The sequence below is a fragment of the Peromyscus eremicus genome, chromosome 8a, assembly GCF_949786415.1.
Source record: "Peromyscus eremicus chromosome 8a, PerEre_H2_v1, whole genome shotgun sequence".
NCBI classification, from domain to species: Eukaryota; Metazoa; Chordata; class Mammalia; order Rodentia; family Cricetidae; genus Peromyscus; species Peromyscus eremicus.
The window spans coordinates 91,592,633-91,715,017 of record NC_081423.1 but is presented as its reverse complement, the minus strand read 5'-3'; the positions used below and the strand labels follow the sequence as shown (position 1 = coordinate 91,715,017).

The window sequence follows — 122,385 nt, the reverse complement described above, 5'->3', positions numbered from 1 at the left end:
TGTCACCCCCCTACCCATTTCCACATGTGAGTACACAATCACACACACGCGCACACACACACACACACACATACACACACTATGTTCTTTAAAAAAGTGTATTAGTTTTCATCCATAAGCCTTACTGTATATGATAAAAAGATGGGGGTGGGGGGACAAAAAACACATGTCGTGAAGTTATGGCTTAACATAGAAAACCACCCATATAAATAAGAAATAATGTCATGTTTTAAGCAATATGTGAACCGTGTGTGTGGAAAAAAAGAGTACAAACTTCACAGATGAAGAGCTTCTGTATTTAAATACTGCCTCCATTCTCGTCATGATTTAATTCCTGGAAGGAGAGAGGGCACGCTATTTCACGAAACCGAAGGGGAACACAGGTGCCCCTTTGCATTTGCTCCTGGTGAGGCATACAGTGGTACAGATTCCCTAATCTGCCTTTTGCATGGCCTCTCTCTTTTTCTTAATTGGCCTGTAGGTACAGAAGGATCTGTCTCTCTAATGATCATAAGAGATGCGTGAAGGCAGGAAGTAACTGTGTCAGATATTTCTTCTGGGTCTCCTACAGGGTTCAAAATGATGTCATTTTATCACCACCAATGGTTAATCCCCTATTGTGCTCTCGGCCCTGTGTGAAATGCTGTAATGGCAGAGATTGCCAGGATGCCTGTTCCTCACTCAGCAAGCATTCCCTCAAATGGAAGTCTGTTTACCTAGAGATCTGTGTCTGTTAATAAGTCCTCTGCTTTCTCTGTGCCCAGGGTGGTGCTCTGTGAGGGGAACGGACATGCACACCGCATTAGCCTGCAGGAGCGGCTATAACAAGGCATGGCAAAGCGGCTCGCTCAAACAACAGAAATGTATTAGCTCACAGTTCTAGGGGCTAGAAGTCCAAGCTCAAGAGGTGGGCAGAGCTGGTCTCTTCTGAGGTTTCTGCTCAATGCCTCTTGCCCAGTTTGGGGGGTCTGCTGGCAGTTTTCATGATGCTTTGTCTTGTAGTTGCACTGTCCCAATTTCTATGTTCATCTTTACCTAATTCTGTCCAGATTTGCACATCTCCCCCGCCCACACTCCCCCTTAAGGATGCACTCTACTCCAGTTGACGCTGCTATACCTGCAATGCTGTTTTCCAAATATGGTCACACTGTGAGATACTGGAAGTTAAGGTTTCAGCATACCAATCTGAGAAGGGGGCACATTTCAACTCCAAACACACATAGACAATGAAATACAACATGGGCAATGTGAAAGCACAGAACTATACGAAGAGCTGGGGGGGGGGGGTGACACGTGAAAGCTGATAGCACTGAGTTAAATGGGCACAAGGGAACGCATTAGGGAACAAGGGACACATGGCCAAAGCTTCAGCAGAAAATGTTTAAATGGATGTTCTTCAAGTTGAGAAAGGAGAAAGAAAGATCATTTGTTGAAGAGTATCTCTAGGAACGCAAAGCACTTGAAGAATTGCAGAGACTGTTACGGTGTGAAGACTGGGGAGGGGAGTTATTTAGAAATGAGACTGGAAAGGAAGTTAGAAGCCAGAACATGAACAGCTGTGTCACAATGGATGGCCTGATCTCAGGGCGTATAAAGCTAAGGTAGATAATATCCTGGTTGTATCTACATGCTAGAATTCTGTTCTGGTGAGCGTGGGTGAGCACTGAAATGGAGCCTTACTGAAAGCCAAGAAGCAAGACTTGCTTGTCTACAAATCTACAAATTTATGAAGCTCTGGATGCATCCAAGAGCAACAGAGATGGAATGGGGGAGATGGGTTTCCAGTGGGAAGCTGAAGAGAATGGCAAGTGTTGGAAAACCATTTAGAACAGCTTCAGCACTAATTGAGACTATGTAGCTGAGGCTGGTCAGGAAACCTGGGAGCCCAGACATGGAGAAGCAGAGGAGGAGAACTCCCATTTGAAAAAGAAAGAGATTTGGGGAATACCTTGAAAATGGCAGCTAGATGACCAGTCCTACATGCAGAGTACTGTCCTAGCTTCACGCTCACTTCCTGTCTGACCTCTACACACAGTATTGCCCTTGACCTTTATTTTAGATAATCTTCAAGCAAGTCAGAAATAGCACTTCCTGTACTGGGGCCAGATGAAAATGTCTGCTGAGGAAGTGTGACCCCATTGGCTGGGGAGAATCAAAGTCATAAGGCTTATGGTGTCTTTGCCAGTCTGAAAACATGCAACCAGCTTATTATCGTAGATACTGCACTGTCATTCACTACCTGGCTTTTTAATCTGTTGGCCACAATGCCTAATTAGACACAACAAAAGTTGCAAATTTTCTCAGAAACTGACCACCTGTTAAAATGTAACTCCAGATAAAAAATGTCAATGTCCCACAGACCTCTCTGAGGCTTATGGACCACATCCATGTGAATAGGCTGGGATGATGGATCTTGAGGTTTCTGACTTGGGCTCAGCCTTAAGAAATCTAGTTCTTTCCTGGTGTTCTGTGTTTCCAAATTTTTCTGGGTTTTTTTTTCCTCACATCATAAAGAGTCTCCAACCTAACCTAGTGCATTACAAGAAACAGAAGTAGTCATTACAGCTGACACGTCTCCTAGTTATCTAGCATGGGTTAGGGAATATTCTAAGCAGTCTATATACTTGAACTCATTTTAGGCCTCAGGATGACCTCATGGGGAAAACTTTCATTTACAGGATGCTGAGGCAATAACTCAATTAGTGGACTTCTTGCCATGCAAACACAAGGACCTGTGTTCAGTCTCCAATATCCACATAAAAACCCAAGCTAGTGGGGTGGCATAGGTTTATAATCCCAGCTCTGGGGAGGCAGAGACTGGATGATCTCTAGGGTTCCCTGACCAGCCAATGTAGTCTAATTCATGAGCACTGGTCCCAGTGGAAGAACTTGTCTTAAAATCATCAGTGTGGGTAACTCCTGAAGAATGACACTCAGGGTCGACCTCTGGCCTCCACACACGCGCATGAGCGTACACACACACACACACACACACACACACACACACACTCATCTGAAGGTAAGAAGACAGCAGAGGCCAAAAGAAATATTTGACTAATGGCAGGGAAAACGCCATTGTGAATCCACAAGCTCCATAGAGCATCTCAGGATAGAGACTCCAGCAAGAGACTGGAGATCCTTAACCAATAAAATTAGCATACATAGGCGCTTTGCTGCCCAGACAGGCAACAGCTGGCAGAAAGGATGCCTTTTCTTGAACATTCTCCAGGGTGGGGCTACCTCCCCAGGCAGACTCGCATTTTACTATACTCCCAGATTCTAAAACAGAGAGAGCCAGGATTTCAGGGCGGCCCCATCCCCCTACACCCACCCGGCTCCTCAGAAGGAAGGAACACGGGTGGAGAAGTGTAAATGACCTCACAGGGTATCTGGAGAAAACCTAAGTAAGCGGGCCCTCCAGTGATTCATTTGGGTGGACTACTTTCACACCAAGCTACATTCAAGAGTTCGGAGTAGGGTCATTTGGGGCCCCTCCCTCCCTTCCATTTCCTCTTTTCAAAGTACTGGCAGATTTGGAGTCAAACTCCATCCAAACAGGAAATCACCCAGGTTCTACGTATTTAAAAAAAAAAAAAAAAAAAAAAAAAAAGCCTTATTTTTAAAGGGCAAGTTCTTTGTGCACAAAGTGGATGTGTCCAGAGCAAGTGCTACTTTGCTCCTGGGCACATGGTTATTTATGTTTATGCCCTACAGGGAGCATGCTGAGAGATGAGATCCAAACCCCCATACGCACATCTGGCAAAGCTTACAGGAGAAAGAAAGGCTTTTAAGGGTTTGCACTGTCTTTTTTTTTTTTCACCCTAAAAACTAAAAATGGAAATAAAAGGCTCTAACCCACCTCACTTGAGTCCACCAGAATATCTATGAAGAGCCCTGAGCAGGGAAAGTAGGAGGCCTGGAGCAAAGAGGAGGGGAAGGGGGAGGAGAAGAGGTTTGATGACAAGGTGGAACGGCAGAGCCGGCGGCAGAGGGATTGGGAGTTTGGCTGGCAAGCTACGCCAGAGGCAGGTGCCAGCTGAGAGTGGGCGGAGGTGCCGGCGCCAGGCCAGGCCAGGCAGGGGGGAGGCCAGGCGTTACCTCTGCCTCTAGGAGTCCAGGCACAGAGACAAGCTCGCCCCGGGGCGTCCCTGCTTCGTCAACTCTCCATTCCCTCCCCTCCTGCCAACCCGGACCAGGGGAGTCCCTGTCGCCTGCAGGAGGAGCCGCTGCAGAGCGACAGCATCCTTGGGAGAGACACCCGGGGCTACGTAGCCTCCAGCCTCCTCCTAAGGGAGAGAGCTCCCTTGCACTCCTAGTGATCACCCCTACCCGGCCACCGGCCACCAGAGCCTGCACCCGTGCCTCGGGGACCTCCACCTGCGCGGGCCCGGGGCGGGGGGAACACGGGGCAAAGAAGGCTCGAGAAGCGGGTATCCAGGGAACCCCAACCCCGCGTCTCTACTGGGCGAGAAAAGGCGACGCTGTCAACATTGTGAGCTTCCTGCACGCGGTCCCCAAGTTTAGGGGCGACACCTTTCCAGAAGGAGCTAATCCCCCGCAGTGAACATTCCAGCCCCTTCGGGACTCCTGGAGCTTCTTCCGTCTGCACCCTAAGTGTTTCCCGGGTCTCCGCTTGGGCCATGCCCGGGCTGCGCAGGGACCGCCTGCTGGCCCTGCTGCTCCTGGGCGCGCTCTTCTCCGCCGACCTCTACTTCCACCTCTGGCCGCAAGTGCAGCGCCAGCTACGGTCCCTCGAGAGCCCTGAGGGCTGCCCGTGCTCCGGCCGCTCCCCCTCCGAGTCTCTGCACTCGGCCGCAGCCTCCCGGGACCCTGGCACCGCCGCGCACAACTTTTCCCAAGCCCGGCCCGGGGCTGAGCATCCCAGCCGCGGCCACCCTGGTCCGCGCTCCAAGCTGCAGGCCCTGTTCGCCCACTCGCTCTACCAAGTCCTGGAGGAGCCGCCTCTTCTGGGGCCCGAAGACTGGCTCTTGGCCAGCCAGGAGGCGCTGCGGTATTACCGGAGGAAGGTGGCCCGCTGGAACAGGTGAGGACCCTGCCAGGGGAACCTGGGCACCGAGCTCCCTAGCCTGGACTCTCCAGGCCCTGGCTACCCACATCCACTCTCTCTCTGGGCTGCAGGGGGCTTCACCCTGCCCTCACAGCCTGGCATTGGGCTTCTTTCCCCATCTGGACCCTCACCAGCTGTTGCAGACTTCAGACATCAGCCCTAGAGTAAGATCTCAGTGTGAGAAATAATTTCTTTGCAAGAGCAGAGAAATGCTCCCAGCCACTCCCCTTGAGTTCTCAGGTTCTCTATCCAGTTGCTTTCCTGGTCCCAGTGCCTTCTCAAGCCCTTCTCATGGTTCAGATGTGGACAGCTGCTGTTAGGCCTTTGCTTTCCAGAATGAGGTTCGAGTTCAGCACTCACCTTTGCTCTTTGGTCAAACCTTGAGCACTTTGCATAAAGCTATGCCAAATCCCCAAAGACCTAGTTTTTTTCTTATCTTTCTCCCTCTGCCCAGGCTTGGAGGCGGAAGAGGTCAGCTAGAGGGAGAGCTAAACTCTCAGCTCTGTGACATGGTCTATCTCTGTTGCTCATTAAACGTGGCTTGTCGGTGTGGGGGCAGTGTTCTAAATTGAAGGGCAGTTTATTATCTTTTATTATCATGTTGATTTGGGCTGAGGCTTCTGGGGGGAGAGAGAGACAGAGACAGAGAGAAACTGTGTGTTCTAGGAATTTTATAAACTGAAAGTAAAATTAGAGGGAAATATTAAAATATTTAAGGTAAATTTAAGAGTGTTTTGCAGGAGTGTGTTGAAGATGGCGTGGTAATGATTGCTGGGGAGGTCCCCAGCTGATGGCAGAAAGCCTTCTTGTTAGTTAAGGACTCTTTTTCAAAGTATAGAACTTGTCTGTCACTTGAATCCAGAGTTCCCTTTTCATGCCACACCCATCTGTTAACACAAGAGATTTCAGAATGAGATGTCAGGGGTGGTTTTATGGTCCCTCAGGAAGATGAGAACGCAGTAAATCTCAGTTGAAACTCGCTGCTAGCCCAATTTAACTGTTTTCTCATTATTCTGTAGGGCTAAAACTGGAGGTGGGTGGGGGAGAACCTCAGCAAATGAAGAGAAAGAAGTTGAGACTTATCGGCTGAAATCACTACAGTGAATTTCATTTGCAACCTCTATGGCTGGCGATTTTATATTAGAAAGTGGTTCTCAATTCTACTGCTAATTGCATGCAATAAAAAGGCAGTTTAAGATTGCCTCACAGTGCTGTCACTTTCAATATTACCTTAATTTCATCAATAATGTGGGAGCATCATGAATCAGTGAACTAGGAAATTCTGCCCTTAGAAAAACTATCCACACGTCAAATGAAGATTTAAGAATTACAGGCTGTGGGCAAAGTTGCTTGCTATTGTAAATGCAGATGCATGTTTGCCTAGTCTCGTTTCTAACACCTTCAGTTTCCCTATGTTACTTAGGCCTTGAAGGAAATTCCACGGAAATATTTTGGGAGAAAAGCAAAAATCTTCCTTGCCAAGCTGAGTAATTGATTTTTAAGCTTGCTTTTTAACAATGATATGTGTCAACACACAATTTACTGCCCAGAGATATTGGTCATGTAACAAGGGATCAATGGGGGGTGCTGACCTTGCTGTCTGTCTTCAGAGGATCACTAAAAGTAGCAGTTTGCCAGGCAAGGTCTGTGGATGATGTGAAAGGTTCAACTGCACCTAATAGTGTTGAACTTTGAACTTAGAGGCAGAAAACATATCCCCTCCACCTGAAGAGTGCTGTAAACATCAACAGGATGGTATTAGTAAGCAAGTGTGTTAGAGTTAACACCAGTGTTAAAAACGGAACCCCCTGGGGTTATAGCTCAGTTGGTAGAGTGCTTGCCTAGCATTCATGAAGCCCTGAGTTCGATTCTCAGAACCCCTCAAACTGGGTGTACTGTAATCCTGATCCTCAGGAGAAGCAGAAATTCAAGGCCATTCTCCTCTACTTATTGAGGTTGAGACCAGTCTGGGGTACATTAGACCCTCTCTCCAAATGCATGGAACCTAAAAGACTCATTGGATTGTAATCATATCGAAAGTTCTACTGTAGTAACACTAACCCTTACTGAAGTTTGTATCCTGATGACTATGAGGACCTATGGATGTGTTAATGAACCCTGAGAACCTTGGTACAGGACCAAGGAAGCATCCAGATCCCTCAAGCTGGCATTTAGAATGGGCAACCGAGGGAGAAATAATGAATGACCTGGCCAATTGTTTGTGTCTTGCACAGACAAGTCCTAGTTTGTAGCCATGACCCTGCTAGCATTTAAAAGCTACTGATATATAAGTGGTGCTTCCCTGCCAGTAATTACGTAACATTAATTGCTATCCAAAACCAAACCTATCAGCAAACTACCTACCACAGTAGGAAAGGTGGAGGCAATAAAATGGCCAAGTCAGCATCCTTCATCACTTGCCTAAAAGAGAATGTTAGAGCCTCAGTGATTCCTATTTTTTTTTTTTACTACTACACTAAGAAATGATGGTATTCTGTCAGAAAATGCCTTTTGACAACTAACTGGAGCTAGTTTCCAGTAGGGGGTACATAATGGCTTCTTCCACTCCCCACCCCTGAACATTCCTCTTCGATTTCACATGGTACCAGATGGAGTTTGTGCACTATCTTGAATGTTTCCATTCTCACCCAATGACAATTTATTGGATGGCAGTGTTTTAGTTAGGTTGAAATGTGGAAGCGACGCTGTGTGTCCTCTGATCCTGAAGATTGGGCAAACCTCCTTCTATGACAGTTCTTCCTTGTCTTGCCGCCTGCCTCTCTCTCATTCGAAATGCAACCAAGTGTGGTACAGTCCAAGTTTAAAATGTAATCAGGGAAAGTGTTCCTGTCATGTTGTCAGCTGCTGATCACAGCGAGCAAGCCAATGCCAGGCTCTATCAGCCTTGAGGACACCTCTGGCACCTGTCTGGAATATCAAAAAGACAGGACAGGGAGCAGGGAGTGTCAAGTTCACTATTTCAGGCCATAACTAACAATGCATAACTGTCCCGCTTTTATTGTTAGTCCTTAATCAGCAATGGTGGCGGCGAGGCTTACCTGGGTCCGAGGTAACAGTTCACATTTGGGGCTATCCTGGCATTCTTAATGGCTCATCTTGGTCCACAGCTTACCCAGCCAGAGGATGTTGGTCTGTAGACAGACATGTCAAAACTGGAAAGCTTGGCCTGGCCTTTCGCCCACATATCTTTGGTCAGTTCTTCTGTAATCCTCTGGTCTTGGTGGTCAAGGTCAAATAGGGTCCTGCTTCCCTTGTGTGGGAACTTCAGCAGCTGTAATGCAAGTATGAGTCCTCTGCTCTCTGCTTTTCTTCCTATGTGTCTTCCTGTGATGTCAGGAACATGATACTGGCCAACAATCACAGACTCAGCATCCCTCAGAAGCGTGTGTGTGTGTGTGTGTGTGTGTGTGTGTGTGTGTGTGTGTGTGTCTGTCTGTCTGCATGTGCGCATCATCCCCCCATCCCAAGCTTCTGCCATTCCCCTCTCCAACCCCCTTGTTGTCACGGAAAGGAACCCTGGTCCAAAGTCTCTCTTTAGAAGTCACAGCGAAGAGACTGGGCAGCTTTTCAAAAATGACAGTTGTTCAAGAAGAATAAGTTGGCTGAAGTTTTTCTGAGGGAAGCTCTGAGAAGATGCAGAATCAGGGCTGACAGAGGAAAACAGGGAGAAAAGGCCAGGAGAGGAGAAAAAGAGTGCTGCTGGAAATAAGAACGGTCTAGCCAAGAATTCTCAAAAGATTAGCTCCCTCCTCCCACGGCCGTGTGCAATGAGCAACAGCATCTCTTCATTCTTTCTCTCCACGCCTTGGTGCCTTTGTATCTTTCTGGCTTACCTCGTGACCACTCCAGACCATTTGTAATATCCATATCTCACAAGCAGTTCAGCCTTCAGGGTGCATCAAAGTCCAGGTGTACAGTCACAGACAGTGGCGTTTACCTTCCTCCCAGAGTCAACAGGACCTTGGTCTTTATCTGAGCATTCTTTCAGCAATGCCAGGCTAAGAGAGAAATGGCCTCCCAGGATTGGGGAATGCTCTCCAGCCACGGCCTACATGTGGTGAGCAACTGGAGTGGGGATTCATTGCCATCCGTCTTAATTAGAGCCTGGCTGGGCTGATTCGGGGAAAGCTATTATCTTGGTGGTTTCGGAGACCTCAAGCTGCTCAGCAGCCACAGGCAGATGGTTTCTGAGTGAGTGAGTCCAGAAGGCCAGTTCAGGCTCCCTCTCATTGCACACTGGCTCTCACTGCCTTCACCTCAACCAAGAACTAAATCAGGGAAGTATCAACTCCCGTCATCCAAGGAAGGTGGCACATCCTGTTTCCAAACAGATCACAACGAAGACCCCCCCCAGTCAAGAGCCCCCGGCCATGTCATCGTTTCCTGTCCCTAACCATCTTCTTTCTTCTCAACCATCTTCTCATCTACCCTGGAAACTCAAGTGACTGATCTTTCATGTGTAAATCCTCCTACCTGAAGCATGCTTGCTCCATGCCAGTTCCTTCACATACACTGTTCACTTGGCCCTGCCTCACAGGTTCTGTAGAAGTAGAGACGTGGTCAGCAGAAGTCCAAGATGGCCGCCCACGATTTCCAGCTCTGGCCTATGCACACACACACCTATTCTAGTAACTCAGTCTAATTCCATTGTGTGTCTGCTGTAAATATATTTTGCAAGATGTCCCAGAATAGGGAAACTGTCTGGTGTGGCTGACCTAATCACATATCCCCAAATCAAGACCCCTTGAGTTTATGGGTAAGGGGGGAACCAGAAAGTTTGACCATTGCTGCTGACCTGACTTCAAGAGAAAGGAGACTATTTCACAGGGGATATAAACGACCTTTCAGAATCCAGGTTGACACCTGCTGACGAACAGCAAGAAAATAGAGAATTAGATCCTCCGCCCCCAGGAAATGAATTCTGCTGTCAACAGGAATGAGCCTGGAAAGAGAGATTGTACCCCACTCCACACTCCCCAGAGCATCTAAACAAGAATCCATCTCAGTTAGGGCCTTAACTTCAGCCCTGTGTGACCCCCACACAGATCCACTCAGAGCCGGGCCTTGAACCTCCAGAGCTGGGGGACGATGTAGGGAGGGGAGGTGTTTAACCTGTTGGCTTTGTGATGATCCGTGGTACAGTAACAGAAAGGGAACGCACTGCTACTGTGTAGTCTGCTGTGTGGAGGAAACGGGATGCGACAGCCACACAAGCTGCCCAAAGTCAGGAGGAAAGCAAACCATGCCAGGTTTTGGACTCAGAGGGGATGGCTCCAGAACCACGTCTGTAACTAGCAACTCCCCAGCCACATCCCTGCCTGGTGTCCTTCGATGTTCAGACGCCATCACCTGGATTCTTGGGGAAAGCCTCTTCTGGTGACATTCCCCACCCTGGTTCTGCGGTGACTGTGTGCATTCTCTCCACATATGCCACCAAGTTTTGCATGATCCTCTGCTGCACTCAACTGTCACTTCATGGAGCTTGGAGTGAGGCGTGAAGATGAATGGCCACTTGCTCTTGGCATTGAAAGCCCCGGCTGTGTGCAATCACCCCCACACATCTGTTTCATTGTTTGCCGTGGGGTTGATCACTAGTAAATACCTGTGGAATGCATAGTTGTGAAGAAATGCCAGCGGGATTGGGGACTATCAGTAGCTGATGGTCTCCTGTGGAAAAAGGCCTTGAATATAATAGATCCCGACTGTGAAGCCACCCGACCTGTGACTTCCTGACTCCTCTCTTATGAAAGTCTAAAGCAAAAACACCCTGATGAGGCAATGTGAGATTTGGATCTGGGTTCACTTCCTATGCTCGGAGCCTGAAGAAAATCAAGTTCAGACCTGAGAAGGAAGCAAGAGGGAAAATTGAGAAGGTGTCATTTGCTAGGATGAAGGAATTTCTTTAGCATCTTCTGCTTTCTTAAGAAGAGCGGCCAAGAAGCCTTGCATGAAATAAAAATGGGAAACACAGAGGCCTTGACTTTGCCAAAACGGTCCCTGCCCTGCCCCTTGGCAGGTGCCTACCTATACTTTCCTCGTGATTATTCATTAAGCTGGAAGCTGATGAGAAGCTGCGGATTCTGCTGAAGTATGCCTGTGTATGGCTCAAAGCCCACTGGGAACAGTGTTCTAAACAGCTGTGGCTTCAGCGGGGCAGAAGTTACTGGGCATAAATTACTACCTGTTATTATAGGCAGGGACTCATGTATGTGCCTAATGAAAACCAAAGTATGGAAAAAACACTTAGCTCTCTTTGTACCCTGCCACTTGGCACAACAGCGTCCTATGGCTGAAATGGGAAAGCAGGACACACTGAGTTTGAGGGCTTTGGGGAGAGGCCAGTGCCCAAGACTTTCCACCCGTGGAGCTTGGCTTTAGGGGCCAAGCCTTGGGGGCAGCCAGGAGAATTTGGCTGGAGCAGCATAAGACAAAGTGAAGTCCCAGAAAGGGACTGTTTTATTGGAGTCACTAATAATAAACCGGATAATAAAGTTGTGGAGCCGCGGGAAACAGCACACAGTCAAGGACGACGGTTCCTAAGAAGCCTGGTGCCTGTAATAAACTCAGCAAAACAGAGAAATGCTGGCCGAGGGGCCGGGGAGATGCCTAAGTGGGAAAGGTGCTTGCTGCACACGTGTGAAACAGTTGAGGTGCACACCTGTAATGTTAACACTGGGGAGGCAGATACAGGGGGGGCCCTGGGGCTTGCTAGCCGGTCAGTCTGGATGAGCTCCAGGTTCAGTGAGAGACCCTCTCTCAAAAAAATAGGTGGTGAGCAACTGAGGAAGGGACCTGATGTCAACCTCTGGCCTCTGCGTTCATATACATTCTCATTCCTCTCTCTGTCTCTCTTTCTCTCTGTATGTGTGTGTGTAGCACGAATTGTTAGAAGGTCTTATTAATAAAAACAAACCCAGAGCCAGATTTTGGGGTAAACGCTGAAAGGTCAGAGAAGCAGAACAGCTAACTTCACCTCGCCAATTCCTCAGCTGATCCTGTTTCCTCAGACTGGAAGCCTCTGAGTCCTCATCCAAATGGATCTCAGCTGAACTGCTGCTCAAAAGCCTAAAAGTTTAACAAGACTCTAGTTCTTGGTCCTCATGCCTTATATCTTTCTGCTTCCTGCCATCACTTCCTGGGATTAAAGTCGTGTGTCACCATGCCTGGCTATTTCCAATGTGACATTGAAGTTAAAGAGATCCAGACGGATCTCTGCCTTCGGAATGTTAGGATTAAAGGTGTGTGCGTCACCACTTACTGGCCTCTATATCTAGTGGCTGTTCTGTTCTCTGACCCCAGATGAGTTTATTAGGGTGCACAATATATTGGGGAACACAATATCACCACATGTGTGTCTCTCTCTGTCTTTGTCTCTGTTTCTCTCTCTCTTGCACATACACATACACACGCACACACACACACACACACACACACACACACACACACACACACACGATGGCACAGGAGCATGTGACTAAGAAACTGGATCATAAAAAGCATGGTGGAGCCTGGCAGTGGTGGTGCATGTCTTTAATCCCAGCACTTGGGAGGCAGAGTCAGTCGGATCTCTGTGAGTTCGAGGCCAGCCTGGTCTACAGAGGGAGTTCCAGGACAGGCACCAAAACTACACAGAGAAACCCTGTCTCGAAAAACAAACAAACAAACAAACAAAAAGCACAGTGGCCTGGATTTATTTTCCCATACTGGAGGTCAAACCCAAGCTGGAGCCCTTGCCTAGCACACACTCCACCACTGAGCCCTAGACATACACCAAAGAAAAGCAGAGGTGTTCATCTGCTAAGCTAAGCTCAGCTCTCAGATGGCAAACCTGTTTCACTTGCCAGAATTTGGGCCATAGGTAAACATGTTTGATGGTGCTAACCAAAATAAAATCTATGCAGAGGGACAGATCATCTCTCCTGGCTCAGTCACATGTCCCAGAGGGTCAGTTTCAGCAGTTGAGATGGGCATATATGTGTATTTCTGGTCCATTTTTCTTTAACAGCAGAAAACTCAGACCCTGTAGGGAAAGTTCATATCTGTTCTCACAGCTCAACTCATGCTCTTTATTACTCTAAGAATTATGCATCACCCAGTAATGCTCCTTATTTCTACATCCTGTGTTCCCCTGAGCACTCGGAAAAGAAGAAGTCAGACTGAGTGACCCCAATTCTGTAATCAAATCCAGCCTCCTATATTAACCAAAGTTTCATTGTGGAGGGATTTTAACTGGGGTCACTGTATCCGACTGAGTTCAGGTAGGATCCACATTTCCCTTAAATTATGCAAAATTTGCATTCCGAGCATATGTTCGGCCTCCTAGGAAATAGTTCATTAAACTTGCAAAGTGCTCCTCGCATTCATCAGGATGCATTGGTTTAGTGAATTAGAAATCCAACTCAAGGTAGCTCAAGCAGGACTATGGACAGAAGTAGACGCTCAGGAAGCCAAACCTGGGAGAAGGAGAGGGCTAGCCACACACAGCAGAAGCAACCTTGGACGGCCACTGCTCTTGCTCACCACAGCTCCCCTGCCTGTCTTGGCCCTGCCTGTCCATGCTCGCTCTCTGCACTTTACCTCTGTTCATCCTTTCCTGAGGCTTACATTCCAGCAGGAACCAGGGGCCCCTTGCTTCTCTTCTTTGAGCCTCCTCAGCCTCCCTGCCTCCTAGACAGTCTAAATATCTCCTCTCCACTTACCCCCTTTTTAACCTACTTGTTCACACACATAGACTGAAAGTCCTGCTTCTTCTAGAGCCTCCACACCACACACACACACACACACACACACACACACACACACACACACACCACTTAGAGGTCAGAAGTACAAAACTAGCTCCTTGTGTTTCTCTTCTTATAATCCTAGTCCTCGGAGCTGGAGAGGCGGCTCAGCAGTTAAGAGCACTGGCTGCTCTTCCAGAGGACCCGGGCCCAACACCTGTACATGGGGGCTTACAACCATCCATAACTCCGGTTCCAGGGAATCCATCGTTATATTCTGACCTCTCAGGGCACCAGACACTCACTGAGTACATATAAATCCATATAGGCAAACACTCACACACATAAAAACATTTAAAAATAAATCTGAAAATAATAATAGTATCCAAGACTAACAGATGCTGTGATTCCATGTACCACACCACTTCTTCTTAAAAACCAATGTAATATTTAGAAACAATAACAAAAATTTGTCTCTCCTTAAGAGGTTTATGAAGAGCTTGTGTTTTAGAACAGAACTCTCAAAGACCACTGTCTGTCCGTTTCTCTGTTGCACATTGATGATTTGGGCTGACAATGCCTGACTTGAGGCAAAATGCTTGAGGCCAAAAACATTTTGGATTTCAGACATTTTTGAGGGGAGAATTTTTATATATATTGTATGTGTGTGTACATTATATGTAATATATATAATGAGATATGCAGAGGGTGGGACACATGTCTATACAAATTGCTGTTTTTGTTACACGTGTGTCCTGTACACATAGCCTAAAGGCAATTTTACACAGTATATTTAGAACTCCTGGTTTTGGCCATGTCCTGCTATATGACATCAGAAGTCTCTGCTCAAAAAGTTTCAGATTTTGGAACCTTTTGGGTTTCAGATATTTCGATGAGGGGCATTCAACCTGTAATAATTGTCGGCATTAACGCCACGAACATGCAGTCATTTGTGTAATTAGTTTCCCACTGAAAGGATTGGTCTGAAGCTGAGCATGATACACACACATGTAACCTCTGCACTCAGGAGTCTGAGGCAGGAGGATCACAGTTTCAAAGACAACACGGGCTACATAGCATAAAAAAGAAATTGTCTCAAACAAGCAAAGTATTGGTCTGCAGAGCCAGTAAGACTGGCCTGAACAGTGTGCCCTGCAAAGGCACCAGCTCGTTCACAGTTCCCTATGATGTTACTGGCCCACTGGCCCAGGCTGCCCCTGCAGCTGCAGCTGTCTGCATAGGTGCATAGGGCCCCTGGTGAAGATATCCAGTGAGAAGCAGAGGTGCTGGCGTCATGCTAGGACCCTGCAGAGACCAAGTACCTCTCAAGAAGTCCCCATTTGCGTTCTCTGCTTTAAGCACGGCTGGGAGCACAGACATTAGGGAAGAAGGGTTTGTCTTGGATCACAGTTTAAAGGTGCTGTCCGTGATGTCAAGGAGGTCATGGCAGCCGCCGGAGCTTGAAGCAACTGGTCACATTACATGTGCCGCCTGGGGGTAGAGAGAAATGGATGTTGGTGTGCTGCTTTCTCCTTTTCATTCACTTGGAGATTCCCCAGAGCATGGAATCCTGTCACTCACATTTGAGGTGGGCCTTCCCACCTCAATGAGCCTAATCTAAAAGCTGCCTCGCTGCCTGCCCAGAGGTTTGTTTCTTAGGTGAGTGTAGGTCCTAACAATATTAACCATCACACCATTAAAAAAGGAAAAATAGCCTCAGTGCAACTCCACGGCACCAAAGCAATATGGAGGAAAATGCATGCTCTATGCTTATAGTTACAATCACAACATTATTTTCGTATATAATAATATTTAGTGTGGTGGTGAGAAACAAGGAATGGATCTCCTAGGGCAGTTTACTCTAAGAAAACAAAAATACCTGAGGTGGAGTTCCTACTACAAATGTGTCTGCCTCCTAGCCTAGAGCCCTCTACAGAGAACTCTTGAGGATCCACTCAGTCCCGGCTGTGTGCCTGAGATGCCACACTTTTAGCCCATTGGGAGCCAGGGGACCACCCTGCAGTTCCCAAACAAAGGGAAATCAGGCATTGGTTGTATTTGATATGGAGGCTGCCATCGTCTCTGCCATTGATGGTACCTTCACTTTGCTACCTGCAGCATTGAAGTGATGCAGCCTGGGTGCCAGCCAGAAGCCTAGCTCCGGGGAGACTTTAGTCCTCGCCTCGCCTGACTGGCATCCCATTCCCATGCCCTCTGGCCATCACTACAGTAGGTCTCAAGGTCACATCTCTCCCTCTTCTGTGCCTATGTGTACCTGTTTCCTCTCCTGTCTGTCTCTGTGTGCATGCCTCCTCCTCTGTCTCTGTGTATACCATTCTCCTCTCCTGTCTGTGTGTATACGTCTCCCTTCTATCTGTCTGTACATGTTCCCTCCCCTGTCTATCTTTCCCTTCCAAAACACTTGTCATTAAATTCATGGCCCATCTACATAATCCAATCTCATCTCAAGAACCTTAACTTAGTTGCATCCACAGAGTCTTTTGCCAAATGAAGATCTGTTTACAAGCTCAGGGTGCAGGCCAGGAATGGAGCATTTGGGAAATCACCATTCAGCCAGGGACAGCTATATTTCATTACAAATACAAACTCTATGTAGTTATCTCTTCAAATGTTTTTGAAACCTTTTAGATAAAAGAGAATCAAAGATCATCCATTAGATAAGCTTCCAGATATATCATAAAATAATCATGATTTGTTGCAACATAAAATAAAAAAATAGTCAAAAAAATAGGTCAAAGAGAAAATGAGACTCGAGATCAGTGGAGTGGGTTGTAAGGACTTTCTCACGTTTGCCAAGAAAACGTGCCAGAGTCAGCTCTGCTTAGAAACCACCATTGGTCTCTCTGAGACAGAGGCCTGGGGAAGCAGAGTGACTCCTGGGGTGACTCAGCAAAGAAATGTCTTCCCCAAGGCCCTCAAGTCCTTCCCACATCACTGCCACCACCACAAGTCATAGCATTGCGTAAGGACTGGCATCCTCCTCCACATCCTTAGGAGAGCGCCCCTCCAAGATGTCCCTCAGCATAAGCCGCCTGGAATTATATTCCCCCAGACCCACACTAGTGTCCTGGTACTCAAGCCTCGGCCTCACTTTTGGAAAGAAGGTAAAGTCTTGAGGCTCCAGGGCAGTGGGCACCAGACATCCTTTGGACCACCCTCCATGAGCCTTGCCTTTTCAACAGAGCCTCTGATCAGCACTTGAGTGACAGTGGCATTAAGATAAAACTCCAACAGCACCTGGACTGCAGCTTTCCCAGGTTGTCATTTAGTGCAAAGAAACAGAGTCTGTAATTAGCTGACGTTGGAAGTGGAACAAAAGGGCCTTTGTGCAGGTCATAGAGTTAAACAGCCTAGGTAAGTGGACGTAGTCACTGACCTCTGTCCAAAGGGAAACCACAGGTCCCCAGCCCAGCTAGATTCTCCTCAGACTATACTTTTGGCTCTGCTGGCATGGGCCAATGAGTAATTAATCAATCAATATGCCATGGATGTGGCTGCAAAGTTAGGAGGTGGAAAAAAATTTAAATCGATTATAACCAAATAAAAACCATCAATAAAGCAATCATTGAATGCCTAATGCATCAGTGGCCTCTCTAGGTTAAAATCATTACTAAGCAAACACCCAGTTATCCACAGTGGATAACATCTGTTCTGTTATTAGCTATAAACCCATTAAAAGACAGGAGAAGCCAGCCAAAAACTACAAGCTTGGATTTATAAAATTATAGATTATATTTATATGAGCCACGACCCCTTTATTTGGTAGCCATGGAGTCTATGATCTATTAAAAATAACTTATGCTTTGTGATAGTAAAGCCATCTCATCTACATACATGAAAAGTATGTCTTCCCCAGTCTCCTGGTGAGGGATACTGTGCCCCACTCATTGGAAGTATTATCTACTGAAAAAGGTATAATTTAATAAACAGGTGCACCAGAAGAGCTGGGTTCCTCTGGAGACAGCCGGTTGGCTCTTGTTCTCCAGGTCTTCTTTACAAAAGGAAAACTTCTATCTTGCCATCCAGAGGGGACCTTGTGTGCTTCTTTTCCCAGCCCCGTTTTACTTTTCTGGGGGCTCCAATCACAACTTGCTATGCTTTTGTTTGTTGACTTGTTTAACAATAACCTACCTCACTGGATTCTAAGCCCTTTAAGGGTTGTCTAGGATTAAATAAGGGCTCCACATTCTAACTCCCGGGTCTTGGGAGTAGCTTCTTGTTCTGGGGAATAAGTCATTTAAGTAATTAAGTCAAGAATAACTTTTGATTGGTTTAGTTAAGTTGAAATGAACGCTCATTGGGGATTATCAAGATGGTCCCCAAATCCATTGTCAAGTGTCCTTGTAAGAGGAAGATTAGACACAGACAGAGGAGACAGCCAAGCCTGCAGAGACTAGAGTGAGGCATCTATTATGACAATGATGGTCTTGGAAGAAACAAAGAATGAACCCAAACCCCGAACCCCAAAATGAGCTTAGCCCTACTGGCAACCTGTCTTTTAGACTCTTAGATTCAAGCTGTGAAAGAATATGTTATTTTGAGCCACCAAATTTGTGATAACTAGATGCAGCAGCCAGAGGACATTCACAGAAGGATGAAGGCATGTTTGTTCCAGTACCTCAAATAACACTTGTACAGTGTAGGTGCTCATAAAATATCTGGTGAGTGAATGAATGAGTGATTGGGTGAATGAGTGAGTGAGTGAATGAATGAGTGAATGAGTGAGTGAGTGAGTGAGTGAATCAATGAGTGAGTGAGTGAGTGAGTGGGTGAGTAGGTGAATGAGTGAATGGGTGGGTGAGTGAGTGAATGGGTGAGTGAATGAGTGAATGGGTGAGTTAGTGAATGGATGGGTGAGTGAGTGAATGGATGGGTGAGTGAGTGAATGGGTGAGTGAATGAGTGAATGGGTGAGTTAGTGAATGGGTGGGTGAGTGAGTGAATGGGTGGGTGAGTGGGTGAGTGAATGAGTGAATGGGTGAGTTAGTGAATGGGTGGGTGAGTGAGTGAATGGGTGGGTGAGTGGGTGAGTGAATGAGAGAATGAGTGGGTGAGTGAGTGAATGGGTGGGTGAATGAGTGAATGGGTGGGTGAGTGAGTGAATGGGTGGGTGAGTGAGTGAATGGGTGGGTGAGTGAATGGGTGAGTGGTGAATGGGTGGGTGAGTGAGTGAATGGGTGGGTGAGTGAGTGAATGGGTGGGTGAGTGAATGGGTGAGTGGTGAATGGGTGAGTGAGTTAGTGAATGGGTGGGTGAGTGAGTGAATGGGTGGGTGAGTTAGTGAATGGGTGGGTGAGTGGGTGAGTGAGTGAAAGAATGAGTGGGTGAGTTAATGAGAGAATGGGTGGGTGAGTGGGTGAGTAATGAGAGAATGGGTGGGTGAGTTAGTGAATGGGTGGGTGAGTGAGTGAATGGGTGAGTGAATGGGTGGGTGAGTGAATGGGTGAGTGAGTGAATGGGTGGGTGAGTGAACAAGATAGTTTAAGAAGCTCAGGAGGCAACCCTGAGTTCTGTCATGGCTGCCTTCCCTGTGCTGTAAACCTGAGGCTTGTTTCCTCAGGCCTGAGTCTCCTGGTGTGTAAAAGAGTGTGATGTGCATCCCAAGGGTGGCGTGAGGGCACCTGGTGCCTTCAACACTGATTCGCCAGTAGTGAAAGACACTGGTTGGTTTCCGCTAACATTCCATGTAAGTTATTTGGTTCCTGTCAATATCCAGCCCTCTCCATTGTGTTTGGTGGTCGGGCTGATGGTGAAGAAACAATGTCTGTGGTCCCCGTGCCAGGAAAAAGCACCCTCACTTGCAAGCTGGTCATGGCCCTAGTTTGACTTAGCCAGAGCTGGCTCTTCCACACAGAGAGTGTGAAATGATCTCTCCCTCAACACTGAGATGTCAAATACTAGAGCTTGGAAGTGGAGAGAAAACACAGAGTGGTCTATATCTACAGTGTGTTCATCTGTTTCAGAAACACCTCTCTCTCTCTCTCTCTGCAGATTCTAGGACACACACCCCCTTATTTGCCTCTCATGAAGCTTGTATTAAATAGGCTGGCCTCAGCTTATGGGAGACTTGCCCCTCAAGCCTTGCCACACAGATGCAGCTGGCACACACCAGCACTTTGTGTTCTGTACAGTGTTAATATAATACTGCCTAACCCTCAGAACTCTGTATGCAGGGCCTGTTATTATCTACATTTTCAGACTAGAGTAAGGCTCATTCATGCTGCTACACAAGAAACTGGACTTCCGAGTCAGGGAGATGCTTCAGGTACAAGGAACTTGGGTCCTTGTGTTGTAATTCACATAGAATTCACATAGAAGAAAAAATGGGGTTGGTTGGAATGCGATGATCTCAGCACTGAGGAAGTGGAAAACAAAGATTCCTGGGCTCCTAAAACAACCCTCCTCAGTTCAGTGAGGAATCATGACTCAAGAACAAACAAGGTAGACAGTGCCTGAGGAACCATAGCCAAGGTTATCCTCTGGCTTCCACAAACACACACAAACACACACACACACACACACACACACACACACACACACACACACACTGGATTTCAGGTCAGGTCTTTTCAACTTCAGAACTGAAATTTAACACTGAGTTTCACTTCAATGCATGCTCTCAGCCAGATCCTAGAAACAAAGACGAAGTGAACGCAAGTCCAGGAGGCTCACCGCCCAGTGGTCTCAGGACTTCAGCTCTTCTCACCGCCGAGGCTCAGACGTTAGGGAGGCAAAATGACTTCCACGGAGGTGTAAACCGTGATAGCCTGCTGGGGATCAGATTAACAATGAGCATCAAAGCTTGAAAGATAGAGCCACTCATCAATCATTAGACACCTTGTTGTTGTTGTTGTTGTTGTTGTTGTTGCTGTTTTACACCTAAAGTGTTGGGTTTCCTATGAATGATAGGGGATCATCACTAATAGGATCTCCCCATCAACCTGTGTCTTTCTTGAGTTTTGTCCCAAGGCTAGCTGCTGGCAGTGCCACAGTCATTGGCACCAGTTCCTGGCTCCCAAATCTTTAAAACAGAGAAAGTAAGAACCTTGCTGATACTATGAGGAGTATCTGTGAGGACTGAATGGGTTAAATTTGCAAAGTGATTTAAACAGTATGAGGAACAAGACCCAGTGCTGTGTACAGTTTACCTAGTGTCCTTGTTCAGACTCATTTCGGGTCACTGGTTTCTCTGGAACTGAGATAGAAATCCCTGTGGTCTCCTGCCCAGGGATGGTCTATGATACTCCCATTCTCATTCGGGTGCCTCTCCAGAAGCCATGCCACCCTTCTGGGTAGGTGTTACACAATAGCTGAGCCAGGGCTGTGGACACACAGGGTCAGGACAAGGTCGGCACCCAGGCAGTGCAGACCCATTGCAACGCTCTGGGAAGAGGAAGCAACGCGTCCTTATCACTGTCAGGAAATGGGAACTTTTCATAAAATCTCACTAAAATGTCAGTCCAGTCATCGTTTTCCTAACAGCAAACAGATGACAAACTCCTGTGTTTCCCCCACACCATCATCATAGTTTTCACGAAAGTGACATCAAAAAGTCAAATTAGTTTCCTTATTAAAATTTTAGCATACAAAAAAAATGGGTTTCATTACACTCCCTTCATATGTGTATATCATTGCACACTGTTCATAGTCACTCATTAACTTCTTTTATCCCCCCATATATAATATATAAACCTTAATTCCACGTATGAGAGAAAGCATACAATCTTCCCCCATCACCCTGTCTTATTTCCTCCTAACCCCACTCCCCACAATAGTACCCCTTCTACTTTTAAGTCTTTTTTCAAATCTAGATTCTACATACGAAAAAAATGTGACATTCATCATTCTGATCTGGTTTATTTATCTTAACATGATGCTGTGTGTTTCAAATCCATTTTCTTGCAAATGACATAAGTTAATTTTTCTTTAACTCCATTGTATGTGCACATGCATGTGGATATATGCACTCCATTTTCTTTATCATCCCTTGGTTGACAAGCCTCTAGGCTGGTTTCATATCTTGTCTCTTGTGACTAGCAGAGCAACAAACACTGTTGTTCTAGAGTTTTCCTGCCTGGCCCACAGTCAGGACAAATCTCTCTCACCCACCAGTCCCATAGCCGCTCAGACCCAATCAAGTAAACACAGAGACTTATATTGGTTACAAACTGTATGGCCGTGGCAGGCTTCTTGCTAACTGTTCTTATATCTTAAATTAACCCATTTCTATAAATCTATACCTTGCCACATGGCTCCTGGCTTACTGGCATCTTCACATGCTGTTTGTCATGGCGGTGGCTGGCAGTGTCTCTCCCCTCAGCCTTCCACTTCCCAGAATTCTCCTCTCTCCTTGTCCCACCTATACTTCCTGCCTGGCCACTGGCCAATCAGTGTTTTATTTATACAGAACAATATCCACAGCACTAATGTGGTATTGTATTCCCCCAAATATTGTGTATGCTAATAAATTTATCTGGGGTCAGAGACAGAGCAGCCACAATATTAAACATGAGGATAGGCAGTGGTAGCACACACCTTTAATCCTAGCATTCCAGAGGCAGAAATCCATCTGTTCAAGGATACAGCCAGGCATGGTGACTCATCATGCCTTTAATCCCAGAAAGCAAGACTTTAATCCCAGGGAGTAGTGGTAAAAGGCAGAAAGATACATAAGGTGTGAGGGCCAGAAACTAGAAGCATTTGGCTGGTTAAGCTTTCAGGCTTCTAGCAGCACAGTTCAGCTGAGAGCCATTCTGATATGAGGACACAGAGGCTTCCAGTCTGAGGAAACAAGACCAGCTGAGAAGTTGGCCAGGTGAGGTTAGCTGTGGCTTGTTCTGTCTCTCTGACCATCCAGCATTTCACCCCAATAACGGGCCTCCGGTTTGATTTTATTAGTAAGACTCTCTAAGATTCCTGCTACAGTCTCTCTGTGTGTGCTAATGTGGATATATACCTGAGTGGTATAGCTGGGTTGTGTGGTAGATCTATTTTTAGCTTTCTGAGGAACTGCCATACTGATTTCCATAATAGCTATGCTAATTTGCTTGCCCTTCAAATTAAATTCTTGACAAGGCATCAGTTTCTCTCAAGCCACTGGGGAAGAATGAGAAAGGCTTTGGTCAAAACCCAGCTTCAACTCCTTTTCCACTTAACTGTTATTACTTCTGCTTGTGGACCTTAATCCTTTCAATGTTCAATGCTATAGTAAGATAATATATCCAAATAACCCAAACTTCTGCCTTCAGTGAGCATTACACAAATGCACGTTAAGTGTCAAGTTCAAAGAAATCCCACAGTAGAGGCATTACTGATCAGTAAAATCAGTATATTGTCTTGTGCGTGACAGATCCCTTGCAATTAGGTGGGTCGTGTGACCAGCTCTAGCCAATGGGAATTCAGTTGCAGTTACTGACAATCACTTCTTGACAAAGTCCTGGGAAGCCAGTGCTGAACCCTATGGTTCCTCTCTTTGCCATGAAGAACCTAAAGTCCATGTTATTAGGCTCCTCTGTGACCGTCAAACTGGCTGTGAGTCACTCTATGGAGCAGAATCCCTAATGACTTTAGTTAGGCACACAGCATAACTGAGAAATATGTCTTGGTTGTGGTAAGTCACTGAGGTTTGGCGATTAAAATGTTACTATATCAGAACCAAACCCAGTCTGACTAACGCAGGAAGTAAATGGGTAGATGGATTGTGTTCCACCAACTCAATCATGGAAGAAATGAAACACCAACTTGTTTTTCAGAAATCAAATCAAATGGCAATCTGAGTCCCTTTCTATTAAGACGGCTGGAAACTACATCTCAGTCATCACCGAGCCCCTTCGAGCAAACCCCTTCATGGCCAATGTCCTTAGGGTCCAGGCACTGTGACATCTGAAGAGGGCACATCCCTGCTCCATCGCCACATGCATGGGGATGGTACTGTTGCTTCCTTGTCGATTTCCAGCACAAGATGCTTGGCTGAGGCTGGATTCCCGGTGCCTAAAATGAGTCTTCCTTGGTACCACCCAGGCACTCCTCACAGGACCATGCAGCCAACTTTCCTCTCCCCACCTTAGAAAAGCTTCAGGCTTCTCCCAACTTTTATCCACTTCCTACACACTGTCAGTCTGCATAGCATATTCCTTCACTGAATCTAGACTTTCAAAAAAATAATTAAAACAGGGAAGGAGTAAAGAAAGCTGGTCTGCTCTCTCAACTTTCAGTTGGTTCTGAATCATAACTGCCCTCCCTTTTAGACAAGGAAGCATGAAGGCCCAGCTACCTTCTTCAAACAGGAGTGTAGAAAGTTCCAGAAGACAAAAAACAGCATTAATTTCTCACAAAATTTCCAGCCACATGGTTGACTGCTCATGTTGAGGAGGGAAAGAGGCCAAGTCCACAATTACAATCCATTTGCCAATCAAGTGGAAAATAGTAGCATGCAAATTAGCACCGGTTCATAGGCCAACGACTGGAAAAAATTTCATCTGGGTAGATCACAAGGAAATTTGCCTACAAACCACAAAATCCATAAGCCTGCCTCCATTCGGATACCGTTCTCTTTCAATACTCACACCTGTGAAACAGGCGACGAGGCCAAGTTCAAACTTCTGTTGACAAACAAACGTATCCTAGTAAACTCTTGATTACTGGAGATTCCAGGGTGTGTATTTTTAAACCTCCTGAGTTTTCTGCTCAAAGTATTGTCTTTAGACCACGTTTCTGCTTTCTGTGCTCAGAAAAATTATAGAGGAAAGAGAGGATTCATATCCACCAACATCAATGTCATTTACTAAAACTGGAGTGTGTGTGTGTGTGTGTGAATATATGTGTGTGTATTTGTATATATGTATGTATATGTGTAAATGAGTGTGTATGTGTGTATATGTATGCACCTATATGTATTTGTGTGCTTATGTGTATGTGTATTTGTATATATATATATATGTGTGTGTGTGTGTGTGTGTGTGTGTGTGTGCATGTATGTATGTATATATGTATGTATGTATGTATTATGTATGTGTATATGAGTGTGTGTATATGTAAGCATATGTGTGTATGGGTGTGCAACATGTAGTGATATATTTTGGGATTGCACAGTTAAAGGATGAAATACAATTTGGCATCTAAGGACATCAACACTGCATCTTTTGGGAACTAGTGTGTTTCAGTGTCTTGTTCCTATGCCTGTTAGGCTGGGATGAATCTGACAACTAAATGTTCACTGACACAGATTTACATAAAACAAATTAAGTAACATTTTTAATTTTTGCTGTGCAGAAGATATACAGCATATGGGGCCCTGAGGAAGGCTTTTATGCTGTCGACGGAAAATATTAAATTGCTCAGAGCCTAAAATCCATCATAGCAGTTTTCAGGCTGTCATCAGAGGATTAACTGCTTTAATTCCTCATGATTCCGTGGCTCTCGTCCAGGGTTTCTAACCCCAGTATTACTGACCTCTGGGGCCAGATAATCTCCTGTGGTGAGACTTCATTAATTACATCATAGGACGCTCCCACTGTCTCTCAGCACTCCATCCACTGGTTATGGCCACCACCAGGGTCTCCAGACACTGCCAACTCTTGCTTAAGGAGTGAAATCACTCCTTGCTGAGAACCACAGGCCTGTGCAAAGGAAGAAACAGTCATATGACAAGTCTGCGGCTGTGAGATCCCAGCTCTGTACAACACCACATCACAATGAGGCCGAGAGCTCTTTGGGCTAGTATTCACAGTTAACATCCTGAACGTGCATTGATTGAATGTGCATACCACACAGGAAGTGCTCCCTAAGCAGGAGGCTTCATTTCAGGACTTCTCCAGACCTTGACCTGTCTTCTCTGCACTGCCAATCAGCCACCAGGTCACAGTTCAGCTTCACTTTGCATAATCATTTGTCTGGGACTAGTGATGTTTATTAACCAGTTTGATTCTTAGCTCCACACCCAGGACTAGAGTCGAGAGAACTGCTTGGCTAGAAGGGATCTGCCAGTCCCCTGTTGTGATTCTGGGAGTCCCTTAGACTCAGGGGTCCTTTTACTGTTTTCCTCCAGAGTATATAGATACCCACATCTCCAGCGATCAATCTCAATGCTGCAGCAGAGGGAAATCTTAACACCAGCTCTTGGAATGTCCCTTCTAGCTTACCATAGTTGTCTCCTTAAATCTGGGAGCCATCTAGACCCAAACCTGTGAGGCCATCCAAAATCATCCAAAGTTAACAAGTCTAGCCATATTGATAAACCATGACAAAGTCACACTTGGACTCCTAAGAACCTAGGATTCCTAACTTTATCTAAGATTTCTAAATCATTTAAGATAGTCACTTTCTTCGTGGTTCTTAACTGGTGTCTTCTACAATACCTTCAAACAGATGCAAAGACTTAATTGAAGGCTGAGTACTGTAGAAGCTCTCCGTAATGCATTTGGAAATTCAACAAGTAAGAGAACTCTATTCTAACAGAGACAGAACTCCATCCCTCAAGAGATTCTTTCCCCCAAAGCTTGGAACTAGGTAGCATTTATCCATCAGGAAACTCATCTACACAGCTAATGACTAGTAACTTATAGGGTAATTTACTATGTGCATAGCACTTTACCAAATACTGAAGAGGATGTAAAAGAAATCCAAGGCAGAGTCATGTCCTCAAGAACTTTAGAACTTGCTTGAGAAAATGACACAGCCTTTCTCTCTGGCTCCATTTTGCTATAGCCTGGTGACTGGTAACACTGAGTTTAGAAGAAACTCAGAGGCTCTCCTCCTCCTTCCTTCCTTCCTTCCTGTTCAGGATCCCAGGTACCAGTGACTAAGGTCCACAAATCCCAGCCCAGAGGATGGGGAAGGAGGACACCTCCTGGAATTACTCAAGGATGCATGGCTCTAGGAAATGAACTGTGGTTCAAGCAGTTAGATAATAATTAAAGTATTATCACCCAGTTCCTCCCCGGGGAATCTCATGGTAAATGTCTGCTCTGCTAACAGTTTGGTGACCAGTGACTTTAACAAAGCATTGCTTCCCTGGCATGCAATTTAAAGGGTTATGCTTGAGGAGATTTTGCATCATTGCTCCTGGAAGTGAGGCTGTGGCAAGATGCCAGCAGAAAGAGTAGTGATCTCAGCAGAAATGACAGAAGATCTTCCCATGATCAGTTTAGTCCTTCTTGACTTAGGAGGGCTTGAAAGTTTAGGAGGTGACACCATGGAAAGAAGAAAGGGTAAAGGGGGAGATTTCTGGACTTTTTAATTCAGCAATCATATGATATCCATAAGGCAAGTATGTGATGTCAATAAAGCAAGCATACGATATCTGTAGAGATGCAAGTCTACTCCTCCTCTCTGGAGGGCTTGAATAAGCCTGTGTGTCTCATTGCTGTCTGTCCAGAAAAAGATAGGGAATAGTTCTCAGAGAACTGTGCATCACTGTGATTTAGGGAGGAACACACTCATTCACCCAAACCATACTTGCATGTCAAATTATAAGAACCCAGTGTTCAACAAAAACAGAAACAAACTATGCCCCTTAGTGCCAGAGTGGAAAATCATAAACAGAGGAGAAATGATGAGTGTATATGATAAATGATAAAGTGTATATGTAAATGATAAAGTATATGAAGGAGTTGGGTATTGTGCAATGGAACAAAAAAAGGAGATGTGGGACCTGTCTGGAGGGATGATGCAGACACCCAAGAACTGAGACTTGAGCTGATGGAGAAGGATATAAGGATCCAGGCATGGTGGTGAACTTGTAATCCCAGCACTTGGGAGCCTGAAGCAGAAGGATCACAAATTACTCCTATATGAAGAGTTCCAGACTGGCCTTAGCCATGCAGCAAGAACAGAGAGGGGCCTAAGGAGGACAAAGAGAAGAAAAAGGCTGGGGAAATAGCATGTGCCAAGCCCTTCTGATGGATGGATCATTAGGCCCCAGCCAGAGTAGAAGACTACTGGACCCAGAAGAACTCTGCATGTGGTGGAGTTGTGCTGTAGTCACAAGTGACTATTACGAAGTCGAGAAGTGGCTGCCATGTTGTAGAGCCAAACTCTAAACGTTAAATTTTAACGTGTTTAAATTTAAATAGCCCCATGCTCCGGATCCAGGCTCTGAATTTGATGTGAAAGAAGCTTGTCTAGTAACAGCAATGGAGAGACACTGAACACTTGTGAGCAGGAGGATGGCAGGGCTAGAACTGTGGTGTGGGAAAGCCATCTTCCAGCTACAGTAAGAGTGGACTAATGAGAGTGTGAATGGGGAGAACCATGTAAGACGCTACTGAAGAAGTCCAGTTGACTTAGGTTCTGGTGATGGTGGTAGACAGCAGAGGAGTAGAGAGAGCCAAGAACTAGTACAGAGGTAACAACTACATGATTTGGTGATGTGGTGGACACTGTAGGAGGAGGGAATTTAGGGTACTTCTGGGATTCTAGTTCAACCAGATGGATAGTGACATGGTCAACATGCTGTTTCCCTTCCAAGCTCTATACCCACCTTCCAGTTTCTGTATATTTTGTTGCTGGTGGCTGAGACACTGACCTGACCCTTAGAAAGATCCAGAAGTATCTGAGAGCTTTACTTTATACATTTAAGGAAAGTGGCTATAGGAAAGAAATACCTGAAGCCTCTTGTATTGATTTATTTTCTGTTGCTGTTGTTGTTATAAAACACCCAAATACAGGCAGCTTAAGGGATAGAGCTTTTCACTGTCTTGCAGTCTCCAGGGGATGCAGCCCAGCATAGCTGGGAAGGCAGGAAAGCTGGAGCATGAGGCTGGTCAGCAGCCAGGAAGCCTAGAAAGAACACTCTCCTATTTCCTCCAGCAAGGCTGCGCCTTCTAAAGCAGTAGTTCTCAACCTTCCTAATGCTGTGACCCTTTAATACAGTCCCTCATGTCATGGTGATCCCCAAACACAAAGTTATTTTCGTAGCTACTTCATAACTGTAATTTAGCTACCATTATGAATCATAATGTAAATATCTGTAGTCAGAATTATGAAAGCTTGGCCTTAGCTTAGGCTTTTTCCCAACTAGCTCTTATAACTTAAATTAACCTGTCTCTATTAATCTAAATTGTGCCAAGCAGCTCTGTTACCTCTCCTCTGTATCGTATATCTGACTTCTTCAGTGTCTCAATGGCATCTCCTAGATTCATCCCTCTGACTTCCTCTCCCTGCCCAGAAGTCCCACCTGTCCTCTCCTGCCTAGCTGTTAGCCATTCAGCTCTTTATTAAACCAATCACAGTGACATATCTTCACACAGTGTAAACAAATATTCTGCAACAAGTATCTGTTTTTTTCTGATGGTCTTAGGTGACCCCTGTGAAAGGGTTGTTTGACCCCCAAGGGATCATGACCCACATGTTGAAAAAACTGTTCTAAAGGTTCCACAGCCTTCCCAAACATTGTTACTATCTTAGGACCAAGTGTCTATGGTGATATTTTATTTGTATTAAAATGTTATTTGTATGTTAATAAATAAAGTTGCCCGGGGGTCAGAGCTATTAGCAAGCCATAGGAAAGCAGGGCAGTGGTGGCCTATGCTTATAATCCCAGCACTTGGTAGGCAGAGCTAGGTAAGTCTCTGTGTGTTCAGGGATACAGCCAGTATTGGATACACATGCCTTTAATCTCAATACCAATCATGGAAAATCTGGAGGTCTATACAGACAGGCTGTGACGAGGCGGTCATGTGGTTGGGTTTAAAACAACCAATGAGAAGGCAGAACAGAAATTCTATATAAGGACTTTAACACAGAAAGTAGCTCTGGTTCAGAGAGGTAAGACCACTGCAGGAGGAAGGGTAAGGTTTTAGCTCTTAGCTCTGACCTCTTGGCTTTCTTCTTTGCATTGGTTCTGTGTTTCTTATTTAAAAAGACGGTTGGTTACATCTACATTTGGCGCCCAATATGTTGGCAAGAGTTTCCACCTAAAACCTGAGAAAAGATTCTAAAACGGAGCTAAAAACAGCTTCCTAATTGTCTCTCTCAAATGAGCGGCAGCTGCCGGTTTGAGCTACTTGTGGGTTCCTGGCGTGCACACTTGACCTGCAGTATGGCAGGAATGAGGCCTCTGCAAGTGGCACATTAAGCTGCATGGTCGATTTAGCCTTTGCTAGTACAAAACAAAAAAAGAGGTTTCTGAGCTACATGCTGCTTTGATAAAAGCATAGACCCACGACAGCTCCCAGAGCTGGCGGTAAATGTACCACTGCCATGTTGGGAAGCTGAGGTGGGCGGAGCCAGCAGCCATAGCGCCGGTTCAGTCTTACAAATGCTGCAGTTTAAAGCAATAGATTCACAATAAGACAGATTCAGATGTAATAGTTTACAATGTGTGTAAAATATACGTAGGCTTGAAAGAGACCAAAAAGGTGATATATACAGTTATATAAACAAATACATAGTTTTAAAAAATAAAGTCTTTAAAGAGACAGTAAAATTAATATAAAAAAACCACATAAAGATGAATATTACACAGAGAATATGGATTGTGTTGTCTTTGGGATTTTTAACTGCAGAAATACATTTGATTGTAAACGCTGTTGAGTTACGCCAATATGTATATTTTAAAGATACCTTGACTTCAAAATTTGGATGTAAGGATGTGTTGCTTTGGAAAGAAGGCTCTGCTTTTGTTCCCACAGAAAGCCAGAGGCTATGGATTTGTTCCAGATTAAGACACATCAGGTTTGACCAGCCAAGACCCCCTGAAAGGTCTCCAATGACACCATGGCCCAGATGATCCAACATCCAGAATGGTTTCAAGGCATCTGGCTCAGACAATACAGCCTCATGGACTATTCCATAATTCTAAAATTTTCTTTGTGTCCCCATAAGATACAGCACCCTTCTCCAGCAGGAAGTAGTAAGAGAAGCTATGCCCAAATCCCCAAATTATATATAATTTTACTTTGTTAAGGTTAAAACCTTCCTTTTTGGAAAAAAAGAAAGAAAAAAGAAAAGGGGAAGTGCTGTGGGATGTTCTGTATGGCAAATGTGTTGCTCTGATTGGTTGGTAAATAAAACACTGATTGGCCAGTAGCCAGGCAGGAGGAAGTATAGGCGGGACGAGGAGGAGAATAAAGCTGGGAAGTGGGAGGCTGAGAGAGAGAGAGAGACACTGCCAGCCGCCACGATGACAAACAGCATGTGAAGATGCCGGTAAGCCACGAGCCATGTGGCAAGGTATAGATTAATGGAAATGGATTAATTTAAGCTATAAGAACAGTTAGCAAGAAGCCTGCCACGGCCATACAGTTTGTAAGCAATATAAGTCTCTATGTTTACTTGGTTGGGTCTGAGCAGCTGTGGGACTGGCAGGTGATAGAGATTTGTCCTGACTGTGGGCCAGGCAGGAAAACTCTAGCTACAAGTGTCCAAACACATGAGCCTAAAGGGGATATTCACATTCAAACCATAACAACTTGATTTGTTTGTTTGTTTTGTTGAGACAGAGACTCATTATGTAGCCCTAGCTGTCTTGGAATTTAGTCTGTAGACCAGGCTGGCCTCAAACTCACAGTTACCGCCTGCCTCTGCCTCCTGAGTGCTGTGATTAAAGGCGTGTGTCACTACCCTGGTTCATAACACCTCTGAATGTTGGTATTTCCTTGTTTGGGAAAAGGGTCTTTGCAGGTGAGATTAAGTCAGGGATCTTGAAATGACCAAGCTAATCCTCGACTGGGTAAATCCTAAATGCTGCCATAAGTATGTATCCTTATGAGAGAGAAGAAGAAAAATCAAGATGATCATGTGGGCAAAGACTAGCATGATATAGCCAAAAGCCAAGAGCTCCAAATGTTGAAAAAAATGGTGAATGGAATTGGGTGTGATGTGTTATACCTGTAATCCCAACACTTTGAAGCTCTCAGAGACAGGATGGTTGCAACAAGTTCAAGGCCAATCTAAACTATATAACAAGTTCCAAGCCAGTCAGGGATATAGAATGAGATCCTGTCTCAAAACAAAACAAAAAAAGAATGAATGAATAGATTCTACCCAAGGGTCTTCAGAGAGCATACCATCCTGCTGATTCCTTGATTTTGGATTCCTGGACCACTAAAATATGAGATAAGAAGTTCCTGTGGTTTTAAGACATCAAGATGGCAGTGATTTGTCATGGAAACCACAGGACATAAACACTCCCTGTCATTTTACCTCAGAACAATGCTAGCCCATGCCAGACCAAAGTGAATCCAAAATCCCAGGTACCTGGACTCAGGACAAGATCGGCTTTCAGTATAGTGATTCAGGAGCTTGCTAAAATTAAAGCTAAGCCTGAGATAACAACATCCATGTCTGCCTCCTCCACCTGTCTTGTTTCCCTTCCTTATTTACCAGTTTCTTCTTGGATTTATTCATCAACTATAGGTCAACCCATTCCCCAGGCTGACTTTTAGAAACATCTATAGCCAAGACATGTGGCCTGTACTGGGGGAAAAAAATCATACCTGAGGCCCAGAGATCCAGATTTGGAGGGAGGGATGGTCATGTGTTTGGTTTTCAACATGGTGAGTACTGGTGCTCCTCAAACAGATGTGAGGAAACCGTGACCTGCCAATCAAATCTGTCCATGACCACCTGCTTTGGAACTTGTGTACTGGAACCAGACTCCTCTCTCTCACTTACAAACTGGCTACAGCTCCTTTCAACACTGCCATAGCAGAGTTGAGCAGTTGAAACAGATCACTTATCCCCGCAAAACTAAAATATGTGTCATCTTGGACTTTAAGAAGCACCTCAGAGGGCTGGAGTATGAATTTGTGAGTCCTCTGCATAGAAGTAGCAATTGAAGGTGCAGCTGTGGGTGCAAGTGTGTCAGAAGGGAGGGAGGGAGAGAGCTAGAACAGAACCGGGGGGTTCTAGTGTGTCCTGATAGATCAAGGGAGACTGAAACAGCAGCTGAGCACCCAGAGCAGCAAGAGGAGAGCCAAGAGTCCCTCAAAATCCTAAAGTCCTAGACCAGTAAGATGGCTCAGTAGGCCAGGTGGTGGCGGCACACGCCTTTAATCCCAGCACTCGGGAGGCAGAGGCAGGTGGATCTCTGTGAGTTCGAGGCCAGCCTGGTCTACAAAGTGAGTTCCAGGACAGGCTCCAAAACTACACAGAGAAACCCTGTCTCGAAAAAACAAAAAACAAAAAAAAACAAAACAAAAAATGATGGCTCAGTAGTAAAGGCACTTGCCGCCACGTCTGGTGGCTTGAGTTGGATCCCCAAGACCCACATGGAAGAACAGAGCTGACAGCTGGAAGTTGTCTCCTGACCTCCACATACACATGGTGTACACACATACACACATATACACATGAGTACACATACATATATATTTATGAACATACAAACACGTACACACATACACATATGTACACTCATACACATGTACACACATGCATATACATATACATATACATGGACATACACATGCACACATATACACATGTACACAGGGTAAATAAATAGATAAATGTGAAATATCTGAAAGACCAACCCCATCTAAGTTTTGGGGACATCGAAAGCTTTTGAACAGTCGCTGTTCTGGAGTGCTCATTGATCACTTCCAGCTTCTCTCCACAAGAAATGCCACTACCTTTTGCATACAAGGTGCTGTTTTATGTTCAACAATGGCTGTAGATGTGAACAGGGGGTTGTGTCTGTTAAGAGGAACAAGAACGATGTCTAAATTGCAATCATTCAGATTATGGAAGGAGAGGCAGGAAATGAAGAGAGGTTGCAGGAAAACTTGAAGAGGGGAGAGAGAGGAAAGGCTCTTCCTCCTTTAGAGTACTATACTGGCTTGGCTATGACAGCTGGGGGGGAGGGGTCTCTGGAGGTAAAAATGTAAAAGAAGGAACAGCATGAGGTCAGGAGGAAACACAGAACTTAGGTAAGAAAGGAAGAACTAATATGTAAACACATACATAGATATATGAGTCTACTTGGGGAGTGCTGAAGTAAAGGTTTGGATCAGAGAAGCCATGGAAGGATTTTGTGAGCAAGGCGCATGCCTGGAGACACATTTCACACAGTTGACTTGGCAGCGGTGGGACCCAGAGTGAAGAAGGGAAAAAAAGAAAGATTGTCATCATAAAATCAGTAAAGAGGTTATTCCGGGTGCTGGGCTGGGGCAGGATACAGCTCAGCTGGCAAAGTGCTTGCCTGGAAGGTATGAGGTCCTGAGTTCAGCTCCCAGCACCACATAAATCTGGACATAATGGTGCGTGCTTGGCTACAGTTCGGAGTCAGCATGAGATACATCTGACTCTGTCTCAAGCAAACAAGAAGCTGTTATCAAATTTGTGGGTCACAATCTGTGCCTTGAGTCAGACTGAGCCACCCCTGCAGCCCAGAGATCAGAGTTTAAATAGAGAGTCAAGGATTTGCACCTCTAGGCAGTCCTGGTCAAGGTGTGGTCCCACCCACCACTGATCCATCCTTATCTGGTCTCACCCTGTAAGGGTCCTTAGAATTGTTTGAAATCTCTTTTAGGGAGACAAAGTTCCCCCTCCAGCTAGTGTTTTTCCTTCTCCCAGGGTGAGATTCCTGGGGGAAATTTTCATTTCTTTGGGGGTCCATTGTTTCATTAGTCTAATACTCAGACAAGAAAGAGTCTCTTTAGAATACCTTCATTTCTGCCAGGCCTGTTACAGAGCTATTCCATTATCCAGGCAGAGAACTGAGTCATAACACAGGCTACAGGAAGACATGCAAATTAAGAGGCTGTGGGTACAGAAGCATAGAATGTGGACAGAAAGGGAGTCAAAGATGCTTGTGAAGCCAGGAGGTCTGAGGAACAAACAGCTGACTCTACACTGTCAGAAGAGAACACACACACACACACACACACACACACACACACACACACACACACACGGCGGGGGGGGGGGGGCGGTCCTTTACTTTCCCTTCCAATTCTGTCCCCGTATCTCTTCTATAACAGTCATCAGAAAATAGTTTTGTGTTCATATCTGTCTGGTCTAGTGCCAAAATTATTCCAAAAGGGCCTGACCCAGCACATAAGGAACTGTACATATAATAAAATCAATATGTATTCCCTAAAATGAATGATTGGGAGTGTCAATCCTAGCCTTTCTATTTCCTCAAGACAAGAAATGCAGGCAATGTTTCTAGAACTGAAGCTATGTGGCCAGTGGCTAGGAGTGTGAGGAGCCTGCCCCAGCCTGTGAAAACCTTCTAGATCCTCCTGGAATCCTCTGAGTCACAGCCATCTTCCCTCAGAGTTTCACAGCACCTGCCTAGTTGGTACCACACCCCAGTGACTCTGCCCTCCAGATTCTGGGAGGAAATGGAGTGCTAGTTGGCACCCTCAGCTTGGTGAATCCCACAAAGCTAATGAAGATCAAGGTCCTGTGTAATCCACCCGAGTCTCACCTCCAGGCTGTCCCCGCCTGTGTCCCAAGCACAGACCTGCCTGGGTTCCCTTCTCCTAGCTTAACAAAAATTTAGTCTGCACACTGAGACACCATAAACAAGCTACGTCGAGACTCTGAGGTCAGCTGGTGCTCTTCCAACCTGAAGACATGCCAAGGCATGCAATTGGGAAGGGGAACCCTGTGACATAGACAATGTCCTCTTGCTTATGGTATGTTCCAGGGATTTCTCTCTAGCTTGCAAAGCAGGTCGTTTCTAGTTACTCAATAGTATCGTGGTTCTGAAAATCCTCTTCCTGGTTTCTCATCTTTATAACTGGTAAAAAAAAAATAATAAGAATTAAAAATAGCACTCAAAGGTTAGGGAGGTCGCTCAAATGGTAGAGGGCTTACCTAACGTGGACAAAGCTTGGGTTCCATGCCTGGCACCACAGAAACCAGGCGTGGTGTTGCCTGCAATCCCAGAACTGGGGAAGTAGAAGCAGGAAGGTCAAGATCATTCTCCGATACAAATGAGTTCAAGGCCAGCCTGGACTACAGGTTTCAAACAAAACAAAACAAAAAAATCTACTGTCCGCCAGGCGGTGGTGGCGCACGCCTTTAATCCCAGCACTCGGGAGGCAGAGTCAGGCAGATCTCTGTGAGTTTGAGGCCAGCCTGGGCTACCAAGTGAGTCCCAGGAAAGGCGCAAAGCTACACAGAGAAACCCTGTCTCGAAAAACCAAAAAAAAAAAAAAAAAAAAAAAATCTACTGTCAACACTTATCTTTTGGTTGTATATTAATGCATTTAATCCTTGTGGTACCAGGAGGTAGCAATCAGGACCGAATGGAAGTTCTGTGACAGTCACCAGATCTTAAGACTGTGTCACATTCTCAGTTGTTTGACTTGCAAACTGTGGGTAATGGGTATCTTGTCCAAGGGTGGGAGGATCATCTGAGACATTGTTGTACAGTAACAGCACTTGCTCCACCCTCATGGGAAGGCAGTATATGCCTGTGCTTGAGCACGAGCACACATGGAGGCCAGAAGAGGAATTGAGACTCCTGTTCTAGTGAGGCAGGGTCTCTCACTGAACCTGGTGCTAAACCAGCAGCCGGCAAACCCCAGCAATCCTCCTGTCTCTGCCTTGACACTGGGTTTTCCAGTGCTGGGGTAACAATGTAGTCAGGTCCTCTAGCTTACATAACAAGTGCCTCGCCCACTGTGCCATCTCCCTGGGCCCCACAGTCAGCACTTTTTGACACAGGCTTGTGTCCTTTTCGGTGACAGCACTCCTGATGACGTCTTGTTCAGCTCACTGTGTGTCTTTGACACTACACTCTCTTCATTCCAACAGGGGTACAAACACGTCATTGTCATCCTTGCTGATAAAAACAGACCTTGTGTTTTGCTTGGTGCTGTTGATTCTTTATCCAGAGTGTCAAAGATAGGTTTGTGACAGCGATGTGGGTCTTTGAAATGGTCCTTGAAGGAGCTATCAAGGTTAACCAATGCTAAGATGGACTGGTTTTAGGTCCTTCCCGAGGAAAGGACTGTCAAGGAGAAAGACAGCAATGACTATAATTTAGTCTGGAGATGAAACGAAGGATTAGCTATGCACCGGAGGTGCTGTGATTGATGAGATAGGCGCCTCCCATGTTCACTTTCACAGAAGAGGTGAGTAAGGAGGTGGTTTCGCTTCAGGGGGAAAAAAAAGCCAAAGCTAGGCGTGGAGGCTGCACCTGTGATCCCAGCACTTAGCCGAAGAATCAGAAGTTTGAGGCCAGCCTGGGTTACGTGGCAAGACCCTGTCTTGCAAAAGTCAAAGAGGAAAGAAGTGGGGGGGGGGGGAGGGCAGGAATGGAGAGTCCTTAATAACAGTGGACTTGGCAAATGAGTTTCATCAGACCCTTGCATGGACATTGTAAGGTGGAGAACATGGCTGGCTCTGTCCCTCCACGGTGTGGGCTGTGTAGAATAGGAGCTGTGTCACGTTCTCAGCTGATTCTGTTCTGTGACATATCAAGAAGATACAAATCTTTGAAAGGGCAGCAGAGAGAAATCCCACCCAAACCTGTGGAGGAAGGTGTTTCATTGGGATAAACATGAAGTCCAAGCACGCTGACTGTAGATACACAAAAGATGCCACCAGGCCATCTGGTGACATCCTGTTCTCTGCTTACCTTCCCCCGCCCCCACGGCGACAATAGGGAGGGTTTTCTGGCCACCAGCAGCTTGTCCTTTTTAGACCCTTCCTTCTTCCTCCCATGATAGGGTATCGTACAGCCCAGGCTATATTACTTGTAAATCATAGAAAGAATCATTTTAATCATATAAAAACAATGTGGGAAAATTAACAACCCTCTACTGTAGCTAGAGTTTTCCTGCCTGATCCACAGTCAGGACAAATCTCTCTCACCCACCAGTCCCACAGCCGCTCAGACCCAACCAAGTAAACACAGAGACTTATATTGCTTACAAACTGTATGGCCGTGGCAGGCTTCTTGCTAACTGTTCTTATAGCTTAAATTAATCTATTTCCATAAATCTATACCTTGCCACGTGGCTCGTGGCTTACTGGCGTCTTCACATGCTGCTTGTCATGGTGGCAGCTGGCAGTGACTCCCCCCGCCTTCCTGTTCTCTCAGTTCTCCTCTCTGTTAGTCCCGCCTATACTTCCTGCCTGGCCACTGGCCAATCAGTGTTTTATTTATTGACCAACCAGAACATTTGACATACAGACCATCCCACAGCACTTCTCCCTTTAAAAAAAAAAAAAAAAAAAAAAGAGGAAGGTTTTAACTTTTACGTATCTCCAAAGCCAGCTTGGTATATTTGGGAATTTGGGCATGGCTTCTCTTACTACTTCCTGCTGGAGGGAGGTGCTGTATCTTATGGGGACACAAAGAAAATTTTAGAATTATGGAGTAGTCCGTGAGGGTGTATCATCTGAGCCAGTTGCCTTGAAACGGTTCTGGATGTTGGATCATCTGGGCCTTGGTGTCATCGGAGACCTTTCAGGGGGTCTTGGCTGGTCAAACCTGATGTATCTTAACCTGGAACAATTCCATAGCCTCTGGTTTTCTGCGGAAACAAAAGCAGAGTCTCCTTTCCAAAGCAACATATCCTTACATCCAAATTTTGAAGTCAAGGTGCCTTTAAAGTATACATTTTGGCATAACTCAACAGCTTTTACAATCAAATGTTTTTCTTCAGTTACAAATATCAAAGAGAACATAATCCAGATTCTCTGTGTGATAGCCATCTTTACGTGGCTTATTTTTTATATTACCTTGAACCTATTGCTTTAAACTGCAGCATTCTAAGACTGAAAAGGCGCTATGGCTGCTGGCTCCACCCACCTCAGCTTCCCAACATGGCGGTGGTACGTTTACCGCCAGCTCTGGGAACCATTGTGGGTCTATGCTTTTATCCAAGCAGCGTGTAGCCCAGAAACCTCTTTTTTTGTTTTGTACTAGCAAAGGCTAAATCCACAACGCAGCTTAATGTGCCACTTGCAGAGGCCTCATTCCCGCCATACTGCAGGTCAAGCGCACACACCAGGAACCTGCCATAGTAGCTCAAACATGCAGGCTGCCACTAACTTGAGAGAAACAACTAGGAACTGTTTTTAGCTCCGTTTTAGAATCTTTTTACTCAGGTTTTAGATGAAAACTCTTGCCAACACATTGGGCACCATTTGTAGCTAGAGTTTTCCTGCCTGGTCCACAGTCAGGACAAATCTCTATCACCCACCAGTCCCACAGCCGCTCAGACCCAACCAAGTAAACACAGAGACTTATATTGCTTACAAACTGTATGGCCGTGGCAGGCTTCTTGCTAACTGTTCTTATAGCTTAAATTAATCTATTTCCATAAATCTGTACCTTGCCACGTGGCTCGTGGCTTACCAGCATCTTCACATGCTGCTTGTCATGGCGGCAGCTGGCAGTGACTCCCCCTGCCTTCCTGTTCTCTCAGTTCTCTCTGTTAGTCCCGCCTATACTTTCTGCCTGGCCATTGGCCAATCAGTGTTTTATTTATTGATCAATCAGAGCAACACATTTGCCATACAGAACATCTCACAGCAAAATGGTCATGCCCACAATGAGGGTGGGTCCTCCAACCTCAATTAACAATCAAGACAGCCACCGTAGATATGTCCACAGGCCAACTTGATCTATATCATTCCTCAATAGAGACTCTCTTCTCAGGTAATTCTAGGCTGTGGTGAGTTGACATTTAACACTAACCATCATACCATAGCAGGTTAATTACATGATTTTCACACACTAGACTATAACATAGTCTTAAAAAATATATTCTAAATAGAGAAGTCAGGCACCATGGTGCGTGCATGTCTGTAATTATAGCATTCAGGAGGTCTAGGCAGGAAAACTGGAAGTTCCCAACCCCGTCTTGACTATTATAGCAAGACCCTATCTCAGAAAAAAAAAGAGAGAGACAGAATTCTGTATACTGAAAGGAAAAATTGCCCAATTTTTTTGGTGAGAACAAAGTTTCTTATAGATCTCACCACACCACATATTTAGAAATAAAGGTAAAAACAAAGAGTGAAAAAAAAAAAGTAGATAACTGGCAACATCATTTGCCTCCAGGGAACAAGGATGGGAAGATGACTGAGATTTAAGTTCTAAATTATCTAAACACGTTTTATATTCAAAACTAAATAACTAAAAAAAAAATCCAACATTTTATAGTGCTTTTTATCCAAAAGAGATGTGCATTTTAGGGAACATTTACCAAAGGAACTTCATCCCTGCCTGGGGAAAGGAACAAAGGGTGGCTTTTACAGCTCAAGGTCACATGACTTGTAACTACGGTATTTTATTAATGTGAGCAACAGCCGTGTGCAGAGTGTTTAATACTTAGTGCTTCGATTTCATTCTGTGTACTTTTTCTTTTCCTTTAAACTAGAGTTAGCTTTAGAACTGGGGTCCTCTCGGGGTCCTACACCCTGCTGCACAGGTCTCTACATCATATAAACTGATTTTTATACATTCATTTAAAATATAGTGATGTTATTTCAAAGGCTAACTGGAACCTAAGTCTGCTTCTTCTGATACTTTGGACTTCCTTACCCTTCTTCCAAAGCATCCCTCCTCACCATGTGGCTGCTTCTCTGCCGTGTGTCTAACCTCATGCCTGCTCAAAGGGCATGGCTTTGTTCCCAGATCCCCCTCTTAGGATATTTCCTCCTGTGGCTGACACAAAAGGAGTGCTGTGCAAAACCACCAAGCAAGGAGCATTATATTGTCATCGTGTCCTCTGAGGATGCAGACCTCACTACTACGCACATATAGGAGAATGCCCTGGTGACTCAGTTTCTGATAAAGAGAGAATAAGCTAACTGCAGCTTCAAGAATGTTTAGCCCTAAAGGGATATTCTGACCATCCAGAGACAGAGTTACCAAGATGCCCTGCAGTATTCCTCAGCTACCTCATATTCCTGGAATAGGTAGAGGCTCTTTTTAGAAGCCACTCTTACTCACAATTCAGTCTGTTGCAATTAAAATGAATTAGATACAAGAATAAGTACAAGGATAACCATGCCTTAAATGTATTCCGCGGGAAGGTTTCATGGATATCCACCAGAACCTGCCAAGGCCAGATTTGTCTTTTTTCCCCAAGTCCTGTCCATTCTCATATCTGATGAGCTTAGCTATCTCACCCTCAGCTACAAACCCTCTTATTTACTGCTGCCCTCTTGAGCCACTCCATTAGAATTCTGCTACCTTTCCCAAGCCTGACAAGCAGGGTGGGGGAAGCAAAAAAATTCTCATGTGTTTACCATTTTTATTTTGTAAGCACACAGCCATCATCAGACAGGCTAGATCTGGGCAGCCAGCTTCTCTGAGGGTAAAAAGGCTCTAACTTGTAACGTTTGCCAATTGCCATGGTGTAAATACTCCAGCTTTGGTTGAATTCATAGCCAACTCCAAGTTATGTGTCCAAGCCATCTCCAGCATCCTCAGCCCCACCCCACCCACCCCCCAGCTATCTAGTGCTCAAGCTAAATTTCTGCAAGAAGTAGATCAGTCTTTACATCTTTACTTTGACCACTAAAAAAACTCACAGAGGGTTACATTCACAGTGCCACCCTTTCTTCCTCCTCCACACCACCACCCCAAGAAGAGTGGGACTCCAGCAAGGGCAGCAGAGCCAATCAGAGAAGCACGAACCCCCCACCTAACAGTAAATGGTTTTTAGAAGCAGCGAGAGATAGAACTGAAGCTGCACTCCGTTTACCACGGCGTTTCAGTTTAGATGCCATGTCTCCAACTGTGGCTGTAGCTGTAATCTATTTGCCATCACTTAAGAAAATGTCACTTCATTCCCAAACCCAGCTGGGCCAGAAAAACTCTTACTCTTCCTCCTACTCAATCCATGTGCCTTGTTGCTCTGGTTCAGGGTGACTGACTTGGCTGGGGACTTCCCACTCCTTCCAGAAAACTCCCAAGAGAGTCTAGCGATCACACAGCTGTAGCCTCCAAAGAGCCCTGGGAACTAGAGCCTGCCAGATTTGGGGTTTTGTTTTGTCTTCTTTTTTTTCCCTAAAAATAAAACATTAATAAAGGAAAAGTTGGCTAGAGACCTGGTCAACAATTTGCCTTTTTCCTTGATTTTTTATAAAATCCTATGTCTAGAAAAATTTAATGTTGGTCATTTTTAGTAATTCTAAAACTAGCACATGTTGATCCTTTGTTGGGGAGGAAAAAAAGAAGTGAGTCCCAGGCCTGGTCCTGAGCTTCAGAGCCCTTACCAGCCTGGGTTCCCTCCCTCCACCCCAAACTCAAGGCCCACCAACTGCTTGCTCTTGTAGGAAAGAAGATTCAGCCATCATTTTTTCTGCTCCTGGAACCAATGTCTTAAATAATAAGAGTGTTTCATTGTCTTTTCTCCTCATTTGTATACCTTACATTGACAATGCTTGTTCTCCAGTAGGGCAGCCAACTCACAATGACCGTGAACTTGCCTGGCCTCGCATGAGATAGTGTTTACTTTGAACCAACATTTTTTTTTCTTTTTAAAATGAGCTGCTTAATTGGGATAACAATCTGGATTTCCAGCTTCCTTTTGAAAACTCAAAATAAATTACTTGCCCAGAAAATGTTTCATGAGACAAAGAAAACTGCTTTATTGTATACACAGCTCTAGTTCCAAAATATAGATCAGTATCTAGCTCTCAACAAACATTTGATGAATGAACAGTGTCAGTTCCAAACGACAGAGAGCTGAAAGTGAACATGGCTGTTCCCTTTTATCTGGGGAGTCTCCTCTCTCATTTGACAAACTCCTCATCACTCCTTGTTGCGTTCAGCCTGCACTCTTTGCTCGTTTAGGCTGCCTGCCCTGCTTGTGAACTCTTAGCTCCAGAGTAGACAGTTGCTTCAGGCATTTGAATCAGTCTGCCCCCTCTCTGTGATTGTTACACAGTTTATATGTCTCCTGCCCAGTGACCCCAGAGAAGTAAAAAAAAAAAAAAAAAAAAAAGAACCCCTTGAGGGACAAAAAGTAATACTCTAAACATTAATTAAGTTGTCTACATTGAAGAAAAATATTAGACCAGGTATGGTGGTGCATGCCTGTAATCTCACATTCTCAGCATTCCAGAGGCTGAAGCAGCAGAACTTCAAATGCAGGGTCAGCCTTGAGATGATAGACAGATGATAGGTGGATGGATAGACAGATTAGATAGATACATAGATAGATAGATAGATAGATAGATAGATAGATAGATAGATAGATAGATAGATAGATAGATAGATAGATAGGGAAGGAAGGAAGGAAGGAAGGAAGGAAGGAAGGAAGGAAGGAAGGGAGGGAGGAAGGAAGGAGAGAGGGAGGGTGAAAGGGATGGAGGGAAAGAGAAGAAAGGTATTTAGGGCATATTTTTGTTTTGTTTGGTTTGGTTTTTTTGGGTTTTTTTTTTTTAAGACAGGGTTTCTTTGTGTAGCTTTGGCGCCTTTCCTGGAACTCACTCTGTAGCCCAGGCTGGCCTCGAACTACCTGCCTCTGCCTCCCAAGTGCTGGCATTAAAGGTATGAGCAACCACCCCCCAGCCTTTGTTTTGTTTTTTAAGATAGGATCTTAGTATGTAGCCCTAGTTGTCTTGTAACTTATTACATAGACCAGGCTGGCCCTGAATTCACTGAGCTCTGCCTGCTTCTGCCTCCTGGGTGCTGAGATTGCAGAATATATTTTAAAACTACATAAAAGCAAATGCTTAAATTAACAGTGTGTGGTTTTTTCTCTTTGTGAACAGAGTATGCATCATTTTCTGCTACTTTTATAAACTACCTTAAACTTAGAAACCTAAGCAGTAGCTGCTTTGTTCTGAAGGTCAGAAGTCTAGGAGGACGTGACTGCTCTCTCACAAGATTAAAATCAAGGTGTCCACTGTCTATCTGGGCACCTTCCCACTGGTGGTAGATTGAGTTCCCTACCTGGCCATCAGCCAGGAAGCAATCTCAGCACTTTGTGCGGGGTTGGTGGTCTTTGCCCTTGACTCACTCCATCTCCAGAGCTGACCATAGTGGTTCCCCACTTTTCATCAGGCTTTGTTGTCTTCCTGCCTTTTCCATGCTACCAGCATGTTTGCTACCAGCCAGAGAAGATCTCTGCTTTTAAGGGTCATAGGGATATAGCAGAGAGTCTTGTTCCATTCAACTGTACCGTGGAACACTAGCATGATCATGGTGACAAGAAGGGATCAGACAGAGCTTAATACTCTTGTTCCATTCAACTGTATCGTGGAATACTAGTATGATCATGATAACAAGTAGGGATCATGGACCAGGTCTGGGAATGAGGTCATGGAATATGTGAGACCAACTTTAGAATTCTATCTATGAAAACGTTCTCATATTTTCTTAGCACTATGAGATTTCTTTTTCAAATGTATCCTGCCTTTGGTTACAATGATAGAAGGAACATGGTCTATAATGAGGTTAGTGACTGATCCCCCATTCTCCCTTTCCTTGGGCAATCTAGAGCTGAGGTCTCAAATTTCATTCTGGAGGTCAGAAATAGGAGAGAACGTGTAAACATAACTGTTTCAGTCCGTTTGAACCACTGTAACAAAACACCATAGACTGGGTAGCTCGTAAATAAGAAAAATTTACTTCCCAAAGTTCTGAAGCCTGGAACAACTTCCAAGATCACCATGCCAGTCCATGTGACGTCCGATAAGTCCCTCTTCCTGGTTCATAGGCAGTTAGCTTCCTGCTATCATTTTTCACTTGAGAAGAGGCGAGGCTGTGTCTCTGGGGTGTCTTCATGGCGCACTAACCTGATTTAGGAGCTCTCTGCTTTCTTGACTCAAACGTCTCCACAGGCTCTACCTTCTAATAGCATCCCCTGGAGGCCGGGATTTCAGCCTATGAACTGGAGGGGGGCGGGGGACAGAAACATTCGTCCATCGTAATAACTAAGGTCACAGATGGACACAAACCTCTGGCCTTGGAAGAGTCATGGGAGAAAGGCAAAACTTAACATGAACACGGAATAACGCCAAGACCACACAACAGCCATTTTTGAATATTTTAAAGGCTATACTATAAGAAGAGAATGTGTCTGCCTAACTTCAGGAGCCTAAAATAAAACACTAATGGAAGGTATGAGAAGATTTTTGGCACCATGTTGGAAAGCACTTTCTAAGGGAGATGGACAGATTGTTTGAGCTGGTCTGCTTATGGCATGATGCTCTCCATGGCACTGCTCCAGAATGCAGAGATAACAACTTGATAAGAATGATGTGAGGCAAAAAAAAAAAAAAAAAAAAAAAAAAAAAGAATAACGTGAGGAAGGCGAGTTGGGTTAGATGGGCCTCTAGGCTCTTCCCCCCCTCCCCCTTCTCCTTCTGCTTCTCCTCCTCCTTCTTCTTCTGTTCCCCTCCCCCTCCCCTTCCCCACTCCTCCTTCTCCTGCCTTGTTTTTGTGTGTACATGTGGAGGCCCAAGCTTGACATCAGGCATCTTCCTTGCTCCCTCCCCACCTTATTCTTTGAAATAGGATCTCTCGATCAAATCCAGAACTCACACACATCTCAAATCCAGAACTCACACACATCGTTAGTCTATCTAGCTGGCTTGCTCCCCAGGGATCCCCTGTCTCTTCCTTCCAAGGTTGGAACAGCCACCACATTCACCCAGTGTTTATACAGGTTCTGGAGATCCAAACTCTGGCTGTCTTGCTTGTTCAGCAAGTGGTTTAACTACTGAGCCATCTCCCAAGCACCCACATACACGCATTTTGTCCTTCCTTTTACAAAGAAATAAAAATTTGACATAGCTCAAATAAAAATCTGACTCTGAACTTGCTATGTAGCTGAGGATGACCTCGAACTTCTGATCCTCCTGCCTCTACCTCCTGAGTTCTGGAATTTCAAGCCCATGTCATCACACTCAATTTATGTGGTACTAGAGATCAAACCCAGGCTTTCATGCATGCTAAGCAAACACTGCATGAACTGAGCTACATCCCCAGCACACATACATACCCTTGAGTTCTTTTCAACCCTGAGGTCATTGTTTGATAATGACACTACTTCTTTTACAGTTGTTTCTTTGGTTCAAATCCTCCACTTTTTTCTGCGTGTTCTCCACCATGATGGTAAATGTTACAGCCTAAAATCAGCTTCACCTGGTCCTCTTTTCCAGTTGCCTATTTTCACAATCAAGTTTGAATAGCAGAAAATATGGAGTGTAGATAGAAAGAAAAAAAATGGTAGATTATGTAAAGGCACAAATATCAGGGCCAGCAGACTTTTGAGGGGTGACCATTTGGGAAAGACTCTGGAAAAAAAAAAAAAGAGCTAAAACTAAAGATAATCAGAAGGATAAAATATAGGCAAGATAGAGGTCTATTGGGCTATGTCTGGGGACAGCACAGGGTCATAAACACCAGTGAAAACGGAACACAAGGAACAAGATTGATGCAACAGACTCGTGGTAGGAAAGCCAGTGGAAATTTACAGACCTGGTCTTGATAAGATGGCAAAGCCTCAAGACTGGAACCTACCTAAGCAGGCAGTCTGACTTAGCCCTGGGTGGGAAAGTAACTCTCAGAAGACCAAACAGACGGTGAATTCAAATTCCAAGAACAAAAGGTGGCTGAGACCCACAGGGGTCAGAGTTCAATGCCAAGTGTTAAGAACTTCCCCCAAAAACTAAGAAAAACTTCATCCAACATCAACAAGTTGGAAACCACGTCACTCATTGGCTTTTGGAAGAACCAAGCCCAGATGCTAAAAGACTGGTTCCCGGGTCAGAGCATGCCCAGATGAACAATCTGACCATGTCCCAGATTTCCAGGGTCATCTACGTCTGACAGCTTGAAAGTCTGATAAAAATTGAACTTGTCACTGCCTCTTCTGGGCTTCTTAAATATGAAAGGAAATCACTTTCATGAACACGAAAGATAATAGTGAATGTTTGTCCTGTGGCCTTCCTTTTCAGTTAGGGGCTTATTTATACAAGTAGAAGAAGTACAGATTGGTGTTTCATAGGCAACTTTTGGTTTCTTGGCCAGTGTTGTTGCCACGTCCTGCATGGGTAGGTCTTGGAAACCCAGCTGGGGCAACATGGGAATGAAGAAACAACAGACAGTGAAGAAGTGACAGATACACATACCAAAAAGCTGATCGGGTGGGCTGCGCTCACTCCAATGGAGGGCACCTACTATGCAACCAGGAAATTCAGCATATTTATTATGTATGGTACAACAAAGCAGGGTAGCTAGGCAGGGTTGGTTAGTAGGAGAACAGTCTCAGGTTGCAGTCATCCTGGGGGAGGAGGCTGAGGATGCTAGTTTTTGCACACACTGGTCAATCATTCATAAACTCAAACCTGGACCAGAAGAAGGCTTTCTCATTCCTCTGAGACTCACCTGAGGAAGGGCTTGCCACTGCTATGGAGTGGAGACACTGGGGTCATTGACATGGCCATGGCCATGTCAACAATACAAAATTACTCAGGAATTCACCCACTCTCCACGTATCATTGAGCTTCGTTTGTGCACTTAGCTGAAGAAGTACTCTAACATGTCCTCCAAGAAAGGACTAGAACATTGAGGAAGAAAGAGCAGAAAAATCATAAGAGACAGAGGACCCAAAGGACTGATGTGAAAGTGTCCTCTGGACAGGACAAGGATGCTGCCACTGTGAACTCAAAACAGTACAGTTACCTGAACAAGACCCACACAAGATCGTACCAATCAACATGGCGCCATGGATGAGGGAAGGGCCCTCAAGGCCACACCACAACATCAGTTGATGGCTGCTGAGGAAGGGAGAGCCAGTTTTATTCAAGGACAAGCCTCCAAGTGATAGGTTGTCCGTGCCCATACAGCAAAGTGCATATGCACAAACTAATTGTACTCAGTAGGGTGTGTGTGTGTGTGTGTGTGTGTGTGTGTGTGTGTGTGTGTGACTATTATAGAGGAAGATGACATGAATTTGAAAGTGGGGTGTTGGGGATACTGAAGGATCAGGAGTGGGGAAGGAGAGGTGGATATGATGAAAATACTTTATATTCAAGTATAATATTCTAAAAAAATTTAAAAGGAATTTTTTTAAAGCTCTCTTACCTGATCAAAAGTAGCTCCATGTCTACAAATAAAATGACCTTTTAAAGGTGAGGAAATGTCTTCAGCCTGCATTTTCTAAACTGACAGAAATCATTAACTGTTCAGTCCATCCTTGTGAGTTGGTGTTCACCATAGATGGGTAGAGGCGGACAGTGAAAGTGCATACTGTCATGTGTTGACTATTTGCACACTCAGAATTCATTCATAAGTAGGAGCGTTAGCCCCCAGTGTATTAGAGTTGGAAGGCGAGCTTTTCTACATTTCCTTAACTACTTCCTAGCCATACCACTTGCCTCCCAAGTGGGGCTCTCTGAGACTGTAAATGCCTTGTAAGTTTCTGCTTTTATCCTTGCAGAAAACCCTATTGAACGATCAGTTGGTGAACAGTTATTCATCCTTTTCCTAGCGGTCAGGACCCACACCCTCCATTCCCTTTGTCCTCCAGTTACCTTCTCTGCACCACCTCCCTGCTCCTTGGGATATAAAACATTGTGGGATATAAGAAATAGGACTTTTTAGTGTCAAAATGCAGCAAGGGTCCCAAAGTACAGGACATGCCTACTTCTACTCCTAGCCATCTGCCTTTTCCTTCACAAGATCCGTTACAGTTCACAATTCAGTATTTGTGTTTATGTGTGACCATGTAACTTGATTTTTCTCATCAAGACTGGAAGCTCTCTGAGGGCGAGGAGGAGCAGGGGTGTTTTGTTCCCCCGTGGTATCCTATGGGCAATGTAAGTCCCGGCCAGTCACAGACACTCAAAGCGCTTGTTGAATGAGTGAAAGCACAAATGGGGTGTCCAGACCAAGTGCTTCCTCAGGTCTTTGTGTTCTATTCTACCAGTTTAACAACCAAATCACTCTTCTGGCTCTTCCAGACGGCACAAGATATACAAAGAACAATTCAACCTCACCTCCTGGGATCCTCCACTGCAGCTCCGACCAGAAGCCAGCTGGGTCCAGTTCCACTTGGGGATCAACAGCCATGGGCTGTACTCCCGGTCCAGTCCTGTTGTCAGCAAGCTCCTCCATGACATGAGACACTTCCCTACCATCAGTGCTGGTGAGGCTCACGGGGTTAGCCAGGTGGAGTTGAGCCATCTCAGGCCAGGCTCCAGGAACTAGTCAAGGGTTGCCAGCAATATATGACTATACAAGGTTAATAAGAAGCAAATTGCATTCCTTTGGAAGGAGATCTTATAGCATTAATCTCATCATAGAGAGAAACCTAAGACATAACAGAGACCTAGATGTTTTGTACTCTTCACGGAAGGTGATGTCATTGTTTACTGAGTGCATCCTTTGTACCAGGTGATGTGTAACTGAATGTTTCTCAGTTCTGCCTGGCCCCATGGCCCCTCAGCCATTTATAAATTAATCATTCAGAGACTTATATTAATTACAAACTGTATAGCCTATGGCTTCAGCTTCTTGCTAGCTAGCTCTTTCATCTTAAATTAACCCATTCTCATTAATCTATATGTTGCCACATGGCCACGACATTACCAGTCTGCTGACATCTTGTTGCTCACTTTGGCGGCAGCTGGCGTCTCTCTCGATTCCGCCCTTCTTCTCTCTATCTCTGCTTGGATTTCCTGCCTAGCTGTAAGCTTTCTTGCCATAGGCCAAAACAGCTTTTATTATTATTATTATTATTATTATTATTATTATTATTATTATTATTATCCAGTGGGAGCCACACATATTCACAGCATATGGAAAGACATCCCACAGCAGTGATGTGTTCTTTCTTATATCCTTCTGGCATGAACATTATCACTGCCATTTACAAATGGGGTTCAGCAAGTGCTGGAGCTAGGATTCAAACACAGGTTTATGAACCCCAAGTTTGTGCTTTCAAGCACCTATGACAGGACATGTGACATGAGAAGTTACTAGCAGAAGACAAAAGTAGACCAAGAATGGCTGAAGTATAGAGGGAGGGGCCAGAAAGCACAGAGTCTGGGAAGGAGCAGGAAGAGACGGTAGCCACTGGGCTCTAAAAGAATGCCTCCTGGGTGTTCATGGCTAAGATTCCCAAGCTACATCAGTCCCTCCTCCTGTGGGGTGCGGTCAGAGCTGGGAGCCTGTCTTTGTTGGGGACCCTGCAGGAAGTCCTCATTCCCCCCTCTTCTCCTTTGCAGATTACAGCCAGGATGAAAAGGCCCTGCTGGGGGCCTGTGACTGCTCACAGAGTAAGTGCCCTGACACAACCTTCAACCAGCCTCCAACAGGGGCTCTCCCTGCCCAGTCCCTGGGAACTCAACCCTCCCCCCAGCCACCCACAGTAAAAGGCATCCGTCATAGAAACTCTGGGGAGCATCAAAGTGGTCAAAATGTAGTGCAGTGTGGTGGGTGGTCAGCATCATTAGGGAGTTTGTTAGGAACATGGAATCCCCCTCTCTACTCTGATTTTCAGAATCTGAATGTTGACAGAATCTCAGGTGATTGGAGTAGGATTGCAGATCCAAGAGGCAATTGTACAGGACAATGGTTCCTGATGCTGCATCTCACCCCTGAGAGCTTTTTTTTTTTTTTTTTTTTAAGATTTATTTATTATGTACACAGAAGAGAGTGCCAGATCTCATTACAGATGGTTGTGAGCCACCATGTGGATGCTGGGAATTGAACTCAGGACCTCTGGAAGAGCAGTCGGTGCTCTTAACCTCTGAGCCATCTCTCCAGCCCACCCCCTGAGAGCTTTAAAGAGGGCTATTGCCTGGCTCTGCCTCCAGACGTCTAGGCCCAACCGCAGAGAGGGAGGCTCACGGCAATGTTTTTAAAGTATCCCAGGTGATTCTCAAGCAACCAAGGTTGAAACGTACAGGAGTAAATGTCAGACAGAATGGGAAAGCCAGGAGAAAAAGGGATCAGGGCTCCCCTCTGGGTGCTGCGAACTGGTTTCAGGTAGGTCTGAACAGTGAAGGCTGCAAGTTGCCCCCAGCCCTGAGTGGCCTCAATTATTTGCCTAGATGTGCTGAACACACATCTCTACACACTCATGAGATGACACATGCCTGTAATCCCAGAACTTGAGGAGCTTAAGCAGGAGGATCAAGAGTCCAAGGCCAAACTGGGCTATACAGCAAGACCCTATCTCAAAGGCTGGGGGGTGAGGGGGAGAGGAGAGGAGAGGAGGAGAGGGGAAAGGAGAGGAGGGGAGGAGAGGGGAGAGGAAAAGAATGGAGAGGAGGGGAGGGGAGAGGAGGAGAGGGGAGGGGAGAGGAGGAAGAGGGAAAGAAAGGAAGGAAAGGAAAAAAGAAGGGTACAGAAGAGAGATGAAAGGCAAGAAGAGTAGAGAGGAGGAGGAGGAGGGACAAAGGAAGGGAAGATGACAGGGTGACAAGAAGCGTAAGTGTCACGATAAATCTTCAAATTCACAAATTTTCAGGTCCATACATGACATTCTCAAAAACACTGTTTTAAAACAGGAAGCAAAAGGTCCTGGGTTTGATCCAAGCACCACAAAACAAAATGAGATTAAAAACAAGAATTTAACAAACCCTAGACCCAGCCCAGGCATAGAATCTTAAATAGGAAGCCATTATGGACACAGAAGTCTGATACAACAGACAACTTGGTAGGAAATCTTAAGATCACAACTGGAACCCAAAGAGAGGCTGGTCCTTTTAGAAAAACAGTCTGAGGAATTTTCAGTAGCATCTGTTTTGGGAATCCTGTTCCCCAAATATCTGGCCTCTTCCCAAACAGGCAGAAAAGCTGTACTGAGCCTTCTAACATAGCCAGACATGGCAGGGTTTGCCCCTCAGGCTTTGCAAAGCATGTTGTCTTTGGGGTCTTCTTAAGTAACAGAAAAAGACTGAATTTATTAATTGTGTCACAGTCCTGGGCTTAGACATCGCTCTTCTACCCCTCCTAGTTGTGAAACCCAGTGGGGTCCACCTGAAGCTGGTTCTGAGGTTCTCGGATTTCGGGAAAGCCATGTTCAAACCCATGAGGTAAGTGAAGCCTTCCTCACCACCTGGTGGTAAGCCTGGGGGAGCGTTGACCAAAAGATAGTAAAGGTAGCCTAGTATCCTCATCCCCGTCTGCCCCACACATAGAACTATTTTGGTGACAATAATAATAATTAAAAACAATAATAACCAACCTTACTGTTGACTGGGGCCCTCAGTAGCATCCATGCTGTGCATGCTACATGAATTGTGGTTTTGGACATCAACAGTGTCATGAAACCTCATGACATAAGTGTAACTATAATGTCCACCCCAAGGTGAATACACCAAGGCTCTGAGAAGCCAGATTGCCCCAGACTCCACATCACAAACAGTGGGCCCAAGAATTACAGCCAAGCAGCCAGACTGCTAGGCTGACTTGCTCTTACTTATAATGAATCCTCACCTTCATCAAGGACCAACAATCACCCTCTTTTTGACATCACAAAGTTTACTTCACATGACAATACTTGCTTTGACTGAAAACCTAAATGATGAAAAAGGCTGCTATGAAGTCCTGTGCATATACACATTAACATATTTTGTTCATAACAACAGCGTCCATGTCTTTGGACTTTATAGTACATGTCCATGAGTGAAATGATGGCAGAGTTTGGTATGTGCATGCATTCATGAATGTATGAGTGTAAGTGTGTGTGTGTGTGTGTGTGTGTGTGTGTGTGTGTGTGTGTGTACTACCAGCCCCCAGTGGGTCTCTGGACCACAGGTTTGGGTTTCCTGGAGTAGAGTGTAACGCCTTGGCCAGTAGAATGTTCTCTTGTGGATGACATGCATAGGGAAGAATGTCCCCATAAATGGTTCTGTTGCTCAAGTCACAGGTTCCTCCAGAGCTTTCTGCCTTCCAGTGCTGTTTATTTGTGTTGACTTAGATCCACACTTTGCAGCCAGCCAACCAAGGAGAAGCCTGCTCAATAGCCCAGTCACTGGTTGTGGTGGTGGAACCTAGCGACCTGAGCACTGAATGTGTCTCAGTCATCTGAATTAAGGAACAAAAGCACCTCTTTAAGTACAGGGTTGGAGTCAACAAGCTGCATGTTGGATTCCCTTTGGAACTTTGAACAGTTGAGATGTCTCAGTCCCACTCTCTCAGAGTCCAGTGGGCTTGCTCTAGACCCACCCTGCAGATCCCAAGGCCCAAGTAACCTTGAGAACCCTTTATATAAGGAGTTTCCTCCATCAGAAGTGCAAAAAACAAGTTGTTTACTTGATTTAAAGATACAACCATTCAGTGATACAAAACATTTAAATATCATCTGTTCATATTTATTGATTTTTTTTAAATCCCACAACCCAACATATAAAACTATACATGAAATTTAAAGTGTTGCCCCATACACACTTTCACATTTCATTTGCCAAAATTACTTGCGCTGCTCCTTATCATCCCTAGAGTCAGGCTGAGTGTCACTGTTAAGAGTGAGTTCTTTCCTCTCCTCTCCCATCACCAGTGCTGTTCTGATTGATGCTGGCCTTGGTTCCATCAGGCCACACTGCCAGCACAGATGAGGTCCTCCCCACCATGTTAGTTTGTGTAGCTGTGACCAAATACCCAAGAAAAGCAACTTAACAGAGGAAAGGTTTGTTTTGGCTCACGGTTTCAAAGGGCTCAGTCCATTGTGTGTGTGTCAGGGGGTGTTGGAGCAAAATAGTTCTTACCATAGTGCCCAGCAGGCAGAGAAAAGGGCACAGAGGGTGGGGTCGAGGCAAGATGGGCCCAATGACCTACCCCTGCCTCCTTCCTTTCACTGCCTCCCCCAAATGCTCTCCTATTAGGATCTCCTTGACTCTAGAAAGGCCATCATACACACACCCAGATGTGTTTTTGCTGACCTCCTAGGCTTTTCTCTGTTGCTGGAGAGCTTCTCTCCAGGTCCCACCAAGCCCCGCAGTCCCACAACCCATGTATAAAATAATCACTCAGACGTTTATATTACTTATAAACTGTATGACGGTGGCAGGCTTCTTGCTAACTGTTCTTATATCTTAAATTAACCCATTTTTATAAATCTGTACCTTGCCACGTAGCTCGTGGCTTACCGGCATCTTTACATGCTGCTTGTCATGGCGGTGGCTGGCAGTGTCTCTCCCCTCAGCCTTCCACTTCCCAGAATTCTCCTCTATCCTTGTCCTGCCTATACTTCCTGCCTGGCCACTCGCCAATCAGTGTTTTACTTATATTGAGCGATATCCACAGCATTTCTCAGTCTAATCCAGTTGCCAGTGAAGTTCATAACCATCCCACAAGCTGATGAATCTGCCTCCATCGGATAAAGTAAACTATGTAAGAAATTGAATGTCAAAACATTCCTTTTCCAAAGGACAATTTCAGGAGGAGAATCTCATTTTATGGCCAAACATACAGAGCACCAAAGTCAACATATTGTGTGTGTGCACATGTGCAAATGTGTGTCTATGTGTGTGTGTGTGTGTGTGTGTGTGTATCTCTTTCTCTCTCTCTCTCTCTCTCTCTCTCTCTCTCTCTCTCTCTCTCTCTCTCTACCTCCCTCTCTCTCTCTCTGTGTGTGTGTGTGTGTGTGTGTGTGTGGTTGCAGGTACTTCCATGTGTCTGGAAGCCAGAGGACAGCCTTGGGCATCGTTCCTCAAGTCCTGTTTGTTTATTTGTTTGTTCTTTGAGGCAGAGTCTCTCACTGGCCTAGAACTCACCAAGTAGATGAGGGTCTCAGCCTCCCCAGCACTGACAAATCCAGGCTTTCTTTTTAATATGGGTTCTGGGTTCTGACTGAGCATCAGTCCTCTTGCTTGCAGACTGAGCTATCTCCTCAGGCCCTTTGTCTTTATGTCTTTATCTTTAAGAGATGCGGTCTTTCCATGGCTGGTCTCAAACTCCTGGGCTCAAGTCATCCTCCTGTCATGGCCTCCCAAATGGCCAGGCTCTTTAGTCAGAGCCACAGCAGTGAGCATACAATCATGGGCAGAGACCCCATCAGGCATGTGACTCTTTAACATCACGCTTCCCTAAACAAGCTCTATCAATGGGGTTCTGGCCAGCATAGAGTTTTAAATTATGAGTACCCATAAGAGAATACCAGTTAGAGCAGACCACCTAGGGAACACTGATAAATGAAACAAAGCAACAAAGGGGGAGGGAGAGAAGATATAACACAAAGTTTCATCCATAATTCTATGAAATTTAGTTCAAAATACAAGTACAGTATCAGTTTTTAACGTATTTTTTTCTTTTAAAATGTATGTGTGTCTTCCCTCTGAGTAAGTTAAAGTGAAAAACATTTGTCCCCTTATAACAAGAATGTAAATTTGTCTTTGCAAAGTACACATTCTAAGCATGAGGGTGAGACTTTTACATTTGTTTGTTTGTTGGTGTTGGTTTGTTTGGGACTGGGTGCAAATTCCACAGCACTCATGTGGAACTCAGAGATAGCTCCTAGGAGTCAGCTCTTTTCTTCCACTATGTGGGACTCAGGAACAGAACTCAGGTCATCAGGTTAGGTGGCAAGGGCCTTTACCCACTGAACCATCTCACTGACTTCTAGGTGTAGCTGAAGTTTTTCTGGTCCCACCCAGCTCCTGAAGCCTCATGGTCCCACAGCTGCTCAGACCCAAATGAACACACAGAGACTTATATTAGTTACAAACTGTATGGCCTAATGGCTCAGGGTTCTCACTAGCTAGCTCTTACTTCTTAAATTAACCCATTTCTATAAATCTATACTTTACCACATGGCTCATGGCTTACCAGTACTTTTACATCTTGCTTTTCCCTGGCAGTGGCTGGCAGGGTCCCCTCTGCTCTGCTTTCTCCTTCCTCTCCCTCCAGTTAGAATGTCTCACCTAACCTTATTCTGCCTCACCATTGGCCAAACAGCTTTATTTATCAACTAATCAGAGCAATACATATGCACAGCATACAGAACAATATCACCCATGATTTCCCCTTTTCTTTTGAAGACTAGATAGTTATAATTTTCCTTGGTTATGATAAAAGATAAATTAGATATGAAATTTCAGACTCACAAATATAGGATAGGTGATAGAATATTTTCTTTAATTTTGCCAAATACAAATAGACTAGATATTGTAACTGTAATTCTTGCTTGATAACTGTTCTATTATATGTAATTTTACTATGTTAAAGTTAAAACCTTCCTTTTTGATTAGACAGAAAAGGGAAAATGCTGTGGGATAATGCTTTTGCACACTGGTTTAATAAAGCCCTGGTTGGCCAGTATCCAGGCAGGAAGTATAGGCCAGGCAAGCAGATGAGGAGAATTCTCGGAAGAGGAAGGCTTGAGTCAGAGTCACCAGCCAGACATGGAGGAAGCAAGTTGACAAGGCAGAACTGAGAAAAGGTATCAAGCCATGTGGCTAAACATTGTAGCTAGAGTTTTCCTGCCTGGCCCACAGTCAGGACGAATCTCTGTCACCCACCAGTCCCATAGCTGCTCAGACCCAACCAAGTAAACACAGAGACTTATATTGCTTAAACTGTTTGGCCTAATGGCTCAGGCTTCTAGCTATCTAGTTCTTACATCTTAAATTAATCCATTTCTATAAATCTATACCTTGCCACATGGCTCATGGCTTACCGACATCTTCACATGCTGCTTGTCATGGTGGTGGCTAACAGTGTCTCCCTCTGCCTTCCTGTTCCCTCATTTCTCTTCTCTGTTAGTCCTGCCTATACTTCCTGCCTGGCCACTGGCCAATCAGTGTTTTAATTGACCAATCAGAGCAATTTAACATATAGACCAGCCCACAGCAAAACATAGATAAGAATTATGGGTTAATTTAAGTATAGGAGCTAGTCAATAACAAGCCTGAGTTAATGGCCATACAGTTCATAATTAATATAAGCCTCTGTGTGTTTACTTGGGGGACATGAGTGGGAGAGATCTGTCCCAACCACCAGCCTTCTGGGACATAGGAAAACTTCCAACTATACCTAGGAGATACTTCAAACTGTAAAATGTACAACATATTGCACATGAAATGTACTTTCTTTAGTGCTCAACACAGAAGAATCAGTGATGTCAAGTAAAAACAGCCTTTATTGTTTTGGTTGTTAGTTGGTTTTGATGTTTTGTTATGTTTTGCAAGACAGGGTTTCTCTGTGTACCCCTGGCTGTCCTGGAACTTACTCTGTAGACCAGGCTGGCCTAGAACTCAAGAGTGCTGGGATTAAAGGTGTGCATGTGCCACCACCACCCAGCAACCTTCCAATTTCAAATCTATCATATCCCACATGAAAAAAAATCTGAGAAATTTTATATTCTCATAGGAGAATGGGGACAGACACGCAGCATCCAGCAATGCCCTCACTTCTGGATGCTATGCTAGACCTGGCTGCATCTCTATGATCTACTTCCTGCGGCCTCACTGCAGAATTGGCTTGTGCTCCTCTGGCAGTGTGCCTTACCATTTGGCTTGTGGAGGCTGGTTGTCTACGTGTTGTTTGTGGCCCTACCTCTGTTTATACCTACCTTTGCTTTTCCAGTCTTTGGAACAGGGTCACACTCTGTGCTATAAAATTACTCGAAGATCATCGTCCTTCCCCATTTATTAGCATGAAAGTGAAGTCAGTATGGAGGCTGCAAGTCAGCCCAGGATGCCGGAAGCGCTTTCCTAACACCGAACCACACCTCCCAGCACCCTCCACAGGGTGGTGAATCCATTGGCGATTTAAAAGTGGGACCAGATCAATTTCATCTATGTCGGCCTCCCTCAGTTCTCTAGCTGGGCCCATTCTCAAGCCGCACCTGAGTTTCTAAGAGTTCTGTCACCTGTATTTCTCCCTCAGACCTATACCTTTCCAGTCCTTGTTCACAATCATACTAAGTTCTCTAGCACCTTCTATTGCTGGGTTCTAGCTCTCACCTCACCTTTCTTCACACTTGGGCATCTAGAACTCCACCACCATCACTTTCAATAAATCTCCAACTAACACACAAGAACGCATGGTTTTCCTCCCTTGGTTTTTTGGGCAAATCAGCCACTACTCCCCAGCGCTTCTTAAGCAGGAAACTTGGCAACAATGGTGCCTATAAAAAGCCTGCCTTTTCCTACTTTGCATGTCTCCTCCTCGCTCAGGAAGGGAGAGGCCCAGCCCTAATTTGTGGGTCCACCCTCTACACCCACATGAAAAGCATCAGACAGGCTCTCTCCTTGGGTTTACCATGGAAGGCTGAGTCCAGGACGTGATTCCTTCCTTCCTTCCAGACAGCAGCGAGAGGAGGAGACACCCGAGAACTTCTTCTACTTCATAGACTTTCAAAGACACAATGCTGAGGTCGCAGCTTTCCACCTGGACAGGTAGGTCTGGCCTCTGAAGAGGACACAGACTGCAAGGGCCAGTCCCCCGGGGAGGGGATGCTACCCAGACCTTTGGGAAGAACTCAGAGGTACTTATTCCTGGCTTTTCATCTCTTCACCTCAAGTGTAGGGTCTTCAGATCTCATTTCTCCTTCCAACTCCATTAAGTTAAAAACATAAGGCCTTTTAAGATAATGAACAATTTATATATAGTTTTACTGTTTTATATATATATATATGTTGCTGAGATGGACTGTTATGTAGCCCAGCTTGGCCTCTCATTCACTCCATAGCTAAGGATAGATTTGAACTTCTGATCCTCCGGTCTCTGCTTCCCAAATGCCAGGAGTACAGATATACACCCCTATACCCGAAAAAATGAGACAACTTAGAAGACAATCACATTGCCATGGTAGATATGACATCACCTTTGTCCTACTTCCTGATCTGGAGATGAAAAAAAGCAATCCTATTTGCCACAAAATCAGAACCCGTATTTGTACCAGATCCTCAAGTGACTAGTATGCACATTCAAGTCTGAGAAATATTGACCAGGACACAATGTGGATGGTGGGAGCATTCACCCGGGAGCTCAATGGAAGAAGGATCCTTCCTGCATAACTTTCAGGGTAGGATTTGCCAGGCAAATTGGGTCCACACAGCAGAAACGTCCTTAGCTGCTACACCACTGCTATATTCAGAAACACTGTCAGGTTCTAACAGGTGTTGGCACAGATGTAGGGCTTTTCCGCAGTCCCTGACTATCCCTCAAATCTGAACAAGGCTCCTTCTCTTCCAGGATTCTGGACTTCCGACGGGTGCCGCCAACCGTGGGGAGGCTAGTGAATGTCACCAAGGAAATCCTAGAGGTCACCAAGAATGAAATCCTGCAGAGTGTTTTCTTTGTCTCTCCAGGTGCAGTATCAGCCAGAGCCATATTCTAGAGTTAAGTATATGGTAAGGCATCCTGTCTACTGTTGTGTTCAACAGCGGTCTGCGCTCTGCCATTAACACATGTGTTATTGGAGCAGAAGGGTGCTGCCATCCAACACTCCCACCCATGTCTGCTAAAACATAACACCAGACAGTAAAAAGGTGTGTGAGACACATCTCCAGGACGGCTGGCCTCCCAGGACTCAGAGATTATCCATCTAGCCTATCAAAGAATGTTCATCACATGATAGGATGCTCTAAAACATTTGAAACTTGGTACCCAAGATGTCCCGTTTAATAGCATCTTCTAGGCCCAACAGCCTTTTCCCAAGCTGGGAGTTCAAAATTCCCATGCTACTTTTAAGGGGTTTCTTAGGGCAGAAGATGACATACCTATAAGCCCCCACTTTCCTTCTTTCTCCTCCCTCAACTTCCAGCTAACAACGTGTGCTTCTTCGCCAAGTGTCCGTATATGTGCAAGACTGAGTATGCTGTCTGCGGCAACCCGCACCTGCTGGAGGGCTCCCTCTCTGCCTTCCTGCCGTCCCTCAACCTGGCCCCCAGACTGTCTGTGCCCAACCCTTGGATACGCTCCTACTCACTGTCAGGAAAAGAGGAGTGAGTTGGCTTCCTGACCACAACACCATGCCCAGGGCCCTGCAGTCCAGCTCTTCAGAATTGCCACAACTAAACCCTAACAGCTACCTCCATCCTCTAATTGATGCTAGGACCAACAGATCAAATATAGCTCCCTGTAGCTCATATATTGGGTTGTAAGGTGTTTATTCTATAACAAAGTACCACATAGAGGAGCTGGGGAGGTGCTTACTATATAAGCATGAACCGGGTTCAGATACCCAAAACACACTTAAAGCCAGGCAGGCATGGCAGCCACCTATAATCTGAGCATGCAAGAGACAGAGACACTAGATCCCCACCACATAGCGTTAGGTAGACTAGTAAGAATTGGCCTGTTCTGGGTTCAGCAAAGACATTGCTTCAGTAAATAGTGGGGAGGGATAGAAGAAGATACTGGACATCAACTTCAGGCCCTGCATACATGTGAACATGTATACATATACACATACGTATCACATATCTCAATAAAGCAGCACACAAGAGCTGAGGGTGTGAAACCTGGAGCAGGACCCCTTGACTGTATGCCCAGGGCCTAGCATATCTAACAAAGTAGACACACCAAATGAGTGGACTCAATGAACAGGTCCATTGGCAAATCACCACAGTCTGATGGAAAGAAAAGTTGACAGGAGAATTTCTGGCAGGCATGGCTCTGTGAGACTGTGTGAAGGCGGGGCACGTGTAGCAGAGGCCAGTCTGTGGGGTCGTGGGTGGTGCAGGAGTTCTGGACAACCAGGACCAAGAGCAGCCAGGTGGGTGCCTGCTCCCACCACCTGCTCTGGGACACCCTCTAGCATGTGGCACCCCAGCCTTCCACTTAGCACTCAGCAAAATCAAAGGACTCTGAACCTTCCCACCACCTGGAATCTGCAACCTCCCTTACCAGATGCCCTTGCCCAGGGTCCTCCTGAGGGGAGCCTGCTACCACCTGGCATCCTGAGATCACTAGCCCATGGCAGGCTTGGGGAAGTAGGGATTTGGGAGGGTGGAGATGGTATGGAGAGGGCCCCCAACACCCTGGCATCTTGGCTTTTCCAGCCCCAGGACTTCTTCTCCCCCTCAGGTGGGAGCTCAACCCCCTTTACTGTGACACGGTAAAGCAGATCTACCCATACAACAGCAGCAACAGGCTGCTTGGCATCATCGACATGGCCATCTTTGACTTCTTGATCGGTAGGTACCCCACACAGGGCGCCTGGCACAACTGCACTCTTCTTTGCCTAGGATTCTGGGAGACCTTAGCAAAACTGCAGCCTGGATCAGGAGGGGTGAATAGCCCTGCATCTCCCATATACGAAGGGGATGAAGTCCAAGGAAACAAAGTTAACATGCCCTGGTTTCTTGGAAAGGGTTGGGGGAGCACAGGTGTTGGAGGGGTTGCCACTGGCGAGGAAGACGCACCACCCTGCCATAAGGCCTAAACAGGCATCAGATCTGAAGCTGGATGTCCCTTCACTCAGTGAGAGGAAGCCAGTATGAAGGTGAGAAATACGTAGCAAGGCCACAGCTCCACAAACTAGTAATTCTACCATCTAGTCACATTGTGACCAGGCAAGGATGCTCCATGTTAGAGGCTGTGTGGGCTGAGAAAGCCCAACATCGATATGTACACAAGGCACAATGGCACACTTCTGCTCACTAGGCTGCCAGGCTGAGGCTGGGAGAGGGGGAGAGTAAAAAACCTAGAAATGCTGGTTGTGCTCCATGCTCAGGCTCCTGTGTTCCATCCCCAGAAGGCAGGTCAGGATCTTCTGTATCCATGGTCTTCAGACCCTTGCTCTCGTCTCTCCCTTCCATTGCAGGAAACATGGACCGCCACCATTATGAGATGTTCACCAAGTTTGGGGATGATGGGTACCTTATTCATCTTGATAATGCCAGAGGGTAAGCACCAGTGCCCATGTACCAGCTCTCCATCTCCAGCCATGTTTCCTGTGGCTGCTTGGGCACTGGAGGCCCTGAGGAGGGCCTGCACTGCCCAGACCTCTCCACTCCATCTTGCCCTATTTTCCACAAACCTTCTTCTTCTTCTTTGCTAAGTACCACTGATTCTCCAGTGCAAGAGCGCTCTTGTGCCTACCAGTGGCTGAGACTCCCCGTGTCTTTTCACTAGTTGTTACTTTCCTAGATGCAGAGCATGGCTTAGCCTCAGCGGCTGGCCTGCAGAGGCAGGAGGAGCTTGGTTGTAACTTAAGAGGCTTCTGTGACCTGACTGAGGAGGGAGCTGTTGAGACAGCTGCCATGGTGTCTGTCTGGCACCTTATCCCAACTAATTCAAAGAAGGGTTATGGAAGAGAGCATCCAGAGGGTTAAAGACTCTAGGCTTGCTGAAGCCCATTTCTTCTCCTAGGTTCGGACGACATTCCCAGGATGAAATCTCCATCCTCGCCCCTCTCTCACAGTGTTGCATGTAAGTTTCCATGCTTTCAAGTACCAAGGGCAGGCGGCCATTCAGACATTTCATCCTGCTTGCAACCCAACTCTGAAAGCTTTCATCAGCTTTCCCTGGTCAAGAACATTATGGACAGAATGGTGTGAGCTGCCTTGCTTCCCCAGTGCAGCCGTTCCCCAGTGACATCTCCTCTAGCAGAAAACGAGTTAAGATCTGATCTTTTAAAGTTGCCAACTTGAACCCTTAACCCACTCAGATAATCACCCACTTTTGCAGATATCAATGCTCTTTGATATTAATAATCAGCCCTTTTCCTGGCCCTCTTGTAAGCTCTTAAATATTGCTATTTCATCACCATCTAAGCAAAACCCTGACTGAAGTCTGGAAAGCTGAGTCAGACTGCAACTCTGGCTCCTTCTCTAAAGGACACCTACTTCTGCATCTCTGGCATTTTAGCCAGGCTTGTGACATTAGGTTCCTCTTAGCTATAGCTAATTATAAAGGGGTGATTCAGACCTAACAAAACCATCCCATTTGTTCCCGTGGCACTGAGTGGCCCAAGTCAACTCCTTGGTTAATGTATCTCTCTCCTCCTGGACAGGATGAGCAATCATTTGTATCAAAGATCAGCCAGTTACACTGCTTGTACGAGTGTGAAAGAAATCAAAACTCTGAAGTCAGAATGGACCTAGTCGCTGGTCATCCCTGTGCTTTTAGAATCCAACACATTCCCAAGTTGGCACATGGAGGTTGGACTTTTAGACAACAGACAACTTCATCCACCTACTGGAAGCTTCTTCCATCAGCTTTAAATCTTAAAAACAAAAAACAACTTAGGTGACATTTCACTTGACTCTGTTATCACTGTCAGAGTAACTTCATACAGCTTGGCATCACCATGGGTAACACTACAATTACTAGGGTTCTCCATTCAGTGGAGAGAGACCAGAGTTGGTCTCCAGGACCCACATGGTATAAAGAACCAAGTCCCAAGTCCCAAGTTGCCCTCTGACTTACACACACACACACTATAAGAGTGCAAATAGCTTGGCAACACTTGAATAAAGACAATTGGACAAAGGCTGTTACCCACTATTAATTCTTTTCCTACATGGCTTTCACTGAAATGTGTTTGCCTGGAAATAAAATCTCCCAAGAATACCAGCTGCAAAAGCTGTTTGCGGGGACTGGGCAAGTGCAGGCCAAGCTACTCTCCTTAATCTGCTGATCTGGTTCCACTGGCTTTGTCTCTTCAGGATAAAAAAGAAAACACTTTTGCACCTTCAGCTGCTGGCTCAGGCTGAGTACAGACTCAGTGATGTGATGCGGGAGTCACTACTAGAAGATCAGCTTGCCCCTGTCCTCACAGAACCTCACCTCCTGGCCCTGGACCGCAGACTCCAAATCATCCTTAAGACAGTAGAGGACTGCATCGAGGCCCACGGGGAACAGAGAGTCATAGCTGACGGCCCAGCACAACAGTCGGCTCCAGACTCAGGCCAGGCTAATCTCACAAGCTAACAGCTGGCTCCAAGGGTGAAATCTCAGAACACACAATTGGAGCCAGCGGTGGGTGCTGGTGTGTAGGCCCCTGCTGCCCCATTGCACCCTGGGGTGCTGGAGGCCAAGTCATGAGCTCAGGGAGGAGGCAGGAATGCTTTGGAAGAGCAAGTGGAATCTACCAAGCCTTATCTTTACCCTTGGATGGAGGTCACTGCTTTTACAGTGCACTGGCTGGGGCTCTATCTTCTTAGCAAGCTCTGGCTCCATCAAGGCCGCAGACTACCTTCTGAGCACACTGTGAAACCTGGATCTGGGCCAGGCTTGGAAGGCGTGGAGGCCCTGTTCCCAGGAAGTTTTTATTCTACCATGTAAATAAAGGAACATCAAGTGGATAACTGGCTTCTTCCAAGTCCTTACTGTATATGCAGGAACAGTATATTGCCTGGTCCACATTAAAAAAAAAAAAAAAAAAAAAAAAAAAAAAAAAAAAAAACCTCCCATCTCCCAAGCAAACCTAAAATCTATAAATTTCAAGTTGATGCGGAAAAAAAAAAAAAATCACCCTTTATCCTGACATTCCAGTCCCTAACACTAGTTGAATACAATGACCCCCACCAAGTCATTCTCCGGTTACTTTTTGAAAATACTAAAGGTAAATTTGCTAAGCAAAGTGGGACTTCAGTCTGACGAGTTGTCAAATGAGGAGCTGGCAACTAAGGAGCTGTATGGCTCATACAGTTGACTGAGTGCTTGCCTATCAGGTGCAGAGCCCTGGGTTCGACCCCAGCACCACATAAAAATCAGGCATGGTGGCACGGCTTGCAAGGCCAGCACTCGGGAGGACCAGAAACTCAGAGGCATTCCCAGCCACACCGAGAGTTCAAGGCTAGCCTAGGCTGTGTGTGGGAAATAACACTACATAAGTCAAACCCAAGTCAGACACAAATTAGGGTGGCATTGGTGAAGAGTTCAGTAAAAACAAACGGCTTCAGGAGATTTTTTATCCTCTCATAAAAAGCCAGAGGATCAGAAAGTAAGAGGGAAGAAGGAAAAGGCACCACTAAGAGGGGCAAAGTCAAGAATCAGAAATGTCACCATAGACCTCTGCATGTGTCCAAAGGCAGCCAGGACAAACGACAATGGGTAGTACTGTTTGGGTCTTCTGACTTGAGGGCTCATGTAGTCCAGGCTAGCCCAGAATTCTTGCTCTTCCCCTCTACCTCCCAAGTGCCTGGATTACAGGTGTGAGCCACCACGCTTGTCTTGCAATAGCGCCCCACATTATGGTTCTGACTCATCCTAGCACCCCACATTACGGGCACACAATCCCTGAACCCAGTTTGCTCAATTCTCCCTCAAGCCTCTGCCCCAGAAACTTTAACCAGTCTGAAAGTCGACACATAGGTTTGCAACCCTCCCCAACAAGCACAACTCCTACCTCCAACGGGCAAGGAAGTGAACTAAGGCTCTCAAAAGGTAATTTTGTGGTTTAGACCTATTCCAAAGTAAAGTTTGTGAAGTTAAATTTGTTATCTGAAAGAAAAATCATGCTGGGCTTTGTGACTCATGCCAGCAAATCCCAGCCCTTGAGGGACTGAGGCAAGGTTGTAAAGCTGAAAGCTGGTCAGGGCTACAGAAAGGAAAAAAAGCAAAAATGAGCTCTTTAAGAGAGACCTTAGTGCTGAAGAACCTTCCCATGCAGGGCGGCCCTTCCATGAGGCGGCCCCTTCCATGAGGCGGCCCCTTCCATGAGGCGGCCCCTTCCATGAGGCGGCCCTTCCATGAGGCGGCCCCTTCCATGAGGCGGCCCTTCCATGAGGCGGCCCTTCCATGAGGCGGCCCCTTCCATGAGGCGGCCCCTTCCATGAGGCGGCCCCTTCCATGAGGCGGCCCCTTCCATGAGGCGGCCCCTTCCATGAGGCGGCCCCTTCCATGAGGCGGCCCTTCCATGAGGCGGCCCTTCCATGAGGCGGCCCCTTCCATCAGCAGCCCCTCCATCAGTAGCTGTCTCTCCTACTCTCTCTCCCCTGCGGAGGAAGCACCAGGAAGCCACTGAAGAATGAGGGGAAAATTCATGTTCAAGGAAAAAGGGTTTGAGATTCCAACCAGTCTCGGGAGAGCGGCAGTCCACCTCCAACCCAACCTCCCTTGATATAGACTAGTTTCTGAAGATTCTAGAATATAATTTCTGCTATACTTCTTAAAACCAAAGTAACTGAATTTGATCATAATATGTTGAATGTTGAATAACTACACAGACTTTACTTTTAAAACTTACTCTAACAACAAAAAACCCAAAACCCTAAGACCAGCATTTTTCAAAAATACCAGAAAACAAAACATTCCATTCTCAGAGGTATCAAGTTCTTACAGCTTACTCACGCTGAACCATTGCTCAACTTCCCATGAACAAGTACTCGCTCTATGTGAAAACTTTCCATGTCACCACTGACAAGCAAATAAAGACGACAAGGACTGCACACTGTGTCAACTGGTGGAAACCGGTTTAGATGGATATGCCACAGCCTTCTCAAAACCCAGGAGGATTCAGACCTCAGGATAAGCCAACTCTCTCACATGCAGCAATTCTGTCCTATCCCTGGCAGGTAATCATTGCCTAGGAGAAATACCAAGTCAGCCTCCTAGGATTCTCTAGTCGAATTTCACCAACCCATTACCACAGAACCTCCTTTTGTGTGGTAAAGATGCATCACTTTACACTGTTGGTTCTTTAACATTGCATCTGCCTACTACACATATTTTCACAGTAAGATACAGTTTCTCACACTCAGGAACATGAGCCAGTACATGAGTCAGGACATGAGCACTATCCTTAGGGACCTTTTGAATAGTGAGTGAACTCATCAATAATAAGCATAAAAACACACAAAAACTGTGGTGCTAGGACGTCCCCCAAAAAAGACACATTCACAACTGATAGCTAAAATGGGGCTGCAGAGCTCCTTCAGCATTGAGTAGGAAAGAGTGCACTGGAGAATCACATTTTCACTGCTCAGCCCACAACATCCAAGAAGGCTGCCGGTGGTGTAGTGATCTCAGGGCCGGACTTAAACTGTCCCAAGTAGGAAAACGTGCGAACACAGAAGCCATAAGGAACAGCTGCACTCATTTGGGGTTTACAAAGGAATGAAGGAAAAGCGCTCCATCTAGCGGCCACGTTTTTAAATCCCCAAGCTACTTAAACTCTTACAAAAAAACAAAACAGGACACCCAAGGGCAGTTGAGTTACAGGGAGTCACAATGAAATCACAGCTCTAAAGTTCTGTCAAGAAACAAATTTTAGCTGTGTGTGTACACAAAAATGATGATTCCTATGAAAATACCCAAAAAAATGTAAGAAGGGAGATTTGTGGTTCCCCTTGACAGACATGCTGGAAGGACAAATTAAAATAGCCACTGTTCCTAAGCAGAGTTTTGGTCCACCTGAGAATACACTGCCAGGGCTTAGCAAAAATCCACGAAGGGACAATTACTTGGAGTTGGAGATAAAGTGATACAAAAAAACAAAACAAAACACCACTGACACTGTGCTACTTCCATTTTAAAATGTCAAAGGCAACAGTGAAATGCATCATGGGCCAAGTTTTTTTTGTTTTGTTTTTTACTCCCCCACCCCCTCTTATCTGAGGACCGAACCCAGGGCCTTGTGCTTGCTAGGCAAGTGCTCTCTACCACTGAGCTAAATCCCCAACCCCATGGGCCAAGTTTTAAGGGAAGGCCCAAACTATGCTGAGTCCAACAGACCCAGACTTTCTTCAGTTACAGCCCATCCAGCTGGTGGGAGGAAGGGAATTCTGAACCTGTACAAGGTACACCTCACAAAGCAGAACTCAAGTCACTAATGCTGGCTTCCCTGCTCGTGAAGATCCCAGTTACCAGTACAGAGTAACTCATTAGCTCACTCCTCAAACTTGAGAAATAGACATTAGAAACAAGGCTTGACATGTGCAAGACAAACACATTTCTAAGTAGCTAAGGGCAGATCTTATACCCAAACTTCCCAGCAAGTCTGTAAAGTCACAAGGCACAGGTCTGTCCTGTGAAAAGGAAACCATGGCTTTGCACAGAATCTTCCTTCCACAACTTGGTGAATCTGCCACATACCCATGAGCATTTTAACAACGTTTTGAGACCCACCCTTTGACAAACTGAATTGGAATGTATTAAAAAAATAAATAAATACATTACTTTTTTCAAAACACTAATCCCAAAATTCATGTTCATTCTTTCCCACTGAACTTTTGGGGAGGGACAGAGAGAAAAAAGGAGAAAAGGAAGAAAAACTGATTCAATTAAGAATTTAAATTATTTCATCTTTTTTATTCCGTGACCTACCATTGAGACAGTCTGTAACAAAAGAACAGCGTATATTAGATTAGCACACAGTATATCAGACTAGTATCCAGGAAACAGCAACTGTCCCTTTGGCCATCTCCGATTTCTCAGCAGCCCTAAATTCACCCACCCATCAGAGACAATGGTGCTTAGCGTCCACAGACACAGTATGCCAGCCATGACTTCCAACTGACACTTAAACCGCACAAAGATAAAGCTTTCAATGTGGTAATTTTTAAATTTAGACTTATTCTGAAGTCTAAGAGTGAAAACTACAAAAGGGAGTAACCAGCAAGCCAGCATTTGAGTAGAACTCTCTAGAAAGCAGGGTGTGTCTCTGTATACAAGAACAAAGGGATATATACACATGAAAATGCATTTTATGGCATTCTACATCATTCATTTATTTTTGGCATTTAAACAAATATCAAATTAAGCTTTAATCTAATAACATAATTTTTATTTTTTAAATATAAAAAAAGATAGCCAACACAAAGTACAGACAACCCTCATTTAATATAGATTATGGAAATTTTAGAAATAGCAACAAAGCAGCTTTCTACCCCATACTAAACCCTAAATGAAACTTCTTTCCCAACTCAGTAACAGCCTAAAAGCTTTTCAACCTATCAAGAAAAAAAAAAAATCGATCATAAGCAATTTAAGTTAACTGGGAAGGAAGGGTTGGAGGGGATTAATCAGAACCACTTGCACACACATGGAAAATGCTTGCAGTCACTCCCAAATAGAACCCGACAATGTACATAAATCAACACGCCTAGTTATGAACTGTGAAATTTTGTTTAAAAAATAACAGTAATAAAAATAAACTGTTGGGTTATCATTGGAATAATGTAACACATAAGGCTGGAAAATACTGAAATACAGTTAAGACTCAAACACAAGTTTACTTAAAGAAAAAAAAAAACACAGATACACACACAAACAAAAAAAAAATAATAAAGTTTACCAGAGAAATTCAAGGTTAGACAGGAAAAGGCAGGACTCTCAGCAGGATGGCCTTTCAGACCACAACACAGCCACATCCTACCCACCCTCCTTAACAGACACCGGGGAGAGACTAACTCAAGAACAAAGCTTCCTGTCTCTGGACACCTAACCCCATCCACCTTCAGTAACAATGCCTCCATTTCTTTCTCTGGGGCTTGTCCTGTCTCTGTCTATTCTCCGTAAATCCAATCTCCTAGAACCAGTAACTGAGGGCAGATTACACTAGTTAACCACAGTTAACCAAGAGTGTAGACCTCAAATTCTCACTCACAATTCTGCATCTCATCATCAGTATTTGGCACCAGCTGGATAAGTAGTTATCATCAGAATCTGTGAGATGAGACCGATGTAGTTAAGTCACAACCCAGTCCTTGCCATCTACACTTGATTTCAAACTTAAAAGGCAGGTATAGACAGCCACACCGAAGTATTTCAGGGTTGGAGAAGAAACACTAGCAATATACAAACAAAACCAGGCTGAGGGAGCTGAACTAGTTTTATCTGTCTGGTAATTAGCAAAACATGGACATTTCCCACACTTAAACTAGTTTAATTACAGGCAGATGTCTTTCTACTGTACTAGGATATTTCTATATCCATTCTTCTAATCCTTAAAGGTTAAAATCATTTATTCTATAAAGAAATACAGCAAACATGGCCACAGTCTAAATATGTCACTTGTGTCATATGGAAATGGAAATTTGTGCCACTTAAAACCCCTGTACTGTTATTACATCATTACGGTAATTCACCAGTGCAGGACCGCCCTCACCAAAAAGCATGGCACTCACTGCCCAGGTTGAACACTAGCACTGCACAGAGAAGCGGTAACAGCCAAGTCCATACAACTCTCTATTTATTTGTGAATGAGCATTCAGTTAATGCTCCAAATGAAAAAATGGTGCAGTAAAGCAACTTTTAGTATAAAGAGACAGGAAGCTGTGAAGCCAGTGGCCACTTGGCGCTGCAGACAGAAGAGAAAGCAGTCTGCATGGGTGAAGCATGGACCGGGAAGAGGAGAGGCACAGTAGGCAGATCTCAGACGGACAGTGACACAAAGCTGTTGTACTGCTGGATGTTTCGCTTGAGGATATCTGAGCATGGGCCAAGGACACGTTCAAACCGAGGTCGGTCCAGCTTAACACACTTCAAAGGGCCACGCGCAACCACTGTGGCAGCCCGAGGACGATTCATCAGCAGGGCAATTTCACCTGGAAAAGAGAAGGGCAATGGCTAAGAGCAGACTAACATCTATAGAAGCCATTTCCTTAAAAGGTCCACTTCTGAGAAAGAGAACAAAGATTTACTTTTCTACTAACTGAAGTAAGAGGCCACACAACAACTGCATGTTAAAAAAATATTGCCAACTAATAGGTAATCAAGTCACTCTAGTCTTTCACGCCTACAATCCCAACATTCAAGGGGTGGAGGCAGACAGGAAGATGACAAGGAGTGAGAAGCTAGCCTCGCTGTACAATAAATTTCAGGCACTCTAGGCGACCTAAGACATGGGCGTGTGTTTATGTGTCCCCATGTCCATCTATTAACTGAGTGAAGTTAAATCTTACAGTATTTCTCTGAGAACCAAAAAAAGAGTATAGGTTAAGAAATCTAACAGGCATCATGACTATAATCCCAACACTTAGGAGGTTAAGGCAATAGATCTGAAGAGGGCCAGCCTGCAATGTTATCTGAGGCCCTATCTCAAAAACAAATAAAGGCAGGGGGCATACATTTAATCTCATCACTCTAGAAATAGAGGCAGGTGGATCTCTGTGAGTTTGGGGGGCAACCTGGTCTACAGGGTGAGTTCCAGGCCAGATTCTGCCTCAAAAGTAAGTAAGTGAACAACAACAACAATCAGAAGACCAATTAGGAAAAACTACACTCAGAGAGATTTAAATCATGTATCTGTTGTCAGAATGTAACATACCGAAATAATCAGAAGGCCCCAGTCGTCCCACTTCAACAAACTCTTCATTTTCTGACCGACGCTGCAGCACAGCAGCTGTGCCCTGTAACAACATCAGCGAGAAGCTAAACAGATGTTTCCTAACCCAGAGGGGAATGTAAAGGTGTTATGCAATCTCAGCTACCTTGCAGAGGGGAGCGGAGGACTCAGCAGTTATTGCACCTTGTCTATGCACTATGGTCAAAGGTGAATGAGAAGTCAAGTCACCCCCCCCCCAACTCCTCACCCCCCTGCCCTGTGATTTTCATTTAACCAGCATCCCACTACCAAGGTTCTTATCCAGCTCAAGCACTTAAGAAGGAGTTTAGAGTCAGGTTAGCAAACTTTATGTAAAGGCCAGCCCAAGCTTGCTGCGTCTTTTGAAAATAAAATATTTGTAAGACTATCACACTCCGGGTCCATGTTTCTATGGCTGCATTTGCAGTAAGACAAGAGTTCAGTCTCTGAAGACGCTATCTGGACCTGCTTAGCAAGCAGAATTATAGGTAGATGTTTCAGATAACACAGTAACTTTTAGACTTGTAAATCATTACCCAATAGCCTAAGTACCTGTGTTTTAAACAGCAATGGTTCAGAATCCTATTATGGTTGAGGGGTTTTTTAGCATGGTAAAGAGTAATATCACCAATCATGGTAGGGCCCTTCCAAAATTCTAATTCAAATTCTTTGACAACTGTAGCAGCCTACACATAAAGCTTTCTGTGTATACACATAAAGTATTCTGAAGTAAAAGATATTTTTAAAATAAAACGTCAGCTGGTCCTAAAACTACAAATCAGATTAGCTGCACCCCCTCTAGGTGAACAACACTATAAGGAGTCAAAGCAGAACTCTATACCTCTAGAATAATGAAGAACTCATCCCCTGGCTCTCCTTGCACCACAATCTTCTGTCCATCCTCAAACTGGACAGGCTCCAATGCATCAGCTACTGTGAGACGCTCCCACTTGTCCAGAGACTCTGAAAGACAAGAATCCAAAGAATTGCTTTATGTATTTGGTATGCTAAAAAAAAAATAACAGTAAAATTTAAGCAAAACCAAAACTCTACAGAGGTGCAACCAACTAGCATCCCCACTCAACATCCCAACAGGCATGTTCTAGCTGCATGGGAGCAGCCCCTGTCTCAACAGGACAGCTTGACTATTACTGCAGACAGTGCTCAGAGCCCTCCTTTAACTCTGGCCAGCTTAGATCAACTGCATCCCATGGCAAAGGGCTAAAAAAATGCAATTCTGAACATTAGCATCCAGTAAAGCAAACCTACCAGTAAGTAACCAAAGAGAAAGCTTCCCTACACACCATTCCAAAGGTTCAAAGAAGTAACTTGTCTACTTAACCCCTCAACTCAGTTTACCTTGTGAATAACAAGGAGCTGGAAAGTAACTTTTGTTCCCACAGACCCAACTAATGTTGAAAACACTAAAATAAAGGACAAATAAAGCAAGAAAGTCAAATCACTGTAACAAAACCACAGGAGTTTGTCACCTGGGAAAAATGACTACCCACAGCCGATACAGGACAATTTTAACATCTCCCAATCTATGTAAGGAAATCTACACAAGTATGTCCAATTAACCTGCTCAGTTTTAAATTTCAACAGTTTTAAATTTCTGGATCTTTTCAAGAGGCCAACAAAGATATCTAACTTTTCTCAGACAAAACCCATCAAAACCCATTCCTGAGACCAACAAGGCAGAAGCTGCAGCAGGAATAACTGTCAATGTCCAGAGCATAAAGGACACTGAGAGTTTCCTGCATCTGTAAAGGAAGGAACAGCATCCATGCCATCAGAAAGCTTTTACCAAGTCAGGGTTTGTCATCTATCAGCAAATTAAATGAATACACATTAAAATTACTATTAACTTTGCCAAACTTTCAACACTGTCAAAATTACATAAGCTCATGATTAGCAAAAGCAAACAAAAACATGTATAAAAACACATATGAATGAGCTAGAAGATTTAAGTCAAGTAAAAAGCTGTGCCAAGTATCACAAATGCTTCAATTTATCAATTCTTCATACAATTTTCCAAAACTCACCTAAAATAGACACTTTACTAAGGAATTCTTCATACATCTTCCTCTTTCTCAGAGTGCTTCCCTATTTAAAAAAAAGTCATGTCCAAATGTAATTATCACACAATGCTACAGATTAATTAATTTACATTTTAAACCAACTAAAAAAAAGAAGTAAATGTGGTAATATATTGTGTACCCTAATAAAATGTGCTTGAAGACCAGAGAACAGAACAAGCCACAAGATTAAACACAGATGCCAGGTAGTGGTTGCACACACCTTTAATCCTAGCACTCGGGAGGCAGAGCTCCGTCTGGATCTCTGTGAGTTCAAAGCCACCCTGAACTACATGAGATTGACTCAAGTCTAGAAGAGAAAACAAGAGCCAGGCAGTGGTGACACACACCTTTAATCCCAGCACTTGAGATCTCATGCCTTTGCTTGGGAAGCACACATGCCTTTAACATCAGGAAGTGACGGCTGGGTGGAGAAAGGTATATAAGGTGTGAGGAGACAGCAACTAAAGCCTTTTCGGGTGAGGAAGCTCATTTGGCTAGAGGCCTATCCGCTGAGGCTCTTTCAGGCTGAGGAGTTGGTGAGGTAAGAGGTGGTGCTGGGGCTTGCTCTGCTGTTCTGATCTTCAGGCAAATTTTATCAGGGTACACGATGTATCACCACAAGTATATACAAAGCTTGCTGCTGTTGCTTCTTGACTCATGACCACTTTTCTTTGCACTGAACTGTGAGGTCCTGTGCAGCTCTGCACAAAGCTCTCTGTGAGGATCCTAAAGCAGCAGCAGGTGTGCAAGCAGCCCAAGGGAGGACACAGTTCTAGGAGGGAGTGAAATGCCAAGCAGTTCTCTAAAAAGCAACTAAGCGGCTAATCATGAATGAGCATGAGACTTCAACAGCGTAGCTGACTATCTCCCTCCCCACAGGCTGCAGGCAGGGAACAGACAACTGCCACTTACAATGAAACAGGCAGGCCACAGTCCTAACTAACTAGGCTTGTACAGCCATACCATCCTGATGGGTGATGTCATTCTGTATGTTGTGAATATGTGTTGCTCTGATTGGTTGATAAATAAAGCTGTTTGGCCAATGGTGAGGCAGAATAGGGTTAGGTGGGACATTCTAACTAGAGAGGAAGGAGAAAGGCAGAACAGAGAGACACTGCAGGCCGCCGCCATGAGAAACAAGATGTAAAGATACAGGTAAGCCATGAGCCATGTGGCAAAATATAGATTTATAGAAATGGGTTAATTTAAGATGTAAGATCTAGCTAGCCAGAAGCCTGAGCCATTAGGCCATACAGTTTGTAATTAATATAAGCTTCTATGTGTTCATTTGGGTCTGAGCGGCTGCAGGACAGCAGGGCCACAGGAGCCAGGCGGGAACAAAAAAACTTTCAGCTACACCATCCTGAACACTCTAGATCTATCTGAGACAAAGTGCTGGGTGCACTTGGAAGAAAACAAGAATACTTCATGTGCTTTCTGACAAACTTTGCACACAAGATAAAAGACCCCAGTACTACTACATATACCTGCATATGTGCACATGTGCATATTACACACACCATCTGCCCTCCATAGTCACAGGTTCCACATCTGCAGTCAACTGCAGACAAATTTTTATGGGGCCGGGGTGTGTGTGTGTGTGTGTGTGTGTGTGTGTGTGTGTGTGTGTGTGTGTGTGTGAGAGACACTGGCTCAACATGCAGACTTCTTGTTTCCTACAGAATGTATCAACAACCTATTAAACAATGTACTGTGCTTTAAATATCGAAGCTAAGCTAGTGATGGCTTAGAATAAACAAGAGTATGTACACAGGTTATGTGCAAACACTATGTCATTTCTGACAAGGGACTTGAACATTCATGGGTTTTGGTGCACATGGAATAGAAAACCAGAAAAAAGCCTGCAGCTGAGGAGCTAATGAGAATGGACAGTAGCCAGGGGAGGAAGAGTCATTTTTCCTTAGGGGTGTGGCTGCTAGAAAGCTGCCCATGCACCACTGTGAATTCAAACAGCACTAATGAGGCTCAATGGGATATATGTACATATATATGTATACACATAGGGGTTCAAAGAGGTGGGAGAGGGACAAGATTCCCTCTCTCAGGTCCAGGGGTATGAAATTGTCAAAGAATAAGTAAAAATGTTGTTTTAAATAAAAATCCACAAGGATTTCAAAGCATGTAAGATGGCATTTTTTTCTAAATTATGTGTACGCCTGAGTATGGGTTTGTGCACACAGTGTAGTACCCATGCATCTAGAAGAACGTCTCAGATTCCCTGGAGCTGGAGTTACAGGTGGTTGTGAGCTGCCTGGTGTATAAAACCAAACCTGGGCCTGCTGCAAGAGCAGTTAGTACACACTCTTAATCACTAAGCCATCTCTCTGCAGCCCCAGACTGTGTATCTTCAAACACCATATGGGCACCAAGAAAACCATTCAAGATGGATAGGACCACTTGCTGGGACTTAAAACATCTAAAGCTCCTCTGCAAGATTATCAAATTTCTCAAGAAGTCTCACTGGGAATAGAATGCCTCAATGGTCTTTTGCTTTAGTAATTCCTCTAAGAAGGCAGCATGAGTTTATTATTGATAACCCTGCTTCAGTTTAGAGAAGATGATTACTTCTGAATGGCTTTAAATGACTTTATGCACTTAAAACCAATCCAGTGGGCAATCTATGGTGGGTAAGATTAAGTAAGATTAACCCACTAGCAGACAGACTGCTAAGACGAGCTGACCATTACCTACCTACACGCACAAGATTCTCTGGTTATTCCTGACTTAACTTTTGTTTTACTAACCCTGTCTCAAGTGACATAATATTAATCTGAACCTAATGCCAACCATTAAAAGTAGGGAGAGCCTCATTTTACCTTGGTGATAATAATAAGGGTCAGAATTCTGAATCGCATTCTAAAACCCATAGCCTCTTACCATGAGGATTCTTCGATAGCTGTCTCGGTCAATGCCCCACAGTTTCACATTTGTCTTTGCTTTGACAGTGGCTGCTCGAGGTGTTCCATAAATCAAAGCCAGTTCTCCAAAGCTCCCTCCTTCCCCAACACTGGTTGCCCATTCATTATTAACATAGACCTAAAATAAAAATGACATCAAGTATGTATTTCTATCTACATATACAACTGTGTTAATTCTCAGACTTTTCCAAAAGGAAGAATTCTGAACCTGTTTTAAACAAGAGCATATACACATCTGCAGAACAGAGCAGAGCAAAACCACTGACAGTTGACAAGTTAAACAATCTAATAAAGGTGCCCCAGCGGGCTGTCGAGGAGAAATGTTCAGACAAGTTTTAATATCAGATGACATACATTTACAGAAAGCTGTGCTGGGCACTTTATGTGTATTAGGTCACTGAATTTCCTAATAACCATAAAAGACTGAGGTGATTTTTATCATTACTTCACTGGTTACTAAAACAAAACAAAACAGAAATTTTAAAAGCTGTACTATTCCACAGTGGAGCCCTAAGCTCTCTTACAGGATACATTCATTTCCCAACTGCTACCCCCAGTGAAAGTAATGAGTGATATGCACAGATAGGCAAGCTACCTTTAAAAAGTTTGTGTCATAAAAATGCTTGGCAAATGTTGAGGAATTGACTTATCAAGGCTATAATCATCTGCCTTTGCAAACACTATGCTTAGTGCTTAGAAATTAAAAGTTAAATCAAGATTATCAACATATTTTTGCTATTATTAAATCTTACATCCATTTCTCCTTGATCAATCACATAGAAGTTATCCCCTTCATCACCTGGAAGAAAGTAAAGAGTCAGATCATTAACAAAACAATCAATTTAACATAAAATAGTAAACTTGTGGGTGGATGCTAAGTGATTGAACTTAAGGGAAAAAATGAACAAGGTTTTTTTTTCCAAAAGACTGACATGAAATTAATCACTCCTTTTGGTCATCTCACAATACCTTTTAAAACTACACTTTAATAAAGCCACTTATGGGACCCATGAGACAGCTCAATGTGTAAAGGCACCTATAGCCAAGTCTGACAAGTTGAGTTTGATTTCTGGGACCCACATGGAGGAAAGAGAAACCAATTTCTAAAAGATACCTTCTGAGCTCCACAGACCAGTGCTGTAGCATGCACATGCACAGGTGTGCACAAATATACAAAAAAAAATAAGTCAATAAAATCTAATTTTAAAAATGTTAAGCCACTTACACATACAAAGTTAACTGCTATGTAATGTACAAACACAACATCTCAACAGTTAATAACAAAAGGATAGGCTGCCACAAAATGGGAAACTACTTGGCTTATGAAGAACCATGAAAATGTTAAGAATAAAGAAAAGCATCCAACACCTAAGATTCATGTTAGCCTACATGGGCAAAAAATGGTTAAGATGCTGTAGGAGGCATAGAACCATGTAACAGATGGGCTATATGATGCAGAATGTGGGTGGTTTTGTTTATTTGATCTTAAAAAAATAAAAATAAAAAGGACATGTGAGTTACTGTTCTGAAATTCTATATAATATCCAATGACAACATAGGCATTCCCTTCAACGGTGAAGTTATCAAAACTATTAATCCCACAGAGAAAGTGTTCCTTCTAACTTAGAGAACTGTTTAATAACGAAAAACATGCTAAGGCCTACAGACCCCAATAAAACGAAAAGCATCTTCATCTCACTTCCTTTCCTTTCCTATGATCACAATGCACGCCAGCAGCCCTTACCTTGCTGAATAACCGTCTCTCCAGCAATAAAGGAGACTGGAAACATGGCATCAAAAATGTCACTGCAGGACAGAAGAGGCCTGGGGTTAGACTTCGCAGGTCTCTTCTACAGATTTCAAACAAGCTTAGCATTAGCATCTCAGATTCTCAGTTCTGTCACTTGGTGCCCAACTAAGAGCCTAGAACTTGCAACAGCGACAAAGGTTTGGTACCACCACCCCACTGGGAAAAGAGTGTAAAAGTACCAGCCTGCACCTACCTTCTCTCATTATCATCAAGGTGTGAAAACAGCACGTTCTTTTCGATGGCCTTGGCTAAAGCAGCCATTGTCTTATAATCTTTTGGTATAACCTAGAAAAATATTAAAGGCCAAATGACAACTTAGAAACCAAAGACATTTCATGATGGTATCGTGCATTTCAATTAATGGTATTTAAACAATGGTATTTAAACAAAGCTATTTTGAGTTAAATATTTTCACTACAACACACCTGAATGATTCACAAAGTACTCAACAAATACTGATTAATCCCCTTGCCTAGAGCCAGGCTTATATTTAAAGGTCAGTACTTGATTCCAAGTTAACAACTAAACCAAAAACACATAAACCAAGATCATTATTCTGAGGCAAAACTAAGTACTTTATAACAAACAGTTTGTAAACTATGATCATACAGTATTGTTCGTTTCACAAGCATCAAGTGCCTGGGGCCTATTTCCCCTAAAGGTAAAAACCTAACTCAACGTTGGCAGGCTCTAAGGAAGAGCGGACCAGGATGAACGCAACTTGTAGGATAAAAGGTTAAAAGTCAAAACCTGAATCACACAGTGTCAAGAGGCTGACAGCGTCAACTAAGGGAAAAAGGAATACTGCCTGCTTCTGCTGCAAGAGAATGCATGGAAATCAGCAATGCCTAAATGTCCAGTTTCTCGGGAGGAGCTATTACATCTGTTCTCAAGTGCTAACAACTGCGCCTTTGTCTTTCTTTGACATAGAACATGTACTCATCAAAGGCCTATAGCTGACTACGAGGCGGGCCTCAGAAACAGGTACCACAGTCAGACATCAGAACTACCTTTCTAACATAGGATGCAGCGTCTTCCTCTGTGTAAACTTCAGCACTGATAGCACCACGTCGCCGACGGCCCTTAACCACTGGGTTGGGAGGAGGAGGAGAGATTTCATCCTCCCTGGAGTCAGTACGAGTGCCAGTTTTCTGTAGATTCTGAATCTGTTTTGCCTCCTCCTGAAAGAAAGTTGTTTTTCAGAATCTGAAAGCTGGTACTCTCAAATTCCAATGACAGCCCAGCTCACTTCAAACCTATTCCAATACGAACATAAGGAGAACAAGTCAGTTCCAATGGGGGGGGGGGGGAGCACAACAGAGTAAAATCCGAGATAAGTCACCGCAGCACGGTTACTCGGGTAGCACAGCACACTTTATCAGCGGCAGCGCCATCAGTGCTTCCTGAGCCAAGTCACATGAAAAGGGAAATCAAGGATTTCTTTTTATCTACTTGGCCTCTCACTAAAAAGTTCTTGGGCCTGAAGGGAATAAAATAAGAATGTTATCTTCTATTTCTTCACTTATTTCATCCATTTTTTGACTCCTCAAAACATCTTTCAAATTCAAGTTAACTCAGCAGTAAGCAAATTATTTAGAATAAAAGTGACAAAAAACAAAAAACCCCAACACCTTAAGATACTCATTTCTCGTCTCTACATAGCTCTAGCCCTGCTTCCAGCAAACAGATCAATTCAAGGACTCTGAACTGTGACTAGCAAGGTGCTATCAGAGCTCCTTCCTACTAGTGCCAGTATGATGGAACTCTAGTTCTTCCAGGCGAAGAGTTATCAATCCAGAAAAAAACACAATGAGAAAAACAAAAATAACCATTATTCATGTGAGTATTTAACTATAAGCACATTTACTTCTTAACTCAGTATTCTAGTAGTTTTGCTTCTAGAAATTTTAAACAAGCTCATGTGCAATATGACATCTCTACAGAAACATTTCTTCTGATTAGTTTTGTTTTGTTTTTCAAAATAAAACCTTGGAAACAACCAAAATGAAGGTCAGTGGCAGTGGTTACACCATACTCATACATAGGTATCACCCTTGTGTTAGCCATTGAGTTAGCTCAGGCAGTCAAGTGCTTGAGCAAGCATGAGGACCTGAGTCCACCCTCCAAACCCACTTGAAAGAGAGAGAGAGACATGGCACAAACTTGTAACCCCAGCCCTGGGGAGGAGACAGTACCAGCTCACTGAAGATCCAGGCCAAGGTGAGACCTGTCTTACACAAGGCAGGTGGCTATAAGGAACAGACCCAAAGGTTGTCTTCTGTCCTCCACACACTTACCTACGTGAACACATACAAATACATACACACAAAGAAAAAAACAAACCACTCTTTTAGAGATGAATGTATCTGTTAACACCCACAGATTGCCTTCAGAACACTGGCTACATGTAGAGGCAATGATGGGGTGGGAAGACCTTTTATACTGGCACAATTTCAGTTTGTGACTCATTTAAAACTTTGTATATTTTAGAAAATTCACTCACTTCATTCAGTTAGTCCTAGAAACTGGTAAGACCTTCCTATTTCATATTAACACCAAACGACAAAACTCACCTAAATTCAAAGAGTAAAAGCATTTTAAAAAAAAAAAAAAATTCTACCTCTCAAACTAGTCTTTGTCATTTCAGAAAATTTTCATTTAAAAATTCACAAATGATAGGCTGGGGAGATGGCTCGGTTGGTAAAGGGCCTGCCATGCCAGCACGAGGACCTGAGTTCAGATCCCCAGGACCCAAGTAAAAGTTAAGTGTGGCTACACACATCTTAGCAGACAGGCAGATCCCTTTAGCATTCGGATCAACCAGTCTAGCCAGCTAGCCAATCAGTCAACTCCAAGTTCAGTGAAAGCTCCTGCTTCAAAAGATAAAAGAGCACCTGATATCAACCTCTGGCCTCTGCGCATGCATACACTTGTGCATCCACTAACATACACTACATACTCAGATGCTATATACTACACACACACACCCCTCACAAATGAAGTATCATTTCGGACTGTATTCTAGTTACCCAAATTTTAAAGATAATTCTGAAGTAACAAAAGCATTCTGATTTTAAGTCTTATGGATTCCAGTGAGGGTCTAAAACAGCAATCTGAATATAACCTAGTCTCGATGACTCAGAGACATTCCTGAGATCATCCATTTCTAGTGCGTACAATGATACATTTGTATATCCTTACTCCACTGTCATCACTCAGCTGTGAGCCTCCCTCTTAGCTCTCAATCTATTTACCGCTTAGTAATGTTCAATTTTCCTGATCTTCTGCATATGCTCTGCACTAAACTGAGCTTAAAATTCTCGACTCTTAGGTTCAAATTGTTTCCACCACTCTTTTAACATGTTCTCCTAAGTATCTGTTTCTTCCCTGCTCTCGTCATCTTTCTTTGTAGACGAGCTTCCCACCCCAATGACTTGAGGCTTGGGTACATGATTTGCTTGGGCCATAGAATGTAAGTGGACATGTCACGCTATTGTGATCTGCCTCTAGTGGCCTGGATTTCTGTTCTTTCTCTGCCTTGAGATCAACAAGCCCTAGATAATGGCTGTTCTTTCCGCTCAAACCCAGAACGAGACACACAAACCAGAACGAGACACACAAAGTAAAGACAAGATAGGCACATAACCAAGAAATACAGTGAAATTCCAGAGCTACATGCTGTTGCTGCAATACCTAACTCCTAGGATCACAGCTATGATTTAACTTCCATTAGATTCAACTGCTGCCTCAGCAAAATGGTATCAACACCCTACCTTATACATCTCAAGTAATGGGAAAGAGATAGACTCTGTGTGTGTGCGAGTGTGCATGTGCATGTGTGTATAGTGCTTCACACAGTATTAAGCACACAGGAGACACTCAACAGTAGTAGACACAACTCCTCTTATCCACCAGACAGGCCAGGTTCTAGTAAATACAGGCATAAGAGGACTTAAGTTCCAGGCACAATAGTCTGAACTAAAATGCAGCTGTCTCCACCGACTAACTCTATTCTTTTGTGTATTTCTTCTGAAGTCATTGAAGGTTTCAGAAACATAACCCCTAGTTAATGAGGAAGGAGATGGTAAGAACGTGAGTTTATTTTCAGACATAAAAATTAACACGATACATGAAATAATAGCTTTGTTAAAAGGCCAAAAATCTAGTTAATTAATAATCCAAGTGGAATATTACATATATTCAACTCTGGCAAGCTGATAAAAAACCTCAATGTACAAGAAAGGTGTTTTCTTGTGTAACTTTTACTGGGAGGTGGGGGTGGGGGGTGGGAAGGTCCATGCACATTAACTCTAAAATCCCATCCACAGAGAATCTACAATAACGATTATCTGTTGCTTTCCACCTTGGTTAGTCCTTACACACTCCTGTGGTAAATACAGGCTTTGAAATTAGTGTCATGCACTCAACACTCCCTATAAAAAGATAGGCACTTAATGTCTCACCAACTTAATCCTCTCATTTGATTTCTACTGATGCCCAAAGAAGAGGGATCGCCTTACCGTGACCCATTTCAGAACCAGATCTCCAGGAACACGCTTGATTTCAAAACAGAGCACACTCCTGGCCCGTATGTCCATTATTAACGATTGCTTAAGTAAGAGAAAGCCAGCATTTCTACTGCAAATCCAAGGTGGCAAGACTGTATTCAGAGGACGATTTAGCAGTTTTCTTTTCTTCCAGTTAGTCTAATCATTCTGATCAATAGCATTTTAAAGATTTCCAAGGAAATAGTGTAAAATACCTACTTACTGAGCTACTCAAATACTTTTTAAAAACCGTCATATGCATATTCTTTTATGTAAAAACATGGACAGGAAGAAACTGCCCAAACCAATGTGAATATTGCAGATATTTCTACTGTACAATTAGATATGAAACATGTTATCAGAGATATGAGCCCCAGTATTTGAATCTCTTCAAGACTTGAATATGCACAGCAAGCACAGCAAAGTGGTACATTCACCCCCAAACATTTACAGAAGCAAACTAAATCAACTACTTAACACACTGGGTGAACCAAACTTTTGAATGCATCATTTCTTGAGGAAAGTGCACAGAAGCATCATCCTAGAGGCAAAATTGTAATTCTGCTTAGAAATGCACATCCTGGAGGCTGGAGAGTAGGCTTGGTAGTTAAGAACACTTGCTGTTCTCTGCAGAGGTCTCAGGTTCAGTTCCCAGAACCATATGGTGGCTCATAGCCATCTATAACTCTAGCTCCAAGGGATCTGACACCCTCTTCTGACCTCTGTGGGTACCAGGCAAGCATGCAATGCACATACATTCATGCAAGCAAAACATTCATACACATAAAAATAGGTAAACTTTTTTTAAAAAGACAAAATATACATCCTGTGTGTGTAACAAGACAGAATAAAAATCAAATGCATACTTTCTGGGAAACAAGTCCTAATCAAAATTATACAGTAAAAATGTGATAGCCATCAATCTCCTGTCTTCCCATTACACAGCTATCAAACAGTAAAACAAGAGTTCAGAAGTGATTTTGATTATACCACCCCAAGCTAGACACACAGATGTGTGATTATAGTTTTAAAGGTGGGATAAACTAAAAGCTCACCTGCTTTCTTGAAGAAGGGCACTAACTGCTTTTAATTATTTCTCAATTCATACAACTATCATACTACACTTGATTGACTGTACCTGTTTTAGTCAATTTTAAACATTATTTAAAATAGTCAAAACCAACTGTTTGGAAACCCTTTAATAGCCAAACAAACAGCATCGATTCAATTTCTGATAGATTCTCATTAAAATTACTAAGAAATCCTCCACCGCATGCTAATGTAATTTCTGTTGGACTTCTCATTTGGTCAGAATTCCTCTTCTCCCAAAAGGCGCGAACCAGGCACATTCAGAAGCATTAAACCTAACAACAACTGCCATGGTCATCACATCGCTCCCTCATTTATTTTTACCTTCTCCAGCCTCTCAAAGTATTCCCGAAGGAATGCCATAGGTCTCTCGGGTCGAGCAGTGCACAACTGCACAATAGAATCCTTCAGCAGGGCCTGGATGTTGTGCTTCTGGACATAGATCTCACACTCCCGGAGACTCCGCTCTTCCTCACTGGCGGTAGTACTGCCAGACGCCATGATTCTCTGGGAGAAGAAGCACAGGTGCGCTGGGTAAGCTAGAAAGTACAAATGCAAATCTGGCCTGTGACTTATTAAATTCACTAGACAGCAGATCCAGATAATTCTTTTCCCCACTCAATGGTTTGTGTTTAAAGAGGAGGTGGGGGCTGGGATATAAAATATGTACAGAATTTGAATTCCTCAAAATGAAACTAAAGCGTTTCATTTCGTTCCTACTGTTCAACCTGAGCTCAGTGTGCACAGTCAGAGAAGCCCCTTAGCTCCTGGGAGAAGCAGGAGCCAGTCTGCCCTGCTGAGCAAGTGAGGCAGTGCTGAGGACTCAGGCCCTAAGAGAATTTCATTCAGCAGTCTTGCAAAAGACATCATGATGATGACGTGGGAAATGTGTAAATGGTAAACAGGACAGAGAATTACAAGGGCACACAGGTCGGCTCTAAGTGAAAGCACAGAGCACAATGAAGAACATCTGACATTCCCCTGTGCGCACCTCCCATCCCATGAGCACAGCTAATGTCACACAGCAAACCACCAGGGCAAAGGAGCTGATTAGCCAAATATTAGTGGAATCAAATTTTCTGAAACACAAAAGAAGCCTCGGGTGCCTTTTCTCAGCAATCTTTCATTCCATTATCTTTCACTAAAATACAGCCCTAGAAGGTAATACAATTATCAGTGGAAAGAATTGAAAGGCTGTAGTACAGAAAATAAAATCTATCAAGCAAACTAAGATTTTCTTCATCTAGATAGGAATATGTTAAAATACACTGGCTGAAAGCTTACAGGATGACTCAATAGATAAAACTGCATTCAGACTACATTAATGTGAAATAGAAAGACAATAATGGGCAGCCAACCTGCCACAGAGTTAAAAGCTTGGTACTTCTAACAGACATGTAGTTTTCCTCCTAACTCCTAATTACTAAGCACTTGAGATTAAAGGATGACTTCCTCTCCACTCTGCAAACCATCTGAAAATTAACCACTTTTCAAATGATAATGCTCACAGACCCACCAAGTCAAACTGTGAATTTAAAAGAAATAGCAGGATAAAGAACTATTTCAAAGTGCTACAATGTTATCATTTTGTTTTGACAACTTTCAAGATAAAGGTCAATAACAAGCAATTAGCAGAAAATTAGGAGAAAGTTTGTGGTTCCACGACAAGCACACACATTAGAAACCAGAGACAGGCACACTGTTATTTCAGAATAAATTCTAAAGGGAAGATTTTTAACTGTAAGATAACATCTGCTCTTGCCATGCTTCCAGGTCAGACAACTATCTGAAACCAAGAATCTACTTCAGAGGAATTTTCTCCATTCCAAATACTGAAGGTCACCAGGAACATGAATAAAACAAATCTTTTATGCTCCAAAGCATCCAGTCTCGTTTCCACAATGTCAGTACATGTATATTTGACTGACTAGAGGAATCGTTCCCAGATCTGGTCTCTGGCTGGTAAAGACGGCTCAACTGGGCCTAGTAAGTGGAAAATGGTTTACGCACTACACAGACCAAAAGGGCGGCACTCCCCTCAAATTACTGCAGTCACCATGTGAAACCCCAAATAATCGAATTTTATGGCCTTAATATCTTTAATCGGTTATGTCTTAACTCCACATTTGTGCTTATTTTTCAAAGCCCAACAACTTAGCTTTCCTCCAAAACAAACATTTTAAACCCATCACTACACTGTCTATTCATGAGGGCAGATTCCTGAGGAAATTCAGCTCTGATGAAACTCTTGCTTTCAGAAGGACTACACTGGAAGACATATTTAAAACGCTGTGAGAGCCTGTTGCTGACACGGCCCACATCCCCTGAAGGATGCCAAGGAACACTAACACGGCCCTGGGGGTCGTCCTCGGGTTCGAGCTTTCTTTTCTCTGCTCAAGAAACCTATCTACTGGGGTTCCCTCGAGTCACCGGCCGTCCCCACCCCCGTACTGAGCTGGAGGGGTTAACGGGCGCCGCGTATTTTCAAGAGGGAGGACAGGAAAAGTGCCCTTCACTTCACGTAGGCCACGGTCATGACCACTGCGTGCAGAAGGACGACCCTCATCCCTCACCAGGCACAAGGCCTCAGACGGGGAGCAGGAGGCCTGGGAAAGGCTGGGGGAGGCGCTGGGGGAGGGGGGGTGGAAATCGGGAAAGGAGGAGACGTGAAAGGGGGGGGACAAAGAGAACTGGAGCTAGACTGGAGTCACCGAGCGGAGGGGTGGAGGGAGACGAGCCCGCGAGGGGAGGGGAGCCCAGCGCAGAAATGACCGAGTGGAGATGAAGACTACAGCCGAGTATCACGGCCAGGACAGAAGAACCACGACGGATTCCGGTTTAAAAAAACCGAGCTGTTGTCCTTCAGGAAGTGGGGGAGGGAGGACGAGCGCGGAGGCCGCGGCGCGCGGGGGCGGAGGCGGCCGGGGAGCCGAGGGAGGCCCGAAGGCCGCCGCGCACGGCCGGGGACACGGAGCGGCCAAGGCCGGGGGCGGAGCGGTGGGGGGCACGGGCGGCCTAGGGACCCCGTGGGGAGGGGTGCAGGTGCGGCCCGGGAGTGCGGGGCCTGCGCGAGGCTCCCCGGCCGCCTCGGAGGCGCAGGGGGTGCGGCCGTCCCCCCGCAGCGCGCTCCCCGGGGCGCCATCTTGGCTCGCTCCCGCGCCTCCAGGAACGCGCGGCGGGGCACCGCGGCCGGAGGCTCCCGGGGCGGCCCGCGGACCCGCACTCACCTGCGGACGGGCGGCGGCGCGGGCGGGACTTGCACGGGGCGAGGCTGCCGGGGTACCGGGCGTCCTCAGGGCGAATTCAGCTCGCACCCTCCTCACTCCACTCAGCGATAGCGGCTCCGCGACGGCTCCACCGGAAACGAGCCGACCGCGGCCAATCAGAGCTCGGCTGCTGACGTCAATGCGCCTCGCTCTGGCCAGAGCGGTTGCCTTGGCAACCTTAAAGGTGCAGGCGCCTGGCTTCCTCCTCCCCCACCCTTAGCCGTCATCTTCGGGCTAGAATCGTTCTCTTGCAGCGCAGCTATCCATCTTATCGTCGTGTATGCACAGCCCCTCCCTCGTTCCCATCTTTTCCTTCTCTTCCCGCTAACCTAGTTTCTATCTCCTTTCTTTCACTTGCCCCATCCTTACCTGTCTTTAGGTGTCTGGGGGGTCCTCTAGATTCTTCTGTTGTTGGGAGGTCTCAGTCTCTCTCCTCGGTTCCTCCCAGGGCTCTCACGTCTGCCTCCCTCCACGCCTCTGCCTTTTCTGCCTTCCTTCAACCCCTCCTCCAGCTGACCCACGTGGGACGTTTCGGTGACAGGTGGGCGACTCCGCCCTGGGTCCTGTGGGGCGGGGGATGGGGGAGTTAGGACGCCGGGCAGGCGAGGAGATTCCTGCTGTTTTCCAGGCCCTGGAAGAGGCGGAGGCCCTAGCGGATCTGCCACAGCTGAGCGCAAGCGGATGCTGGGATGCTCGTGATGGACAGACTGCGCATCCTGAGAACGCCCCGCCATACCCGGGGCTCTGGACTTGGCCTGTCATCCGGTCCAAGAAATCTGACCCTTATCAAGCCTCTGCTTGGCTAATCTGACTGCTGTCATCAGTGGAGGCCCTGTGGTGCCTACAGAGGCACAAGACAGGGAAAGAGAGAGACTTGAGTCCTACTAATGCCCTCCATATCATGCCTGATTGCGTGGTGCGCAGTACAGACGGGCAGATCATGTCAGTGACCACACAAGAAATCTCAGCTGCAGGAAAAAACGGGAGAATTTTGGAGAAAAGGCAACTCCGTTATTCCTTCAGCCAACTTTCCCCCATAAGTATCTGAACTTGAATACAGGGGAGGCAATTTCAGACATACGTAGTTACATGAATAAAGTGGGCCTAAATAAATACATAAAGTAGGCACTTGCAGTGTGTGGGTCTGCATGGCTGCGGGTATTAACAGCCTCATCATGTATGTTCTAGGGCAGTGTGTGTAGAAAACATCATGGATTTAACACTTAATACCCTCAAAAGGTGATAATATCCCCTGCATCATTTTCACATTGATCCCAGGTTAAGATATTTGAGCTAAATAGTATCTTTAAATTTCACTTTTTTTTTTTACTTTTTCAGTGTAGCTATTAGAAACTCTTAGTTACATTTCACATGTGTCTTACTGTATTTCTGATGGGCAGAGCTGTCTTAGGAGCCTGTCTTCACCCTTAAATCCCTCCGACTAAAATAAAGGCTCTGGATATTAGTTATGATTATGCCCTGGCAGTCAGGTGAAGGAAGGGGGACTAGAAGAAGGAAGTTGCTCCCTTCGATTGCACCCCCACCCCCAGCATGTTGACCATTGGCTTTTTTTCCAGAGATGAATGGAATGAAAGATTAAAGGCAGTCATATAGGATTTCATCCTCTCCAGTACAAAGAAAGGCTGATAAACTCAACTCTAAGCTGGCAAACAGGAGAGGAAATGTGATAGCATTGAGCATGCCTGGTCATGCTGTGGGGCGGGGCGGGGGGAGGGGGGGCGCTGCAGATAAATCTGAGTTTGGTTTCATGCTCTGCCATCTCCGGTGATGGACTTAATCTCCATGAGCCTCAGTCTCCTCCATTTCCAAAGGATAGATGGGACTGCCTTAACATTGACTAATGTGGATAAAAGCAAACATGTGTATAGCACCTACCATGTGTGTAAACTGGCCTAGGTGCTTCAGACATAATCATGACCATGCTATGGTGTTGTCATGTCAGAAAGAACATGACACAAGAAGTTAGGTGACTTACAGCTAGTGTGGTTCAAACCCAGGCAGTGATCCTAAATCACCCTCCTGTGCAGCAGGACACACACACACACACACACACACACACACACACACACAGAGTACCCCACACAATGTAGGAAACATTAAATGAGAATTTGTTTCTTATTTCTCTCCCTTCCTAAACTGCAAGGTGAAGTGTGAGTGGTGCTGTGTCCACGCACTGGTGTTACTTTCCTAAGGCAGTTATGCCACTTTAGAAGAAGGAAACAAGCAAGCCGGTGACATCGAGCCCGATGTTTGGAGTGACAGCTGCTTCCTTGCTAAGACCTGGCTGTGCGTCCCCATTCAGTGGCAGGCAGGCATCAGTCCAGCCACCGCCGTTTCCTGTGTCAGTTGCTCTCAACCTTGTTCTAGCTGCCAGAGTCTCGTATGCTCGGGCTTCAGAAGACAAAAAGGGAAATGGGCAGTGGAGAGTTGAGCCCGGGAGGGGTCACTGAGACAGCTGTTGTGAAAATCCAACAGCCTCCGGGCTTTCCAAAAGGCACAAATGTGCTTGCAGTTCCACTGCACCACTCTGAGAATACCAACTTGTCAATTACATGGCAGAAAAGAACAGTTGTTTGACACTAGCCTCTTCAAGGTTTCCCTTCCCCAGAGACCCTCTGCCCCAGACGCAAAGATCTGCTGATGCCCTTAAGAAGTTTACATTTCAGCCGGGCGGTGGTGGCGCACGCCTTTAATCCCAGCACTCGGGAGGCAGAGGCAGGTGGATCTCTGTGAGTTCAAGGCTAGCCTGGGCTACAAAGTGAGTTCCAGGAAAGGCACAAAGCTACATAGAGAAACCCTGTCTCAAAAAAACCAAAAAAAAAAAAAAAAAAGAAAAAAAAGAAAAAGAAGAAGTTTACATTTCTAGAACAGTGAGTTTGTAAGTAAATTCTGTTCTTTGAATTCCTTAATTGGTATCACAGTGTTTGTGGAACAATAGCAAAAATAATTTCACTGGGACATTTAATAAACAAAAACAGAAGGAAACTGTAGCATAAAAAGAGGAATATGGGACCCATTCCCCATGCTGGGTGGCCCCGCCCAGCCTTGATGCAGGGGGAGGAGCTTGGTCCGGCCTCAACTTGATGTGCCATGCTTTGTTGATTCCCATGGGAGGCCTACCCCTTTCTGAAAGAAGCTGGGGAAGAGAAGTGAATGGGGGCAGGGGTAGAAATGAGGTGGAAGAGGACAAAGGGAGAGGAGGGAGGGGAAACTATGCTCAGTATGTAAAATAAATGGAAAAAATTAATAAAGACATAGTAAAAAAATAAACACAAAAAAGGGACAAAAATACAGAGAGAGAGAGAGAGAGAGAGAGAGAGAGAGAGAGAGAGAGAGAGAGAGAGAGAGAGAGAGAGAAATAAATGTGGGGACCTAGAGAGATGGCTCAGTGGTTAAAAATCACTTGCTGCTGTTGCAGAGGATCTGGGGTCAGTTCCTACCACACACATTTCAGCTCACAGTCTCCTGTAACTCCACTTCCAGGGGATCTAAACCCCTTTTCTGAACTCTTCAGGCAAGAGGCATGTATGGGAGACCACCAGGCATGCATGATGTATGCATTCAAGCATACAGGTACTCATATGTGTACCTAAATAAAATAAAAATGAATCTTTTTTTAAGGAATATGGGCTGGGAAGATGGCTCATTGGATAAAGTGCTTGCCCCACAAGAGTGAAGACCAGATTTTTTTGATTCTCTGCATCCAGTTAAATGCTGGGTTGACTTACTAGTGCACCTGGAAGCCCAGGGCTCAGGAAGCAGAGGCAGTAAGTCCATCCCTGGAAGAAGCTGATGAGCTGGACTAGATGCATCAGTCAGTTCTGGGTTCTAGCGCGAGAGCTCGGCATATGAGGTAGAGGGAGACTGAGAGAGACGCCAACACCAGCTACACCACACACTTTTTAAACAGGAAGACTCTGATGGCTCGTTTCTTAGTACTTCTGCTCAGAGTTCCTACTGGCTAAACACAGATCCACAAGTTTCCAAGGAAAACTTAACAGACTGTCGCCACCTAGTTGGGGTATGCACTGGGCTAAGTATTTATGCTTCCTAAGGGACCCAAGGTTGTGGTTCCCAAATAAAACCCAATTCCAGCTCATATCCAAATGTCAATGGCTGTACCATTTTTTGTTCCCCAATGGAAAGTGAACTAAAGAGGGATGTTTATCTTGTTCATGTACTGAAACACTTAAAAAAGGATTCCAATCTTGGGTCTCACCCTAATAAATGAGTTCCAAATAAAACTATCTTTACCCCAAACATATTTTCATCCAAAATAGCACATTGAACTTCACAGTGTCCTGCAACAAGAAGGAATTGTTAGTAGGGGTTTACTAGAGAATTAGAACTCACAGGGTACGTGTAACGGAGAGAGATTTATTTTAAGGAATTGGCTCACACAACTGTGGGAGCTGGCAAGTCTCAAATCCACAGGGCAGGTGCAGGACAGTCCAGAAAGCTAGACCCAGGGAAGAGCTGATTCTGCAGTCCGAAGTCCCAGACAGACCTTCTTCCTTGTTTATTTATTTTTATTTTATGTGTATTGGTGTTTTGCCTACATGTATGTCTTCATGAGGTTGTCAGATCCCCTGGAACTAGAGCTACAGATAGTAACTGTGAGCTGCCATGTGGGTTCTGGGAATTGAACCTGGGTCCTCTGGAAGAATAGCCAGTGCTCTTACGCACTGAGCCATCTCTCCAGTCCCACTTCCTCAGTCTTTTAAGACCTTCAACAAAGTAGATGAGGCATAGCTGTGTTGTGAGGGAGGGACCTGCTTTATGTAAAGTCTGTGCTTTGAGTGCTTATAATCTCTTCAAAGAAAACTTCACAGCATCGTCTATGAGACTATAGCCTACCCTGGTTAATCAAAGTTAACTATCACAAGCATGTGTCCAGCAGCCCAGAGCAGAGAACTTAGAAAGGGTCCATCGCTTTCAATGCATCATTCTGCAAAGTACTGTGACTGCCACTATAGAAGATAAACACAGACAAGTCTCCTCCAGAAACTAATGAAGAGAGTAAAAAATTTAAAAATTGATAAATGGCAATAAGTACTGGCTTCAATATTGGGGAAAGGGGAGACTTATTTACTATTGGTAGAAGTACAAATCGGTACAGCCACTATGGAAATTAGTGTAGAGGTGCCTCAAAATAAAGGAAGGAAGGAAGGAAGGAAGGAAGGAAGGAAGGAAGGAAGGAAGAAAGAAAGAAAGAAAGAAAGAAAGAAAGAAAGAAAAAAATCGACTATATGATTCAGCTACACCACTCCTGGTCATATGTTCAAATGACTCTGTATCAAACTACAGAGATATTGCTCATCCACATTCATTGTTATTCCATTCACAATAGTCAAAACTGGAAACAGCCTAGTTCTCTGCCAACTATAGATGGATAATAAAAATGTGTACACACACCAAACGGAATTCATCTGTAAAGAAAAAAAACATGAAATTTGCAAGTAAATTGATGAAGCTAGACATAATCATTCTGAGTAAGGTAACCCTGATCCAGAAAGACAGATGTCAATGTTCTCTCTCTCATACGTGGCTACTAACTTCGAACTTTACATATGTGTGTTTAAATTGGAGCACCAAGAGAACTAGTGAGGGGCCATGGTGGAATTTCAAGAGAAGCAGGAGAGAACACATGAAAGAGAAAAGAAGACAGTAATGAAACAGAAAGGATTAAGTGGAATGGGGGATGGAAGGGCAGGGTAAAACATTTAAAGACCTTTGAAAATGCCATATGGAAACCTACCGTAGAAGTTTCCTAAATTATATACATATATAAAAGGAGTTTATGTGGAGCTACTCTATAACCAAGGAACAATGCCTCTCCCAGACACCACAGGTTAGCAGATAAAAATCCCAGTGCCAAGTATGGGTTGCCTCTTTTCAAATTGTTGGTTGGTAGGATCCCACAGACACCATCCACACACACACACAAAACACTACAGGACATTACCATTGCTCTTGATCATCCTCCAGAACTTAATGGTAAGACCCTATTGCTGAAGACACCATGTACTTGAGCCAGAGGACAGAGAGAAATCGACCTATTACTGACCTGGAAGCTTCACCCCTACTGGCTAGTTTTCATAGTGCTAGAAGGTTCTATGCATAATACTCGGGAAGAAAATGAACAAACAGGCGTTACCCAGCTGTGAACCCAGTAAACTACACTAACCACTAGCCTGACAAGATATCCCGACTGGTGCAATAGTAGCCTGAATGTCGCAGAAGCAACCAACCACTGTCCAGTCAGATTTGAGGCCCATTCCACAGACTGGAAGTCATGCCTAGTGCTGTTAACTGGGGCGAGAGCCTGTGGCTGGGTAGCTCATAGGCTCTGAACAACCTACTGTTGTTATTCTGCTAAATGAACATAGTATTAAACTGCTCCTTGAGTACTTATCTTTACACCCATAGATTAGTGCATTTCTCAGCCTTCAGAGAAGCTCCTTTTGGCAGTAAATGGTGATCAATACATAGACCAACCCCTTGTCAACATGGTGAGAATAAGAGGAGAGGGAGTGGGGGGTTGGATTTGATCATAACACATTATATGCACGAATGCAAGTCTCAAACAATAAAAGAGTGTAGACAGTCTCCAGCTTCACACTGAACATCTTTGTGAAATAGTCTCCATGATGGTCATGGATGGGCCTTAGTAAAGAGCTCTTAGCACTGCTCATCCTGGAGAGATCTCAGTTTACAGTCCTGGACCTGCTTGCTCCTGGGTTTGGATCCTGAGACTGAATTTTTTCATACTTTGTTGTTGATTGGTCTTATCCATTTGTCTACCTTCCTCCCCCCCCCCCCTCTCTCTCTCTCTCTCACACACACACACACACACACACACACACACACACACACACACGGGCGGGGGGGGGGGGGTTCCCTGCTCTCTACCCTGAGTTTGGCATTCTGCACTTGCAAGTCCCTTCCTAGCCATGACTCGGGTTTTCACAGACCCTTCCCTTCCTCCGATGTCCATAACACAGTCTAAGGCCCTGCCCCAGTGTGTTCCTGCTCCTCACCATTTTCCCGCCATTCATTGATAGTTTCAGACTGCTCTTCATCCCTGGTTGGAAGTATGAAGCATCAGCATTATATGAAGCACAAGCCCTAGATGGATGCTTGTGATTTAAGGCTGAGCTAGTGGGCCTTGGTGGTTGATAGCCAAAATGGCACCATCAGGGGCAATAGTGTAAAACAGAAGTCATGAGTCACTCTAGCTTTCAAAACAGTTCTCCAAACACTAAAATCCAGCCGTGCTTGGAATGGCACAGCTTTTGCATCTGACCCTGTCCACAGATGATCCCTGACCTAGGATGGTTTGAGTAACAGTTTTCCACTTTACAATGGGTTTAGTGGGATGTTAAATGCATTTTCAACTTACAAAGTTATTAAAACAACTCTGTGAAGCTGAAAGCATCTATACTTTAAGTCAATAAAAATGATACATTGATAGTTGTTATATATTTTTATTTATAGAAAATGACAGGCAAAAGTTTTTACATGTTCAGAAGATAGACGGAGATTTTTTTTCTGGTATCTTCTATTCATAGCCGTTGACTCCTCAGATGTAGAACCCATGGGAACAGAAGACCAACAAACTGCATGAAGCTGGGATTTAATGTCACCTGGCTTTAGATTTGTATAATTATAGCTCATACATTTGTGTCTACCCTGTGCATTGACTTGTTACAGTTCCATGTGAACCTATTCTGACAGACAATAGACAGCAGGGTTTCCCAGAGAAGGTGGCTCTAAACCAATGGAATGACAGAGGGAGAGTTGGTGAAGACGCCATCATCACAGACTTGAGAGTGTGGAGCAGAGGTCCCAAGTCATCTGGGGAAATAGTAATGTTCTGTTAATATTTACAAATCCAAGGAAAGCCCTGGGCTACACAGTGAGATGGTATCTCAAACCAACCAAACAAACAAAAAGAGCTGGTGAAGAGGGAAAAGGAACATATTTCGAGCAGAAGAAACAGAGGTAAAGTACACCAAAGTAAGAGGGTCTTAATGAAGGGCATTTGGGGGACTGAGTCATCAGTTAAATATCAAATCAGAACTTCATGAGGCAACTTGGTCACTACAACGTAGACAACACTTCAGAGGGCTTACTCTGTGCCTGGAACTACTGTGGTGCTTCAGGTGTGTTACCTCATCCTACCTGGCCACAGCTTCTAAGACAGGTGCAATTTGAGGCTTGTTTTACAGGTAAGGCATTTTAGATGCCTCGCACAAATCACATAGGTATAGGGTATGACCAGGACGCAAGGTCTAGAACTTGGTCTTTTACCTAAAACTACTGGAACCCTTCATGGAGGGGAGGGTCTTGATGAGGGGGTATGTTAGAAGGGCAAGCAACAACAGCACAATCAACAATGGGAACTTTTGGGAGTTAACACTCAAAGAAGATGCCAACAGACCTTGGAGCCAGCCTGAAAATGGGGCATGGGGGGCGGGTAACATGGTTGAAATTAAGGTCATTTGTCCGGTTTCCAAGAACTGAATGGGAAGCTGCCAAGATCCCAGCCAAGGCTGTGGGAGATAAGGGCATGGGAATGTTGTGCCCAACAGGCTGAGAGATATTTGTTAAAGGCAAGACCCAGCCTGCTAGCACCAGAATATACCCAGTTTCTGATAATTATTCAACATTCCCCCTTATCATATATTTTGCAGTGCTAAGAATTGAACTCGAGACCTCACACTCAGGAGTCAACTGACCTGGACTATAGCTTTGTCACTCATTAGCTATATGACCTTAGGCATACTGGAATCTCTTCAAGCTCCAGTTTTCCCAATTATAAGATGGGGAGAGGGGAGAGAGGATGAGTATCTTTGTTCTCTGAGCACAGCTCCTGGACATGGGAGCCTATCACACACTTTATCAGCCTCTTCACGGTCATCGATTCATCCTCCAGGAACATCCAAGGTGGTAGTCACAAGCCCCGGGGAGCTCTTCAGAGCTAAAGGAAGTTAACTGAATAGCACTCAAAGGTCATTCCTTAATAACACCAGCCTCATTTCAAATGTCACTCGTGGGTAGTGGCTTCCGTGTTGGACAAGATAGGCCAAGCATATTCACATGACCAAGGAAGTAGCTGCAGGTCAGTCATATTCCACGCTGGGGTGTGACAGCTTCCTCATCGCTGGGACTCACCGCCGGGACAGGACGCCTGACACAGCTTCAAAGGAGGAAAGACTTGGATCGCTCATGGTTCCAGAGCTTTCCATCCATCTTAACAACAAGGGGTACTGGTGCAACATCATGGCTGACAGAAAGCAGAGCAGAGAGGTAGGAAGAAGAGGCCGGGACAAGATACGGCTATCAAAGACACGCCCTCCCTAGTGACCTACTTCCTATAACCAAGACCCACTTTCCACAGTTCTACTACCTCCCACTAGTCTGTTCAAAATTTGAATCTAGGCCTGGGGGTCATGGTTAAGTAAACAAAGAGATCTTCCATGCAAGCCTGACAACCTGAGTTTCATGCCCAGGACCCACATGGTAGAAATAGCCAACACCCACAAGTTTTCCTCTAACCTCCGAATGTGCACCCTGGCATACTTATCCATACATATGCACACGCACGCACGCACGCACACGCACACAACCATCACTGTTATAATAATAATAATAAAATTAACTTTTAAATCTTTGAATCTATTGAATTAAGCAGTTCATTAGGTCAGAACTCACAGCCTGTGGAATTATCTTCACTGACACACCAGGAAGTATAGCTCACCAATCTCCTGGCCATTTTCAATCCAATCAGTTGATAATCAAAATTAACCATCCTAGGGATTAAAGGTTTTTTTTTTTTTTCAGAAAAGGTCAGATATTTATTTTAGACTTTGTGAACATAGGTCTTACTTACAACTCCTCACTTTAACTATTGCAGCACGAATGGCTATAGATAATACATAAGATGAATAAGTTTTGCTACATTCCAATGAAACAATAGAAGCTTTAAATTTCTTCTAATTTTCATGTGTCACAAAATATTATTCTTCAGAGTTTTTGTAAAATCATACATAAAATCACACACACACACAAACACACACACACACATACATGCACATAAAGCTTGCAAACTGCACAAAAATAAGTAGCAGGCTATAGTTTATACATTTCTCTCAGGCCAAATGTCACCTCTTGCATACTGTCATGCTGGCTAATCTTCACTGTCAGATCTCTGGGATTTAGAATCACCGTGGAAACACATCTCAAGGAATGTCAATGAGAGTTTTCTCAGTAAGAGTTAATGGAATAGGGAGGTCTCCTGAAGGAGGGCAGCAGCATCCCAAGGACTTGAGCCCTGTACTGAATAAAACAGGAGAAAAGAGCTGATCAAGCTTCATTGTCTCTTTGCTTCCTGACTGAGGATACAATGTAACCAGCTGCCTCCACGCCTGCTTCCTGACTTCTCCACCATGAAGGACTCTGTACCCTCAAACTGTGAGCCAATAATCTTTTCCTCCCTTAAGTGCTCAAATATTGTTGATCACAGCAAAAAGTAACTTATGAAAATATATACAGGCTTCTGATCTGCTGCAGGAGAATGATGCAGAAATTACAACTGGCTGAAACAGCTCACTAATGACCAAATAACACCCTTCCCAAAGTGTCCTCAACCTACTCCCCAAACCTGAGTATATTGTTGAAAGGCTCTGAATCGTCACAGGACACACCAAGACCAAGTTCTCAGCACAAGGAGATGTAAAAAAGAAGAAGAGAGAGGGGGAAGGGTAGTTGCCCTGGAGGGACAAAGGACTGCCTCTGATTAGAAAGGAGATATACATGGCCCATAAGCATATGGCAGTTTATAAAGAAGAAACTCCATGTTAGGATGAGTTGGTTTGTTTAAAACGAGCATGCTAATTGGGGGTAGCTGAAAGGGGGCTCTTGATTGCTGGACTTCAGTACTTTGATGGCTGGACCTTGGTGGTCAGCCTCAGGAGGAAAAAGTGTTGAAATAAGGGACTAGACCTTGGGGGCTAGCTTTAGGAATGTAATCTAATGGTTTAGCAAGGAAGAGGGAATGGAGGAGAAGGGCAAGGCCTGCCAGAGCCGTGTTTCCATGCTTGGGCTTTTTAGAGCCCTTCAATTGTGATACATAGAAGCAGAAATTAACATTTTGAGTGGGTTTTAAATTGATAATCAGATGACTTTAAGATAGATAAAATATCCTGGATCATCTGGATGGGTCCAAAACAGTCACAGGACCATCCACACAGATGAAGAAGGTACAAGAGCCTATGTCAGCGTGAAGCAGCATCGGGAAGACTCAACTTTATAGGTTGAGGATGAGAGAAGGGATCACAAGCCAAAAGACACAAGCTCCCTCCAGCAGCTGGAGAAGGCAATGTTATGGTTTCCATTTTAAGTGTCTCTCCAGAGGCCCAAATGCTGAAGTCTTGGTCGGTAGAATCTTTCAGGGAAGGGTAGAAGAAAGTTGGGTCACTGCAGTTACATCTTTGAAGGAGCTATCAGGATCCCAGACCTTCCTCCTCTCTTTGTTCTGCCCACATTCTCTACTATGATGCTCTTGCCTTGCCATAGGCCTCAAAACAAGGAACCAAGCAATCAGGACCTGAAACCATGAACTGAAATAGAGCTTTCTTCCTTCTGAAGCTGATTGGTCTCAAGTATTTTGTCTCAGTCACAGAAAGACAAATAACACAGAAAAGAACAGGGATCTTCCCCCCAAAAGCCTCCAAAAATAAACCCAACCCTGCCGGCATCTTGATTTTAGTCTAGTGAGAGCTCCTTAGAATTTCTGATTTCCAGGGTTCAGATAATAAATTCATGATGCTGAAGGCAGGACATGCCTAGCGACTTGTTACAGCTAATACACAGAACAGGGGAAGAGCTAGACATGAGATCAAGTGTATAGTCTACATGATGAGTAGATGATGGTAAGAATGTGTATACAATGTACAACATTAACACAGAGGACAAGAGATGGGACCCTATTTGGTGGGCAGGGAAGAAGAAAAGTTCCTAGAAGAACCATTACTAAATTTTAAAGGAATTTACCAGAGTGATGGAGGAGTTGGTGGATGGTAAACTGGGAGCAGAGGGTTGAGGAGAGTAGTCTAGGCAAGGTGAAGAAATGACAAATTGAGGCCAGCCCAGAGCAAATCACAGAGGGTGAGGACAAGAGAACATTTAGGAACCTCTAAGACAGTATTCTCAACCTGTGGGTCATGACTCCTTCGGGGGAATCAAACAACCCTTTCACCAGGGTAGCAGATCAGATATTTACATTATGATTCATAGCAGCAGCAAAATTACAGTTATGAAGTAGCAACAAACATAATTTTATGGTTGGGGGGGTCACCGCAACATGAGGAACTCTATTAGGGTCTCAGCATAAGGTTTCTTTTCCAGCCATTGAATTTTAGACATTTTTAGTGAGCTACATTTCCCTGGTTTTCATTAATAAAACAATATTTTGCACTCTCACTACCCCTGGCACTATGTTACATGTATCCAAGAGTCACTTCTCCAAGGTTACACAGCTACTCAACAACAGAACTTTTTGTGTTCACGAGCATATGCACACATATACTCATGTTCAATGTGCACGTGTGTTTATGGGCACCAGTGTGTGTGCATGAGTGCATGTGTGTGTGTGTGTGTGCACATACACGTGAAAGCCACAGGTCAATGTCAAGTGTCTTTCTCAAACACTACACCTTGTTTTTTGAGACAAGATCTCTCACTCAACATGGATTCTCCAAATCAGTCAGACGAGCTGGCCAGCGAGCCTCAGGAATCCTCCACCTCTTCAGGACACTGGGATGATAGGTGCACGCCGACGTGCCTGACTCTTTGTGAGTGTGGTGCAGACTCAGGTCCTCCTGCTTGCACAGTAAGCACTTTATCAACTGAGCGAGCTCCCTCCGCTCAAGAGCACACTGTTTTGTTTCATTTTGTTTTTTGAGACAGGGTTGCTCTGTGTAGCTCTGGCTGTCCTGGAGCTCTCTGTGTAGACCAGGCTGGCCTCGGACTCAGAGATCCACCTGCTTCTGTTTCCCAAGTGCTGGGATTCGAGGCATGCAGCAGTTTGATTCTGGAGCAAGAATCGTGTCGTGCTGTTTGTTCCTTTCAGCAATGAGCCAAATTTATTCTTATAATATGAACAGAGGGAACTTTTTATTTACAAGGAGGAGGGAGAAAAGAAAAAGGGGTAAAGGAGGACAAAGAAGATGAAGATGAGAAGGAAGATAAAAAGAAAGGCTAAGAAGGAAGCATGAGGAGGAGAAGATGGAGTGAGGGAGAAGGAGCCTCAAAGTGGGGAGCTCGTGACTCCTGATGCTATAAATGGACTTCAACCCAGAGACTGTCATGGAACAGTGCCCTGAAAGCTATTTGGGTTCTCCAGATTCTACTGTCATATAGACATCAAAAAAATCTCATGGGGTCTTCTCCATTTAGCTGAGACATCAATCTGACTCATTAAATTGACTGCAGAACTGGCTGGTTCCCGAGAAAGCTTTTCTTCCGTTTTGATCCATCAAGTCGTCTCTGACTCACCAGGAAATGGGCTTAGAACTTCTTCACTAAATGTGAAGGATGCTCCTTTAGGATCTGTGCAATGAGTGTACTTGAGTGTACTTTTTTAAATGAAGAAAATGTAGTGCTTTGGGCTTTGAGGGAAAAATGGGAGGCTGGGGTGATAGTTTAGTTAGTAAAGTGCTCACCATGTAAGCATGAGGACCTGAATTTAATCACCTGTACCGACATAAAAGCTGAGAGTGGGAGTGCTTGCCCATAATCCCAGTACTGAGGAAGAAGAGATGAGAGGTTCCCTGGGACTAACTGGCTAGTCTGCCCTGCCAAATCTACCAGGTCCAGGTCCATTGAGAGACCCTGTCTCAAAACTAAAACGGAAAGTAATTGAGGAAGATACTCAGCCTCAACCTCTAGCCTCCACATACGTGCATTCATGAATATGCATGCACACACACGTGCGTACAATCGCACATACACACAAGTTATGGGAATGCTGCCTTTTCTATTCACTACAACGCCTGCACCTCCAAAAGTTTTATGTAAAAAATGAAGTCGCCTTTCCAGTGGCACAGACATTGTCACCATTTTTCCTAATGCTGGAGGGAAGCAGAAAGCTTGAAGCATCCTCTCTCTGGAGCAAAAAGATCAAAGGGCTGAAGGGACAAGGGACCACTGAAAGAGAAATATTTTTAGACAGTTTAACTTCCTAGGAGGAACAGATGTCCTCTCTCTGTCCTTTGCTCTCCCTCTGCTACAAAGCAAGCCCACCACCTCCTTCTCACAGCACAATCCAAAGAGGCACAGGAACCCCTGGGGGATGGATGAAGAGCCTTGCACAAGATGGCCTTGGTTTTAAAAGTCATCATTCCACTCTCTGTTATGTCAGACACATCTCCTGCTCCCCACCTGTGCTGAATTTCACCTTTAGTTATAAATTATTTGCAAAAATAACTCAAATTATAGCATTTCTCAAGATGATTGGTAGACAAAATAATGTATTCAGGAGAAAAATCAGCCCATGTCTGCCCTTGAATCCAACAAACCACAAAAATTTGTGGTTTTGTCTAAGTCCTTGGTTAAAAATAATACATAAATGCATCTACAATGTCTTTACATATTTTACATAGCTTATAAACAAGATAGCTAATGTGTTAGTCATTATTGAATATTGTCTTATTTAGGATTTCTATTGCTGTGAGGAGACACCATGACCACAGCAACCCTTATAAAGGAAAAACATTTAATTGGGATGGCTTATCTTTTTAGAGGTTTAGTACATTATCATGGTGTTACATGGTGGCGGGCAGGTAGACATGGTGCTGGAGAAGTAGCCAAGTTTCCCACATCTTAGCTTGCAGGCAACAGGAAGTGGTCTGATACACTGGGTGTGGCTTGAGCGTATATGAGACCTCAAAGCCTACCTCCATAGTGACACACTTCCTCCAACAAGGCCACACCTTCCAGTAGTACCACTCACTTTGGGGCTATTTTCTTTCAAACCACCATATTCCACTCCCTTGCCCTCAAAGGCTTGTGGCCATATCATAATGCAAAAATGCATTCAGTCTGACTTCAAAAGTCCCCATAGTTTATAACAATCTCAAACTTACTTAAAAGTCTAAAATTCAAAGTCTCTTCTGAGATTCATGCAGTCTCTTAACTGTAATCCCCTATAAAATCAAATTTAAAAAAAGATCACATACTTACAACATAATGGCACAGGATAAACATTACTAGGGAAGAGAGCATGGTGAGGAAATACTGGACCAACGCAAGACTGAAAATCATCTGAGCAAACTCCAAACTCTACATGTCTGATGTCAAAACTCTCTTCAGATCTCCAACTCCTTTCAGCTTTGTTGACTGCAACATACTTCTTTCTCCTGGGATGGTTCTACTCTCTGTTAGCAGCTTTCTTCAGGAGGTAATCCACGGCTCTGGCATCTCTAAAATCTTGGGAGTCTCCAAGGCAATCCAGACTGAAACACTGAGCGTGGCTTGAGTATATATGAGACCTCAAAGCCCACCTCCACAGTGACATACTTCCTCTAACAAAACTACATCTACTCCAACAAGGCCACACCACCCAATAGTGCCACTCCCTTTGGAGGCCATTTTCTTTCAAGCCACCACAGGTGTTATGATAGAACATGTATTTATTTTAGAGCAAATGGAGCAAATAGAACTTTACTTTGGATAATTAAATGTAATGTCATCCTATAAATCACCACCTTTCTTTTCATAACAAAATTTTGGAAGTTTCGTTGTTGCTGCTGTTATTGTTGTTTTGTTTTACTTTGTTTTTTAGTTCTAGTTGTCTCTATGATCAAGACTTCAGGAACACTTGCTGTCTGAAACCTGATGAAAGATATTGTTTTGTTTACCAGCTCTGTCTTGCTGACTTTGATGAGAATCCAAAAGTAAGCCAGACATGGCTCCCTTGATGTGAGAAAAACTAAACTAAGAGACTAATAAATGCTTTTCATTTGATCAGACATATTCTGCCAAAAAATGAAACTCCCCAAAGTTAGGGTTGGGACAGGGTTTTGATTTTGTCTTTCCAGGAAAATAAAAGCATCCAACTAAGGAATATGAAGACTACTGGACAAATGAGACATTTGAAGAAAAAGGGAGAATCATCCAGAGAAAATGTCCCAAGAAAAAGAGTAAACCGGCCTAATGGTAAAACATACTTCCAATAGGATAAAATCTCATAAATCGTCCCAGATGCTTGTTCCTGCTATTCTCTACAGACATATAAGGCAAATGATCTTTTTGTAGTCCCAATTCAATTAAAAATTAAAGTTGGTTTTGGAGTTAGAGTGTGGCTCTCTCCTTCTCTAAACTCAAGCATGCTTGTTAAAGGAAAATCCAAAATCTCTGTCTCATATCAGAAGAGCCATCTGGTATGGGACTGAAGAAAAACCAAAATTAAGGGACTATTCTATTATCACTAATCTCATAATCATTTGGTTTTATTTTGACTCTTTAAGACTTTTCTTAAGGTATAAATACTATCTCAAAATTTATAAGATTATTATATATCCATATATATATATATAAACTTTCTGTTGTGATATTAATGGTCATTAGAGTACTAATTAATTCTAGAAGTAGGTTTCATCTAGCTTCCTGTACATGATTTGGGACTTGAGTCTGAAGTAGATAACTAGGAACTAAGTTTATGTACCTAGATGTATTTAATAGAGTGGGGTCCTTTATCCTCTCCAAGACCTGTTGCATATAACATTTAAAACATTTAAGTTTTCTGCAGTGAACTATAACTGTTCCTAACAGTGACCTTTGAAGTTTCAAAAAAAAAAAATGATGAGGTCCCACCACAATGATTCCACCTGAATTGTGGTAATGTCATTAAGCTGACAGACACCACCCAATGATCAGTTTTGGACTACAAACTGCTCAGGACAACTTTGAAGCTGCTAACTGAGAGGGTTCGGCCTCACAGACTACTCTAGCTAGGACTTCAGATAAGCCCTGCACTTTCCCATTACACAGAGACTGGACAACAAATGTTACAGCTAGTTTTCCCAGGACTTGACTATTATCTCAATTTTCTGAAGGTCCCCTGAAGACGCCATCACCCGCAGACAACAAGAAGTAATTTTAAGAACATAATGCCCACATTCCCAAGAGGTGGGGTGGGTACTTTTTGGTCATTCAGTGGATTATGGATGTTTGTCATCATTTAGGAGGATTAGTTGCAATTTGTTACTGGTCATGGTAAGAAAGGAAACTAAGAGAGATTGGATTCAAGGATCTCTTTCTGAAAACAAAAAGGCGGATATAGGAGTGATAGAATAAAAGGGTAGACTAGTGAATCTTCTTTTAGACTAAAAAAAAGCAAATACTAATCTCAAATATTTTACATTGGTATGGATTTTTTGTATTGAAACAAACTTAGGGTTATTTTTGTTTTAACATACTGTATATATATTTCTACTCTTTAAGGTATTGTACTTGTGCAGCTTATTTATAAATGTAATCTCTAGCTCTAGTCCTTAAAAACTATTATTAAAACTATTTAGAATAATTAAGAAATACAGGTTAGTAGTTAGTGATCTATAACAATCAAATTTGTAGGCATGTTAAATATTTTTTTTGAGATTAAACAGAGATACATTTTTAGATAGATGGTCTTCAAACACTTCAGAGACCTACAGATACAGCATTTAAAATGTTTTAATAACATTAGGCTTTTCATGACAGTGAGACACGACTGCTCCTGGCCGCACCAATTTACTTCAGAGAAGATGATGGGCATCAAAGAAACTCCATATCGAGTTCGTTTTCTGTTGTATCAGGCATGTGTTCATTCGGGTCCATGGAAAGAAGACACAGAGGCACTATAAGGATGAGTTTTTAGCCTTTCCACCTGCAAGGGGTCAGCCTCTGTGAGCTGACTCCTTGCTGCCTTGCTAAGGGACTTTTTATTGTTATACAATTTACACCTTTAGCAAGTCAATTTCCACATACCAACACCTCTTATCTAAACTCCCCAAAGAGACAATGCCAATGCAAATTTTAATTAAGAGGCTTCTCAGATTTGCTATTCTTCCCTCAGCTAAGTTTTGCATAGGCTTTGAACATTTAGGAAACTCTCAGATAAGATTTACATACTTCAAACAGAAGGCACTGGAGACAAAAGGCAGCAGGAGCAAAAGGCAATCAAGGCTGCATGCTAACACTCTGGAATCAAACCAGCTGCAGAAATCTCCAGGAGCTCCCCTAACAGCTTTCAATGTGGCAAAGTTAGCTGCTGGGCAAAGAAACTAACTTTGCCTCAACTGCTGACAGTTTGCTGTCCAATTTGGACAAGCATGACACAAAAGAAAGAGACTGCTAAACCTTGCCAAGACAAGGTAAGACAGTCCTTCAAAATTCCAGCGTCACAAAAAAGTCTGTCAAATATTCTAGGCCTGTAGCCTGAAGATGGATGTCCCAATGCTACAGAGGAAACTTGGGTGACTGTCCAGGCAGCCAGATGTCTCTGTGGCTTCTATAGTTCTAGAAGTTGTTTGCTCTGCACTTCCTGTTTACTCAGATAAAACTATATCCTTCTTGAGTCTTTGATGGGGTTGAAGACTAGATAGTTACAGTTACAGTTCTCCTTGTTACCAAATTCAGAAAAGAAACTCACAAAAGAGGTGTAAAGTATATAAGGTTGAGAGACATAAAAGCTTAAGTTCTTTATCTAAAAAGATGTTTTAAGGTCTAAAAAGATATTTTTAGGATGGTAATGCAAGTTAAGATGAAAAGTGGTTTAGGTATAAAACTTTGGAGTCACTAAGATAGAATAGATAATACAGTATTTTCTCCAAATTTGCCAAATGCAAATTGACTGGACCTTATGAATGTAATTCGCACCTGATAATTGTTCTTATAGTATGTAGTTTTGCTATGTTAGAGTTAAAACTTTCCTTTTTAATTAGACAAAAAGGAGGAAATGTTGTGGAATATTTGTTTACATTGTAAAGATGTGTCTCTGCCTAAGGCACCTTCTAATTGGTTTAATAATGAGCTAAATGGCCAATAGTTAGGAAGGAGAGATAGGCAGGACTTCTGGAAAAAAAGGAGAAATGGAAGAGGAGGAGGAATCTAGGCACAAAAATTTCACCAGAAGACTCGGAGCAAGTTGGGTGTGCTGTACTAAGAAGAGGCAACCCGAGGCACACGGCAAAAGATCGATTGAAAAATATGGGTTAATTTAAGTTATAAGAACTAGTTAGGAAAGAGCCTAAACTAGTGCTAAGCTTTCATAATTAATTAATAAGTCTCCATGTCATTATTTGGAGGCTGGCAATTCAAAGATTGTCTGACAAGAAAACACGCTACAAGTTCTAGTTAGTTCAATAAGGTAAGAACACAAAGTAAAAGGCATCCATCACAAAGGAAGCACAATGATTTTAGAAAACAAATGTATGTAAATAGATATATGCAAACACACAATAATATATAAAGTTAGCAAGATTGCAGAACACCATGAAAAAATACAAAAATTAATCATATTTCTATGGACTAGCAATTAAAATTGGAAATTAAAACTTTAAAACAACAACCATTTATAACATCATCAAAACTGTAAAAGGTTTAGGGGCTGGAGAGATGGCTCAATAGTTAGGAACTCTGGATGCTCTTCCAGAAGACCTGGGTTCAATTCTCAGCACCCACCCATGTGGTTGCTCACAACCATCTGTAACTCCAGTTCCAGGGGATCCAATGTCCTCTTCTAGCCTCTGTGGGCACCAGGCATGCACGTGGTACACAGACATGCCTGCAGACAAACACTCATAAAATAAAAATGACTTAAAATTTTTAGTGTATTAATGAAAAAACTGTCAAATATTTAAAGATAAATCTGCCAAATGCGTCTTGGCAGATATTAGCAAGTTGATTCTAACTAACTACATATAATTCCTTTAAAAAAAAATACACAAGATGAAGATTTGCCAAAACAGCTCTACAAAAAGAAGAGCAGTGGAGGACCAGTGTCATCATAAATCCCTATCAATACAATAGCATACTGCTGTCGTCATCGTTATACACGAATAGATTGGTGAACGGAATGGAAACGCCAGGAACAGATCCACACTCACATGGGCAACTAGTTGTTAATAAAGGAACAAAGACAAGGGCTGGGGAGATGGGCCAGCAGGTAAAGTACTTGCCATGCAAGAATGGCGACCTGAGTTCTGACCCTAGAAGCCACACAAATGTGGTAGTATTGTGTTCCCCAATGTATCGTGCACCCTAATAAATTTATCTGGGGTCAGAGAACAGAACAGCCCCTAGACATAGAGGCCAGAAAATGGTGGCACTCACACCTTTAATCCTAACATTCCAGAGGCAGAAATCTCTCTGGATCTCTGTGAGTTCAAAGCCACACTGGAAACAGCCAGGCATGGTGACTCACACCTTTAATCCCAGGAAGTGATGGCAGAAAGCAGAAAGGTATATAAGGCATAAGGACTAGGAACTAGAGCCTGGTTAAGCTTTTAGGCTTTTGAATAGCAGTTCAGCTGAGATTCATTCTGGATGAGAACTTCCAGTCTGAGGAAACAAGATCAGCTGAGGAACTGGCAAGGTGAGGAAGCTGTGGTTTGTTCTGTTTCTCTGATCTTTCAGTGTTCACCCCAATAACTGGCATCAGGTTTGATTTTATTAATAAGACCTTCTAACAATTCGTGTTACACACAAATGCCAGGCAGAGGAGTGGAGTGCTCAGTGCTCAGGAGTGGAGACAGAGCATCGTCAGGGCAAGCTGACCAGCTCAACAGTTGAACTGGACAGCCCAGGGTTTAGTTGGTAGATCCTGCTTGAGAGTGAACATGGAAGACAATTGATGTCACCCTGGGCCTTTACATACCTACACATGTGCACCTATACACATGGGAACACATGTGCACACATGAAAATAAACTTAAAATTTTAATTTAAAAGCAGACACAAAGATAATATAATAGGGAACATAGTCTTTTTAATAAATGATGCTGGAACAATTTAATGACCTGTATATGCAGAAATATGGACTTGGATCCATACTTCAAACCATACAAAAATATCAACTCAAACTAAATCACAGACCTCCATATAAAACATAAAGATAAAAGAATATAAATAGGGCATAGAAAAAATTGTCGTGACTTTGAATTAGACAAAATTTTCCCATAAGTAACAATATGGTATGAATTGTTTTATACCTGCTAGGCACAGTGATACACGCCTTTAATCGGAGCACTCAGGAGGCAGAGGCAGGCAGATTCCTGTGAGTTCAAGGCCAACCTGATTTACATAGAGAGTTCCAGGACAACCAAGCTATATAGTGAGACCCCCATCTCAGTAACTAAATACATAACTGCCTGCTTCTGCCACTACGATATCCTGCCCATGCACAAGGGACCAAGCAACTATGTTCTGAAATTGTGAGCCAAAATGTTTCTCATGCTAACTGCTTCTGGCGGATATTTCAGTCATAGCAACATGAAAATAATGAATACAGTAAATAATGTATGTGAAGTATCTATGATGCATGAGGGATGCTCTCATAATAGAATAAGGCTAGCATTCAAACTACAAAGAGTATTCTGGCTTCTTTTATTGTTTTATCAATAAAGCTCGGGAGCCAAATACTAGGGAGTAAACCTGATTGATCCACAAAGCGATGGAGAAATGATCACCTCACCCTCTTTTCCATCTTCCCCGATCAAAAAGACTGTGCATCTTCTAAGCCCTCCTTATTATCTCTGTGTCCCTCTATCTTCCTCTGAGTCTGCCAAAACTCTATGGTCCACTCCATTGGCAGTCTCGGAATAACAACACAAACAAATCTCCTGCAACAGAAGAGCACATAAAAATTTTAATATTGTGATGTTTTCCAATATTTGGAGGGAGGTATATCTGTTTATTTGTTGGATACAGGGTCTCATGTAGTCCAGGTTGGTCTTGAACTTTGAATCTTCCTGCCTCCACCTCCCAAGTACTGGGATTACAGGTGCCTATCACCTTGCCCACCTCTTCATTGACTGTTTCTAAGGGATTAAAAATAAGGTAGAGAGCAGAGAACAGTGTAGAAATGTCTGTGTTAAAAGAAGCGGAAAGGGAGAAAAAAGGAAGGGAAAAAAGACAAAAGAGAGGTAAGCAGGGACTGATGGACAGACACTCCTGGGAAGAACTCGGAAGCAACTCTTAAAAATAACGGGATCTGGGTGAGGGTGGCAACTACGTAACTTTCCCTGTGTGTTATATATTAAATGTGAATGTTTGCCAGAGGTGCAGGCGTTTGAACGCTTGGTTCCCTAGCTGGTGGTTGTTTTAGAAGATTGTGGAACCTAGAGGAGGTGGAACCTAGCTGGAGGAAGCAAGTCATAGGGGTTGGGCTTTGAAGGTTATGACATGGCTTGACTTCTAGTCCAGACTCTGCTTCCTGGTTAGTTGAGATTCGAGGAGTCCCAGCCACACAGTCCTGCTGCCGTAAAGTGATCCACGACTTCCCACGTGAAGGACTGCATCTCCTCAAACCACCAACCACAGTAAACACCCCCCCCCCCCGAAACTGCTTCCGTCAGGTGTATTATCACAGAAATGAACAAGGTAATTAGTGTGTTGTGATGTTCAGCTCTTTTACATTTTCAACCACATGTGCACGTTATCTATCCCAAAAATATCTTTTATAATTAAGAAAAAGGAAAAAAATGGAGAGTTCTACTTCTTACAACTTGACAGACCAGATATTCTGTAATCCTTCTGCCTACAAAAGTAACTGGCCATGCTAAATAGAACGTGACCACAAAATGCACCACAGAACTGAGTGATTTTTAACATACAGTCAAGCAATCTGAAACATAAGCAGGAAGATTCGAGGTTTGGACAAGATAATTTAAATATTTTTTTATACATGTCTGTATGAGTGTGGCACCATAGACCTAGACATGGCCCCTGGTAGCAGCCCCGGCCACCCGGATCTACATGGCCCCAGCTGCAGCTCGGCCCCCAGACTCCAACAAGGCTGCAGGTTGTGGTCCAGACCCCCAGCCTCCATGTGGCCCTTTGTGTCAACATGGGCCACCAGAACTCAACACAGACCCCAGCTGGGGCAGGACAATACACATAAACATTTTTTAATGAGAGAAAAAAATATTTGGCTTTTGAATGCTAAGCATCCTTTTGTTACAGAAGTAAGTCCAACTCGTGTTTTCAAATTTAAAACAGACACTTTAAAAAATGTTTCCTTCACTTATTTAAGCAAAGAGGCAAACCGAGGGAGGCGGGTGGATGTTGGTATTCTACGGTTTTCCTCTGCTGAGGCACTGATTAGGAAACCTTGGACAGGAGCCAGTTGACGGGGTGCTCTGCTGACCGTCACGGGACAGACCGGAGGCCACTCTACCTTCCACTGCCAGCCTTCTCACTATGTGTGACATCAGGCAACCGGAGATCGGCAGGCCCCCGGGGCATTACTGTGTCGGATACCCAACTCCCAGACTCCTTTTGTCCACACAGAGTGGCCAAGGCAGGAAGTAGCTGCCTGTCAATATCATCTCCCTCTTGCCGTGTTCGGAAGTCCTCTTCGCCTTGTTAAAAATGGCCACATGACCGCATGACAGCTGCTGCCTCCCTCCTTTTCTGGAGACTTAGCCTCAGGAAAAAGCAGTGTTGATCTGACTTAGTGCCTGTAGCCTGGAAGCTTGTCAAAATTACCTAGTTGAGCTGAAGCTGCTTAAACTGTATATAACTGTATATAATCTAAAATGAATAAAAAATACACTCAATCATTTCAGAAAGATTGGCAAGAATCAAAACACTATAAATGATCAGCTGAACATGGAGATTTTAAGCCAGTGGGCATTTCTTTCTTTAAGAATCTCTTTCTTTCTTTCTTTCTTTCTTTCTTTCTTTCTTTCTTTCTTTCTTTTTTTTTCTTTTTGGGGTTTTTTGAGACAGGGTTCTTCTGTAGCTTTGGAGCCTGTCCTGGACTAGCTCTGTAGACCAGGCTGGCCTCGAACTCACAGAGATCCACCTGCCTCTGCCTCCCGAGTGCTGGGATTACAGATGTGTGCCACCACCGCCCGGCTAAGAATCTCTTTTCTTATTAACAAGTTTTTAAGTTGAAAATGTGCATGTTTCAGAAAAAAAAAAAAAAAAGCCAAACAGTGGAGCTGGGGATATGGCGCAGTAGATTAAACACTTGTCATGTCAAAGTGTTCAGACAGGAGTTCAGATCCCCAGACCCCACATAAAACGTTGTGGGAGGGGGGACGGGGGTCCCATAAATGTTAAAGGCTTGTTCCTCAGTTGGCACTTTGGGGAAGTAGGGGAACCTTTAAAAGGCGGAACCTAGCGAGAGGTTAAAGGTCACTGGGGTCCTGCCCTGAAAGGTGATCATAAGAAGTCAGCTTTTCATCTGATTGGCTGCCCTGTCCTGCTCCTCCTACATCATGGTACCTTGCCGTAGACCCCAAAAGAACAGAGTAAATCCATCAGGGACTGAAACCCCTGCCACCGGAAGTCAGAGCAACCTTCCCTCCGTGTCCGTTGATTTCTCTCAGGTTTTTGTTTAGTGATTGAACAGCTAATGAACTCACTGGGAGAGGTGCTCAGTGGGACAGGCACAGAGGCCTGCTCCCCAACCCTTCACCCATATCCGAAGTCAGTGATGGAGATAGAGCGGTGGCGGCAGCGGCGTGGGGGGTGGAGGGAGCTCTCTCTGGCTCACTCAGCTCTCTTTTTATACAGCCCAGGCCCACCTGCCTGGGGATGGCGCTGCCCACAGTGGACTCTGCCCTCCTGTAAAAATCATCAGACAGGACAATCCCCACAGACGTCTGATCCAGGCAATTCTTCAATCAAGGTTTCCTCTTCTCAGGTGACACTGGTTGTCTCAGGCTGACAATAAAAACTAACCAGCACAGGTTGGGTTATGCATCATCACCCCACGACCAATGCAACCAGCATGCCCCTGACTGTTGGCCACTTAACTATCCTTCCATCTTTAGCTGTAGGTGTATTACTTTTATATACATATACATATATATGTACATATATAATAAAATTATTGTGTATTCAATATATATTGAATTCAAATTCTATATAGTCAATATATTATAGAATACCAATATATTATATATACATATATAATTTTCAATATATATCTATATCCCTAGGCAGGTGGGCCTGGGCTGTATAAAAAGGAAGGTGAGTGAGCCAGAGAGAACTTCTTCTCTGCCCCTCATTCTATCTCCATCTTTTTTTTTACTTAGAGCCAAAAGAGAGATTTAAAAAAAAAAAAGGAAGTCTTTGTAATCCTTTCTTGTCTGATGTCTTTCAGGATGTGTGCCAAATGCTTCAAGAGCCTGCCTTTCCCAGGGGCCCATATTTGATCATTTGATCATCTCAAGGGTTTCTATGGGTCGTGTGCCATCCTTCCCCTCCCCCACCCCATCCCCACCACCACAATAACTTCTAACATGGGTGAAGGGTTGGGGAGCAGGCCTCTGTGCCTGTCCCGCTTAGCGCCTCTCCCAGTGTGTTTGTTAGCTTTTCAACCACTGTAACAAAAACCCAAGATTAATATGTGTGTGTGTGTGTGTGTGTGTGTGTGTGTGACACATACACATTGGCTTTCTTTAGTTACACACCACATTACATTTATTTCCACTCTTCACTCATTAAGTAAAACAGTAAGAGTTACTTGAACATTGAACTTCTCATTATTTCCTGGAGTGTCTTCCCCAAACGTTAGGCTAACCTTACATCCGACTGTGAAAGAACAAATTGTTTCTGAGTGAAGGAGACTTGAGTGTGGCAGTCACCACACTTTTGGACCTTGTAGTCCTGCACAAATTATTCAGTTGTTTTTTAAGGTTTATTTTTATTTTATATATCAGAATTTGCCTGTGTGAAGGTGAAATGCACTGTGTGAGTGCAGTGCCCACAGAGGCCAGAAGAGGGCATTGGGTCCCCTGGGACTGGAGTTACAGAAGGCTATAAGCCACCATGTGATTTCTGAGACTTGAACCGGGGTCCTCTGCAAGAGCAGTGACTGCTCTTAGGCCCTGAGCTACCTCTCCAACCCTTATTCTGGTTGTCCGAGCTTCTGGGAGGTATTCTTATAGAGTAGTGATGGCCTTCAGAAAAGGCAGAGCACAGAACAGAGTTAGTAAGGCACTTTTTAAAAATTGCATTGATTTATTTATCGGCAGTTGTGGGGTTGGGGTGTGTGTGGCACACACACATGTGGAAGTCAGAGGCCAGCCTCCACCGTATGGGTCCCAGGAATCAAACTCAAGCAGGCAAACGTTCACTAAGCATCTCTACCCACTGACCCATCTCACCAACCCAAAGGCACCCATTTATTACCATTTCTTTGCATGTGGACGTGTCTGTATAAACACAGCAAATTAGTGGCTTTTGGTTCATTTTTCCATCGCTTATTAAGCATCGTGGCCACCTTTAGCCATCTTGAAGAATACAAACATATTTTAGTATTAAGCAGTAAATGGTACTCAAGAGAAAATATATACTATGTACTTCAAGAGCAAACAAGGATTCCTCTCTACCTACATCTATCATTTCTCACCAGTGTATTTTTCAAGGCTCTCTGGGGCTACCCAAAGGGTTTCTTGGGGTGTCTGTGAAGGTAAAGCACTTTGCAAAGTAACCCAAGAGACTGCTTGCCTTTGCCACTCTTCCTCTCTCACACCAACCTGTTGGATGCAGAGAGCTAGACGTGAGAATCCATCGGCTGTGCTTGGCATGCTTTACAGAAGCAGATGAAGCCATGCTTTACAGAGATATGCAAGGGCCAGCGGGTAAAATCATTTACTGTGAAGCCCGATGGCTGAGTTCAATCCTGGGGCCCACATGGAATGGAAAGAGAGAAGGAAATACTGCAAATTGTCCTCTGACTTCTCAGTGCACTCATACACACATGCACACACACACACACACACACACCCCTACACACACTAAATAAAAAATAAATAAATGTAATTTTAAAATTGTAAGGATACACAAAACTGTTCAGTGATGCCTCTCTTCTCTCTACTTTGGAAACAGAAAAAGAAAACTATGCTATTAATAGTAACACATCATGGGTTTGTTGTTATTTTAATGAGTTGATAAATATTTTAGACCTTGTCAGTTTTACTGTCTATTTCACTGAACGGTGAGGGATATTACCCACAAACACAAGCTCTGTGGGGTTCTCAGTGATATTTAAGAGTAAACAAAGGATAGAAAAAGTTTGGGAGGCACAGATATAGTTAAGTGACATTTGGTAATTAGGCTAGTTAAATTTAGACAAGATAATTGTTTAAGAGACAAAAAAGGGGAAGTGAAATGGCTCAGAGGGTAAAAGCCACAAACCTGATAACCTGAGCTCTGAGTTTGAGCCCTGGAATCCCCACAGTGAAAGGACAGAAATGACCCCTGAAAGCTGTCCTCTGACTTCTATACACATGCTACAGCACATGTGAGCATATATTTGCACACAAATAATGCACACTCATGCACATACACAAAGTAAACAAATGAAGAGGGAGGTGTCTTAGTAATTGTTCTATTGCTGTGAAGAGACACTATGACCAAGCCAACTCTTATAAAAGAAAGTATTTAATTGGGGGCTTGCTTACAGTTTCAGAGGGTTAGTCCATGATAATCATAGTGGGAAACAGACAGGCATGGCGATGAAGCAGTAGCTGAGAGCTTTACATCCTGACCTGCACTCAGCAGGCAGAGAGAGAAAGGGGGGGAGGGCTGGGCCTGGTGTGGGACTTTTGAAACCTCAAAGCCCACCCCCCAGTGACACACTTCCTCCAATAAGGCCACATCCACTCCAACAAGGCCACACCTCCTACTTCTTCCCAAATAATTCCACTAACCTGGAACCAAGCATTTAAACATACGAGCCTATGGGGGCCATTTTCATTCAACCACCACAGGGGATGCTTGGGGGTTAGAGAGGTGGCTCAGTGGCTAAAACCAGTGAGGACAAGAGTTTGAATCCCCAGAACTCATGTAAGTAATGGGTAGATGTGATAGCCTGCCTGTAACAATTCCAGTGTTTGAAAGGATGGAGCAGGGAATCTTGGGGCTAGCTGGCAAGCTAGATTAGCTGTATTGGCAGATCTGGGTTCAGCTGAGAGACACTGGCTCAGTGAATAAGATGGAGGACAACAAGGAAGACCCCTGATGCTGCCAACCTTGGGCCTACAGATACAATACACACTGTGTGTACACGATACACATGCACCTGCACCCACATGCATATGTGTGCCCACACACGAGGACATGCATACATGCGTACACACAAACACCACACCCACATATTTTTTAGAATAAAAGGCAATTATGATGTAAAGCTAAGGGGTTTTCTTTAAACATTTTTTTTCGTGTGTGTGTGTGTGTGTGTGTGTGTGTGTGTGTGTGGTGTCATGACACAATGTCAGAGGACTTGTGGAAGCCAGCTCTTCCTTTCACCATGTAGGTCCTGGGGTTACTTACCTGGGCAGTAAGCATTTCTATCCACTGAGCCAGCTCACTGGCCCTAAAACTACATTTTTAAGACATTTAAACAATTGATTCTATTGTAAGTTAGTCAACCAGTGTGTGTGTGGGGGGGGGGTTTACAATCACCTGTTATGATGTCAGGCATTGCTCTGGGAAGAAAGAGAATACACAGGACACCCTAACCTGGGAGAACTTACCTTTTAGTTGGAGGAGACAGTAAGCATGTGGATAAACACACAAGACATTTCAGGTTGTAGACAGTTTTGAAGTAAATACACAGATAAAATGCAACAACAATTACTTGGGATGGGAGGAAATGAGCTGTACAGTCACAGGACAATTGCGTATTTCACTTCAAAGAAACCTAAAATCTATACCACAGTCGTGAATGGGGAGGACAGGAGGAAAGAGCATCCCACCAATAAAACAATCAATGACAAGACTCCTTTTCAAATGACAGCTCTCAAATGGATTCCTTTAAGGCTCCAGGAGCTGGTGATCCACCAGGAGCCAGTGATCCACCAGGAGCCGGTGATCCACCAGGAGCCGGTGATCCACCAGGAATGCCAGCAGAAGTGTGTGTCGAAAGTTCCTGGAATTGAGAGTCAGAGGCACAGAGAGCATTCCAGAAAGTGGGTCACAGGGTGTCACCTGCAGACTGAATCTCTCTACCTGAGGAGATGTGAGGAGAATTGGAGCCTGGGAAGGCGCCACCTTGAAAGGTTTTTGAGACATGCTTTCTCTTCTTGATGCTTTTCCTGAAAGCATTGAACAGTCTCTGGGGCTGCTGTTCTACAAATATACCTATCTATAATTATTAAATTATTAAATATATATAGTAGCCACCAAAAAGCATTCCTGACCTCAGGGAAATAATGGAAAGTCCTTCCTGTACCTGCTGCAGTTATGCCTTAATGAAAGTGCTCTTGTTTTTTTTGAACAGTACTAGTAACTTTGTATCCCTTGTATGTGTATACACTTGATAAGGAAACTAGATCACAAACATCATAGGTACTGATGTTACCCAGATCCTCGGTTATAGCCAGTGAGTATCTGCCAGTTCACGTTTCCATTTATAACAAGGATCCTCACTCATCAGCAACTTGTGATTTAGAGCTGGTGCAGGCAGCTCAACTCACAAGCCAGCCTCCCTCCTGATAGTGTTTCTAAAATTAAAGGGTCACTTGAATCAAATCAGGACATTTCTTTCCAGTTCTTTGCCAGTGGACACGTTTTTCCATGACATCTCTCTTCCTCTCCCGATTTCAACCCCTGCACCTCAGATCACAATGATATCCAGGTCTCCCAGTCCTAAACATTGATCTATCCTAAGCACCAGAGTCAGACACCAGCTGCCTCCTGGCCTTGGCGTCTGATGTCACTCCGGATCTGCAGAAAGAGAAGAAAGGTTCCGGTGTACAGAAGGATGGCTCTTTCTGTATCAGATTTGTGACTGACCCCATTCTCCACCCCCCGCTGAGCCTAGGCTTGGACGCCATTGTGTCCTCAGCTATTTGAAGACCTGGCAGCCCACTGGAGCACTTTAGCAGGAGAATAAAGCTAAGGATGGGAGGATCAGAGCCGAGGAAGTGTCTCAACCGGCAAGCATGAGGACCTCAGTCCAGGTGCCCAATACACATGGATTAAAAATAATTTTAAAATAATAAAATAAGCACTGCAGGGCTCACCTGTAAACTCAGGTCTGGAGAGGCAGAGAAAGGAGGATCCTAGGTGCACATTGGCCAGTCAGTCTAAGCAAATCAGTGAGCTCCAAGTTCACTAAGAGACCTTGTCTGAGAAATGATGGTAGTAGGGATGGAGAGGTGGCTCGGTGGTTAAGAGCATGTACTGCTCTTGAAGAGGATCCTAGCACCCATATTGGGTGGCTCACAACTGCCTGTGACTCCAGCTCTAGGAGATTTGATGCCCACTTCTGGACTCCTCAAGCACCTGAAATTGCCTAAACAAACCCACACTCACACACACACATAATTTTAAATAATTAAGGCTAATCTTTGGGGGAAATAAGGTGTAGAAGTAATTGAAGAAGACATCTGATGTCAACTTCCGGCTTCCACATGCACACCCACACATTCACACACACACATGTAAGCATGGACACACACACATATGTAAGCACGCACACACACACATTCACATACATGGACACACACACATATGTAAGCATGCACACACACACACATTCACACACATGGATACACACATATGTAAGCACTTCACACACACACTCACACACATGGACATACACATGTGTAAGCACGCACACACACATATGTAAGCATACACACATACATACTCACACACGGACACACACATATATAAGCACGCGCGCACACACACACACATTCACATACATGGACACACATATGTAAGCATGCACACACACACTCACACACATGGACACACACATATGTAAGCATGCACACACACACACACATGGACACACACATATGTAAGCACACACACATATGTAAGCACACACACACACACACAAATGGAAAGATCAGGCTGGAGATGGCATCCCATGATCAGTATCAGTGCTGATCCTTTCATACAGTTCCATGCTCTTACACCGGAGCTGTGTGAAGAGGGGCTCTATAACTCCCTGGATGGAGGACGCTTTGTTTTGCTGGTGTCAAGAGCGTGATGCAAACGGACATGAATGAGGGTTCTGAAATGATGGCATAGCCTTTTCTCAGCAGTGAGCTGGGAGACCCCAGGACTCTCTGGATACCCCAAAGAGTTTGCAGGCACTGCATCAAACTTCAGCTTGTCACCACAACAACTATGGCTGTAGTCACTTGAAAAAAAAAAAAAAAGAAGAAACAAAGGGTCACAAGTGTAGGCAGGGATGCAGTGAAACAAGAGCTTCTGTGCATCAGCAGGAGTGAGAACGGGTCCTGATGGTGTGGAAAACAGTGCACAGTCACCTACACTGCGGGCACGCAGAATTGTTGGCTCATTCCTAGGATTTCAGTGAGTTGCCTGTGGAACAGAAAACAGGTATTCAAATAAGTACATATGTGTGCATGTTCACATATTTACAATGGCTAAAATGTAGAAACAACAGAAATGCCCACCCATTGGTGAAGAAAGAAAACCATAGTATTTACCTTCAAATAGAATATTTCTCAGTCATAAAAGAAATGAAATGTTGACACATAATATAAAGTAGATGGAGTTTGCATATAAAGTCAGAGAATCCAGACACAAACTCACACATCATGATATTTTATACATATAAAATATCTAGAATAGGTGAACCTGAGGCTGGAAAGATGGCTCAGTGGCTAAGATCACTCATTGCTCTTCCAGAGAACCAGGTTTGATTCCCAGCACCCATATGGAGGCTCACAACTGTCTGTAACTCCAGTTCCAAGGGATGAGACACCCTCTTCTGGCCTCCAAGTGCTCCAGGCATGCACATGGTCACACGGTACCACAGGCAAAACACTCAGATGCATACATGAAAGGTAGTTAAAGAGTTCTTTTTTTTTTTTAATCTAGAATAGGTAAACCATAAATAAAAGCAGAAAAGTATCCCTGTGGCTTTCAGGGGCTGGGGAGGAAGGCTGGGAAATCATATTTAATGGCTATGGGCTTTCTTTCCTTTTTCAAACATTTGTTTATTTTTGCATATGATAAGGTGGGGATATACATGAGCCATGCATATGGAAGTCCAAGGACAACTTGCACAAGTTGGTTCTCTCTTTCCACCAAGGGGTATCAGAAATCAAACTGTGGCCAATCCCAGGCTTGGTGGCAAGTGACTTTACCTGATGAGCCACCTCAGGGATGTGATTTTTGTTTGCTTTTCCATGGTGGGACTTGAACTCAGGGCCTTGTGCATGTTAGGCAAGTCCTCTACCACTGAGCTACAAATTTCCTGGCTCTTTTGAGGAATATGTTTAGGAGCTGTTAAGTGCACAAAACGTCAGAAGGCTCTTCAGGTAAACAGATAACTTAGTGCAAACTCCACCTCAATGGGAAAAAATTCAGTGTGATTCACCATGTTAGTATAAGATAAAAGAAAACATACCTGATTGTTTGAATAAAAGGGGGACTATCCAGGGAGGACATCTCTAGTGTTGTCACAGTGGACACCAGCAGGTGGCGGTAACGAGGCTCTGCTGCATAGTCCCAACCTACTGCTGCTGAAGATTCCTGTGGAAGTAGCCACAACAGACCGACCCCCTGGACGTGTAAGCCATTTGCAGGGACTTCCTTCCAGTTACCACTGGGAAAGGCTATTAAGGGGAACTGAATGACCTATGAATGGCAGGGGCAAAGGCCAGTGGTGTTTGGGTAACTGCATTGCCATTGAGAAGCTGGCGAGGCCCCATTCTGTCCACTAACCAGTGTCTCTTGGTGTCACTGGGGGCCGGGGCTGCATGAGCTCAGGTCTCCCACACAGTCTGGAGCGTCACCTTCACTTTCTCTGTCGTCCTTCCCTTCTGCCAACAGAGCCAATCTGATCTCCCTCTGGTCCAAGGAGAGTCCTGGCTTCTAGAATGGGGGTGGCAGCCCTTGGTCGAGTCAAGACAGACAAATGGTAAGTCAAAAATGCCAGCCTGGTGAGGAACAAGACAGACATGGAGCTACTCATAAAAATAATCCATGCTTTCTATTTTAATGTATCTAACAACATAATCTTCACTCTTTTTGTTCCTAATATAATTTTCTAATTGGCACACAAAACTTTTTAAATGGGAAATAACATCTCAACTAAGTCACAAGATTTTATAATGGGAAGGAATTATTTCATCCAGTTTTTCTTAAGCTTTGGTGTGTGAGATACCAGTCTCTGCTAGCTTTATTAAATTGCATCTGTGAGAGAATGCAGACCGCGAAGGACCCCCGGAGCATCTTGGGGCATCTTAGTAAAAGGTTTCAGGAAAGATACTCTTTGCCAGGTTCGTGTTAAGTGATTCTAGCAGCGAAGGGTAGAGAGCGCTGGAATCAGGTCAGGACAGATCGTGGCGAGAAGCAGGTGGTTTAAAAGTTGGCGTCTCAGGATCAGGAAGTGGCAGAAACTTGGGTCTGGGAGGGGCATTGATACAAAGGAGTGATTCATTCAATGTCATTGCACAGCTGCAGCTCAGCCTTGGGTTAAACACCACCCTGGTCAGCTGCACTTACCCTTGTTGGCCTGGTCGGTGACTGTCAAGGTCATTGCAATGAGTTTACCAGGGAATTTTAATTTCTCAGATGTCACATGAAGTTTAACGGTTTTCCTGGGGGTGGGGGAGGGGGAACAAAATGAAGAAACAAACAAAACAAAAAATCTGTCCTTAAATAAGCCTGGAAAGTGCTTTTAAACAATGTTAAATAATAGGGCTGGAGAGACAGCTTGGCAGGTAAAGGCACTTGCCACCAAGACTGAGTTCAGTTCCTGGGACTCACGTGGTGGAAGGAGAGAACTGCCTCTTCCAGGTTGTCCTCTGACTGCCACATGTGTGCCATGGTGGAAATGCGTGCGCACATGCACATGCACACACACACACACACACACACACACACACACACACACGATATAATAGACAAAAAAAAAAAAACCCTTAATGTTAAATAGTATACGTAATACAGAGCCTTCTGAAGCTTTTAATGGTCTGAAGTGAATTGTGACTTTCCCAGGACACCTTCCGTTTCTCTTCCACACAGCTAATACAAACGAAAGGGCTCCTTGTAGCTCAGGTGGAGAGTTCTTGCCTGACACGCACCAAGTCCTGGGTTCCATCCCCAGTATCTCATAAACCAGATGTAGTGAATGCACACCCACGATCCCAACACTGGGGAGGTGGTAGTTGGAAGATTAGAAGTCAAGGACATCCTAAGCTACGTAACAAGTTCAAGGCTTGTCTGAAGCCCTGTCTCAAAGATTTAAAAATAAATAAATAAATAAATAAATAAATAAATAAATAAATAAATAAATAAACAAACAATAAAACAAGTGAGAACATCAGAAGTTTCTCATCCCCCACCAACCTCTCACCATCACACAGAGCGACCTGACCTCTTTTCTTACCTTTCTACCCCTCCTCTCCCTGCCCCAGGCACCATGTATCTTTTCCCTCCTGTGAGCCCCTTGGCCCCAATTGCTTCCCTACCCCCCCACCCCCCGTTGACTGCATAAGCTGCTTCCTTCCTTCTCCCACTCAGGTTCAAATGGAACTTTCCAGAAAAGCCTCCTAACTCTCCTCTCCCCACCTTATTCCTACCAATCCCCAACACCTTTAACCTGCTTTGTCTCCTTAGCGCTGACCAGCATCTAAGGCTGCATCTGCTTTATTTCCTTTGTTCATTGTCTGCCTGATCATGCAGGCAGGGATTTTTTTATTTTATTTTATACAATGCTTTATCCCTAGGACCTAGAACAATGGCTGGCACTTTAATAAAGAACACTTAATAAAAACTGAGCTAATGAATAAATATGCAGACACCTTCCAAACTTGCTTATGTTTCCCATTGACAAACAAAAAAGAGATTTTTAGAAGAGCAAGAAAGAGTCTTGAGGTCTCTTCTTGTGGGGCCTTGAGGTCAGCTATGGGTTCTCACTCACCAGGTCCACGCCATCAGTCTGGAACTAACCGTGTGCTGTCACTAGATGGCGCTGTTTGCCAAGAATCTCCGAATTTCTAGTCTCTTCCACCCAACCAGTGACGTTTCGGGGTGGTGACCTGAGAGTAACTTTCTCAAGAATAAGACAAACACTGGTTTCTTTTGTTTTTGTTGTTGCGTTTTGTTGAGACAGTGTTTCATTTATTCTAGACTAGCCTTGAACCATGTAGCCAAGGATCACCTCCTCATCCTCCTGCCTCCACATCCTGAGTACTGAGATTACGGTATATGCTACCACTAGCTTCCAGGGTGCTGGGGATTAAAGCCAGGACATCATGCATCCCAGTTAAGCACTCTACCAACTGAGACATATCCTCAACCCCTAAATCTAGTTTATTTAATACCACTTAACAGCTATCCCAGGCTCACCCAGAAGCCCAGGTTATCCCATGGCCTGGGAACAAACGATGTTTTAAAATCTCCCTCTGCTAGTGTCCTTGGCAAATGCAAAGCTTTGATCCCTTTTAGAAAGCTGCATCTGCTCAAAGTTTCCTACTTGTGCTTGGCTTATGGAATCCCAACTTTTCCTCTCCACCTCTTGCCCCCTGTCCTCGTGTAGATGAAAT

At 44.3% G+C, this 122,385-nt stretch overlaps 2 protein-coding genes and 1 long non-coding RNA gene across 5 annotated transcripts; 2 read left to right on the top strand and 1 right to left on the bottom strand.

Annotated features, from left to right (window-relative positions):
• The first annotated feature begins 4,118 nt into the window (after positions 1-4,118).
• Positions 4,119-63,904, top strand: Fam20a (FAM20A golgi associated secretory pathway pseudokinase). The gene is made up of 11 exons (XM_059269789.1): positions 4,119-5,044; positions 48,675-48,859; positions 49,941-49,991; positions 51,677-51,755; positions 57,969-58,061; positions 58,861-58,976; positions 59,432-59,612; positions 60,697-60,806; positions 61,436-61,517; positions 61,984-62,043; positions 63,282-63,904. Exons 1-11 carry the CDS (start codon positions 4,641-4,643, stop codon positions 63,544-63,546), a joined length of 1,626 nt encoding a protein of 541 aa, XP_059125772.1. The 5' UTR covers positions 4,119-4,640; the 3' UTR covers positions 63,547-63,904.
• Positions 63,905-67,848: 3,944 nt separating this feature from the next.
• On the bottom strand, positions 67,849-86,719 carry Prkar1a (protein kinase cAMP-dependent type I regulatory subunit alpha). 2 transcript variants are annotated; one of them, XM_059272037.1, is made up of 11 exons: positions 86,558-86,719; positions 83,655-83,837; positions 78,705-78,875; positions 77,888-77,979; positions 77,629-77,690; positions 76,637-76,683; positions 75,844-76,002; positions 72,910-72,970; positions 71,706-71,827; positions 70,829-70,910; positions 67,849-70,106 (listed from the first exon to the last, which is right to left on the bottom strand). In XM_059272037.1, the coding sequence occupies exons 2-11, from the start codon at positions 83,829-83,831 to the stop codon at positions 69,934-69,936; spliced, it is 1,146 nt and encodes a 381-aa protein (XP_059128020.1). In that variant the 5' UTR covers positions 83,832-83,837; positions 86,558-86,719; the 3' UTR covers positions 67,849-69,933. The 2 variants fall into 2 exon arrangements, with proteins under 2 accessions (XP_059128020.1, XP_059128022.1); XM_059272039.1 differs by lacking the exon at positions 86,558-86,719 and adding an exon at positions 86,042-86,225.
• On the top strand, positions 86,516-87,730 carry LOC131917899 (uncharacterized). 2 transcript variants are annotated; one of them, XR_009380771.1, is made up of 3 exons: positions 86,516-86,780; positions 87,045-87,137; positions 87,225-87,730. It is a non-coding gene; the product is annotated as an uncharacterized LOC131917899 (long non-coding RNA). The 2 variants fall into 2 exon arrangements; XR_009380770.1 differs by lacking the exon at positions 86,516-86,780 and having other exon boundaries at positions 86,787-87,137.
• The last annotated feature ends 34,655 nt before the right edge of the window (positions 87,731-122,385 follow it).

Excerpts from the sequence above, each read along its gene's own strand:
- Prkar1a (XM_059272037.1), bottom strand. The coding sequence starts at position 83,831 with ATGGCGTCTGGCAGTACTACCGCCAGTGAGGAAGAGCGGAGTCTCCGG. Across the intron at positions 76,684-77,628 it reads AGAGACGGTTATTCAGCAAG|GTGATGAAGGGGATAACTTC; the intron begins GTAAGGGCTGCT and ends ACTTTCTTCCAG. Across the intron at positions 71,828-72,909 it reads TAGTAAAGTGTCTATTTTAG|AGTCTCTGGACAAGTGGGAG; the intron begins GTGAGTTTTGGA and ends CTTGTCTTTCAG.
- Fam20a (XM_059269789.1), top strand. The coding sequence starts at position 4,641 with ATGCCCGGGCTGCGCAGGGACCGCCTGCTGGCCCTGCTGCTCCTGGGC. Across the intron at positions 58,062-58,860 it reads GCAGCTTTCCACCTGGACAG|GATTCTGGACTTCCGACGGG; the intron begins GTAGGTCTGGCC and ends CTTCTCTTCCAG. Across the intron at positions 62,044-63,281 it reads CCTCTCTCACAGTGTTGCAT|GATAAAAAAGAAAACACTTT; the intron begins GTAAGTTTCCAT and ends TTGTCTCTTCAG.